Below are 130,049 nucleotides of genomic sequence, written 5' to 3'. Positions count from 1 at the left end.
TTTATGTATTATTGTCATTTTGTTTATTTTCTTTGGTTACATCTTCTGACATCAGACTCGGACTTCTCTTGAACTGAATTTTAATGTGCGTATTGTTATGCGTTTACTTTTCTACATTGGCTAGAGGTATAGGGGGAGGGTTGAGATCTCATAAACATGTTTAACCCCGCCGCATTTTTGCGCCTGTCCCAAGTCAGGAGCCTCTAGCCTTTGTTAGTCTTGTATTATTTTTAATTTTAGTTTCAATTTGGAGTTTAGTATGGCGTTCATTGTCACTGAACTAGTATATATATTTGTTTAGGGGCCAGCTGAAGGACGCCTCCGGGTGCGGGAATTTCTCGCTGCATTGAAGACCTGTTGGTGACCTTCTGCTGTTGTCTGTTCTATGGTCGGGTTGTTGTCTCTTTGACACATTCCCCATTTCCATTCTCAATTTTATCATATCTACAATAAACCAAATTGTAATAACGATATAAAAATCTTAGAAAAAACTGTAGGGATAGTACATGTAGTAATTTAAGCTAAACATAACGTTATCCTAGATCAGTTTCAACTCATGACAAATCAATTTGAATAAAATATAGGAGCACTTTAAAAAGTCCTAAACGTCAGGAAAACCGGACAGACAAATATATTTAATTTATAAAGCAAGAGTACGTATATTTATGTTACATCCAGTGATGTTCATCCAAATCATAATATCCCAGGTCTTGTCCAATAGACTTATACCCCCACTCGCATTGAAAACTCACAATAAAAACCCAAAATCCAACACAACCCTTCCCTTTTTGTGTCAGCAAAACCATGAGGAGGTTGAAAATCTACTGATATTGAACCATTCTTAGTAGAATATCATTGTTCTCATTTATACCATAAAATGTAAAAAATACTTCATTCATTATAATACACAAAATGTAAAAATACTTTAGACATTAAAACTTACCTTCTGTTTTGACCAGGTTAAATGACTTATGTGTTATCTTAAGTATTTTATTTATTAATCTCTTTCATAGGTCACATAGTATTAAAGTTTCTTATCGTATATATATCAAAATTACAAATCAATTGTTTTAAGAAAACGTGAAGGTCTTTGTAGCTCTGGAATTATCACATTTTCTTTATTTTGGTGTGCACTTTCACATTTTCCTTAAAAAGAAGACTATGACATTTGTTAAAAACAACTAAAAGTTGAATATTCGCATTTCCTTTATTTTCTAAATTAAGATTGACATTTGGTTAACATCAACGACAGAGGCTTGTCTTCATGACTCACTTTACGTGTTTTAAAAAACCCTTATTTCTATATACATGTAATGAGTAGTACACGTATATTTAGTACACGCAACTAATAAAATTAATCAAAGTAGACATCTATAGCTACCGGTCACCATACAGTCTAATAGCCTTTTTGTCTCTTATAGAAAAGTACTATGGGGATGGGGAATGGATAGAATGGGTTATATTCTGTTAATAGTCATCTCGAAATTAATTAAAAAAAAGTGTAAAAGAAACCCATATATACAATGAGATGTTCTATATTCGAACGTCATACACCAGCTTTTTTTATGATCTGAGACTGGGAGTATTGCAGCAGTACTAGTAATCTAGAAATTGGTCTTGAAGTTTGACTTGAGATCATAGACAAGTAATTCTGTGTCAAAATTTCCTATAACGTGTATACGATATCGTTTTATCACTAATAGAAATATTACGAGGTACATAACTCATGTAAGAATGAAATAGAGATGCTATGGGATATACGAGGGTATGGATGAGGGTTTACCGAAACGTGAATTATTGGCAAAAAAAAATCATTAGAGTAAAAATTGGGCCATAAAAATAAATAATAGTGAAAATTCTGTGCTAAAATATAAAGAACACAGAATAATGGGGCAAACAAATAAAGAACAGGGATAATGGCCTAAATATTTTTAAAAAAATACATAACGAAATGTAGACCCTCATTTACGTCAATGGTACAGCAATCTTACCAAAATTTAGAAAACATACGTATACATTTGTGCATATGCATGCATGCAGCTTTTTACAAGCAAACATATCAGTAGAAATCATCGTTAAAACAGTTTCTAATATATATAATATATTATGTGACGCCATCTATTCACTTTTATAATCGGTCAACTTAAAATCTGACAACAATAATCGGTCAACTTAAAATCTTGACATCAACAATCGGTCAACTTCAGACATCAACATCAAGTTTTCCTAAATTTTTTTCAGATGAAAAAACGGCATTCCCAGCCGGGTCCAACCATTTCTAAAAGGGGGGTTCCAACCATATGTCTACATACCAAAAATAGTTGTCAAATAAAAAGGGGGATTCCAACCATTCCAACCACCGGACCCCCCCTTTTTGAATCCGCCACTGCATTCCTATGATGTTTCAGAATTTTTTTTAATCGACAACTTAATAAAAAGAAAAGGCTAGTCATGAAGGTATACCGACCATTGTATATCGTAGTAGAATTTGTTCTCTGCTATTTTCATACCAAGGCAAACAATTAATTCCAATTCACTTCAGTTTACAAAAGAATTATTTTTCAAAATCATACATTTCAATCACAGGGACTTGTCTCTGAATTTATTTTCCCTATGTACCTTTATTAAGGTTTATAGGGGAAAAAAATTTCAGAAACAAATGCCTGTGATTTCAATGTTTTAAACAGGATTTTCAAAAATGGACTTATGAAATTGTATGCATGTATTGAGTGCACTTGAAGTAACAGTATAACTTACCGTCCTACTGATGTACGATTTACCATAACACAGTTTGTCAACAAATACAAAATATCCGGAAAGTAAATTATCTCAATACATAAATACTCAATTATATATTGTGTATTTCGTTATCATGTACACTGTCCACTATTATATATACATATGTCAACAGTATTTATAAACAGTCACTTTCGTGTATATATATACATAATATATCAGTAAAATTGCCATCTGTCTTGTTTTTGAATAGTACATGTATTTGTGCGAAGCAGTCAATAAACCAGCGATAGATGTACGTTAATTAGGACGTCCAATCTTGATACTATTCCTATTCGTTTTCTTTAGAAAAGGTCTGAGAAAGGCTTGTATGAATTTGTTTTTGCTTGTCAGCATATATACATGTCTATAATTGCTTGTTGCTTGTTAGCACAGTCACCTTTGGTGTTTCGCTGGATGGTAATAAATTCATCCACTGGATTTTCATTGATACAGACTAATCGTCAAAAGTCTCTAATAAATATACTAGAAATAACATGTATCTACTATTTATTATCAGTTCCTAGTTCACTTTTCACAGCGGTCACTGATCTATATATTATCAGTGACCGCTTTGGATAGTAAACTAGGAACTGATAGTAAATAGTAAATGCATGTTATTTCTAGTATAACTATGTAAATATATTACAGAAAATGCTTAAGCAATTGAAATTAAATGAAAATAAACAAAATAACAGATTTTACAAAAAGGGGAGGGCTAAAAAAATGTCCTGTCCCCAAGTACTTTTTGTTTCAAGTGCAGCTAATTGATTTCCATCGGACTATCCAAAGAAGGTCTTTTTGTGCTGATGCGGCGTAAAGCAAACACCAATCAATCAATCAATAAATCCAATGCAGGTCGATCGCGCTTTAGATCTACACAAACCAACTATTTAACATAGCCTAACAAATTTGATGTAATTTTCGGTTAAATATAAAATAACGAGATGTAGTATGATTGCCAATGAGACAAATATCCACCAGAGTCCAAATGAACCGGATTTAAGCAACTATATGTCACCGTACGGCCTTCAAAAATAACCTCCTTCCTTGAATTTATATCAGTACATCTTTGTATTTTATTGGTTAGGCAATAAAAAGCACATATTCAAATTATATTATAAAAAATCTTTTAAAAATTGACTGAGGTTAATAATAGGACTCACATTCACCCAAATGTTTAATTTTTATTGATTTACAAACAAGATGAAAAAAGTTATGTGCATATGGGCCTGTTTCGAGGAGGAAAGATTTATTTTATGTTATCTCACAGGTTGTATTCGGAAATGTTTATTTTTATTCGGAAGCTTTCGATGCTTATCTGTGTTTGTTCCTTTATCCCTGTTACAAAACGTGTTAGTCAACATTCAATTTTTAATACGATTGCATTAATATTAAGAAAATGTCAACTTGGCATGGAATGAAAATATTGATAAGAAATGATTTTAAAGCAAGATGCAGTATTGTAAGTAACTTAATATATAGTATTTCGTCATGCTTTTGTAACCTTGGGATCCGATATAGTTATATAATTATTCACTGTCAAGGATTATGTGTTTATTTATTTATTCAATGCTAAACATATGTAATTTAATAGCAAATCCACAGTGTTTCCCTCTGCACTCACTAATTTAAAAAAAATGATACGAAAATAGTGCATGGAATGCTAGCAATTTATTTCCGTGAGACAATTTTATAAATATAGATAATATTATAAAAACAAGTACAAATATGGACCTCTTATAGTGTTTTTACTGTAGTGACCTGGCACAATTTAAAAATTTAATTAAAAAGGTATATGACTAAGATGCTATTTATTTGACGTGATTTCTGATTTCTTGATAAAATGGTAAACTCCTGTACAATCTAACACAGGAAAACAAAGCATCAGAATTAATGTGACTGGATGCTTGCATAAAATATAAACCTGGGATCTCCTCTCCATGTACTTGGCGATCACAATACTGTATAAAATTTTACTCCAGAATTGTCGTCCAGTAAAGTACATGTACATGTTGTACAAGACTTGTTGTAAACAGGATATTTTTGCCATTTAAAGATTAAATGACATATTAATTTATCATACATCTACATGTATTACAAAACACTGCATGTTTACATGATATACATTTATATTTTGAAAATGTACATGATGTACATTGTACATACAACTCTTAAAACACTTACTCTCAATTTAATGAATTATGAGCATCCCATGTATAAATAAATGATATTTTTTTTCAGTGGACCAGGAGCTTTATGAATCACTCCAGCACCAGTAAAAGCATATCTGGACATACTGTGCAAAACTCATTTATACCAATTCATCAGGTTCGATCTCTTTCAAACTGTCAAAAATTAATGCTTCAGAGAACAAATTCTTTCAAATCTGTGGTTAAACGGTGGAATTCAGATAAAACAGATGGAAATCCTGAGGAAGACAAAAAACCTCCAAAGCGATCAAAAAGAGAAGTAGGATCGGTAAGATGATAAATTTTTGCATTGAGCTCAATAGTTCATGTTATAGCTTCAATTGTTCAATAATTTAATTTTGGATGTAACACTTCTTCTGATTGGCTAACGTTGTTTTGTGTATCAGCTCATAGACATAATTTTGTCATGTGACCGTGACGTCATCAACGTTTTTTCATGGTTTACTCCGGTTTAAAATGGAATTTAGAATTAAATTATAAGAAATGACTGTAAAATTTTTTCTGTCTATCATGTCTATTCGAAATAACATAAAAAATGTGGTGCACACTTTAAAATAACCCGCTACACGGGTTATTCAGTGTGCACCACATTTTTGATGTTATTTCTTCATAGACAGAAAAAAAATTACAGTAATTCCTTAAATAATTTTAATGTAGCATATATACATGGTCAGATGGTTAAGTATAACATTTTTTATGCCCCCGCCGTAGCGGAGGGGCATTAAGTTTTACCCTTGTCCGTCTGTACGTATGTACGTACGTCCCAAAATTGGTTTCCGTTCTCTAACTTGAGTTTGCCTCAACCAAATGTTATGAAACTTATACACAATGTTTATTACCACAAAACACAGATCAAGTTTGAATTTTGGTGGCGTCACTTATACCGTTCTAGAGTTATGCCCCTTTACAAATAGAAAAATTGCTGAATTTTTCGTTTCCGTTCTCTAACTTTAGTTTGCCACAACCAAATGTTATGAAACTTATACACAATGCTTATTACCACAAAACACACAGATCAAGTTGAATTTTGGTGGCATCACTTTTACCGTTCTAGAGTTATGCCCCTTTACAAATGGAAAAGTTACTGAATTTTTTGTTTCCGTTCTCTAATTTTAGTTTGCCTTAACCAAATGTTATGAAACTTATACACAGTGCTTATTACCACAAAACACAGATCAAGTTTGAATTTTGGTGGTGTCACTTTAACCGTTCTAGAGTTATGCCCTTTATAAATGGAAAAATTGCAACATTTTTATTTTCTTCTAAATATTAAGTAATTTTTAAATTGGAGTTATCTTCCTTTTTTTATTTTTAAGAATTTTGTAAATTGATGCAAATTATCCTTATATAATAACAGTACCATATTTAGAGGTAAATGTTCCTGTGTAGTACATGTATTAGATATTCTTCTTTTCTTAAGATGTAAAGATCATGAAAAAAAGAGATGTGATGATCGATATCTCATAGAGGCAATCTTTATGACAAAAATAACCAGAAGAAATCAAGAGGACAAAATACAGTCAGCCTCAACTATAGATCGTCAAGCTGTAAATCGTCTGTATTCTATCAAAGTTATCAATGGATTAAACAGACACAATGAAAAATCTGCTATTAGTATATCTACACCAAATTCTCCAAAAAACAAAATTAATTTAATGAATGACTGTAATATATTTCTGTCTATGAAGAAATAATGTCAAACATGTGGTGCACACAGAATGACCCACGTAGCGGATTAAAAGTGTGCACCACATTTTTGAGGTTATTTCGAATAGGCAGAAACAAATATTACAGTCATTCCTTATAATTTAATTCTAAATTCCATTTGTAAGGAGTTAATCATGTTAATCATAAAAAAAACGTTGATGAAGTCATTGTCACATGATAAAATTATGTCTATGAGCTGATAGACAAAAACTTTCAGCCAATCAGAAGACATGTGACTCCCAAATTGAATTATTAGGATATGAATAAGATAACTGGTAACAAGGTTCCTGACTTTAGACAGGCATGACAGGGACAAAAATATGTGAATATTTATATTTGAAAAGATAATTTGCAAAATTATATGAAGTCATTCAATATTTTGTATCATCAAACATGACAAAACCATGTACTTCTGAACTTATACAAAAAAAATAATAATGTATGTATGTACATTGATGTATGTCATGTGCATTGTATATCCTGTTTATTATATGACTGCAAAAAAATTTTGTGGTCGTATATTGGTATGACGTTGGTCGTTGTCGTCCGAAGACACATTGGTTTTCGCACTCTAATTTTAGTTTAAGCAAATGGATCTCTATGAAATTTTACCATTACGTTCAATACCACAAAAGGAAGGTTGGGATTGATTTTGGGGGTTATGGTACCAACAGTTAAGGAATTAGGGGCCAAAAAGGGGCCAAAAATAAGCATTTTTGTAACTTCCAGACATAACTTGTGTGTTAGTGTATGGATCTCTCTGACATTGTATCACAAGGTTCCATACATGTATCACAAAGGGAATGCTGGGATTGATTTTGGGGTTAATTGCCTCCAAGTTTTAGGAATTAGGGGCCAAAAAAGGGGGGAAAAACAATAATTTTTCTAGTTTCATGACAATAACTTGTGTGTAAGTGTATGGATCTTTATGAAATTGTACTACAAGGTTCCATATCACAAAGGGAAAGCTGGAATTTAGTTTGGGTGTAATTGCCCAAAACGTTTAGGAATGAGGAGCCAAAAAGGGGCCAAAAATAAGCTTTTTACTAGTTTCCAGACAATAATTTTTTTTCAAGTGTATGGATCTCTCTGAAATTGTACTGCAAGGTACCATACCACAAAGGGAAGGCTGGGATTGATTTTGGGGGTAATTGCCTTAAAATTTTAGGAGAAAGGGGCCAAAAAGGGTAAATAAAAACAAGCATTTTTCTAGTTTCAGGACAATAACTTGTGTGTAAGTTTATGGATCTTTATGAAATTGTACTACAAGGTTCCATATCACAAAGGGAAAGCTGGGTTTGAGTTTGGGGGTAATTGCCCTAAACGTTTAGGAATTTGGGGCCAGAAAGGGGCCAAAAAACAAGCATTTTTACAGTTTCCAGACAATAACTAATGTGTTCAAGTGTATGGATCTCTCTGAAATTGTACTGCAAGGTACCATACCACAAAGGGAAGGCTGGGATTGAGTTTGGGGGTGATGAATCATAAGGGGGTTCAAAAAATTGGGGGGGGGGATTTTTTTTTTCTTTCTTTTCTTTAAAATTTTCCATTTTAAATTGGTTATTTAAATAAGCAAATAATAATGATATGGTTTGAATAGGTAAATTAAAAATGTTTAAATTCTTACAATGAATGTTGTAAAATTTCAAATAGGAAGTGGCTTCATGGCAGATGTAATAAAATGCTCCGCTGGGCGCAGCTTGATACGACCGCAGAGGTCGAACCCTGAACAGTTGGGGCAAGTATGGACACAACATTCAAACTTAGACCACATTCATTCTGTGTCAGAAACCTATGCTGTGTCAAATATTTAATCACAATCCAAATTCAGTGCTGTATGAAGCTTGAATGTTGTGTCCATACTTGCCCAAACTGTTCAGGGTTCGAACTCTGCGGTCGTATCAAGCTGCGCCCAGCGGAGCATTTTATATATGTAGCTATAAACATGATAAACCTAATCAGGCTTTGGATAAATGATATGACTTGATTATAAATTGATTTTCCTGCATGTAATATTTTTGTTCTATGGTTTTAGCCAGTCACATGGAAAACCCTTGGTCTTACTGCTGCAGTTGGTACAGTAATGTTACTGTATTTTAATCATGTTAAAAAAAAGCGTGAACTAGGTAAGTGTAGTGTATATTATATAGCCAGTCATGCAGCATTGTACAGCATAGCATATTGCCATAATAACCAGGTCAGGGGACTTATTGAAATATGTGATTTTTAAATCACTTATTTAAGTAGCAAATTCGAAGTTTTGTCACAAATTGTGCTTTTGTAGTTTTATCAAAATTTTAAACACATAGGTTTAGACAATATCTTTTCATTAGTAAAATTGAAAAAAAATAACTTTTTGCTTCTTTTAAGCAGCAAGGTTTATGCCTTTGATGCAATCATATAGCTGCAAATTCTATTTAAGTTGAAAAAATGCTATAAAAATTGCTTTACATAATGAACTGATACTTTCTTAACAGATTTTTCCCAGCAGTGGGAGTACTTTTCCTGTAAAATTCAGGGTTTCATCTTATAGATTATGTAAAAAAATTTACTGTTCGTGATCAAAATTTCACTGTTCGGGGGTGTTGAAATTAGTGGGGGTTATTAAAATAATGATACTTAAAGAAGTGATTTTTTGGAAGGAAATTGAGGTATGATACTTAAACAAGTGATTTTTGTCATTATCCTAGATTTAGTACAAGGTTATCACCTGACATGACCCGGTCATTCTATCAACACAGATGTTGGTTCTGATAATTTTTGCAACATAATTAGTCCCTGGATCATTAGTATTCTATATTTAAAGCTACAATAAAATTAAATCACTTAGTCTAGTGATTAATTTGTACTACTTAAATAGGTGATTATTAAAGAAAGACAACTCTTACTTCCAACCTTTATGGACATAATGTTACTTGAATCAGTGATTTAGAAAATCACTCATTTAAGTAAGTCACCTGACTGATAACATGTAATAGATAACTAAATAGACAGGGGAATTATTTAGAGCTAATTTCCTAATGCTTGTAGATTAAGACTTTGGTTGACTTGCTTGCTTTCTTTGTATAAATGTTTGCTCAAGCATTGTAATTAAGATTGACATCTGCAAACAATATAAGCATGATAAGTAGGCATAGTTAAACCTGTACATAGTTAAATTGATTATTTGATAATGTCCAATCAAATCTAAATATAATGTACACTGGTTTGACTCCGCCTAATAAGTGATTTTGAAATTACTTTGTGCATGTTGTGTAAGTAAAGTTTTTTCAAGAATTATTGCAAATAGGAGTTATCTACCTTTATTCAAGTCTGAAATTGCTAAAATGAGTAGTGCATTTAAGCCTGTTTTAAAAGGTTTCAGCCTGTTAAGGTTAAAGAATTTATTTTATTATCTGATGCAACATTGCACAACAAATCTATGACGACCACCTCCGGGTGCAGGATTTTCTCACTGCGTTGAAGACCCATTGGTGGCCTTCGGCTGTTGTCTGCTAAGTGTTAAAAAAGATTCAAGTACTTGGTAAATTTATTGAAAATCTAATTGTTCCATTTTTATTTATTGATTATGAGTATGATGAGGCTTAAGAAATTCTGGCTTCTGTACTCAGAGATTCATCATTGGATATTTTACACTTGCAATTATCTTGCATAGGACAAAATGATTGAACAATATTTAATTCATCCTGGCTATACATGTGATATCATGCTTGAATGATTTTGGTAATTTTTTGTGTTGAAAGGTATTTCTCTTTATAATTTATTATTAATATTTCAATATTGCATTTCTGTAAAGCATTGAGTACAATTTTTGTGTAGACTAATCCGTACTCATGACCTACAATATACAAACCAGTGGTGGATCCAGAACTTTTTGTAAGGGGGGCCCGCTGACTGACCTAAGGGGGGGCCATTCCAGTCACGCTTCAGTGATTCCCTATATAATCAACCAAATTTTTCCCACGAAAGGGGGCCTGGGCCCCCCAGGGCCCTCCCTGGATCTGCCTATGCAAACAAGGTATTTAGTTTGAGTTTTGTGCTGGAGTTTCATCACTAAGAAATCTTTGAAGTTTTATTTATTGATATTAAATGCATAAAAGAGTATCTGGAATTACTTATAATGTTTGACCCAAAAACAGACCACTATAACTGACGCCCCAAGAAAAAAGACACACAAAAAACAAAAAAAAAAACCACCACATTTTCCAGATAGCCTATTCTATAAATATATATATATATATACATATATATAACTTGGTGCAGGCACAAAATCTGATGGAGTTATACCAGTTTTAAGCTCTCACAAACCTCCCTTTTGCCTTTTTATGAACTTCTGTTCAACCATTTCAGTCCTCTTTTGATTATAGAATTAGCAAGAGAGAGAAATGCATCAGTAGGCAAAGCTGCAATAGGAGGAGAATGGTCATTAGTTGACTACAATGGTGAGCCAAAGACAGATAAAGACTATCAAGGAAAATGGTTGGCTATTTATTTTGGTTTCACACATTGTCCAGATATCTGCCCTGATGAAATAGAAAAAATGTGTGAAGTTGTAGATATTTTAGGTGAGTAGCCGTACATTGTTAAACAGTGTTCCCCCACAATTTCATATAGCATCCTAGTAAGGACTAAATTGAAAAATGTGTTTTTTTTGTTTCTAGAAATTATAGCATCACATCCACAACACAACCTATTACATGTATGAGTTAATCATTTCAGATACCATTACATTCAACCAATACTGCATCACATTGACATGATGCTCAAAGGCCCTGGGGGGAACACTGAAAAGTATCCGTTATATTTGATTGTTCAAATATTCATAGTAAAAATAATTCAACCACAAACTTAGGTAATATATTATAGCAAAATTCCAAGATTTGCATATTTTGATTCATATTTGTTAATTAAAAATATTGAGCACATGCAAGTTATTTAATACACATACACTAACCACAAAAACATTTACATGAAAGATGTTCATATAGACAGACCTTGTGGTAAATTATTTAGTTTGTACTGGCATGTACTCTTTATTACAGTTCCAAAACTATCTGAAAAAGGACCAAAATCAATGTTCTCTTAAAAAGGCCTTTTGCATGACTTCACAGGCACATGTATTGTGACCTCATGGATAGAAAATTACTCATTTCTAATTTTGCATCACCTCAACTTTAAAACGGATATAATTCATTTTTTAATGGAAACATTAATTATAAATTTCAAATTTCAGTAAACAAATTAAGGTAGAATGAGGCCTTTATTGTAACCTATCCTTCATACCATCTATTTTTTTTCTAAATCATGTACACAAAATTAGCAAAAGGTATGAAATATTTTTGCAAAAAAAAATTTACCATATTTTTTTTCCATGCAAAATTAATTGTTTGCCTCTTTGATAAACTTCCAGTGGATATGATAATTCGCAATTGATCAAATAATGACAAAAATGTTCTTCTTTCTAATAACACTGCTATGTCATGTATGTACATGATATATAATTGGGCACCACTATAATTATTGATAATGGTTTGTGGAACTTCCCTGGATCTCTAAATTTGAGTTGTCTCTCATATTAAAGACAAAAATGGGTAAAATTTCAAATAAACAGATACATTGTATGTTATCAAAAAAAAAACATGAAAATTGATATTGTTTACATCAGCAAATTAAATTACAGCCTTCAATTCTTTAAAGTGTATCATAATGATAAAACCAAAGGATCCCGAAGGTCGCTAAAACAGAAAGTAAAAATGATTGTTGTCAGATCATTGTAGGGAAGCATGGACACAGGATCTATATTTCGATCAGATTGCAATACAAAAGATGTACATTTTACAATCATTTACATCATTTACATGTGTAAAATTTATAAAAAAAATAATTTACAGGCAAAACAGCTGGTGTCCCAGAACTAGTACCGTTGTTTGTAACAGTTGATCCAGACAGAGATAGTAAAGAAGCCGTCAAAAAATATTGTAAAGGTAAATAATTCTTTGAGATGATAAACTTTTAAAATCTTTATTTGAGGAAAAAGCCAGTTTCAAAATATTTCTTTTTTACACAAATGTAAATGATAAGTGGCCATCACATTTATGTCATGCATTTGGGATTCAAATGACCCTTACAGGTAAAGAGCAAATTATAATTTAAAATGGAAATAGAACAGACAACAACAATGCAATATTAAGTGCATACATGTATTACAGTCTATATGTCTGTCATACTTGTTTTTCCTAAATTTTTTGTAATAAATTGAGCTGTTATCTTTTTTTTTTTTTATTTTTATTATTTATAACTTCCAATTTACAACATAATACAGTGTATACACAAATAATAACAATATATAATATATAAATCTATTGATATTATCTTAACAATACATCTTTTTATTAGGAAGCAATTTTTTTTTTAAATATACAAATATAAGATAAAGAGTAAAGCAGTCTGAACACCGGAGAGAGAGAGAAAGAGAGTGAGAGAAAATAGTGTGGTGAGTTTTCAATACAATTCATCTAGACATTGAATTCTATTTTAGCATAGTAAATACAGCATTTTCATTTATAACATGTATAATATTAAATTTAAAGTGTATACATTTTTGTACTTAACTAAGTAATCTATCAAAAATGTTCCATTCTCTGTGAAACTGATGTTCACATTTGTTTTTCATAGCAGTATTTTTGTCAATTGCATACACATATTTCATCTTCTCTTTTACTGAGTTTATTGACAGTTTTTTTTTAAAACATCTGGTATTATAAACATATTGCTTTATGGTAAGAAAAAGAGTATTTTCTGCATTGCCTTTTGATATTTTTGCAATGTTACCAAACAAAAAAACTTCTTTTGTAAAAAATACACTAACTCCATTGGTCAGAAACCAATTTTCAATCTGTTCTAATAATATCTGTGTATGTTCACAATCCCAAAATAAATGTTCTAATGTTTCAATTTCTCTATTACAAAATGTACAATTTGGATTATCATAAATCTTAATTTTATGAAGAAATTTGTTTGTAGCTAAGATTCGATGATTGAATCTATACTGCAGCCACTGTAACTTAGTATTATTTGTGACAACAAATGGCATTTTATAAATTTTTTTCCAATGATTTTGATCAAAGCCAAAAATTTCAGTCCATCTTAACTGACTAGTGGGAACACTTTTATTTTTATTTAAAACAATATACATATCTTTAGATCCTTTTGAACTTTTAACAAGTCTTTTAATAGCAGATGGAATTAAAGGTAGTTCTAATTTGTGATTTTTTCCCACAAATGATTTTGATGCTTGATGTATAGCAGATATAATACTATTATATCTCATGAAATTCACATTTATCTGATACATTTCTTCTAATTCTTGATGAGAGAAAAAAGTCCCATCTTCATTTACAATATCATTTATAAATCTTATACCATTTTCAAACCAATCTTTATAAAAAATAGGTTTATTTGCTACCTTTATATTATTGTTAAGCCAGATTGGACTAGCAAGAAAGCATTCCCAACTGTCATATTCATCTTTTTCTCTGAGAAGTTGCCATGCTTTCAGAACATCTTGCCAAAATTTATTTTTTATATTTTGTTGTAATTTTTGTATATAAACACTTCCACAACCATAAAATTTTTCAAGTTCTACATGAACATTTGACAAAAAAACATTCTGCCATTTGTTGTCTGTTTTAAATAATCTCCTTATCCATGTACACTTCAGTGCTAAAATAAATGCACTAAGATTTATCATTTTGAGTCCACCATCTTCAATATCATTTTGTAAAACATCTCTCTTTATTCTATCAATTGGTGAACTCCATATAAAATTGTACATAAGTTCAATAACATTTTTTAAAATATCATCACTTGGATTTGGTAAGGATATAAACAAATGATTTAAAATAGGCAATATCAATGTCTTTACAACAGTAATTCTACCAATAACAGTAAGATTTCGTTTTGACCATTGTTTAATTACACATTTTATTTGTACAATTTTTTCATCATAATTAATTTTTACAATTCTATCAAGATTAACATCAAAGCTTATACCTAATAACTTAAAACATGTTTCTCCCCATGTAAGGTTTCTATTTTGGCATAATACCTCATTACTATACTTTTTATTTCCTATCCAAATAACTTGTGTTAAATTGAGCTGTTATCTTGTTTGCATTGTGTCACATTTTTCATGTCAGGTCCTTTTATAGCTGACTATACGGTACAGGTTTTTCTTATTGTTGAAGATCATATGGTGGCCTATAATTGCTTACTAGCACTTGTATCATTGACAATCATACCACATGTCCTTATTTTTATAGACAAGAACTTATCTTACAAAGCTGTCAAACTTTCAGTAATTGCCAGTACTCTTAGATAAATACTTAGTGTGTTTTGTCTTGATATTACTGTAAATTCAGATATAATTGCAAGGTTTTTATTAATGCGAATAATGCGACTTGGTGAGTATCGCAATAATAAGAACTTGCTTTTTGATATTCGATACAAATATATGTACGCATATTTTTCTGAAAACACATATTTAATCTTGCAATTTTATCTATTCTTCTAAAATCTTGATAATAAATGCAGGCAATAATTAAAAAACAGTAGTTGTCTTTGGGCTTCATGCTATTCAGATTTCCAACTGATTTTACAGTTTTTAGTCCCTTACCGACAAAGTCGAAGGGGACTTCAGGTTTGCACTCTGTCCGTCTGTCCGTCTGTTTGTCTGTCTGTCTGTCTGTCCTTCTGTCAGTCCGGCAAATCAGCTTTCCACACTTTTTTTCTTCGTTCTTGAAGATATTGATTTGATATTTGGTATATAGTTTTATCATGACAAGTTATAGATCAATTTCAAATTTTGTTCCGGTCTGATGATTTAATCCAGAGTTATGGACCATAACTCTGGACCATATCTAATGTTAGAGTACTATGTTAAACCATATTTCTGTACAAAGGGAGATAACTAATTTTTTAAAAGACATTCTTTGTTCAATTATTTGAAGAATTTTTTGGCAGGTTTGTTAGTTATTTAGCATGTTTAGTATAAACTAATTTTCTGAATGCTATATATATAAAAAAAAATTATGAAGAGAAATCCTTTAATAAGATAATAATCTATTTTTATTATGTAAATATTTCAATACATTACATTGTGTAGATAAAAGTTGTTGACATTTTATAGATAAGTTACAAATCTATATTAGTTTGTGACAAATGAAAGAAAAAATATTTGGAACTATTAATTATATTTGATTATAATTTGAAAATAGATATACACTGTATTACATCATATCTAATTTTAGAGAACTATTAATCATATCTTATGTTTTTTTCATCATGCTTAAACGATATTGATTGATAATTGGTATATAGTTTTATCATGACAAGTTACAGATCAAGTTCAAATTTTTGTTTTGGTCTAATAATTTTGTGCAGAGTTATGGTCCTTGGACTTGAAAAATTCACTCATATAATCAGTTTTCCACACTGTTTTTAGTCATGCTTGAAGATATTGACATGATATTTACTTTTTGTTTACACCATGGCAAGTTATATAACAAGTTAGCATTTTGTTCCAGTATAATGAATTTTTACCCGGTAGGGGACTATGTATTGCCATGCAATACTCTCAGAATGCTTGTTCTATATGTTGTGCTGTCACACCACTGTTCCAAGTTAGGGGAGGGTTAAGCCCTCACAAACATGTTTACCCCACCACATTCTTGATATATCTATCCCAAGTCATGAGTCAGTAATTTAATGGTTGTTTTTGGATGTTGTCTGTCATATTGTTATTGTTTTGTCATAAATCAGGCACTTGGTTTCCCCATTTGAATTGAATTGTATAAAATTTTGTCATGTCAGGGTTTTTTATAGTTGACTATACATTATGGGTGTTGCTCATTGTTGAAGGCCTTACAGTGACCTACTGTTGCTTTCATCCATATTAATTGGACTTAGGTGGTCTGGATATTTGTCTCATTGGCAATCATACCACATCTTATAATTAAGCAATAGAAATAGACCCTCAGATTCTCAGTGTATAAGATGTGATTTTTGTTTTGCTGAGATCCATGGAGTTGCAGTGTGCAGAAATAATAATGACTGACCGATGGAAATACTTCTGTCATTGCTGGGGTACATGTATTAACATTTATTGAATTACTTGTGAAGATACTGTCATAATGTTATGATAAATATTGATACATAGAAATTAGAAAAGCCTTCTTGTATAAGTCATTTTGAAAGTTGTAACTGGTAATCGTAATACCTACGTTTTATGCAGAATCTTTGTTAATATGTTGAATCTGTGTTAAAACCCTGCATTAAAAAACAACACAATGAATAACAAATTTTTTGCCATAATACATTTGTAATTATTTGGAGTTATAGTTTATATCTTATTACTTACTAAATACTTCCTTCTGTGGTGAATACTTGTTCTGATCATAGTTCTTATTTTCAATCCCATCACCAATTGTATGAAAATATCAGTGCATGGGTATCATGTTTTTTAAGCATTGTTATTTAACAAAAAATATCTCTATTGAATTTAAATGAAAAAAAATATTTAAACTTCCTGAATGATGTCATGGGTTAAAAGAGTTTTGAACATAGTACATATAGTAAGTTTTCTATATGTCACTTTTTCAAAGTTTTCTAGTTTTTTTTTTTAATATGTCATTAGAGAAGGTTCACAAAAGTTGAAAATTGTCATTTAGATTTGATGTATTTGTTCAATCTGATTAAAATACTACAAATTTTACGTAGAAATAGATATGATATAACTAATAATACAAAATAAATCCTTATTAGCACATCACAAATTTGTAAATGACAAAGTTATGACCCCTAAGTTATGCATTTCTTATGCTGTAAATTCAATTTTGGTCTACTTTTTGTGGAGCCTGGAACAATTTCTCAATGAAACAAGACATATGATCCTTCTTTCTGTGACGGCCTCAACATTTAGGTTCAGTCTGTTGTTAAATTTATTTTTAAACATCAATAACTTTGTCAAACATTTATGAATTTGTATAAAACTTGGACTTGGCAGTTTATCAAGTATGCACATAAAGCTAATGATAGGAAGACAGTTATGATCCAGTGTAAAATTTTTGAAATTTTTTTTCTTCATTTTTTCATATTTTACTGATAAGTATACATATTTTTTTTTTACAGTTAACATGTACATACAATCCGGGACTAAATTTATTACACATTAATAATGTTGTCTAATTTTTGGTGGAATGTTATGAAACTTGGACACAAGCTTCTTAAAAAATTATAGTTTTTAAAAATAAAAAATTTGATTTTTGTTCATTTTTCAGTTTTTACTTATAAATGGCCTTTAAGTAATATACATACATGGTCCATTCACTTTGAATTTTGGATAGTTTACACCCTTAAGTTGTGATAGGTCAATTTATATACTGATATATCAGACTTAGATGAGAAATGGAGTATAAATTGTTTCCCCTACATTGGGAAAGACCTTATTGTGTTTTTTAATGTTTTTTCTATTTTTTTTCAAACATATTTGTCGTGGCCTCCCACCGTTTCTATTGAGGTTATCAAGACCAAATTTGGACCATCGATATACCTCATCATGCACCCCCCCCCCTAGTTGTTTTTGAAGACATATTTGGATAATAGGTAGATCTCATCATGAAGTATTAACAGATGAGGCTGCATAGAACTTTATCCCCTTTGAGATATATCCCCTTTAGAAGTTATTTTCCTTTTATTGTTTTTTTATATTTCCAGAACCGGAAGTTCCAGAGACATGGGACCTTCACCAATAATCTTAAGTTCATGTGACGTTCATTTGCACCCAAGGTCAAATGTCATAGAGTGCAAAAAAGTTTTTACACTGAAATTTCAAGCTTAAATGTAAAGAAAACAATAAGAGATATCTGCATACACACAGCATGTACAATGTTCCTCTCAAAGAGCTCTACATGTTATACATAGATCCAAAACTGTGTGACCATCCGTTCAAAAGTTACGACGAGATAATTCTTTAAAGTATAGTTTTTGTGTATATCTTTCAAATGGTAACAAATATCAACCTACTATAAACTGCAAAAATGATCAGTGTTTTAAGATCTTCAATTCAAGGTCAATGTCAAGGTCAAGAAATTTCACCTTGACCTTTAAAGGGTACTATAACCTTGTGACCTTTTGAAAGGGCAAGTGGTCCTGAGTTGAACAGTGGTAGTATATTTAATTATTCATTGTGCCCTTAATGACATATGAAATTGCCCCAATTATTTTTTGACAGTGTTCTGCATCTGCAGATCATCTTACACTTAACAGATTTGAGATATCTGTAGACATTTTACAGATATTACAGTTTGAAATTTTGTGAGGGGGGCTTATATTCCTAAAGAGAAGGGTAGGTGCAAAAAAATTAAAACTTTAAGATGGTAAGGTTGTTGCATATCAAATGAAAGTCCATAATGCGTACATTTCAAATATCAAATTTCTGTCCCTCAAAAATGTGTTGGTTGGGGTCATTGAGTGCAAAAATAAATTGTCTTCAAAAGTAAGATTGTTGAATACCAAATGATAGGTCATAATATGTACATTTCAAATATCAAATTCCTGTCCCATAAAAATAAGTTGGATAGAGTTATTAAGTGCAAAAAATCCAACATCCTAATAGATGGTGAAGGCACATATCAAATGAAAGGACATCAAGTCTACATTACAAATATCATACTTCTGATCTCAAAAATTGAGGTGGATAGGGACATTAAGTGCGAAAAGTGAAAGATTTAAGAAGATATGCTTGTCGCATATCAAAAGAATGGTTGTAAAGAGTACATTACATATATCAGACTTTTAAGGGAAAGACCTTTCAATTGTTTTACAAAAAATTGAGATACTAGTTATTATATCATTTTCTTGAGAGGAAAAAAAGTCATACAGTGTTACAATTTAAATTTCATCATTTGCAATAAACTATCGAAATTATGCACACAGTAGAGACATATCTTACAACTCTTTGTATATATGAAAATTTTTGAATGAGGCAATGTTTTTAACCCTTGACTGAACAATAAGGATATGTTTTTAACCCTTGACTGAACAATAAGGATATGTTTTTAACCCTTGACTGAACAATAAGGATATGTTTTTAACCCTTGACTGAACAATAAGGATATGTTTTTAACCCTTGACTGAACAATAAGGATATGTTTTTAACCCTTGACTGAACAATAAGGATATGTTTTTAACCCTTGACTGAACAATAAGGATATGTTTTCTTGCAAGCAATTTGCAGTTTATTAGAGTATTCATGTTGCAATCAGTGTTTTGTTTTATTTTCAGAATTTTCTCCAAAACTATTAGGACTTACTGGTACCCATGAACAAATACAACAAGTGACCAGAACATTTAGAGTATATTACAGCAAGGGACCAGTTGATGAAGATGGAGATTATATTGTAAGTACCAATATTGTGGGTGCCAGTGTGAACTGAAAACATTGGAAACGAGAGTGCATTGTAATGTTTCTTTTCATTTTTAAACCAAATTTTTAACATCTGTGACTCGTACAATAACTGATATATTTATGGCTAACCAGTGATGTTGTTTGCCTCAAATTACATCCGAAATTCGGCTTTTTCCCCTAAAGAAAATTCCCAATTACTAAAAAAAAATGGCATAAAATTCCTCCCAATAAGCTTTACATTTTTCCCAAACAGTAATGGCATCGGTAGTAATGTATGTAAATTTCGTATTCATGTTATTGGTGGCCTTCTGCTGTTGTCTGTTCTGTGGTCGGGTTGTTGTCTCTTTGACACATTCCTCATTTTCATTCTCAATTTTATTATTTTGATATTATGAAAGCACTTTTGAGATCCAGGTTTCTGATTAGAATCATCACGGTGTTTGTAACACAAATGGTTTTCAATGTATTAAGTACCATCATTGTTTCCGTTTCTTTCCCCTCCCCAAAAAGTTCCTTTCAGGTTGAAAATGTCTGACAATCAAAATATACTTGAAAAAACTGTGCAAAAAAAACAGCAAAGGTCAGCAAAAAATCGGAGATGTGTTAAAAAAAAACAAAAAAACTTCCCAATTTCAATAAAAATTATGCATTTTTCCCAAAAACGGTAGAGGTAGTTTTGAAAAAAGACGACAATATCACTGCTAACCTTTACCATCTGAGTTTCTGCATTGGATGTTTACAACATGGTTTAGAAGAGAAGTGTGTGTTTATGTTGGTATGAAACAGAACAATTAAATCTAAGTTGCCTCTTGAGGTCCTGTGAAATTGCATGTAATAGGTCAGTTAATTTACCATTTTTTTGTCAATTTAGCTATTTTCTTAAAAATATAATAAAGTAAACTGTAAACAACAGGAAAAGATCTTCAAATAAGTTCGCATGACTGAAATGGTCATTCTGCTTCTTATAGGAGTTATTGTCCTTGAAAGAGGATTATACCCATTTTTGTGTTTTTTACAGAAACTATAGTACACACAAATGTAGTAGATAGAGAAAAAAATGATAACAGCAAAAATGATCATCAGGACAGATTTTACAATAAGGCTTATTTGGCTGAAATTGTCAGGGGGACTCCTTATAGAAGTTATTGCATTTGAAAGACTATTTTTAACAAGTTTTAGCTATTTTGCCAGAAACTATCAGAAATATTCTTATTGTGAGGTTTCAACTTTATACAAAATACCAGGTGAGCAATACTGGCTCCTAGGATCTTCCTGTTTATATGTGGCCTCTTTTTCATTTTTGAAGGCATTATGATCTTTTATTGATTTTAGACAGTTTGGAAAGATATTCAAGTCTTTTCTAATCTGATCCAAAATGTCTTTTCTTTGAAGTTGTTGGTAGTCTGCAGTATAGTCTGATTTTACCTGATCTTCAATTTTCAATTAATTCAACTCCAATGCAACTCCAATTCAGGTTCCAGAATTTTACTACAACTGACCTATATTTTGTGCAGGTTGATATGCCTTATACAAAACGATCTCATTTGGTTTGAAACATTAAATCTTTCTGACGTGATGCTAAAAATTTTGGAAAAATATTGGAGACGATGTCAATATTTGTGTACGTACATAAATATTTATCTTTTTCTAAATGCATGCAGTTTACTTTTTGTTGAATTTTTTAAAATTTATTTTTCAGGTTGATCATACTATTGTGATGTACTTAATTAGTCCCAAAGGAGAGTTTGTTGATTATTATGGAAAAGATAAAACTGCACTTCAAGCTTCAAAAAGTATTGCACAACATATGAGACTTCATAAAAAATAACTATTTTTCATTGTTTTGTATTTATATTAAAATATTTATGAATATCATTTTTATTAATTGGTTACAATGTCTTCCTTATAAGTTTGGATAAGCTGCAGTGAATGGACATAAGAATTCCTCACTTGTGACTTTTTGCTATATATTTCATATTAAACCTCATTGTATTCATAACATAAAATATGGGGCACTTCTGGTTGGATCTCAATCAACTTGTAACATACTAGTTTGGAATTTTGTATTTTGTTCGAATTTTGTAATGAACCATTGTCGTTTTCTGATGATTTAATCACAAGTATCGTTTAACATCTGACAGGAAATCTACTGTCTATTTCAACTTAAATAAATTGTAAAGAACTAGAGAAAACTGACATGTCAGCCAGGGCCCTGCTTGCACATTTTTATGTGAAGCAAAGGGACGGATGCATACAAAGCAAATGTTTATTGGTTGTCATTTTTAATAAGTTTTGACTCAATCAATTAGTTCCAGATGTGTTCTTGTTTGACATATGTTTTGTTAAAATCCAAGCACTATGACATGTATTTTGGTGGACAATCAATAATTTTGACACATAGAATCAATAATAATAGCAAATCTTACCTTTTTCATTTAAATCCTAGCAAGAAACATGATTCACAGAATTTAACTTTTTTTAAGAAAAAGTAAGTTTTTAACACAGTTTTGACTAGAGGAAACAATTTGGAATGATATTATGCCTATAAAATATATATCAGTTTTTGTTAAGATCCTATTATATGAAGACATTTCTCAAAATTCATGATTTTTTAACAAAAACAAAGTTAAAATTGATTAGCCAAATTTCAGAAAATATAATCTGCACATCTACATATTATGCACAACAACTGTGCAAAATTTAATGACCCCCAACCTATACTTTTTGAGTTTTTGCGTTTACAAAAGACATTTCTCAAAAGTGATTTTTGTCCGGCCTGCGACTTAATTGGACTTTTGTCGCAAAAGCGAGACATAGTGATCCTACATTCCGTCGTCGTCGGCGGCGTCCACAAATATTCACTCTGTGGTTAAAGTTTTTGAAATTTTAATAACTTTCTTAAACTATCCTGGATTTCTACCAAACTTGGACAGAAGCTTGTTTATGATCATTAGATAGTATCCAGAAGTAAATTTTGTGAAAAAAAAAATCCTATTTATCTGTATTTTACTTATAAATAGACATAGTTTTCCTGCCAGTTAACATAACATTCACTCTGTGGTTAAAGTTTTAAAAATTTTGATAACTTTCTTAAACTATCCTGGATTTGTACCAAACTTAGACAGAAGCTTGTTTATGATCAAAAGCTAGTATCTAGAAGGAAATTTTGTAAAAATTTATTTCCTGTTTTTTCGTATATAACTTATAAATGGACTTAGTTTTTCTTCCAGTTAACATTACATACAGTCTGTAGTTAAAGTTTTTAAAACATTTATTAGATTCATAAACCATTCTGGATTTTTACCAAACTTGGACAGAAGCTTCTTACAATCAAAAGATAGTATCTATAGGAAAATTTTTAATACATTTTTTCCCATTTTTGTTGAGCCTGTGACTAGCAGCAAAAGTAGGCGAGACACTGGGTTCAGCGGAACCCTTACAAATTTTTTAACCATTACGCAGTTTTTTCAAAAATTGATGAGCTGAATTACACCAAATATATATATTGCACGTCTACATATTATGCACAACAACTGTGCAAAATTTCTTAGGCCTCTCAACCTATACTTTTGGATTTTTATGTTTAGAAAATTTTTGGAGGAACAGAGGGATTATGAAAACTATAGGGCTTCTGCATCCTTGATGTGGGACCTTAATTATCTGTGTGTTTACATCAAGACAAAAAGAAAAAAATGGAAGACAAAAATATCACCAAATAAACAAATGGAATTCAGAACAATCAGCATCTTTCAACAAGTGGTTTGTATAAATCCAAACACAAACGCCATCAAAATATTTTTTTGTAAAATATAATTTTATAAGAAATATATTGGAAAAAATTGTAAGTGATGAATACTTATGTCTATGCACAGTTAGTAACATTTCATACCTTGAAAGTGAAATGGAATGGATACTAGTACTGAATAGCACTGTAACAGACAGCAGAAGTTTATTCCATGTGAACATGCTAGGTCTTTTGAATTTTTAGGTATTAAAAGTAGTGATTTGTTCTAGTTGAAAAAGATTAAAAATAAGTATGTTTGAAGCTGTCAAACTGATTTATAGACCCCCTTAACAAAAATTTGGCCATATTTTGAGTCAGAACCGAGAACTTTCTATAATTTTGATATAATTTGTCCCAAAAGTAGTACACTACACTGTAAAAATCTTATTGGGATAGAGCAGGTTCTTTTTTTTTTTAATTTGCATTTATTTTTTAAAGAAATGCATTACGAAATAACTGTCCTCTCGGGCCTGCTATTATGAAGCTGTTTACATCACACATGAAACATCGTTGAACAATAGATAAAAAAAAATAATGTAGATTTAAATATTTATCAGTTTTATTCTAGTGGTAAGCTTTCAATCTAGAACAGTTTTTATTTACATGTAGTTTATTTCAGTTTGTGAGGTATATGAAATAATAATAGCCTATACACTTTAGTCTGATTTTGGTTTGCCATGATTTTTTCCCTTTCAAATAAGGCTTTGTTAACGTTGTTGTTTTTAATGCAAGTGATATCGCATCGTTCTATATAGCGGTTTTATGCTTGTAATGTTTAATCTTTTTGATAATTTATTTCTTGCACTATAGTTATAGAATTGATGAGATCTATTACATCAATATTTTTTCTTTAGCTTTCCATGGCCAGCTCATTGAATGTGTTTGTCATTTCTGTTTGATACTTCCCAACATCAATTTCTGACCAATTTATTTTGAATCGATTTTGCTTTTTCTCTGTTTTGAGTATTTTTGATTTAAAATGGCATTGTAGTATGGTACGGACGGAATGATTATCTGTGGTATTTTTTGTTAACATATCTAGGCGTTCTATTCGATGTAGGCCTGGTCAACACCATTGCTCTTGTAGATGTAATCAATGGTGGAGACTTACAACAAATGGAAGTTTTTAACGACCTTGACTTCTTGTCCTTTTGGGATTTATAAAGGTTTCATCAGTTTTATTGATGGTAAGGTATGTTTTCTTGAGAAAGTTCCTTGCCTGCCGTTAATTTGTTGTTTCTAACTCTACTGGATATTTCTTAAAAACCCAGTAACCACACACTACATGTTTAAATTTTGGTGAGATTTATTGACAATTAATTCATCTAACATGTCATTAAAATCTAAATTTACGTACTTGAAGCCTCTGAATGGCATGTACACACATAAGGATGTAAGGTTTTGTAGCTACATCAACTTTGACATCAACTATTCTCTCATTTACCTCCTCTAGTTTCTCTATCAAATGTTTGATAATTTCTTTCTAAAGTATGGCTTCCACACCACGTGGTCGATGAGTTGGTTCAATTGGGTTAAGTTTATTAACCGAAGCCAGTGCTCTTGTAGACAAATAATGTCATCATTTTTCTTAAGGTGGATCATCACTATGTTTCCTAAGTATTTTACCAATTATTTTTCAAAAATATAATAGAAAGTATGAGTCACCGTGCTATTTTTCAAGCTAGAAGTCGTCCAAAATTGTCCAATTTTGCATAGATTATTCATGAAAAAAGATTTTTTTTTTAATAAAAAGTAAACTTTGAGATTAAATTTTGAAATAAAGTATGAGAAGATAGGTTTTATAATATGCTTTAATAAAATAAAAAGAAAAATTGGTGTCACTGAACTTATTTTCTTGCTAGAAGCAAACAATTAAAATCTCAGTAACATTCCTTTATGCAATTTTTTCTAAAAGAATTATCTCCCCTTATATGGCTAAGTTGAAAAACTGAATCGAACAAAATTATATGGTATTTGTTAAAACAGTCTAAACAATGCAGTAACTCACTTATTTTTCAGTCTTACAAATAAGATTCATATCTGTCTCAAAACTTGCACATTAAAGAAAAAAAACTAGATCTGATATCTTGCAATCCAAGATGGCAGCATACAGTGAATCTACCTTCAATAAAATATCTTTTAAATAATTCATATTATTTCGTACATTTTTACAATGTAAATTTTATTTAGTGACTGTTAATTTAACCGTGTTACTTTTAAGGCTTGATAATTCGTAGAAGATAGGCTTTCTCATTGCTCTGATCATTCAGTATTTGTCATCACATTTGAGGACGGACTTGTGTAAGGATCGGCAGTTGACGTAGTGATATTTCTGTCAGTTTGATAGGTTATGGAATTCAGTTTTTGTTTGTTCTCTTTTCTGGAGCTGATAACACAGTTTTTCCACATTGTGTAAACTTTCGACAGTTACACACATTTTCACAGTAACAATATTGGCACATTCAGCATCCACTGTAGCAGAGACATATTTAGTATATATATCTCTGACTGTAGGTTATGGCTCATATGTACAGATGCTAAGTAGGATGGAATTAAGATGTACTGGGTGGCATATCACAAGATTTTTCATTGAACTTGTGTTACATTAATGAATTGAATTAGGTCTGCCTGTGTTCGTGGTATCTGCTCAAGAATTGTTCCCTTTTCAGATTATTTGCCCTATTTTGCTTGCCTGTTCGTATAGCAGGGAGGTGGCAATTGTCATGGATATGTCTTCATTTGGGCTTTATGCATATATGACATTCTCATCTGGGAAGGTTATTGCCCTAGAAGGTGTAAGCCAATTAATGGATCATTTGGCATTTCTTAGATATAAGAAGATGTGGTATGAGTGCCAATGAGACAACTCTCCATCCAAGTCCAAATTTAAAAAAGTAAACCATTATAGGTCAAAGTACGGTCTTCAACACGGAGCCTTGGCTCACACCGAACAGTAAGCTATAAAGGGCCCAAAAAATTACTAGTGTATATCTGTTATTTGATTCTGGTACCCTTTTATATGTGGATCTGGTATATGGTTCTGATACGTGTACCCAGTTACATTTGGATCTTTTATATGATTCTGGTACCCATTTACATGTTGACCTGGTGTATGATTATGGTGCCAATTTACATGTGGACCTGGTATATGATCCTGGTACTTATTTGCATGTGGACCTGGTTTATGATTCTGGTACCCATTTATATGTGGACCTGGTGTTTGATTCTAGGACCCATTTACACATCTGAGGGCAATAAAAAGAAAACTTAAGCAGATTTGTAACATGTCAAAAATTACATTTTTTGGTTTTAACTTATCTCTCTTTGTGTAGAGTTCAGTAAATGAAGTGAAATTGTGAAATTTGAAAGTTGAAAAAAAAGATAATTACAAATTAGAATTTATATATTGTATTGATACAGTTTGATCATTTTGCCCAAATATTAGTTAAAGGTATTTCTAATTATTATTTAGTTCATTCTAGTAGTTAGTGTACAGGTAAAATCTGTAAATATAATTTATTTCACTATTGATATATAATGATCGACAGCTGTAGTTGTGTCTCGTTTTTGTGAACAAGAATATTTGAAGAAATAAGGTTGGTGTATTTTGTAAATATATATAATGATTTTGAATATGATTTTTTAATATAAAAGTGTTTCATAAAATATAAAAAGAACAAAAATATGATATGTGCATGTAAATACTATTCATTATTTTTATCTGAAGTTTTGCAAATCAGGGGAAGTAACGTCGTCATATCGAGGAGAGTTTGGTATAGTAATTTTGTCATAGTTTGGTTTAGTTGGTCATGGTTTGCTTGTGTTACTTTCCAGAACGATTGCCTCAGTTCTGAGCGAATAAAAAGCAAAAACAGATGTTTATATCTATATTGTTAGTCAAACAATCTACATTAAAATTGTTTTTTTTAAAGAAATTAACGCAGGATAAGCAAAATATCAAAATTGACGGTTTGGTTCAGCGATTGACATGGTTCAGTTAAGTGTCTAGAAATTCGTCACGGTTTTGATCACATTTGTCATAGTTTGGGTCCAAATCAATACATATTTGTTTCACCTTAATATTGTTAGTTTATTTAAAGGCGCTTGTAAACGAAATAACATAATTTTTTAAATTGACTAGAAAGAAAAGTAGCCTTTTTAACAAAATTTGGTGGGCGTAATAGCAAACCGTACATTAGGCATTTTTACTTTTCGTGTGTATTAAAACATTTGTTTTTTCTCACTTTACACAACTATTGCACATTCCAAACTAAAAGACAAATTAAAAGAATTGGTCCTGCTTTGTTTCATAAAAAAGAATGGCCTATGTAGATACAAGTATTTTGTCTTGGGGAGGGGTAAATCGTACTTTGTGAAAAATCACTCTGATTCAAACAAAAGTTTCTCTGAAACTGACATTATCAAGAAGCTTGATTTCATGATTGACAACATATTTGTTACGTTTGGAAGACGTGTTTTTCTACAAACAATCGGCATTCACATGGGAACCAACTGTGCCCCTCTACTTGCCGACTTATTCCTTTATTCATATGAGGCTGACTTCATACAGGAAATGCTTAGGAAGAAAGAAAAGAAGTTTAATTTCACTTTCCGCTATATAGATGATGTTCTCTCACTAAATAATTCAAAATTTGGTGACAATGTGCAACGGTATCCCAACGAACTTGAGATAACGGATACAACAGATACAGTTAAGTCTGCCTCATATCTTGACTTACATCTACAAATTGACAATGAGGGTCGGTTGAAAACAAAACTTTACGACAAAAGAGATGATTTCAGCTTCCCAATTGTCAACTTTCCATTTCTATGTAGCATCATTTCAGCAGCGGCTGCATACGGAGTATATATCTCCCAGTTGATACGATATTCGAGAGCTTGTATTTCCTTTAATGATTTCCTTGATAGGGGGTTGCTGCTCACAAGGAAGCTATTAAACCAAGAGTTCCAATTGGTGAAGTTAAAATTATCACTTCGTAAATTTTAAGGACGCCATCACAATTGGTTGACCGTTATGGAATATCCGTTTCACATATGACAACGGATATGTTCCAAGTGTCGTAACTAGTATCCCGTCCTCTTTTCACCGAATGTGACATACCGACTTAGACTTATCACCGGGTTTGTACAATTATGAGCAACACGACGGGTGCCACATGTGGAGCAGAATCTGCTTACCCTTCCGGAGTATCTGAGATCACCCCGAGTTTTTGGTGGGGTTCGTGTTGCTCAGTGTTTAGTTTTCTATGTTGTGTTTTATGTACTGTTTTTGTCTGTTGCCCTTTTTTTCATGGCGTTGTCAGTCTATTTTCGACTTGTGAGTTTGAATGTCCCTTTGGTATCTTTCGCCTCTCTTTCCTAAGATAGAATTGTTATAGCAACAACTCTTTAAAACTGGCACTCGGGAAAAATAAATTACAAAAACAGAAAGCCTTGCTTCTGTTTCGTCTTTCTCTGTATATCAAATATGGACTCTGTGGGGGACTTACATATATCGTGAGTGGCATCACAAGTCAAATGGTTAAAGACGTCTACTAGTATTTGAAGTTGCAAAACGTAGCAGCGAGTGAATTGTTTTCTTGGAATGGTGTTCTAGCAAAATATACATATGTTGCTTTGTTTTGAACAAGATTATGTCTATGATGAATTAAAAAAAGATGTGGGGTTCTACGCGAATGATACAATAACCCAACAACAAAACTAACCAAATGATATCGAGAGAGCACCAGACAGTCTTTAACAAAAGACAGCTGTCTATATAATATGTCAACCTCTTAATCGTCCAAAGTCTAAAAAATAGTGAATAAATTATACACAGACAATCAAAATGATTTAGGACAAACATTAGACTAAAGAGCACAAGTCCCCGTCAAAATCCTGATTTTGTGAATATCTAAATGAAAACAAAAATTAAGTATTTTTGTGACTCGTTTGTGGTGCTCGAATCTAAACATTTTGAAGTCTGATTAAAGTGAAGAGCAATGAAAACCAAATATGCCATAAGGTTGTGCTTGGAAGCAGACATTTTTTTTTATCAACGGTAAATGTACAGAACATGACTGTTTGAATGATGTTTAATGTCAGTGCGGGAGTGTTGACTACTGGGCTCGTACTACCTCATGATGAAACGTCGAACAGCAAAAGTGCATCTGCCAGCGGACGTGAAACAAAGTCGCAGTTTTGACCTGATGTGACGTCAAAAGAAAGTTATGATATTAAAGCTATTTAACCTTTAATAAACTATAAATGAAATTAAGTTGAAAAAGCAACTCAGATTTTCGAAGAACTTAATAAGTTGTCAATTACTTACAAAGTTCCGAATTTAAATATATGACAGATCATAATTTAGAAGTAGAATTAGGTCGATATACTGTCCATTTTTATCAAATATATATACGAATGAATAAAAACGATAATTGTATAAATGTATTGTTAAGTATCGCTTAATCCGTTGGGCTTTTGTCTTTTATGTAATAAAGTTCCAATAAAATGAAAAAGCTCAGTCGATCAAGTATCTGACTGAGAAATTGTACACATTAGATATGATTGAAAAAATGTTTAAATTCCAAGACACACGTTGTATAAAGATAGCGTGTAATGCAGTGTCTGTCATTTGTTACTGTATATAATGTTTGTTTTTAGTTTGTTGTTTTGTACATAAATCAGGTATTTTGTTTTCTGATTTAAATTGTATTACTTTTAATTTTGTCGGGGGCTTTTATAGCCTACTATGCTGTATGAGTTTTTCTCATTGTTGAAGGCCGTACGGCGACCTAAAGTGGCTAACATCTTTGTCATTTGCGTGGATAGTTGTCTCATTGGCAATCATGGCGCTTCTACCTCTTTTTTTTTACTATGTAATTTCTTGAGTCCTTTTTTTTATATTCCAAATGAAACAATTTTTAAAACAAATTACAATTGAAACTCATTAATATATTATCCTCGTGATTTCCTTATACATGTGTATTCTATAATGGTAATATCTTAAATTTACTGTTAACGACTAACTTTCTTGAGCGATTTATTTTTCAAAAATAAATGTAAATTGGTGAAACTTAGATCTATTCGTACATAAACAAGCCAGAAACATTAGAAAATTGTGACAATATATTGCCGCGAAATAGGGTAGAATAGCATAAGCGCTAAAAAGTATAAGCAAACATAAAAAACTAGATCAGAATTATTGATTAAAGCAAAATTTACGCAGCGCATTTTCTGTTTCAGTGTTTGTGTTATGTTGAGCGAGATGGTTCATTCTTGCTTATTAAATCATCAATAGAGCTTAACAGACAATCTAAACTGTAAGCAGCTTCATCTCTGGTCATCACAGCTTGACCTCTTTGGTCATCATGTTACACTCTTCATGTATGTAAAAATTTTGATCCAGGATTTGTAACGTAAGACTAGATACAAATGCTTGCTGTGATTAGAGGAAAATTAATTAGTCTGTTGTTTGATAATATTAGAAATAGTTTTTTTTGTTTGTTTTGAGATTTCATAAATATTTCAGAATATGATCGGATAGATAAAGTGAAGAAAAGTTTGCATCAATTACAAAGATTGCTAGATAAAGGATAAAAGCAAATTTTTGGAGCTAAGAGTAGAGTTGGCAGGACTCAAGTTGGAATGAGAGACAAAAAGAATAGCATTAACCGTAGAAAGGCTGTAAATAGGAAATTGAAAATTCTGGTTTCAAAGTGTAATAACTTGAATAAACAGCTGTATCCTTCCATTGATAAATCAAGACCCTTTGTTTTCTCCTCGTGAATGAATTGTACGACTTTAGCAAAGCGACGTGTACCTTTAGTACTTGCATAACAATTGGTTAAAAGTACAAAAAAAAAAAAAAAAAAAAAAAATGGCAAAAGCTCAATTTGTTTTATTCGAGAAGAAGTTTTATGATCATACAGTAAAATGTTTGATTTTAGAAAACTTGGATAATCCTGTGGCAGAACAATATTTGGAATATGAAAAACAGCATGAAAGTTGGATAGAGACTATCGATATCAGGGAACCAGAGTAGAAGAAATGAGTGGTCGTGGAAGTGAAGAGCAAATTTATAAAGAGTGAAAGTTGTAAAATAGAGAATGATGTAGAACTCTCGGGTGGTGAGGACTGATTTTGATTTGAAATTGACAATGCAAGATTTGCTTTTCAATATTGTATTACATGTACAAATGTTATTGGTTTAAAATTAATGTCATTTGTATAATAGATGTTTTCCTATGTAAAGCAATGGAGGAGGGGGGGGGGGGGGGGGGAGTCAAATTTTAAAGAGGGGATTGATTTCGATAGATTGTACCAACGTTGGGGGATTCATTTTATCATCATGGTCATGGTGAAAAATTTCCCAACCCCCCAGCTGGTAAATAATGACTGTTCCCTTATTTCATACTTTGATTGAGAAAAGTTTAAGAATTGTAATATTTAAAAAGGGAGATAATCATGTTCTTGTAGCTTTAAATATCTAAGTAAATTTTGAAAACTGAATGCTTCTGATGTTTTTATTTATATTTGTATAAGCAATCTTTATTCTAAGCTAAAGATTATTGAACTTATGATCTGCATTTCCATAGACTTATGATTTGTTTTGTGTTTTTCTATTTTTCCACAAATATTGAATAATTCAGCGTTGCCAATTAATGTGAATATTTTTGATTTTTTTATATCTATTTATGAATAATTTGTTTGAATATACAATAAATTAATGAACCTTATATTTGTGATTTCGTAAGCCAGTTTATTGTTTTCGGAGGTTACATTATGAATTAGGCCGTCAGTTGTCTCAAATGAATTGTTTCACATTTTTCATGTCGGGGGGTTTTACAGACGACTATACTGTAAGGATTTTTCTCATTGTTGAAGGCCGTACGGTTGCCTATAATGACATCCATTCCATTTGAACTTTGGTTGATAGTTGTCTCATTGGCAATCATTCCACATCTCTTTGATTTTATACTGGTATATGATTCTGGTACCCATTTTCATGTGGACCTGGTGTGCGATTCTGATCCCCATTTACTTGTGGACCTAGTATATGATTCTGGTACCCTATTACATGTGGACATGGTATATGATTCAAATACCCATGGTATTGACAATGATTACTATTATGAGATGTCCCTTGTTGGTTTGTCAATTCGAGTTGATTAAAGGAGCTGCACTCGAGTTCAGAATCCCTTATATTAGGGTTATTGATTATTTCCATACTTTGTGTTTTAGATTGCAGATGTCGAGTTTCTAGGTTCATCGAGTACCTCCTGTGATGTGCTCCGCTTTTTTAAAAAATAAACCAAGAAGAACCATTTCATTTACTGATTCGACCCACAAATAATATTTGTTATACAGGTAAAACTATGTATTAATTTGTTTTTAAATTTTAATCCATATTGTATAATGAAACAGATCTTGAACAACGACATTACATATTCCTATAATATAATTGCACTTTCTCGTCTATTTATTTATGTTAATGTTTATTTCGGGTCACCCGACCATCGGCATTCTTCGGTGTTCATCTTGATGGTTATTTAGTCTAGTTCTCAAATACGCTCGATATGCTAATTCTTTATTACCGTTATAGAATTGTTTATTGTTTCCAATGGAACTTTCGTGATTGTGGTGAATAGTTTAATAAATTATGAATGAAGTCAAAGAGTTTGAGTCAATTCGGTGATACTGAATTTGGCAGCTAATGTACATTGTTTAAAACATTTGGTGTTGATGACTTTGATATTTACAGTTTTATTTGTACACAACACATGTAGGCTTGAACAACATATTGTCATATTTAGATTTCATATTTTTTTGTGTCGTTTAGTTCCTGTCTCTTTGGAGTATACCGCTCGTCTCATCTAGAAAACACTTTATTGGAAATCTCTTATCGACGGAATAAGCATAGACATACAAAGAGGGGGTTGAAAATGAAATCTTTCATTCCTCTTATTTATACACGATATCAAAATTCTCTTCTGAGGATATTAACTTGGGACAGACACATATCAGAGTACATTTTATAAAACACACGTTTTATTTCAAGTTAGTCTCTCCAAAATATTTTTATAATACGTATGATCGTATCTTCAAACACCCTTTCCTCATACCGTAAGCATCAAATGAACCAAAAGATTAATTGTCATTCGACATAATTTATTTTTTATGTTCCTTTAGACAGATATTACATAAACTTAATTCAATATATGTTTTAACATTAATTGTCATGTGTAACCCTTTCCAACCCTAATATTATAACTGTTGTTTCTATTTCTTTTTCAAATTTAAATTTCTAGAATAATTGCATCGTACATTTATGCCATAACATCACGACAGGCCAACATGTAGTAAAGTAATATTCAATGAAGTTAGTCATGGGTAAACACTTTATGTTCCGTTGACTTGTCCTTGACATAGATATTAGTTAAGTGTTGTAAAACATAATTGTTTATTAACATTGTCATATGTTTATATTTGTGGGATTGAAAATAATGTATCTACTATTGAACGGAAAACCTTGACATTGCTTCAGTTGATCAAAAGTGCTTTCTAAAGAATACTAGATTTTGAATGTGATAAAACACTGCGTCAACAACAGGTTTCCTGTTGAATACCAGACTATTTCTGATAAAAAATACAAGTACAATGGAATATCCGGATTGCATGTTTCGACGTTGGATAACACATTTTGGGTTTTCTTGCACGTATTTAGAAGACGACGACTGATCAAATAATCAAATGAATACTATAACTTATCAGTTTAAATGAAATAGAGAGTTAATATCTATCAGGAGTGCATCATTATCATGATTGTATAAATAAGTTAATCGATGTAGCTTTCTTTCAAACAAGGAGAATAGCAGACATCTGTAGATTAGGATTTATTGTGATTGCAATTTATGTTACACTTTAATCGATTTAAAGATAACTTATTCTTAACGATAACTTTTTTGCAACAAAATCCGGACAAGTGCAACATAGGAAGTTTGTATTAAAATACTAAGGTATGTAAGATTGAAACTATTATGATAAAATTCTTGATCAGCTCTCTATTAGTCAAGTTATTGACGAACTGTTTATTCGGATGATATACAGATATGATAGATAAAAACTTTCCTTTCACAGTAGAGCTGCTCGAAGAAACTGCGGAATTTATTTAGCGCCCCGAATCAAATTTCAACAATAACAATTTAAAATTGATGATTTAGTTAAATTCGTTTTGAGAGGGTCAACAGGAACTACTATACGAAGAGAGCTTAATAATGAATATAACAGCTTTCCTTCAAATTGACGGTACTAGGTTTATATCCAAAATGAGCTGAAACAGCTGTAATAATGTCTCAATTACTTTAGAAAACATAATTTTTTCAGGATTTTTCATCATTAGGATTGGTGAAATCGAAATATTTGAAAGCCAAAGATGTATAAGACCTGAAGACGTAAATGATCAAAACGGAATGTCCCTTATCAAGTGACAAAATCAAAAGCTCAAACACATCAAACGAATTGAAAACAACTGTCATATTACTGACTTGGTACATACATTTCCTTATGTAAACAAGAGGATCATGAGAGCCTGGTATCGCTCACCTGTAATTTCAGTTTCAGGCATTTGACTTATTTGTAGATCTTACTTTGCTGAACAATTTTTTCACTTACACTTTATTTCTTTCTATAATAATATTAAAGATAATATATAGCCCACAACTGTAAAATGTCCTAAAAATTAACTATTTCTGGACAGTAACTCAACAATAAGTTGTCCTATTGGTCTGAAGATTACTAGACAGGTAGATACAAAACTGTTTAACACTTTCACTTATGTCAGTTTTGCTCTTACTGCTTTAGTTTTTGAGATGAAAGCCAAAAACTTCATTTGACCCCTATGTTCTTTTTTTAGAAACTGTCGCCATGTTTTTGAATGGATCAAATCCCCGAATACAATCTATAAATTAGATTCTCTAAGGAACATTCAATTTAAAGGTTAGAAGTATTTGGCCAAGTAGTTTCAGAGAAGAAGATTTTTGAAAAATTAATTAAACTTTCACAAAAAATGTAAAAAAAAAAACACATTAAGGGCAATAACTCCTTAAGGGGTCAATTGACTTTGGGCCAGGTGAGCTGAAAATGGTAGATAAAACCTGGTTTTATAGCTAGCTAAACCTCTCACTTGTATGACAGTCGCATAAAATGCCATTATATTTATTATGTGTGTGAAAAAAACAAACAGACATAAAAGGAAACAATATCAAAAATAGAGGTACAGCAGTCAGCATTGTGAATAAAGGTCAACTTTGCCTGAGAGATTTGAAACCTTGCATTCTAAATAATTTCTCGACATTTTTTGTTTAAATCATGTCAGTATACGTACTTGAGGAATGACATTTGCGTAAATGATACCCTCGGGGACTTACAGCCCACTAGCAGATGTATCGACCTAGTGCTAATAAAAACAATACCTGTTCATTTGATACAATTTTATTTAGCCTATCGACTATTTCTAAATGAACTTTGGTGGATATTTGTCTCACAATCTCAGTGTTGACTGGCTAGTGATACAGTAGTTGGACTACTTAGACCACTCGGCCACCGAAGTCCATGCTTTTCGGAGGCAAATAGCATGCGAAAATAAAAACAAAATTAAATCTTTTGATCGACTTACGAATTTTACCGACTTGTCGCTCACCAAATAGAATCATTGGCAATCGTACCATATCTCCTTATTTTTAAGCTGGTATATGATTCTGATATACATTACATGCGGACCTGGTGTACGATTCTGGTCCCCATTTACTTGTGGACCTAGTATATGATTCTGGTATCCATTTACATGTGGACCTAGTATATGATTCTGGTATCAATTAACATGTGAACCTGGTATCTGATTCTGATACCTATGATATTGACAATGATAACCATGTGGAGATGGCACTTGTTGTTTAGTCAATTCGAGTGTGCCCAATCGTTGAACTCGAGGTATGAATACTTTTATTAGGTTTATAGATGTTTTCCATACTTTGTGTTTTAGATTGCAGATGTTTAGTTTCTAGTCGCATCGAGTACCTCCTGAGATGTGCTCCGTTGTTCTTTTTGAAATGAATCAGGAAGAACCATTTCATTGACAAATGCAACCAACAAATAATATTTGTTATTATCATATACATAAAATACATCATATACATTATATATTATTATTGTTAATATCCTGTCACGTAGTGTTGTCATTTTAGCGATATATATTTTTTAACATTGCCATATTAGCGGGAGGTTTGGCTAGCCAGAAAACTAGGTTCATCTCACCAATTTTTCTAAAAAAATGTCCTGTACCAAGTCAGGAATATGGCAGTTGTTATCAAATAGTCCGTTTCTATGTATGTTGGAGTTTGTATTTGTTGCTGTTTAGTGTTTCTCTTGTTCCGTTGTTTTCCTCTTATAGTTGATGTGTTTCCCTCGGTTTTAGTTTGTAACCCGGATTTGTTTCTCTTGATCGATTTATGACTTTTGAACAGCGATATACTACTGTTGCCTTTTTTTTTACAGGTAAAACGATGATTAACACTTTTTTTTTAGTTTGAATTAATTATGTCGTATAATGAAACAGATCTTGAACATCGGTATTATATATTTCTATAACATAATTGCACTTACTTGTCTATTTATGTATGTTTATGTTGATGTCTGATCATATGACCATCGACATTCTTCTGTGTTCATCTTGATGGATAGCTAGACGGCGTTTTGTTCTAAAATACGTTATGTTAATGCTGATACTTGATAACTATCTAATGGATTGTTTATTGTTTCTTATGGAGCTTTTGTAATTGTGGTAAATATTTTAGTTAATTATAAATCAAGTCAAAGAGTTTGAGTCAATTATGTGATATTGAATTTGGCAGCTTATGTACTTTTGATTAAAACATTTATTATTGTTGATGGCTTTGATATTAATAGATTTATGTTTACATAACACATGTAGGCTTGTACCTACATATCACTTGTCTAATTGTTGAACAGCATATTGTCATATTTAGATTTCATATTTTTGTTGTCGTTTAGTTCCTATCTCTTTGGAGTGTACCGCTCGTCCCCTCTAGAAAACACTTTCTTTGAACCCCTCTTAGCGACGGAATAAGCATAGATATACACAGAGGGGGTTGAAAATGAAGTCTTTCATTCCTCTTATTTATACATAATATCAAAAATCTATTATTAGGATTTTAACTTGGGACAGACACATACCGTTAGCGTCAAATAAACGAAAAGGTTAATTGTCATTCGACATATCGTATTTATAAAGTACTATAAGTCAGATATCGTATTAACTTTATTTCAATATATGTATTAACATTAATCGTCATGTGTACCCCTTTCCCCCCCTAAAATAAAAACTTGTTGTAGAAATTATTAGTTTAATTAGAAGTTATTTATGGGTGAACACTTTATGATCAGTTGATTTGCCCTTGATATAGATATTAGTTTAGTGTTGTAAATTAGTTGTTTATTAACTTGGTCATTTGTTTTTATTTGTGGGATTGTAAATAATTAACTTACTGTTTAACGGAAAACCTTTGTAGTGACACAGTATCAAAAGTTCTTTTGTAAAGAATATCAAATATTAACTGTGATACAATTCATTGTCAACACAAGTGTTCCTGTTTTATACCAGACTGTTTATAATAAAAATTCAAGTAGAATGGGATATCCGGATATGTTTCAACGTTGGATAATAAATTGTGTGTTTTCTTGCACGTATTTTTGAAGACGACAACTGATCAAATAAACAAACTGAATACTATAACTTATCAACATAAACGAAATAGGAAATCAGGAGTACATTATTATTAAGTCAATTGTAGATTTCTTTCAAAAAAGGAAAATAATAGATTTGTTGTTGTTGGGATTTGTTGTGATTACAATTTATGCCACACAATAATTGACATAAAGTTAATATATACTTTATAACAAACATATTTGCAGATTCAAACCAAACCAGGACAGCAGCAATACAGGATACTAAGGTTGGTTTTATTTTAGATATAATTGATAAACTTCCTGAGGCAGCACACTATCAATCAAAGTACTGACGAAGTGTGGTGATCAAGTGTAACAAATTGTATTTCGGACGATTGAAGGACAAAACCTTTCCTTTCTGCGTAGAACTTACTGGTCACAGTAACTGGCATTTGTTTTTTAACGCCCTTTATCAACTACTCAACGATAACAATTTAAAATTGATCAATTCAATAGATTCTGTCAAAGAGGGTCAACAGGGACCACTGAATAAGAGGACCTTAAAGCGCATATACTAGCTTTCTCCAAATTGACAGTGTTAAGCTTGTGTCCCAAATGAGCTTAAACAGTTGTAACAATGTCTCTATCGCCTGAGGAAATTTCAGAACACTGTATGGCAATTAGTAGAACCCACTCGCCTACTTTGATTTTGACTTCATTTCTATATTTTCCGTGCGTTCTCATTTGCTTATTTTTAACTTTGTCATACAAGTTGATGAATAATTTGGTGTATTAATTTTTCTTTCTTTTAGGATCGGTTGATACTATCTTGCTTCCAGGTTTGTTGATTTTTTCTTCCATCACGGTTTATTCCTTCGCACTGGTTGTGCGATTGCCGAATTTCTAACGAGAGGTGTCATTTTTATGGTAACTCACTGCATACGGAAAAACTGTTGGCGAATTAGAATACGGGAAGACAATGCTTCAATAGAAGTACATTTCTGAAGATTTGGATAAAATAATTGATGTTCTTTTAAAAGAAAGTCTATTTTATAGTATAATGTAGCCATTCCAGTGTACACAATATTTTTTAGTTAAACTTGAAGGATCATATGACTTTAAAGTCATCGACAATTGATTGAACCGTTAACAATTTGAAGTATTTCATATGAGTTAATTTATCACGTGGGACACATGTACAGTCAACTACCGATTTTTACTACTTTGAGATTGAAGTGTTATTATCCCCGAAGCACATCTACCGTACAGTACACACTATTTTAATTCACTTTGAAATGTTTTTAATTCGTGGCCATGCTGGTTTGTACAATTGTCTACTTGATCCTTTTTGTTAATTCGCAGAGGTTCTTACAGGGGTTTGATCCCTGAAATAACTTCCCTAATGTCGCATATAAATTTGAGTGAGCAAATTGGCAAGAAGCTCTTTTCCGTAGGCAAATAGCATGCAAAAAAAACCAAAAAAAAAAACAAACTGAAATCTGCTCAACGACTTACGGATTAAAATAATGTACCTAGTTATTTTTTACACATAAATTCAATATACTCTATAACAAAATTGCATATTATACCTTTGTTAGAGTTCTCCCCAAAATATGGATCTTTAATTAGTTTATTCCAACCTAAGCACATTTTTCATATATTCCTTATCATGTTGTAAAATCATCTGTTTCACCATTTAACAAAATCTTTTATAGCATATCAAAAGTAAAAGTAGCAGAAAATTTGATCTTGGAACAACAAAATAGGAAATAACTCAGAGACCTCAAAATGGAACCAGTGGTTTTTGACAGCTATAACATCTTAACAAGGGAAATTGCATCGGGCTTGTCTACAGGTACATATATTTTTGTCCGGTATCAAAAATTAATAAAACTTACAAAACTGATGCATCGTTTACTTCTAATAGTACATGAACTGCACACTTTTACAGAGCTTATGATTTTGACACTCATGTCTTTTTGTCTTATATATTTGTGGCTTTCATTGTTTAGGTTTGAGCTTCGCCAATGAATGCAAATCCAGAAAAGCTCTTCGGACGAACGCAATTAATAAAGTTTAATTTTAAAAATTAATAGCGTTCTTAGTAGTGTTTTATTTGTTTGACGTTTTTACCTATTGTATCTGTTTGTTTTGCTCACACATTGTTGTCAATATAATGGAATTTTATGCGACTGTCATACAAGTGAGAGGTTTAGCTAGCTAAAAACCCAGGTTTAACCCACCATTTTCTACATAAGGAAATGCCTGTACCAAGTCAGGAATATGACAGTTGTTTTTAATTCGTTAGATGTGTTTGAGCTTTTGATTTTGCCATTTTATAAAGGACTTTCCGTTTTAATTTTTCTTGAAGTTCGGTATTTTTGTTATTTTAAATTTTACTAACTATAGCTCTTGATTTAGTCTTTTCTTTTGGTTTGAGATCTTCATTGCCTTCTTGGACTTATCTTCAGATTTTAAATTTAGGTCGTTTCAATTTCAATTATTATTACTACTGACATTAAAAGAGGGACGAAAGATACCAGAGGGACAGTCAAACTCATAGATCAAAAACAAACTGACAACGCCATGGCCAAAAATAAAAAGACAAACAGACAAATAATAGTACAGATGACACAACATAGAAAACTAAAGACTAAGCAACACGAACCCCACCAAAAACTGGGGGTGATCTCAGGTGCTCCGGAAGGGTAAGCAGATCCTGCTCCACATGTGGCACCCGTCGTGTTGCTTATGTTATTACAAATCCGGTAAATAGTCTAATTCGGTAAGTCACATTCGTGAAAAGGGAAGGGTATTGAAGTTACGGCATAAGGAACATATCCGATATGATCTGTGAAACGGTTATTCCATAACGGTCAACGAACTCGTGATGACGTCCGTAAAATTTACGAAGGGATGATTTCAACTTCACCATTTGGAACTCTTGGTTTAATAGCTTCCTTGTGAGCATCTATCCTCTATCAAGGAAATCATGATAGGAAACACAAGCCCGGGAATATCGTATCAATTGGGAGATATATACTCCGTATGCAGGCGCTGCTGGAATGTTGCTACATAGAAATGGAAAGTTCACAATTGGGAAGCTGAAATCATATCTTTTGTCGTAAAGTTTTGTTTTCAACCGACCCTCATTGTCAATTTCTAGATGTAAGTCAAGATATGAGGCAGACTTAACTGTATCTGTAGTATCCTTTATCTCTAGTTCGATATGCCAACATTGATGTTACATGTATAAAGGTCAGGGCAATTAAGGAATGTTACACCAGAAAAAAACTTATATCCCAGATACCAGCTTATGATTTGGTTCGGCAGACACGCGTTTCGTTTTTATTAATTTCATCAGTGGAACTCGAATCAAAACAGTTGCAAAGCCAAATCAAATTCAAATATTACTAAGTTGGATAACAACAAAAACCGAAAAATCAGAAAAATTGTGCAAAGTACGGCTAAGGCACTATATAACTGGAGGAAGAAAACTCTCAACGTTTTGAATATTTTAGTTGCATTGAGAGAAATTAAAGTATAATTATGTTCACACTACTGTATCTCCTATTATTACTATTGAATATTTTCTTGGCAACATGTCTTTCTAGTCTGTTTTGAGGCAATATGACAAATAGGTTTAGTCTTAAACGACCATTTTATCTAAAAACGTTCGGGACTTCGGTGGCTGATTGGTCTAAGTAGTCGAACTACAGTATCACTAGCCAGTCAACAATGAAGTTGTGAGTTCGAATCCCGCAAGAGGCAAGTGGTGTTAAACACCAATCAATCAATCAATCTAAAGACGATCTACAATCTGAACAAACAAAAATGCGTCATAAATCAAGATTAAAACAGAAGGTGCATGTGTCCTTTCCTTGTCAGTGTTTCTCTTTTGTTTAATCTGATTGTTATAGTTATTTTGAGAATGTTGTGGTAATTGAAGGTCTTTTATATTTTCTATTTAGTTTATTCAAAGATTGTGGTGATATCAATTGATGTTCTGTTATGTAGCTCTTATTAGTCCAATAATCTAGTTTTACAAAAGGGATGGTTGAGCTCTAGAATAATCCATAGTATAAAATGTGCCTATCAAATGCCATTAACTTTGCTAGTGGCAATGTGCCAATGGGAATTTTATGTTATTTTCAAAACTTGGTGTTAATGATACCTTCCGCGGTAATTAATTTGAATAGTGTGCAGAATTTCTTCTAAATTCGATCTGATTGACAGGCACTTTTCGGGTATGTAGTTGTTACTGATTACCTAGAGTATGAAACCTCAGAAAATAGTGAGAAAAAATAACGTCCTGTATTTTATATACATGTTGTAAATTAACAATATATATGAAAAGTACTGAATTTTCTACAGTGAAATATAAATGTCTAGAAGATGATGAATGACGTACATTTCAGTGAGAACGGCGCTTATTTTTCTGGAAAAAGGTTATCATGTAAATTCTGGACCACTAATCTAAATACAATAGATTTGAAATGATTCACTACGTTTCGAATTGAAATTAAAAGCTGATCAAATTTCCCGCAATTCGCATTTAATATGTTGACCAAAAAATCAAAAAACCAAAAAACCAAAAAAAAAAAAAATAAAATAAAACAAAACCAATAATTGAATTGCTTTAAATAACAGGAATGTTTATCATCACACTGCATCAAGTTTCCCACTAGCTAGAAATAAGATGTGACTTTGTAAATGGTGTGACGGGTATTACACGTACAACACGATATGCTTATTTTGTTGACGTACTTGGCCCATTTCCGTTTGGAGTTCATACGATACCAATTGTTATAATTCCACCTTTCTTTATTTATACCTTATGATATTTTGACTGACATCGTGATAATTAACCTATCTTTATATTTATTTAATGCAAAATCACTACAACATTAAAACGCTATTTTGATGTTTTTCAGAAAATATAAAGACAATGAAATTTATTGTGAGGCAGTTTGGAAAAGGAATACTTGAAAAGATTGTTTCGGGGACAGACTTTTTACAGCTCCTGGAAGAAAGAGACTGGCTCTCTGCGGAACGAGTTGATCAGCTGTCAGAACTTCTGCAAACAATTGGTAGGCATGACTTGGACAATAAAGTACAGATGTATGCAGATTCTGCGATCTCAAGGAATCTCTCTAATCATAGTAAGTTTGCGCTGTGTGATCGAAAATGTTTCTTTTGATTTCGAAAAATTCAAGTATTAAAAACATGAAAACAATTAATATTGGAGGAATGGCTATTATGCAAGAGTGATAACTCCCAATTTTAATATTAAAGGGATGGCAAGGATTCAACTTGAACGATATTCAGATTATTCTTTTTCATGCACTTTTCCTTTCCACATTACCGTTAAAAATGGAGGAAGGCAATCTTTTCCAATACTGTACTGACATTATTCAGTTAAATTGAACGTTCTTATAGGGAGCACAATAGTATTGATTCAAAGCGACAACACTAACATTTTCTGAATGTGCTAATTTTATACTCAAAACCAGGGAAAAAAAAGAAAAAGAAAGTTACATGTGATAGAGGTAAAAAATGATGCTTTTTGGGGAGTATTTAAAATTTTCTGTTGCTGTACAAAATGTGACCGCAGTCATCATTACATTTAAGAATAACTATTTTTTTCTTCAGATTATTACGGAATATATTGTATGCAAATGAATGAAAACTATGTGGAGACATCAATGTACAAGAAAATCGTAGACCATCTGCAGTGTCAAAATACTGTGATTATAAAAGGTAAAGACATGGTTAACTTCGCCACATTCTTTGTGTGACTGTTCCAAGTCAAGATCTGGTAATTCAGTGGTTGTTGTTGGTTGCGTTCTGTCATATTTGTTTTCCGTTTATTGTTTTGTCAGATATACGGTATGTTGGTTTTTTTTTAATATAAATGGTTTCACTTTATACCATGTTGGTGACTTTTATAGCTGACTTTACGTTTGCACCGGCCGACAAAGCTGCCAACAATTAGGTGGTTGTATTACGTAAATACTACACGAAAGTTCTTAAGAATGAAATAATAAAACTTTAGTTCTTCTACATTCAGGTCCGTGCGCTCCACAGAGAGCCATATAGTAAACAATCAAATCATATCGTTATCTTGATGATACTTTTCGTTAAATAATCAAGAATTTTCTAAATATACTGCCGAAATTCATCCAGAAGGAACTAACTTAAAATAAAACTTACATGAACTCGTAAATTTAGTTACGATCCGGGTTAACCTATCGGTCTATTAAATAAACTAATTTTAACAGGTTACCAATTCAATACTCAGATAAGATCTTTGAATATTATTTAATATCGGTATAGATATTGACATGTTAATGACGTCTTTACACTAAACCAATTTGATAGTGGATGTGTATTGATTGATATTTTAGTCTTAGACACATGATTTTTTGTTAGTTGTTTTTGACTTTGAACTAGCATTTTAGTAACGGCGAGTATTCTCAGATCTGTACTCTGTGTACTTTGTTATTTTAAAGTTTTTTATGTGCCCGTGTGTGTAGTGATGTCATAGATTTTAACGAACGTAATCAATGTATCACTGGTAAATTAGTCAGGGATTTCGTTACCATAAATTACGTAAAATTCTTTCATAGATACAAAGATTTGATTAGTAAATTTGGCTGTACCTTTAGAAAACTGATTAAAATTGGTATTTCACATCCTAAATTTTACGGTAATATTTTACTTAAAGCGCGTAAATCACTATGTGATCCGTGTAAACTCATTGAACCTTTAAACAAACTTATTAGTAAAGGTTATCTTACCAATGTTGTAATTAGATCTTTGAATATAGTTTACATTGGCACTAATATCGATTTTGTCATCAGCAAATTAAAACATAACTAAATTTGTATTCTTTTCAAACGGGATGTATAAAGACACACCCACGTTCATTTTGATCTACAAAGAGGTTAAACTCCTAACTATCTAACTGTCTGTCGATACATTTATTTTTGGCATTGCACAAGTCATGTCTTCTTTGACTGTCCATGACGTTAAAATACTAAATCCCTGGGATGTGTTTTAGTTGATTTTAGTCTCTGATGCATGATTTTTTATTATTAATTGTTTTGGCTTTTAACTAGCTGTCAGTAACTGCGAGTACTCTCAAATCGTACTTTCTTGTTTATTTGATCTGTTGATACTAATTGTAATGCTTTTTTGTTTTTTAATGTTATTCAGGGTTATATCTGGTCTATATACCAGCTTTGATAAGTGTTTGGTATTACTATAAATTTTCACTTCGTACTATGAACATCAAAATTATTTATTTTGTAAAAATATTTCCTTTCTCTATTGGAACTGTACACGTTTACCTAACAACAAAATTATTTTCATTAACATGTGTTTAAAGTAATTGCAAATGGCTGAATTTTTTGTTCGAGCATATTGTTTTTCTTAAATTGTTAAACATTTCATACCGATATAACATGTTACTTTTATTATTCTTTCCTTAGTTTATTTATTTTGTATTTGCATTGTATCAGAGGTCAAATTTATTTGTTCATTGTATGTTCACTGGTGTTAATATGTCCTTTGATTGAGTTAAGCTATTTCAGTTGATATTTTATAGTGTGTCTTTCTATGTTGTGATGTTACACTATTGTTTCAGAAAAAGGGTGAAGGTTTGGTACCATTAAAACGATTAAACCCGCTGCATTTGTTTGCACCTGTCCTAAGGCAGGAATCTGATGTTCAGTAGTTGTCGTTTGTTGATGTGGTTCATAAGTGTTTCTCGTTTCTTGTTTTTTATATAGATTAGACCGTTGGTTTTCCCGTTTGAATGGTTTTACACTAGTAATTTTTGGGGCCTTTTATAGCTTACTGTTCGGTGTGAGCCAAGGCTCCGTGTTGAAGACCGTTCTTTGACCTATAATGGTTTACTTTTTTAAATTTTGACTTGGATGGAGAGTTGTCTCATTGGCACTCATACCACATCTTCTTATATCTATTTGTATTGATCTAATGAATTAAGCCCTTTTCAACTGATTTTTTTATAATGTGTTCATATGCCGTACGTTTACACCACTGTCTCAGGTTAAGGGTTCGGCGCCTGCAAACATGTTTAAAAGGTCGTTTGATGAAGAGTATATAAAATTGCCTATTCCCTTGTCGTACTGACCTTAACATTTATTTTTTTGGGGGTAAATTTCCATGTTATTGTGTTTAATCTTAAAGCTTGAACAGTTTAGAATTTAAGAGATTTATTGTTGTTTTGTATACTGTTATTGGTCTTTTGCGTTTGAATATCCCTCTTTTTTATATTGTAACATTGATAGACACCTGATATATCTGTCACTTTTAAAAGCTACATAGGAGTTGCCCAACAGAAACAATAAAACGTTATATCAACAAAAGATAACGTGTTGCCGAAAAAAAAATGTTCTAATGTTTTTTTTCGCATAAAGATAAGTCAGAATATAGCTATCAATTCATTATATCGTATAACATATATAAGGCATTGTTTCTTCCTTAATCATTTTTTTCCATATTCGTAATACCATATTAGGTTTTCTTTTTCTTTAAAATATACAAGCAGCCATGTTTACTCCTTATACTGTTTTTATCAGCATTAAGCACTGCAATATCTTATTTTCTAGGTCCACCTGGAACATGGAAGTCACAACATGCTTTTAGATATGCCCATTACTTCTCTAAAGAGAAAGGCACAGACAAGTCTTTAATTTGGAGAGTAGATTGCAATACAGATTTAAACATTTTTAATTCTTTTTCCCACTTGATGAATTTTTTAAAGATTCAATGTGTTAACTCTAAAAACAGAATTAAAGAATCAATAGAAGTAATGCTGTCTAGAGCATTAGACGTACTTGCAAATGATAAATATAAAGAATCGAAACATTTGTTTATTCTTCTAGGATTCACTTGTTCATCGCTGCCAAAGGAAACAATACAATCTTTATTACAAGGTATAAAGGCACATACTAACATCTTTGTACTAGCAACCGTAAGTGAATCTCTTACGAGTGACTTTGACAACGACGTCATTGAAATGCATGGTATGTTGGAGGAAGAAGCTATTGACTTTCTAAATGTTCCTAACATCACTTCAATAGAACAAGCGAAAGTTCTAGCGAAAAAACTTAGCTATTTACCAACAGGCCTACTTTTTGCAAGAACATATATGCAAACAACACAAATTAGTATAGAATCATATTTAAGTAATTTAGAGACCATAACGAATATTACCACAGATGATTCGTCAACGAAAGCATGTCAGTTACTTATTCAACTGGCAGAAACAAAAATGTCGAGAGAGGAAAAAAAACTGCTTCATTACTTGCCATATATAAATACGGACAATATACCTGTTCTTCTTCTAAAATACCTTTTACCTCGTTTCCTGGTAGATGATTCTAAGACTGTGTTAATCAACAACTTTTTGAAGACCCTCAGCAATCATTCATTGATATCAATAAAAGGCGTAGATGATTCTAGAGTTGTTGCAGCTCATTCTTTCACGTTAATGATACTGAAATCGTTCGAAACAAAAGAAAAGAGAACAGAGTATTTAAACACACTACTTGACTTTTTCGTTAGTTATCTAGACCTTGATGCTCGCTGGCTTGAAGTCATTCATAGAAATGTTTTGTTTCTTGATCACGCAGAAGCATTTCTTAGTAATGTTGATATTCAGTTTGAAACACAATCCAAAGATATAAAAGCCAAGTTATGCTATTTATACACAGCAATTGGAATAACATACCGACTCTATGGCAACACAGAACTTTCCGCCGCTGTTTATCTATCTAAGGCGAAAAATACTGTTTATAAAAGGATTTTAGGGAGTAATTCATTTCAATGCAACAAAACAGAACACTCTTTCGATACAGTTGAAGAATATCTAAATGGTAGTGAAGCTCTACAAGAACATTGCAAAGATATATTTCCAAAGTTACAAAGAAATGGTAGAGAACTTTCGATAAATTTTATAAACAACTTTGTGGAAAATAAGTGCAGAAGTTCAAGGAGTATTAGCCTACTGTGTAAATATAGCGATATAGGTATCGACAACGTAAATAATAACCAGCTCTCAGGTCTCGTAGTAGATCATCTTAGAAGTAAAAACTTGATCATGGATGCTGAGCATATTTCCGAAACGTTTCTTATTGAACTACTTATTAGGATTCTCTATAACGAAAGTAAAAACACGTGGTTGGTTGAAATGTCAAAAGATGAATTCTCTGCTGGAAAAAGAACTTTAATGAAAAGGTTGTCTAGTGCTTATTTTCCGGTTACTCCTGAAAGCTTAACGCAATTTCAACTAGCCCATATCCTAACACAACTACTGGAGAGACACATGGAATCTATACATATGACCAGTACTGACTCTATAGGTCATGAGGTAAAACAAGTTCTTGTGTTTTGCCCAGTGTTTAGTCCTGTTACCCATCGGAGTGGCATTATGTACTTGGCACGTTCAATTTTTGATGATGACAAGTTTGCTAGTTTACTAGATGAAGCTATTAATTTATTAGACGAAATAGACAAAGGCATCGAAGGCAAGGGATTCACTGAATTCGGAGTTGTTAAACGCATTGGAGATTCAAGTCTTTTTCATTCGGTAATGATTGATACACTGAAAATGGAATGCTATGAAAAATTAGCCAAAGCTGTCCAGCCTAAAAAAGAGGAATTTTTACAGAAAGCTATTTCGATTGCTAAACGACTGGAATGTCAAATAAATGACATGGCATCATGGAAAGCTCTGTCTGGAATCCATTTAAAAATTGCCAAACTGTTCATAAGAACCCAAACAGAAGAAAATATAAGGAAAGCAAAATACCATTATAGAAAGGCATACGATCGCGAATTTGAAAGTAATAATACAAGATTCACTCGATTTCATCAAAGAGCTGTTATTCATTATGCTGAATGTTGCATACAATTTCCTACATCTGATGACCTTAAAGTTGCTAGGGAAATATTGGTCGACATAAAACGTCGAATAGGAGCCGAGTCACTGTTTGAAGAGGAAATTAAAAAGATAGACAATAGTTTAGTTAGTTTGTAAAAACTTAATATTAAGCTGTGAAATCGTATTAAAGTGTAGTAAAGAAAACACAACAATACACAAACAACTAAAAAACACAAAAACAAAAATAGTAAACAAAGCAACTTCCAAATTAAGAGGTCGTTTCTGTTGTTATAAAATAGTGTCCGTTACCCTGATTTCATCTGGTTTCCAGGTACAATTTTCAATGAAATAATGGACTATTTTTCCACTTCCGATCAAAAATAAAACACGTCAATATCGTATGATAACTTTTATTATACTCATTTAAAAATGAAATTGAAGGTATTTCTTTATACAAAGGGATCTACAAATCTACTTCCGGTTAACTGAAAGTCACTTCGAGTGTCACATGATGAATTTCCTTACGCAGTCATATACGATGTGAATTGACTGAATAAAATTATACGGTTTTATATACGTTAGTTTTATCCCTTCATAAAAATAAGGGTGATAATACATAACGCAGATTTTTTGAAACTACCTTGGTATTTAATATGATAGCTTATTTAACAATAATTCCTAAATGGTTTCTGTGTACCTTTAAATGAAACTATAATAACCGTGATAATGAACTTCCATCGGTTTGTTAAACGTTTTGTTAGTATCGTTGGGTATCTAGTTTAAAACTTATCTACAAAAATATGGTTTTTAAGTACTTTTCCTTGAAATGAGAAATATTAGATCCGGTTTCCATAGAAAATAAAATATTCTATGTCGGATTAAGAAAATATATAAACATGTAGTTGCTGGACACTTTGAAATAAAATCAACTACTGTCGGTGTGATATATATGTAACTTTCTGTTGGCAATGTTAAATTCACAAACCTACTATTATTATGCGAAAAGACCCAACGAATGTACAAATATACATACCTTATCAATAAATTCCTTATGTAAACATTTTAAGGGCATGAACTCATTTGTTACAATACTCTATAATCATGTAATAAAGATTTTATTTTCTATAATTATAGCAACAACTGTCAATGAACAAGAAACCTGGTTCAACTATTCAAATTGAAGATGGCACAATTAAAAAAGAAGATAAAGAAGTGCAGACTGTATTTTCACAGTAAGTCATTCAGTATCCCATTGCAAAGGAGCACATTGAATTTGTAAAGAGACGGTCGTTTAAAGTATGTATACGCGATACGAAGATAACATGTCAATGGTAGTTTAATTTCAGTGCGATACAACCCGAATCTTTTATGAATTTGAATATATATCAGAGGTCATCGTACGACCGTCTACATATTTTGATATGACGTCACAAGTTTTGTAGAAGCTATTCAAATCAATAAGTGAATGAGTTTATTATATATATAAAGGAAAATGATGTTCATGGCAGGCAGATATTTGATAGTTTCTGTTAATTCTATTCACTTTTATAGACTGAAGGATGGTTGTGGTGAAGTTAAGAATTTGACATACTGTTTGGATATTTAGCTTTTATTGAAGACAGTTTGGGGATTCTACACGTCTAATTGGTTGTTTGTGTCGTAAGGCTTTCTGAGTTTTTGTATATCAAATAGTAACTTTAATGATTGTTAAACATTGTCATTTTTATTCGGATAACCTGAGAGTTAACATGATGCAAACAATATACATAACGATTTTAAAATTAAAAACTTATTCCAAAAGTTTAACACACGGAAATCATATATTTTTAAAAGAACATAGGACCGACACATTTTTAGCGTTGCGAAATCTTGTTTCAATATTTCTTTTAAGGGAAAGATGTGATATTGTGATTATATTTGTAAAACAAAAATTTGTAAACGAACTTGTCAAAATCAAATGCTAGCAAAGGAACTGGGCTTTCATTGTTCTTCTTCTAAAAGTAAAATTGTAGACTGCAGCATGAGATATAATACCAAACTTCACTGCAGGTTCATGAAGCCCCAGCCTAGTATTTTGCGGAATTCTTAGCTAAATAATGATCGCCCTACACGTACGTTGTGAAGACCACAGACGCCAGGTTACATGTGATATGAACAATTTTTTCAGAGTCTAAGTTATAACGAAATCTTGCAAACACTCCTATAAAAACTCGACCATTCATTGTAAAATTCAAGAACAATACAAACATTTAGACGAAGACAAATCTATTCAAAGCACTTCTGGAAATTACTAGTGTGTTCACGAACAAGTAATCGTGTATGTGGCAAACAGTGTTGATGGACTGCATAACAATTACGTAAAAAACAAACCAACTGAAAAAGAAAAAGGGAAGTATTTCAAATCAGTGAAAGTGTCTTACTCCGGTACGGGTATGAACATACGGATATTGTGTTATTCAAATTTGATGTTTTTACAATTTTTTGAAATTAATTTTAATTAAGGAATATATCTCACTCATGCAAAGCTCTGATTCCTTGCTCGGCTTCGACTATACATCATGTCCATTTTTGTTTTGTCAGCTCTTTTTATATACGTTTTCAAATATCATGGCATCGAGAATCACCGAAGAGACATTTATTGTCGAAATGTCGATATCTGGTGCAGTAAAATTGGTACCATTAATGTTATTAAGATTAAACATGCTTTGTAATTAAGTCATTATTATTATTATTTTCATTAACGTTTAATTATTATTTTAATTGAGTTTGATTATTATTTTTTCAGATTATTATAAAAATTATTATTATTATAATTATTGAAGGTATGACTATCAAATGCGATTGTTGACAGAACTACAACATAAAAGAGAGCGACTTTTATCTGATAAGAAAAGAGCTCAATCTGATTTACAAAGAATTCATTTGGAAATTGAAGAAGTCGAAAAGGAATTACAAAAGATGAATTATATTTCGGAGAAATAAGGAATGACAAAAAAGAAATGAAAGGGAAAAAGAAAAGAAAGATTCCAACATTAGGTACATTTGTGTACCTGTATGCAATGTGTGACTCATTCATTTTTAGATCTTTAAAGAAAAACTAATAAAATGTCAACAAAAGATAAGGAAATGCGGCAATGTAATTGTAATAATCGTGAATCGTCAAAGTATTGTTTGATATAGAAACTGGATAATTTCCTGTTTACTGTAATAATAGATGTTACATTTGATGCCATTATAATAACTGCAATGTCATTATAAATGTAATATTTGATGACATTATAATAATTGCAATATCAAGATAGATGTTAATTTGATGACTTTATAATAATTGCCATATCATGATTCGAGTATCGCTCGTGTATCTATGATGAGTTTATAATATTTGATAACATTATCATTAATTTCATGTCATGAAAAATGTTACATTTGATGACATTATAATCAATGAAATATTATAGAAAATAATGACAAATGGTATTCACTGATGCTGCTATGGAAGTATCATAATGACGTTGATTCAGAATTGTTTTGTTTGCCTGTAAAAATTCATGCCTCGTTTATCTAATGTTTCGGTAAAATTTGTAAGTTGAATTCATTTTTTTTCAAATCGAATTTTTTTATGTACATGTAGTAGGAAGTTTTATATCTTATGATATCCTGGTGTACGACCTTTACACATTTTGGTTCAATTTTTTGTTCAATTATTAAAAACACATAGCAAATAATGTTCCGTACTTACTTTTTATTTCAAGGTATATTTTTCTAGACAAACTTTCCATTCAAATTGTTTTAGAAATTAATTGTGAGAGTTAGTGTATTATTACACAAACACTCCGAAATGGTCCAAGATATTAACATATTTATAAAGAGTTATTGCAGTCATACAGACTAACAGAATTCTGACTTGTAAACTTCAATATCCACATTCAAATGTTTTCATACTTGAATTCAATGCGTAATATTTGAAATTTGAATGGAGCCATGTTGATCTCATACAGATAAAGAGTTATATGTTTCAAGTCTAATGCTCAAGATAACCAATTTTATTTGCTAATTGAAAAGCGGAATAAAATAATTTAAGACAGCAGGGAGAATAATTATGTAGTTTTAGACTGAGAGTGGGAAATTTATACTGTAAATGTTTACGATGTATCTGTAGTGGCCAGTGGGTCAGATTTGTCTAAATTATATAACACTTTTTCACGTAAAAAGAACTAGTGTGTTAGTGGATTCCATCCTTCTGATTGGTCAATGATCTTGCGGGGTCAGCACGAGTTCCCGTTTATGTGCCATGTGTGCGCCTCCTTTTATCATAAGCTTTCGTCTTGATAACTTGTAATTCTAATAAATTGCGTGAAATTTAAATTCCCACCCGCAAACCTTCCTTTATTTTATCTTTATAAGTAGACTGTAGTTGTGTAAATATGTTTTTTTAGTGGGGAAGATTTTTCTCCCCACCTTTGCGTTTCTTTGTCATTTATTCAATTGATATGATTTTAGTTGATGTAATTTCGTATCAATTATGTATTATAATTGCATATTAATTATGAACTTTTATGTCAAATGTTTTATTTGCAAATTGTATTTTTTTGCATTTTATTATTTTGAATAAATGACCTTTTTTCGTCAATCTTGTTTTTATACATATAGCGAAACAAGCTCAGACTCTGGCCTGTTGTATGTATTAGTATGTTTATGGTATCTGTCTGTCAGTCTTAAATAACGTCCAGCGCTACCGATGTTAACTTCAGGTTGAGATGAAAGGTCTAACGCTGCTATTTAAAGTCAAGTCATAATTTTTGTTCTGTTAAAAATATAAAGTTTCTCCTCAAAACCAATAATGACGAAAAAATCCATAAATTTAAGTATTAAATGGATGAATATAATCCAAATTATTTAGAACAATACATAAATAATGTTTTTTGCTGGGTTTATCAATCTGGTCGCCAATACTATATTATAAAATTAAGAATGGAAACGGGGAATGTGTCAAAGAGACAACAACCCGACCATAGAGCAGAAAACAGCCCAAGGCCACCAATGGGTCTTCAACACAGCGAGAAAATCCCGCATCCGAAGGCAGGCTTTACTTTTGAAATTTAATCAGAAACTATGGGCATAAATTATAAACAATAATAAAAAACAAGAACCGATAAAGAGCCTCATAATATGACAACGTTAAAATTAGATCTTTATTTAAGTAATTTTGAAAGCTTTTGTATTTCGACCATTTTAAGGTCTAACATGTTCGTTGAATTTTCCAAACCAATCTATTTATCAGTAAAATAAGGATGGCACACGAAAATAAATATAAACAATACTACTGTCGGCTGTCTCAATTTTTTCGTAAAAATATAATAAGCAAAATAGTCATCATCCTGCAACTTTAAGCCTTACGAAATTACGTATCTACCTTTTAGATTGAGGGTTGCAACCATTATTCAATATCTGTAATAAATTGTGGAAACTTTAGTGCTTGCTAAAATTGAGAAAGTAATATATATTAATGAATTATGACAATTAAGACCTTGACTTGATTCCCATAAACAAGCATGTACTACTCGACTAGAAACTAAAAACGTTTGTGTTAACTGTAATTATTTTGTAATGCTTTTTGCTTGAAAGGGCATTTTTGGAAGGCTTCTCTGCATTTTAAAGTATCTGACGAAAAACATCTCAAATGCATAAATATTTTTAAAAATTCCCTTTTACATTTTTATCTTTAAATTTTACTGCAGTGTTTTGTAGACTGTTGTTTCGTTTTTCACAAACGTTAATTTTAATGTCATATAAATGTGATTCTGTTTTGGTGAGAAATAAAACGAATTTAGCAGAACATACCAGCTGGAATGTATGCCACCCTTTTCTAATTCTGTCTGCAGTTTATCGAGTGAATATGGAAGGCACCTTCAAGATTATTCGTACGAAGAAGGATATTTTGCTGTTTAGAGAGAAAACAAATCTTTTTGTTTTTGTTGCTATTATTAAAACATTTATTTTATATTAATTTCAAATTCAAAACTATTAACCCATACACACAATCAATAAACGGACCTTCTCGCCTTTTTGTAATTAATGATTATAATAGAAAACAACCTAAGTTAGACTTCATGTTAATATAAAAAAGAAGATGTGGTATGATTGCCAATGAGACAACTCTCCGCAAGAGACCAAATGACACAAAAATTAACAACTATAGGTCACCGTACGGCCTTCAATAATGAGCAAAGCCCATACCGCACAGTCAGCTATTAAAGGCCCCAAAATGACAATGTAAAACAATTCAAACTAGAAAACTAACGGCCTAATTTATGTACAAAAAATGAACGAAAAACAAATATGTAACACATAAACAAACGACAACCACTGAATTACAGGCTCCTGACTTGGGACAGGCACATACATACAGAATGTGGCGGGGTTAAACATGTTAGCGGGATCCCAACCCTCCCCCTAATCTGGGACAGTGGTGTAACAGTACAACATAAGAACGAACTATAAAAATCAGTTTAAAGAGGCTTAACTCATCAGATGGATAAATACAAATACTACAAATACAAGTTGACGTGGCCGGGTACTTGTACATCCAAACAACAAAAAGACACTAAGTACAGATCCGAGAGTACTCGCAGTTACTGACAGCAAGTTCAAAGCCACTAACAACTAATAAAAAAGATCATGCATCTAAGACTAAATTATCAATCCGTACACATCCAGCATCCAATGGATTTACTGTAAAGACGTCATAAATAGTCAGAGAAAAACATGACCTTGTGCAATGCCAAGATACAAGTATCGACAGATTGTAGATCAATGAATGTGTATATGTATATAACAATAATATTTAGTTTGCTTTTAATTAACTGATAACAAAATCAATATTAGTACCAATAAAAACAATATTTAATGATCTAATTACAGTGTTGAATTGGTAACCTTTTAGAATAAGTTTATTTAAAGGATCGATAAGTTTACCAGGATCGTTTCTAAATTTCCGGGCACGGTAAACAATATTGCCGTAAAAATGAGGATGTGCAATCCCGTTTGAAGTTAGTTTTCTACAGGTAAAACCAAACTTCAAAACCAAATCTTTATATCTGTGGAAGAATTTAATAAAGGTTTTAAGTAATTTGTGGTAACGAAATCCCTGGCTTAATAATTTACCAGTAATACATAGATTACGTTCGTTAAAATGAAAAACGTCACAACAGACACGGGCATAGCGAACGAGTTGTGAAATATAAACACCGTAAGATGGTGCCAAAGGAACATCACCATCCAAAAAGGGAAAATTAACAATAGGGAACGAAAAATCGTCCCTTTTGTCGTAGATTTTAGTGTGGAGTTTCCCGTGTAAAACCGAAATATCTAAATCTAGGAAAGGACAGTTGTTACCGTTTAAATTTGATTTATTTACAATAAGTTCCTTTGGGTAAATTTCGGCAGTATATTGAGAAAATTCTTGATTATTTAACGAAAATACATCATCAAGATAACGGTAAGTGTTGTTGAATTTATCAATTAAATGCAATTTAGACGGGTCTTAACTGAGTTTGGTCATAAACTATGATTCATAACAGTACAAAAACAAGTATGCTATTAAAGGGGCGCAATTAGTGCCCATAGGAATACCTACAACCTGTCGATAAACATTGTTGCCAAAACGTACATAAATATTATCAAGAAGAAAATTAACAGCTTCAATCATCTCATCACACCTCCAGTAAATATATCTAGCATATTTACCTTTCTCATTAGAGAAGAAGGCTTCAAATGAGTTGCATCAAATATATTTGCATTAAGATTTACCAAACGACCATTTGATTAAATAGTCAAATTTTTGTTTGATAAGATTGTGTGTAAGTGTAGTGTAAAGAGTAGAAAAGTCAAAACTGTCAACAGAATCAAAAGGACCATCAAAAGCACGTAATATATCTAAAACATCCAAAGAATTTTTTACACTCCAAAAATAGTTAATTCCACTATTTTCATATATTTTATTACAATAGTTTATGATAAGCTCTTTGATAGTAGTTAAGGATCTTGTTTAAAGCACTGAAAGATTAGTTGTAAAACACTTACTAGAGGCCGAGATGAAACGATATTTAACTGTTTTTTTTGTGTAGTTTAGGTAACCAATACATAGTAGGGACCTTCAAATGTTCAGAAAAGCCTTAAGCTTTGATGTGGTTATGATATGTTTGTTAACTATATGACTCTCTGTGGGGTGCATGGACTTGAATGTAGATGAATTTAAAATTTCATTCTTTAGAACTTCCGTGTAGTATTTACGGCATACCACTACCACATTGTTGGCTGCTTTGTCGGCCGGTAAAAAACAAACCGCTTTGAAAGTTCTTGAAGTTTATTTCTTATTCTGGAAATAGGCGCATTATGTACTCTATTATTTACTTCTAAATTATTTTCAAATTGTGATATTCTATTATCTACCACATTCATACATTTATTTAAATAAGAATCAAGAGATTTTTTATCAGTTTTTTCCCGTTTACACCAATTTATACAAAACGAGGAAAGAGCATCTTTGGTGACCTGACGACACTGTTTCCAATCTATTTTAGATGGAGGACGATATTTTGGTCGTTTTTTCAAAAAGTTTTTAACCTCTCTGTCCTGGACGATATTGAGGTCCCCCGTAATAACATGGCCATAGGGAACATATCTAAACTTTGACGATTCACAGTTTGAAGTTAAAGGAGTATTATTTTCTACATTGACGTCTGATGTTACCGGCGTATAATTAAAAATTAAACTTCTGCTGGGTTTTTGTAAGTGTATGAAATAATAGGTGGTTCTGTGTTATCAAAATAGAGAGGTATGAAGTTTTGAACGGTAGAGTCAATAAATATACTAGATACGTTGATAAAATCAATACCTCTGCTAATATATTTAATTTTTAGAAAATGACGTTTATGATCTTCAGGTTTGTCGATACGCGGGAACAGCCTATGGTGGCAAAAAGCTGTAATTATACGCGAATATTCATACAGCGGGCTGAAGAAAGAGATGGTGTCACACTCCTTGAAAATATCATGTAATTTACTAATTGGTATTTGACCCAGTTTACATAATACTTGATGCCTACCATTATTTTTAAATATAGATAGGAGATTACCAAGTGTATAATCTATACGATGTTTAATTCGTTGATTTCGATTGATACGTTTGCCATAAGACCTATTATTTCGTTGTCTTTTATCCATAATATTCATGATATCAATAGAAGAAGTTGTAGATATGTTCCCTTGTCCAAGTATATTGTCATTTAGACCCAGGGGATAAGTTTTTTGAAGTCGTTTAATCCAAGACAGTTCGAAAATTTTACGGGAAACTTCAAATTGTTTATGCAATTGCCCTTGTTGTTTCTGGATCGTTTCGAGCGGTTGAAATCTAATAAATTTAATATTGTGGTTGTGTTTACCTAAATATTGATAAATTATACTTTTGAATTTCTTAGGTTTTCGGAAGCGGTATAGATGTTCCTGTGTTCGTTTAAAAAAACTACCGTCCTGTTTGTCCTACATATTGTATACCACACTTTGGCTTTGTTCATGTAACCAGATAAATGAGACTTTGGGTTTTCATGTGATGTCACAGGAAAAGGAAAGCGAAAAAGCTCTCCCGTTCACTGTTGACCTTACAGTATTATTAGAAGATAATCTAGATCAGGTTTGTCATTTTCTGGCATTGCACGGAAATATTTGTGGATATCCACGTGCATTTTTATTGAATAATCTGGCTGCAGCAGCATTACCACCTTTGACACAATTATAAAAAGTGTTAAATTTAGATGGGGAATTTTGATTGACGGCAGTTGAATTAATATTTGGAATGAGGCTTTTTTAGGGCACGTGAATATCCTTGAGAATTATAAGGTCTTTCCACTTTTCTGTGGACTCCAGACATATATATTCGAGCGTCACGTGACTTCAAAACATCATCACGCGCGCGGACCTAAAATTAGAATAAAACATTCGAGATCCATATCCAAATATGGAAAGTGAAACTTCCAAGACAAAATGTTACTCATTTTTTTTCTTCCTACAAGTTGAAACAAAATGTACACACAACACATAAAAGAAAGCATGAAGTATCAGTTCTCGTAGCAAATAGAGAAAATTAGAAAAAAAAAGAAGATGTTAGGATTTTTATTTATTAGGAAATCCTGAGGCTGTCCGTTTGGGAGTGCGGGATATACAAGTACGCAGCCTCGTCAGAATATGAACGTCAAGTCCGATGCCTCGCATAGAGAGAGTGTCATGCAAACTTTCAATCAATCAATCAATCAATCGACCAACCAACCAACCAACCAACCAAGCAAAAAACCAATTAATCATGTTTCGGAGGGGAAAGACCGTTTAACAATTGATTTTAAAACAATTGATTTATATTTTTTTTTTTCTTCCGCCAAATTTTGTTCTTGCGATAAATTTTTGTTTCGCAAGATGTCGCTTAGATGTTTCGTATATGATATCGAACAGTTTATGCGCCTTTGAAATTGACCCTGCTTAACCGAATACTTTTCTTTGTAGGAGTTATCTCCCTTAACACTGTTTTCCTTGTGCATGCATCTCCTCCGTAACCGTAAAAGAAAGCGACAAATTTATTTTACCAAATTGCTCGTTATATCCTCAGGATGTTTTGTCCAATTTTGACCGAAGCGATACATAAACTCCATATGAGAGTTAATTCCCCTTCTGTATTTGACATAAGGGATATATAAATGTATAGCATGAATGGTAAGTGATAGAGACCTAAGGTATATTGATTTGAGTTCCTTGGTTCATTTAAATGAAATTGAGGCCAAGGTCAAAGGTCAAGGTCATATTCTAAATTTTGTCTTTTCCTTGTTATTTGATCTCCTCTGTCACTTTTAATATTTCAAATTAAAGAACAAGTGCAAAATGTTTGCTTAATTGTGATTAAGATATGATACATTTGGTCTGAAACAATCCAATGATATCTAATAGGAGTTATTTTTCCTGAAATGATTCAATTTAAGGTTAATTGATTATTACTCCAATTTGGTACATGATAAAGCCATAGGGTCTTTTGCAAACTGTTGGTTGACATATGACCTTGAAAAAAGTAAACCGGAAGTGAACTGGAGTGAACCGGAAGTAGTATTTTTTGCACTTATTTCATGGAAAAGTACCTAGAAACCATATATTTTTTGAATAATCATAGGTTAACCTATCATTTGAGACCGGAATGGACATTTTATAAACCTGAAGTAGCATATTATCTTCCTTATTACAGGCATAAGTATATACAAACTATATATTTTTGGAATCAGTGTGAATAAAGCTATCATATGAGACCGGAAGTGACATTTTCTAAACCGGAAGTTGGCAATTATTTCCCTTATTTCAGGCAAAAGTATATAGAAACCATTTATTCATTGAATCAGTATGAAGAAATCTATACTTTGACGCTATTAATAACTTTGAATAAACCAGAAGTAGCTTCCTATCAATTATTTAGAAAATTGATGTGGAAAGACCTTCAATTGTTCTTTGAACAATTGGTTTTTAATTTTTTTTTTTCTTCCGCCAAATTTTGTTCTTGCGATAAATGTTTGTTTCGCAATATGTTGCTTAGATATTTCTCATATTGTATCGTATAGTTTATGCGCTTTTAAATTTCACCCTGCTAAGCCGAACCATTTTCCTTGTAAGAGTTATCTCCCTATTTACTGTTTATCATCTGTGTGCATCTCCTTCGTAACAAAAAAAGATATCGACAAAATTCTTTTTCTAAATTGTTTGTTACATCCTCAGAAATTTTTGCCTAATTTGGATCGAAGCGATCCAGTGAGATCTTAAAGGAGTTATCTGCCTTTACCAAATTAATTTGTCGTTATGTTTTTGTAACACGTAAACCGTAAGCCGTATAAAAAAAATTTGACCAAAATGTTAGTCGCGACATGATATAACAGGAAAGTTTTTGTCAAAATGGTACGCGTCATTGTTTTAGGGGTTCCATGCCACTGAAATAGTAAAATGAACAAAATGAACTAATTATAGCCTCAAACTTTGCAGCTATCATGATGTATACATGCATCTTATCTTAATTTATCAACCAAGTTCAACCATTCTCCACCCCCCCCCCCCCCCCCCCCAAACCCCCAACCCCCCTTTTTTTTTCTTCTACTTTGAGGAATCCCATTTCGCCTTGAAGTTCAGTCCTGTACATTTTACTGTAAAAATGCAATCCTTCTGGTGTACAAACTTCTTAAATAGAAATTCATTCCTGCAAACATCGGCTCCAATTCATGTTCCCGTTAGACGCGGTCCGCTTGATTGAGAAATAAAATTCCATGACGTAGAAAAATCGTAAATATTGCTGAAATCCTACAATCAATTTTTTTAATCATGCATTAAAATACAAATCTGTGCTCCCGTAAACATGTGTACGTAAGATGCATGCATGATCCGTCATCAATGACCTGTAAATAATAAAGCCAATAGTGATCGTGTTTCTCCGATCAATACACATGTGCTCTGTTCAACGGTCTCCCCTGAAACTCCAGATATATATATTTGACCGTCACGTGACTTCAAAACACCCTCGCGAGCGCGGACCTAAAATTAGAATAAAACATGCCATATCCAAATATAGAATGTGAAACTTCCAAGACAAAATGTTACTCAGTTTTTATCTACAAGTTCAAACAAAATGCAAACACAGCACGTAAATGAAACCACGAAGTACGAGTTCTTATTAGAAAATAAGAGTAAATTTTAAATAAAAGAAGATGTCAGGACTTTTATTCTTTAGGGTATCCTTAGGCTGTCTGTTTGGGAGTGCAAGATGTATAAGTACGCAGCCACGTCGTCGGTCAGAATATCGACCTCTAAGTCCTAGGCCTCGCTAAGAGAAGGAGAGTGCCATGCAGACTTTCAGTCAATCAATCAATCAATCAATCAATCAATCAATCAATCAACCAACCAATCAACTAATCATTAAATATGTTTAATACGGGGTCCAAGATCGCATTTGTTTCTTTTTCGCTTGTTTAAAGAGACCCTATCCCATGGGTTTAATTAGTATATGAGCCAACCAATCAATCAATGGGTTTAATTAGTATATTAGCCAACCAACCAACCAACCAACCAACCAATCAATCAATCAAAAAATCAATTATTCATGTTTTGGAGGGGAAAGACCGTCTAACAATTGTTTTTAAAACAATTGATTTATATTGTAAATCTGCACTTTTAACCATTCTAATTCATCATATTTATCATAATATGTCTCACTGGCACACACCCAACTCTTTTCTTTCCTGTTCTGAACAATTATTAGGTCTTTCCACTTTTCTGTGGAAAGACCTATTGTATTTGTTCTGATTATTAGGTCTTTCCACTTTTCTGTGGAAAGACCTATTGGTTTTCTTCTGATTATTAGGTCTTTCCACTTTTCTGTGGAAAGACCTATTGGTTTTCTTCTGATTATTAGGTCTTTCCACTTTTCTGTGGAAAGACCTATTGTATTTGTTCTGATTATTATTATTGTTATTTTCTTCCGCCAAATTTTGTTCTCGCGTAAAATTTTTGTTTCGTAAGATGTCGCTTAGATATTTCTTATATAGTATCATACAGTTTATGCGCTTTTTATTTTCACCCATTCTAAGCCGAACAATTTTCTTTGTAGGAGTTATCTCCCTGAACACTGTTTTCCTTGTGACTGCATCTCCTCCGTAACCGTAAAAGAAAGCGACAAACTTATTTTATAAAATTGCTCGTTATATCCTTTACATGATTTGTCCTATTTTGACCGAAGCGATATGAATATTCCATATGAGAGTTATTTCCCCTTATGCATTTGATATAAGTGATATGCATTTCTATCTTGTAAACCATAAGTGATATAGACCTAGGATTTTTTTATTTGAGGTCCTTGATCCAAAAATAAGAAAAATAGGTCAAGGTCAGAGGTCAAGGTCATATTTTAAATTTTGATTTTGGCTTATTTTCAATTCTTTTCAAAAACCGTTAAGATATCGACAACATATTTTTTTCTAAATTGTAAGTTGCGACTTGTCGTAACACATAAATTTTGGTTAAAAGGGTACGCTAACATTAAATTGGAGTTTTCTCCCCTCTTTTATTAAAAGTTAAGCATATAGTGATATAACTCATGAACCATATACAATTAATACCTATAGTCTTTTGATTTGAAGCCCTTGGTTTATGACCTTGAAATTGAGCTCAAGGTAATAGGTAAAATTGACGTTCTAGATTTTGACCTTTGCTTTTACCTCATATGTGTACATGATAAAGCCATGGGACTTTTTGCATTACGTGGCAAGCCACTTGACTATGGAAAAGCCAACCGGAAGTGACCTGGTGTAAACCGGAAGTAGCTATTTTTTGTACTTATTTAATGTAAAAGTATATTGAACCATATATTTTTGGAATCAGTATCAAGTAAACTATCAAATAAAACCGGAAGTGACATTTTTCAAACCGGAAGTAACAATTTATCTCCCTTATTTATAAAGAAAGGTATAGAAACCATATATTTTTGGAATCAGTGTCAATAAGCTATCATTTGACGTTTAATATGATATATCTAACTGAGTTTTAATATTTCAATATCAAAATTGACCTTTATGGGTGGAAAGACCTTCAATTGTTCTCTGAACAATTGGTTTTTAATTATTATTATTTTCTTCCGCCAAATTTTGTTCTCCCGTAAAATTTTTGTTTCGCAAGATGTCGCTTAAATATTTCTTATATAGTATCATACAGTTTATGTGCTTTTTATTTTCACCCATTCAAAGCCGAACAATTTTCTTTGTAGGAGTTATCTCCCCGAACACTATTTTCCTTGTGACTGCATCTCCTCCGTAATCGTAAAAGAAAGCGACAAATTTATTTTATAAAATTGCTCGTTATATCCTTTGCATGATTTGTCATATTTTGACCGAAGCGATATGAATATTCCATATGAGAGTTATTTCCCCTTATGCTTTTGATATAAGTGATATGCATTTCTATCTTGTAAACCATAAGTGATAGAGACCTAGGACCTTTTGATTTGAGGTCCTTGGTCCAAAAAAATGAAAATAAGGTCAAGGTCAAAGGTCAAGGTCATATTCTAAATTTTGAATTTGGCTTTTTTTCACGTATTTCCAAAAACCGTATAAGATATCAACAAATTATTTTTACTAAATTGTTATTTGCGAGATATCGTAACACGTAAAGTTTGATTGCAAGTATACGTTGAGCGTAAAAGGGAGTTTTCTCCCCTCTTGTATGTAAAAATACGCGTATGGTGATACAACTCATTAACTAAATATAATTAAAACCTATGGTGTTTTGATTTGAGGTCCTTGGTTTATGACCTTGAAATTGATCTCAAGGTCATAGCTTAATTTGACGTTCTAGATTTTGACCTTTGCTTTTACCCCATATGTATACATGATAAAGCCATGAGACTTTTGGCAATAGGTATCAAACCGTTTCACCTTGAAAAAACAACCGGAAATGACCTTGTGTAAACAGGAAGTAGCTATTTTTTGTACTTTCTTAATATAAAAGTATATAGAACCAGATATTTTTGGAATCAGTGTCAAGTAAATATTCAGATCGTATCGGAAGTATCATTTTTCAAACCGGAAGTAACAAATTATATCCCTTATTGAAAACAATATTGTATAGAAACCATATATTTTTGGAATCAGCGTACAATAAGCTATCATTTGACCATTGAAATGACATTTTTAACCTAATTTTACTACTTTCATATAAAAATTCATGGTTTTTGGTGGAAAGATCTTCAATTGTTCTCTGAACAATTGTTTTTTTTTTTTTTTTTTTCTTCCGCCTAATTTTGTTCTTGCGATAAATATTTGTTTCGCAATATGTTGCTTAGATATTTGGTATATGATATCGAACAGTTTATGCGCCTTTGAAATTGACCCTGCGAAACCAAATAATTTTCTTTGTAGGAGTTATCTCCCCGAACACTGTTTTCCTTGTGCACGCATCTCCTCCGTAACCGTAAAAGAAAATGACAAATTTATTTTACCAAATTGCTCGCTATATCCTCAGGATGTTTTGTCCAATTTTGACCGAAGCGATACGTAAACTCCATATGAGAGTTATTTCCCCTTCTGTATTTGACATAAGGGATATATAAATGTATAGCATGGATGGTAAGTGATAGAGACCTAAGGTATATTGATTTGAGTTCCTTGGTTCATTTAAATGAAATTGAGGCCAAGGTCAAAGGTCAAGGTCATATTCTAAATTTTGACTTTTCCTTGTTATTTGATCTCCTCTGTCACTTTTAAAATTACAAATTAAAGAACTAGTGCAAAATGTTTGCTTAATTGTGATTAAGATATGATACATTTGGTCTGAAATAATCCAATGATATCTTATATGAGTTATTGTCCCTAAAATGATTCAATTTAAGGTTAATTGATTATTACTCCAACTTGGTACATGATAAAGCCATAAGATCTTTTGCAAAATGTTGGGTGACATATGACCTTGAAAAATGTCAACCGGAAGTGACCTTGAGTGAACCAGAAGTAGTCATTTTTGCACTTATTTCATGTAGAAGTACATAGAAACCATATATTTTTTGAATGGTCATACATTAATCTATCATTTGAGACAGGAAGTGATATTTTATAAACCGGAAGTAGCATATTATCTCCCTTATTACAGGCAAAAGTATATATAAACCATATATTTTTGGAATCAGTGTGAATAAAGCTATCATATGAGACCGGAAGTGACATTGTCTAAACCGGAAGTTGGCAGTTATCTCCCTTACTTCAGGCAAAAGTATATAAAAACCATTTACTTATTGTATCAGTATGAAGAAATCTATACTTTGACGCTATTTATAACTTTGAGTAAACCAGAAGTAGCTTCCTATCAATTATTTAGAAAATTGATTTGGAAAGACCTTCAATTGTTCTTTGAACAATGGGTTTTTAATTTTTTTTTCTTCCGCCAAATTTTGTTCTTGCGATTAGTTTTTGTTTCGCAAGATGTCGCTTAAATGTTTCGTATATGATATCGAACAGTTGATGCGCCTTTGAAATTGACCCTGCTTAACCGAATACTTTTCTTTGTAGGAGTTATCTCCCCGAACACTGTTTTCCTTGTGCATGCATCTCCTCCGTAACCGTAAAAGAAAGCAACAAATTTATTTCACCAAATTGCTCGTTATATCCTCAGGATGTTTTGTCCAATTTTGACCGAAGCGATACGTAAACTCCATATGAGAGTTATTTTCCCTTCTGTATTTGACATAAGGGATATATAAATGTATAGCATGAATGGTAAGTGATAGAGACCTAAGGTATATTGATTCGAGTTCCTTGGTTCATTTAAATGAAATTGAGGCCAAGGTCAAAGGTCAAGGTCATATTCTAAATTTTGACTTTTCCTTGTTATTTGATCTCCTCTGTCACTTTTAAAATTACAAATTAAAGAACTAGTGCAAAATGTTTGCTTAATTGTGATTAAGATATGATACATTTGGTCTGAAACAATCCAATGATATCTTATAGGAGTTATTGTCCCTGAAATGATTCAATTTAAGGTTAATTGATTATTACTCCAACTTGGTACATGATAAAGCCATAAGATCTTTTGCAAAATGTTGGGTGACATATGACCTTGAAAAATGTCAACCGGAAGTGACCTTGAGTGAACCGGAAGTAGTCATTTTTGCACTTATTTCATGTAGGAGTACATAGAAACCATATATTTTTTGAATGGTCATACATTTTAAAATCTATCATTTGAGACTGGAAGTGATATTTTATTAACCGGAAGTAGCATATTATCTCCCTTATTACAGGCAAAAGTATATATAAACCATATATTTTTGGAATCAGTGTAAATAAAGCTATCATATGAGATCGAAAGTGACATTTTCTAAACCGGAAGTAGCCAATTATCTCCCTTTTTACAGGCAAAAGTATATATAAACCATATATTTTTGGAATCAGTGTAAATAAATCTATCATATGAGACCGGAAGTGACATTTTCTAAACCGGAAGTAGCCAATTATCTTCCTTTTTACAGGCAAAAGTATATATAAATGGTGCCTGAAATTTTTTCATTCATGATATTTTTTATACACAGGATTTTGAAAACTGAAAAAGGGAATATTGTACTCCCATCGTGAGGTTCACATGTATGATTCACTCAATGTCCTTTTCCTCACTGATTGATAACTTACTTTTTATTAACTTTTTTCCAGATTCCTGTAAAGCGGGAACAGAGCTTCATATCAATTATTTAGAAAATTGATGTGGAAAGACCGTCAATTGTTCTTTGAACAATTGGTTTTTAATTGTATAATGTTTTCTTTCCATTTCGTAAAATCATGATTAATTAAAGTGCAATGAGAAGAATACATGAGGCCGAAAGTCATAACATTAAATAAGAGTAACAATAACAGAATATATAAACAATTTATAAAACAGTCGAAGAATTCTTATAAAAACTATATTGGAAAGCCCGACAAAATGACGTCAGTAAAACAAGACATGTATATATCAAACATTGGTCCGAGAAAACAGTTATGAAGTAGTGAATTTATCTAAAACAGATAACAACAAAAATATTTTAACAAAAATTAGCATCTGCTCTATCCAAAAAATATTTTTACAGTGTAGTGTATTAATTTTGGGACAATTATATATCAAAATTATAGAAAAGTAAAAAAAACTGTCACTCAATTTAAGGACAATTTTAGGTTATATAGTCTGACAGATTCAGATCTAGACATACTAATTTTTGACCATTAAGTATAGTTTACACATTAAGTATAGTTTGACTATTAAGTATAGTTTACACACAATCTATCAAAATTTATACTAAGCTAACAATATTAATAAATTGCGAACATAATATATTGGTTATAATAATGGTTATGCTTTATGACTCTCATTCTTCCCAGTGCTATTTTATGCCACTTTTAATGGGTTTTCAATTTTACGGTTTTGTTTGTGGTCAACACTATACATTGGGCAAGTAATTTACAGATTTACCGATTTGGTAGATCTATGTGACTCTTCAATTGTTTAGGGTCTAGAATTCAATCGTATATTGAAGCGGTTGTAATGATACCATCTCCATTAACAAAAAAAATAAATTCATTTCCTATTGCAAATACAGGTTATGTTAGGTTTATACACAGATATATAGGGGAGGTGAGTAACTCTCTGATAGGATTTCTTGTATTTCATAATTTTGTTAATTGATTAAACAAACTGTTTGAGAATCTTTTCATGCAAATTCAACGGAGCAGGGAACATAATGTGGCAGCAGGATCTGATTTAAATATTATTTTCTTCATTTGGTAAAATAATCTGACTCGGCTCCGTCCTCATACATTTCAAAATTATCCTTTCCATCACTTAGGTCCATAATGGCGTCTATGTGGTGAATAACTGATAAATATACGCATGACTATTTTGATGATTGAAGAAAAAACTCACCAGTCAGATAAAGACCACAGTTGAATACCGTCACATTGAACTTGATCAATAGTTGCTTCACCTGACACTTAAGAACCGTTCTAACAATGTTCTAAGTTTGTAGGAAAATAATCTGGTAAATAGATTTAAGGAAGCTTGCATTTTTAACGTACTATATTTTTATGCGGACAAGTGAAACTCTAAATTGCACAAAAATGTGGAAATGTGTTACTCCTCGTGTTACACTAACATCAGTCTATACGGCACTTGTGTTTTAATTTTCTTATGTTGATGAAAGGCTTGAGGGCATACAAAACAAGATGAACCCCGCTACATGATTATTAAAACCCTGTCTTAAGTCAGGAATATCGTCAGTGTCTCTTCAACATTTAGTGTTTGTGTGTCGTAAGTTTATAGTTAAAAACTATTTGGTGACATTTTGATGCCTACTTGTGATAACTTGTGATGTTAATTTTCAGCTGTCTCATTGACGCTATTTAACATGTACATCGACTTTCAATCATATGAAAACCTAGTATTCAATCTACGTTTCAGACCTGCATTTGTTAAGTTGAAATAATAACACAATCAAACATACTTGTTACCAGCTATTGCTATGAGACTACGATATAAACCGAAACACTTTCTCTGAATTTAACGTTTTCCCTTTCCTGTATTATATTTAGGCTATTCACAAGTGACGAACAAGTCTATTTTCTATTGCCTTGCAACCAGAATAGAATTAACCTTGGCGAGTCTCACTTAGTTTTATGACCAAAAAGAAAATGATTTATTTGAAACGATTATTACGTTTACTCATCTCACATAATATATAAATCATTCAGCGAATAAAATAAAAAGCATGAACGAAAATTCGTTGATAACTGTTATCATAAAACAAAACAAAAAAACTTATAAAAGAAAATGTGTAGCTTTTGTAACAATAAATGATATGGAACATGTCTCTTCTATTTATAATATTTGCGTATTGTGTATAATTTAGGTTGTTTTTGTTCTGTTAAGGCTTACAGGTTAGTTAGTGAATGCTAATTGAGTCACCGTCTTTAAACAAAATTATTGTTTATTTCATTATTATTATTATTATTATCATTATCATTATCATTATCATTATTATTTTTATTATTATTATTATTATTATCAATAAAGACTTCTTAATTTGTATTAACAATTATTAAGCAATGACTTAAAATACATTATGAAATGTCCAGTTGATACAATTCCATGTGTCTGAGAACTGGTCGTTATTACATGTCCTATACCGAAAAACCGGTTAATACAGAATTTTTACTGGTCTTAATAGGATTAAAACTTCGGTTTTTTGGTTCAAAAAGATGTCAGAAAATTCGTGTATTACGCGAAATTTAGATTTTAACAAGTTTGATGTTAGAGTTGTTGTTATTTTTCATATGTTATGCAATTTTTTTCCTCGAATATATACAATTATGTACCATAGAAAGGGTGTATACAAAGAATTGTCAATCGTAAAGATTATTTCTCTAAGGGCGCAGTCTGAAGTAAACAAAATGTGTAGGTTGACAATCGTGGATATGAACCGCTTCGTTTAATTATACCAAAGTTCGAATAATTGAAAATACATGTTAAAGAAACTCTTGTACATGTCTTACTGCAGTAACAAATTGTCAAAGCACTTACGTCAGAGTATAATTTTGTGGCTGAAAATGCCTATTATGTACAACAAATGACTCTTTCTGTAAAAATTTTGGTGGCCTGAAAAAGGCCGTTTGTGGAAGCTATCCTCGGCACCAGAAGGATATCAAATACTAGTACTTGTTTCTTCGTCACTCCAGTACAAGGACTTCAACCTGGCCGTTGGCATTTGTTTACATACGACAGTGATGCCATTTTGATAGGAGATAACTCGTGTAAAATTCGAAGGACTCAAAGGGTTAATTTACCGATGAATATAACGGTTATTCATCGCACAATATTCATATTTAAGGAAATTCAACATTCCTTGCATTAAAATGATAATTAACCCAAATAGTTTGTATTGATCCTGTATGAGTCATTCTTCAGTCATGTTTATCCTAAGTCAGCTTTTGAAAGTTATTCTAATTCATTGGTTAATAAAGATGTCATCAAATAGTTGCTTTCATATCAATCCTGTATGTTCTCGTAAAATCGTTTTAGGGCTAGATCAGATGTATTGGCCCTCGATCCAATAACACTAACCTCGACCCAATACGACTGTACTTGAACACAATACAGGATTAATATGATATAGTATTAAACATATGTATACATATGCGTACTTCCTTAATTCATTTCGTATATACATGTATATCTTTATGATTTTTGAAACGTGTCAGCTGAGTTTGCGTGTTTACAGAACTTAAACGATTTTATCTTTATCCATCTTAGCATATTATGGTAGATCATTAGACGTCTTATTTAGGAAATGTAAGGGATATCATATTTAAATAGCTTTAACATTGTCAATTAAAAAAAATATAGGACAAATGAAGTACAATAATGAAGGAAATGGGGACAGGAAGCATTTAAAAATGTCGGTAAAACCACACTGACCTGAATGTTTTTAAATGTTCATATTTGGAAGAGAAATGAAGACTATTGCACCATTCTAATTCTACAATAAGCGTTGTTGTCAGCTTAAGATATGCTAAATATATGTATGTTTCCTCAACAAGATCATATACAATAAACAATACTAAAATATTTTTTTTATATATCATATAATGTCCAGTCATGAAATGAAATAATTTTGAACATTTGCTTTTTAAACGGTCAAGGGAACGTCTACGTAATAGTGACATGATATTAGAAATCGGAGACATGGTTTTCGAGCTTGTGTCCTGTGTTGATTTATGAAAGCTAAACTTACTTAGTTGCTGTACAACTTGAAATGCTAATATAAATAATAACAAAGTTACGAAAAACATTCAAATCTTCACATATGGCTCCATTTTTCTAATATGAATGACATTGTGACTAAGATAAAGTTAATTAATTCTTCTTTACTTAAGTATCCCCAACTGTCTTTATCCCAAGCAGAGGACACATATACAGCATTTTTAATATTAAAAGTTGCATCATTTAAAAATGACAGTTGTTCTTCCTTAAAACTTTGCAAAATTTTAACAATTTAATCTTTATTCAACTTTAAATTTTAAAAAAATTTGCTACAGTGTTTGTGTGATTAGATGTTGTTTAAAGATTTACCTTCATCAGGAAAGCTCAAACGTAAATATTTGAAAGCCATGGAGGTGTACACTGTCAATCAACTCATGTAGTTGCCTCTAAATCACAATTTTAACCATTTGTTTTCCATTTTTGTCATTTATCGTTAAAACTATAATAAATAGACCAAACTCTGACCAGTAAAAACGACCAGCAAGACAAAGTTTTGGTCCACACAGTTTACATTCAAACCAATTATTATTGTTACATTATATAAATTGTATCCAAAGGACAGGTACTAAGTAATCAATACAGTCTCATTGGAACCTGTAGTTGATATATTTAACAATCTACAATAAATAAGGACAGAAAACGACATCCAGGAACAACAACTGTGGTGCACTGTAAAGATCTCTTCCTAACAATAACGACTCAACTTCGTTTAAGAATTGGGAGCTAAACGGTTTCCAAGAATTTTAACAATCACTGAACATGTTCCCCAGGACAACATCTAGTTGCACTGAGAAGGTCCTTGACATAGTTCTTAAGAATATATACAGTTTAGGGATGGGATTTGAATCATTTATTAGATGTTGACAATTAATGATATATTGGGTTAGTCATTACACCAGTCGAAACCCTTAGTTGCACTGATAGGAATTACAAAGGTAAGCAAGCATATATAAGTATTTGGGTAGATATTAAAACTTTCCGAAATAAGAAAATATAAAAGTATCTTAATTTCAATGGTCAAGTTCAGAAGCCCAAAATGATATGTGACACATCATTCTGAATGATGGAAATATATCAAACATATCACACGTCTGATGAAAAGGATAGACAAGTTAGTACCCGGACAAGAATATATCCCAACAAACCAATTATTTCAACCTTACGGTCAAAGTTTAAAGTCATAGTGATATGCGACTAACATTTGTACAGTCTTATGGTAATACACATTCCTGTCAAATATCACAAGTCAATGTAATATAAAATATAAAAATTAAAGAAATGGACAAAGAAGCTTGTATGAGAACAAAAAAGAAGAAGAAATAGAACAACAAGTACTACAACCACCAAAAGGTTAATGATCGTAACAGTATCTGCTTATGTGTAACAGTAGAAATATTTTGTTTTCATTTCTTAACTTTGTAACAATGATAGAATGGTCAATTGTCTATACACTATGAACCGGATAAAACTTTAACATTATGGCGGCGATAAAATTTCTACGGGATTTAGCTTTTTTCGGAATTTTGTGTGAACGTCATCAAGGTGCGCTTGGTTCCCTCAAATTTGTATCTTAGGAGCATAGATTTTTCTAAGAATTTGAATAATATCTTGATACCAATAAATGACGATAAGTCAAAAAACCATGCAAATTCCACTTGTACAAAAACCAACAATCTTCGTGGTCTCATCAGGTAGCACCTGTCTGATATTACCATATGTTTCAAAGGCTTCCCTTGTCTATTTAAATTCGACGTCCATGCTGTTGAGTTATTATTTTGATTGTTATATCAGTTGACTATATGTAGTTTTGAAATAACTGAGTGATGGTGTGTACTTACGACGTCTAGTGGGACAAAAGTCGAATGTCTCGTTAACATATACAAAAAAATCTGCTTGCATTCTTGTGGAAAGCATCAAATGCACAAAGTCTGGTAAATAAGACAGTTCCATACTCTTTACAATTGGAAAATAAATTTAGATATTAAAGATGGCAGACATAATTATCACTGACGAATTCGAAGATTCCTATATATTTTTTTTCTTGTCTTAAATCAAAAAGTTTTGTTCTGAAACTATATATATCTTGGTATATATCGTTTGGATTTAAATAAATCATTCTGATTATTGTTTAATTAACTTGGTATGTTTCAATTTTGACTATGAACATTGTTACTTTTATAAATCTGATAATACCATGTGTTTTAGCGAATTGTTTTGTAAAATATTCAACATGACATTTTTTTAATTTTGGAAATTACAATCTGAAAGTTAATCACCAGATTAGGTAAGCATTGTTTGTTTTGTTAGCAGTACAAAGTCATTGAATGCAAATTCTTCCTTCTTCCGTCAAGAAAGTTTTGGGTTTTGATTTAAATTGATGGAAGAGCTCCAAGATATTACATTATTTTGGCTGGCGTACAGTAGAATTTCCAGGTATATATATTTTTGTTTTATCTTAGTACGTAAAGAGGGCAAACAAAACTGCATGGGAACAGTTTGTATTTAGTGAATAAAACAATTACTTATATTAAATTAAGTGCGTACTAGTGGCCTATAAACTCGTTTCGTTTTCTAGTAGGTTTGATGAACCTTCAATGTTTTGCTATAAAAACTATATTTAAAGAAACTGGTTTTATACTTGTTTCTTGATTCCTAAAAAAAGTTACCAAACCTCCTAGCGTTGTTTGGGCAATTTAACAAACCAAAATTAAAACTATTGATTTGTTTCATTACTGGTAAACCTAAACCGGTTTTATATCGGTTCTTTTTTAATTGTTTGTTAATTTGTGCCTCGTGCCGATGTATTGAGATAAGTCATTTTCAAATGAATTTTACAGTTTGTTCTTATGTTGTACTATAACACCACTGTCCCAGGTTAGGTCGAACGCTCGCAAAAATGTTTAACCCCGCCACATTCTGTATGTGCCTGTCCCAAGTCAGGAGCTTTAATCCAGTGGCTGTCGATTGTTCATGTCTGTCATATTTGTTTTTCGTATATTGTATTGTATAACTTGGCCGTTATTTTTCTCGTATGAATTGTTTCACACTTTTTTATGTCGATGCCTTAATAAGCTGACTATACGGTATGAGTTGTTTTCATTGTGGGAGGTCGTACGATAAAATTTTCAGCTTAAAACTTCTAAACGTAAGTGAAAAAAATGAATATTGGACACTATCTTTTAAATCCTGAAGTTCAGGAAAACAATGGTACCAATAAGATTTAGAAAGCATTTTGGAATATGACGCGAAAATAGTCTTGCGTTACAACTCTTTACAAACGTATATGTATAAAAGTATTAACAAAAATACCGAACTCCAAGGTAAATTCAAAAAGGAGAAAGTCCATGAAACTTGACAAAATCAAAAGTTAGACTATATCAACCAATACAACGAATGGAAACCCAACAAGCATCTTCCCCGACATTTTAGTATTGATTTGCAATATCTTTTGTTACTAAGATTTTATATACAAGTATACATCATTTACATATGTTTTAAGTTCATTTAACGATATGTACAAACCTTTAAATATAATAATGAATACACCTTTGTCAACTTCCTTATCAACATACAATTCAATTGACGAAATAAAAAATAGTATTTCAAAAGAGTGATTTCAATGACACTTATAGAGGTAAGTAAGCATTGTTTGATTTATTTCAGTGTACATTAAAAATTTTAAATATGTCCTTCTTCCTGTAAAAAACGAAATAAGTAAGTATCGTTTATAAGCATTTTCTGTTGGATTAATGCAATCATTTGAAAGGGTTCTTCACGCAAAATGCCTCATCCTACGGAGTGTTTATTATAAAAGGTAGGTATGTACTGCGTTTTATATGAAAATATTATTTTATGAAAAACTTTCTTTAAATTGTATAATTGAAAATTATTGTCACGAGAATAATGATATCAAATTTGTTATATAACTCCCGTTTTCTATTTGAATTCGTTCATGTATCTTATCGGAGCACCTGAGATCACCCCCAGTTTTTGGTGGGGTTCGTGTTGCTTAGACTTTAGTTTTCTATGTTGTGTCATCTGTACTATTATTTGTATGTTTGTCTTTTTATTTTGGCCATGGTGTTGTCAGTTTGTTTTCGATCTATGAGTTTGAATGTCCCTTTCGTCCCTCTTTTATATAGGTAGCTATGTGCTCCTAGCAGAGTTTACTTTCACATTCGGTCCTTTTCTCTTATTTTAGCACTTGGACGTTAATTTAAAAAAAATCTGACTAACCACATGATTAACCATACCCTCAAATCGACATTCTAAAAACTATGAAAGTCAGTGAATAATTAATTGGTAAAGTGATTGGCTTGTGGCTGTATAAAATCACATATTGTCTTAGCTTGCGGTATAGATAACGATGTACAAAGAAATGAACAAACATATTAAATGAGATGTGTGATGTTTACTGCAACTGCATGAATGCTTCATTGTAATGACATTAGAATATCCAGACCGACGGCTGAAGTGAATATCAGTTTTTCAAAAGTCAATTAAACCACATATTTACCGAAACAAAAGACAGTAATTATTTTATTCAATATTCCGAGAGAAAGCAATGTATTTAATGACAAATAATAACCAAAACAAATTGTTCATCAATCATTTTACCATAACATTACATGTAAAAGTGCGTGACGTTTAGCGCGGTGAATATCACTTTTCTCCAGGTGAATATGCTGTTTAATCACATATCTGTTTCAAATACATTGTGTTTTGCATATCTGATAAAAGCTGATTTTCACAAGTCATATTGCTGCCCGGGGTAAATAACCGCGGCCAATATGGGATTCCCATGCAATCTCAAAGGGAGAGTCATATTGGCCCTTGCGTGCAAAATCCATATTGGACCTCTTCCAGTTTGAAAAGTCATGTACAATATTTGAGACTTACTTGCTTAAAAGTAACCTTGACGTTTATAAAAATGTTGAACAGCGCATCGTTCAAATAAATAAACTCATCTTTATTATTGAAATGACATCCCAAATCATGACGTCGTTGCTAGAAACAATACATCTTTGTTGATTGTCGGAGAATACCAGTTGTGGTTACGGGAATTATTGAGGAGTTATCGAAATGTTATAAAATGCAAAAAAAAAAAGGAATAAAAAGAAAAGAAAAAAACAATCAAAAAGAACAAACAAACACAAATTAAAAGCAATCAAATGAAATAAATGCATAGTTTTTTTTCCAATTGTTTATTCTATGTTCTCGTTTAAATTTCATTAGCTATAAAATAAGTGATACATAGATCATTACATGGTATTTTCCATATGGGCACTAGTATCATCACTCGACCCATATCGGGCCCTCGGTCCGATATGGGAGTCTCGGGCTGATACTAGGTCCGATATGGAAATGCCATTTAATAATCTATAATTAATTGAAAACCTACTTAAATTATACCAATATAGAATAGTTGTTATTACATACAAAATACAACAAATGTTATAAAACCAATTATACGACTAGTATTCTCATGAAAATATTAAAAAAGGAACAACAATTTTTTCGAAAGATAAACCCGGATTTTACATCACAGGTTCATCTGCATCTCGAGTAGATCTAATCGACCAATGCCTTCACATGTAAACATCATCTCCGGATTATATACGTCATGGAATCAATTGTATTTGACAGTTACCGGATTTTGACAACGGAAGTAGCACTAGGATTATCTCCAGGTATATACATTGCATCAGAACACGTATGTAATAATTGTATTGGCTTTACTCCTTTCCATCAATGAGTTGTTCTACTGCTTATTCCGAAATTTCGAGATTTAAAACATACTTATTCAAAATTTGTAACGGTCGACTTATGGCTTTACTATATTTTGAAAAAAAAGTGTTAAAAGAAAAATGTTTACTATTATAAAGAAATCTTACCCAATTTCATGAAGTCTGGGTACAGGAAAAGACTATGATTGGCCTCGCATTTCATCTCACCTCATAGAGGATCCCACCCTACCACCCCTTTTCATATCGATCCTTGAAAGTGCAACAACTCATCATAATTAAATTCAAATCAGAAAAAGTACAATCTTATCGATATTTGAATACCGTTGATTTTAAAAATAATGACTTCTTGCACTCATAAATCGGCCACTGCACTTCCAAGTGAATGGACATTAATGGAAATTATTTGGATTGAACGGGCTTACCTAAATGTTTCTAGACAAGATATATAAAATTTTCAGTTTATTCTCAAATTGTTTTGTACAGGTATTTCTATTATATAATGCATATTTAGTCAATGCATTCATTTTTTCCCGACATTTATTTACATATTGTTCGTCAATGAGTTTTTAGATTATCTAAATTCATTATTTTCTGTTGATGTTTTGTTTTGCTTTGTTTTGATGTTGTTGTAATTGTTTTTTGGGGGGTTTTATTTTGGAGGATGGGGTGGAAAGGGTGGATGATGTATTTGGTGGAAACATAAACTGAAAAAATATATGCTATTACTATACTTTTCTGCATAGTCTGCCACCGAAAAAGTTCGTTAGTTCAAAGTTGAGGCCCAAAAATAAGGCCAGATACTAACTTGCAACACACGGAAATCGAATTTAGGAGAAACAACGTCAGAGGATCATTTCAAAAAGTTCCGGTCATTCTTGGAAACTTCTTTTTTTGAACATTCACAAAACTCAGGAGGAAAGTCTACTGCATGATGTTCGTAATTGGTATAGCACATTAAACGTATTCAGAATTGCGTACAACATTTGATATAAGAAAAGAATTAGCAGAAAAGGCCTGGTAGACCAATTAGGATATTTGTATTATTTGATTCTTGGGCCGGATTTAAGATTAAAGATTTTTGTTAATAGTAAGATTACTTAAAAAGAGAGGCGAAAGATACCAAACGAACATTCAAACTCATAAAGCGAAAACAAACTGACAAGTTCATGGCAAAAATCGAAAAACGACGAAAAGACAAAACAACAGTATACAAAACACAACATAGAAAACTAAAAAATCTGAGCAACACGAGCACCACCAAAAACCGAGGGGATTTCAGGTCCTCCGGAAGGATAAGCAAATCTTGCTACTGGTGTCTTATAGATTGTCATTTCGAATATAAAGGTAGTTTTTCACAAAAACATGATTTTCTACATTACTGGAATATCATAAAAAGATCAATTAAGACATTATTGCAACATCCCTTCCGTTACAAATTAACCGTCTAACTAATTGAACTTATATTGATAGATAATATCAAGACCATTAAATTTCTAATAAGAGATCGTATTGGAAAAGGTGTTCTGGGAAAAATTAATACAGGAACAGATCTTGTACAACTATTAGAAGAAAGATGTATGCTTTCAGCCGAAAACGTTGAAAAACTGGCAAACTATTTGAAAACTGCAGGACGTAACGATCTCGGTAAAAAGGTTCAGCAATATGTCGAGACAGCCATTTCCAGGAATTTGTCAAACCATGGTGAGTTAAATATATTATAGGATTGTTTGTATGTTCGAGTATTAATACTTTCATTTGTGTTAGTCATGGAAAAACAAAATAAAGTTCTAAAAACAAAAATAAATTGAACATACAGAATCTTGACATTTAAACGGTTCATGTTATTTTTTATTTTTAATTTAATAATTTTGATTTAAAAAACAAATCAACACGTCACTGCACAAACATGATGAACATCATTATAATTGGTCGTCATGCACATCAGTAATGCGTTTACAGAAATCTTCTTCGAACCTTTAAGGCATTTGAATAGTGATTAGATTCTTTACGATGTATTTGCTGTATTTCTTCAGACCAAAATCGTAAAACGACTGCTTTTGCATAACCTGGTTAACGTCAAATAAGAGGTACTATACATAGTTGCATTGCTTAATCATTGCTCAATCATTGTTCTTTATTTTTTTACATGTTCCCATAACATGCGTAACCTGAATATGTATACATATTATAATAGTTTCATTGTTTAAGGTTGCACTTCGTAAATACAGTTGTTTCTCAAACCACGCCTCTTTTGGGGAGATATATAATATTCATAGATATGTTAATTTGATAAGGTACTGGTTCCCATTTATGATCTCTGTGTTTCATCTCATAGAGACATCACTTGGGAATGTAACCAGTACAGAAAAACATGGTAGCGCCTAAATTTTAATTCTTAGGAGGTCCAAATATGATGGTAAGGGTTGTATAGCATTTTAGTGTAAGTTTAAACATATAGAAGTTCAGGGCATATTAATGTTGAAAATATGCCGCACAGCCCTATATTTTGACCTTTGAATAAAATAGTAGTGCAAATAAACTTTCCGCTCTGCGATATTATTTTTCACGAAACTTCATAGTAAAAGTGTCGCAGTTTTAGCCGCAAGGGGAGTTCCTATGGGAAATTGCATTGTCTATATTTGCAGAATTGCAACCTATATAAGGTTAAAAAATAGAACATACAGAATTTCACAAAATCTGGTTTATCGCAGAGATTTTAAAGAATTTAACTCAAATATGAAGTTTTATAAATTTTTCATGAAGATTGAGAAAATCCCGAGCCTTAGCTATGATGACTCAGCATAAATTCACAGTTTACAGTATGCATGGTTTACTTGAGGCCCTGAATTTAAAATAAATTCATAATATATGCCTATTTGTGATTTAAATTGTTTAGAAGTGCTTATATTTACTCTTCGCAGTCATTGCAACTCATTGATCCTTCCTAAATAATTTTGTTGGGTTATTTTTGTCCTGTCGATAACCCAAAAGTAAGCCGTAACACCTAAATGTGTTTTTTTTTTTGTGACCGCGGCATTAAAAAGTACAAGCTAGAATTACAAAAAGATCTCAATAAATTGCATTGTCTATATTTACAGAATTGCAACCTTAAGGTAGCAATACAGTCAGACCTTTCTGACTCCAACCAACAGTGTTTAAAGATTAATTTCTTCTTAACTACTCAAAGGATTTTTATAATCATTAACCCATTTTAAAGCTGAAATAGTACTCGTTCTTAATCTAAGAGTAATTTAGTTTTTTGGTATGATCAATTAAAATATATAGCTCATTAACTGCATAAAAAGTGCTCTCCCAACTTGAATAAAAATAGCACTTTCAGGTCAAATGATAGTAAAATATGATGCATCCCTTCAATTGACCATACACGAGCTACAAAACTGTGTCCCAGAATTTTGATATATGCCTCTAACTAGAAGGTATATTGATTTAACTGCTGGGTACCAAACCTCATTTCACCTTTCATCTTTGGGCAGCTATAAATTCATTCAGAAACAAATTATACAAAACTTGGGACACAGTTTTGTAGAAAATATTCCCTTTAATCACATATATCAAAGCCAAACCAAAAGGGGTACCCATAAATTTTCTGTTTTCATTCTTTGATAACAATTCCTATGATAAATTGTTTTGAAAAATCACCTAAAAACTGAATTCCCCTTTTTACCCCTATAAATGCAACATAAATATAAAAATTCCTCTGGGAACACCCCAGGAGTGTTCTGGTACCATTATTTTATTATTAGAACCACACAGTTTGTGTCTGTTATACACTTAAACTGTAAATTTGCATAATTTGTGCACTGTCCATACCTCAACAACACTAATTTAGCATATGGCGGGAGTTTGACGTCACAGATTTGACAAATATCTGTAATGTAGTAATTAAATATGGCCAAAGCTCCTCCCCTGTCAAGACAGTATCAGATAAAAGAATATTGATAGTAACCAGCTGCATATAATCAATACTTAACATCATTCTCACTATGAAATAACAATTATCATTCATGTTTAAAAAGAAATATATAGTATTGTGAAATTAACTAAGACACTGAAACTGAAAAAGGTACAACAAAAATTAGTTTCATACTACATGTAGATCTGTCCTCTATAAAATAGATAAATAACAGTAGTATACCGCTGTTCGAAATTCATAAATCTATTGAAAAAAAAAAACAAATCCGGGTTACAAACTAAAACTGAGGGGAACACATCAAATATAAGAGGAGGACTACAACACAACAGAAACACAACATTAAAATGTAACAAACACAGAAACGAACTATAATATAACAATGGCCATTTTCCTGACTTGGTACAGGACATTTTAAGAAAAAAATGGTGGGTTGAACCTGGTTTTGTGGCTAGCCAAACCTCCCGCTTTTATGGCAATGTTAAATATAACATTAAAATGACAACATTACATGACAGGACTACAATACAAATAAATTGGAGAACATATAGGACAGAAAAACATACGAATAATACCTAACAAAAGGTACCAGGTTTAAAATTTAAGACGCGCGTTTCGTCCACACAAGACTAACCAGTGACGCTCAGATAAAAAAAGTTCAAAAGCCAAAACAAGTACAAAGCTGAAGAGCATTGAGGACCAAAAGTTCCAAAAAGTTGTGCCAAATACGGCTTAGGTTATATGTCTAGGATAAGAAAATCCTTAGTATTTAGAATAATTCATACTTTTGCAAACAGTAGATTTATACAAATGACTATATAATAGATAACACCGAAGTGGTGACTAACTACAGAATAAAAACGGAAACATAAAACAACATAAACCAGCACATAAAAATTCACAGCCGAGTTAGCCAAAGAGATCAACGCACAAAAAAAGTGACGTCACATTTGAATTTCTGAAATTTCTCCAAAATAGGATAGAATTAGGATAGAATTCAAGATTTGGTTTAAAATACTCATATAACAATTATTAATAACAATGAAAATTACAATACTAATTAATATAAAATGTGGTAGTAATTAGACAATTAATAGTATTATCTAGCTATGTCGGTGTTTCTTCTAAATCAAACAGTAAACCAAATATATCGTATAAATTAAGTTGACCCAGCTAAAATCTAATTAATGAGCTGGGTGATTAATTATTTTTACCATAACACACGAAAACAATAAATAATAGTAAATAATAAAAGTACTAGTTCATAAACAAAATCACTATTATCCAGGTGATTTGTCTAAAATAAGGATTGTTATGAATGTCACTGTTGCTGGTACAACTTATTCTTGTCTCTGAAGGAATATTTGTCAGAGGCTTTCAAAGCTACTCATACACATTTCATAAATTTGTCTTTCATAGTTTCTTTGCTTACCATAGTTAAATTAAGACAACATTATTTATCTTGTGGTTAGAGATTAACAGCTGGACACTTGGTATCAACAGATGAATGAATGATTAGCTCCTCCTATATGCTCTTATATATAGTTTTTACCATGTGCTTTTATTTACATAATTTAATTATTAATTTACTCCTTGTTGTGACATGATAATGACTTGGATGTTTACAAAATGTTCAGATGAATAAATACTTAGAAAAAATGTTCAGATGAATAAATACTTAGAAAAAATGTGATAGAACAAATTTTACTAAAAAATAATTACAAGGCTGTAGTGCTACCTTAATAATTGATTTTTTTTTACATGTACCCATAACATTCGTAACCTGAATATATATATACATTAATATCATATGAAATCATTTTATAAAGTATTATATTATATTAATATTATATTATTATTATATTATATTATATTATATTATATTATATTATATTATATTATATTATATTATATTATATTATTTTTTATTAACCAACTTACTATAATATGTATAGAAATCCCATGCTTTATGAACAGAAAATTTCCACACCTGTTCATTATAATCCGGGACATTCCTACAGTAGTCTAGCCAATTTAGTAAACAACCTGCAACTAATTGCAACACAAAGTTTTTCTCTGAAAAACAAGTCTGTTACTATCTATGAACAACATACTAAAACTATACAAAAATATATTTTGCGGAAAGTGGTGTAATTCATAAAAATGTTTTGTTATTATAGTAAGGTTATATGAGTTGCTTCCCCTTATTTGCCAAAGTTGAAAAGAATAAAATTATACAAAAAATGTTCTGTATTTTTTAAACAGTTGAAATAATACAATACAATACATAATTATTTCAATTTAAAAGAATAATATTACAAATGAATCACTTTCCTGTCTCAAAATTTGTATATTTGAATAAAGATATAGACCGAGATTGTGTTCTGCTATTTTACAATTCATGAATGTTGGTAAGTAGCCTATAAATGGAATACTGTACTGAATTAGAAAAACCAACTAAGTCACATTCTTACTTGGTATTTGAAAGAATTCTGCCCATGTGTTAAAGGCACAGACAGTTGATTTTTTGTTGGGGGAGGGGTTCCAGAAACACATGTTTTGTTCTTTATAAAAAAAATGTTATTGCAAGATTCAAAGTCTTTAATGTATTTTTTCTCCACAACTTTATAAAGAAAACAATATATTTTTTTTCATTTACCTTCTGGAACAAACATGTTAAGATTTAGAATCCAACAATGTTTCATAAAAAAATAAGAATGATGAGTAAAATGATTTTATGTTAAATATTTTTTCACAAATGAAAATTTCAGGCTCCTCGAAGCAAATAGCTACTCGTGTAATTTGCGACGATCTCAGTACTCACACACCATATAAATAAAGCTTTTGACTGTAACACTGAATCCACTTTTCACTTTGGTTACTAATCGGATGTGTACTTATTTATATTTTAGTCGGTGCCAACAGTATTTATTCAATAACTGTAATTACTAAGCTTTGAACTAGCTGTGAGAACTCAGTGTCTTTTTGTTAATTGGTTGTTTACTCCGTGCTGAGAATGGAAATGGGGAATATGTCAAAGAGACAACAATCCGACCAGATCAAGATCAAGAGCAGATAACAGCCGAAGGCCACCAACGGGTCTTCAACGCAACGAGAAAATCCCGCACTAGGAGGTGGTCATCAGCCGGCCCCTAAATAAAAACTGTTCCTGATTATTGGAGGGTTGAGTGCTCGCAAACAGGGTTAATCCTGTACACTATGAATAGGATTATCACAAGTCAGTGGACCTTTATTACTTGGTTGTTATTGTTTGCTGTTTGTCATATTTGTTTTTCTGTTTATTGTTTAAACATTAATCAGGACTTTGATTTTCTCGTTTGACTTGTTTTATATTTTGACGATGAACTATAGTTGTTCACATCCACACCCACATCATTGATATCTCTTGTGGAAAGTTTACTTATTGGCAATCATACAACATCTTCTTATGTTTTTAAAGTGGGGAGATTTTATAATAAGTGATGGTTTCATTGGCAAGCGATCAAACTTACTATCAAGAGATCACTGATAGAGTTTAGTGGACCTTAAAAGCTAAACATTTATATTCTTTTGGCATGAGGTGTATTTTTAAAAATATGTTTATAGTTTCGTTCAAATGAGTTGAATAGAGGTCAGCATTCCGGAAACAGAAAACGGCGTCTTTAACATTGATATATCTGTAATAGAGTATATTTATGAATAAAGAGAGATTTGAGGGTTTTAAAGTCAACGAGAAAGAAACCCAAACGACTCACAAAAACCAACAGACATACATTCAGATTAGACATGACTATCTAAACGCTATCTCTGGCCATCAAAGTCGCTCACAGACGCTACGAATTTTAATTCATACACAGATGATGCATGATCATTTTTTTACAGTTCTTAGGCTAAAGCTGATTACTCTTTATTAAATTTATTCAATGAGATATATTAAATAAAGAACTTGATAATGCTTTTCTTTATATACTATAAAGTATATATATATATATATATCATTGACCATAATATTTTCATGTAGCAGACAACCCATGTTAGTTCTTTGTCATTACCATTTGGTTGATGTTTCAGACCACCACATACATGCAGGTTTATAGGGTACACACATAAGGCGCTGTTGCTATTAACACTTCCTCCAGGAAGTGATCCCAATAATTCATTCAACAGTGCTTATCTCATTTTCAACATCCAAAATTGGACCACTTTAGTACAATTACTATTTAGATTCAAGCTCTTGAGGTAAAAATATAATCGTATTGACAAAGCTGCTCTCGAAATTGCCTTAAACAATATCAGATCTACATTTAATTTTCGATCTATGAGGTTGACTGTCCCTCTGGTATCTGTTGCCCCTCTTTTAATGCTAATTCAGTGAACTAGTATCTGTTCCTAAATTTAAAAAGCTTATATATCTGAAATTAAACGTGGATATTGATAGAGCTTGCTAAATAAAATTAGAAACACATTAAGAGAAATCTGCAATCACATCGTCTGTGTTTAACTGTGACTTTATGCAATTCAAATATTATAACTAATAAAAAAATACACAAAAAGGACTAAAGGCAATGACGATGCAAGGACACTAGAAAAATTACTTTTCCAGCAATTAACATGACAAAATCAAAGTCAGTAACCAAACTGATTTACAGTTATTTTTTAACACAATCATTTTTTGTTTATTATACCTACACGTATAATTACTATGAATACATAACCGAAACATAAGATAAAATTTCAAACTTCCACAAAATGCACATATTTCAAACTGAGTTTTACTGTGTGTTTGTTTATTCTATATTGTCTAGAGAAACTAGGGGACGGTTGAGTTCTCACAAAACATGTTTTACCCCTGCCATATTATTGCACCTATCCCAAGTCAGGAACCTCTAGCCTTTGTTTGTCTTGTGTGTGTTTTTTTTTTTTGTAATAATTTTGGTTCATTTGTATGTACTGGAGTTTAGGGTGGTGTCAATTTTGCTGAACTAGTGTACAAAATAATTAAGGGGTCAGCTGTAGCCCACCTCCGTGTGCCGGATGTACTTGCGATGTAAAAGACCCATATAGTGGCCTTGTTTTCTCTTTGACACATTCCCTGTTTCCATTCTCCATTTTTTCGTTTTTAAAAATCGAACTAGAAATAACCAAGATTTTAAAAGTTTCATTTTATATGCCCCTCACTTAGGGGCATTGTGTTTTTCTGTCTGTGCATCTGTTTGTTCGTCCGTCTGTCCTGCTTTAGATTAAAGTTTTTTGTTAAAGTTTATGGTCAAGGTATTTTTTGATGAAGATGAAGTCCAATCATATTGAAACTTAGTACAAATGTTTCCTATGATAAGATCTTTCGAATTTTAATGCCAAATTAGAGTTTTGACCAAATTTCACAGTTCACTGAACATAGAAAATGATAGTGCGGGTGGGGCATCCGTGTACTATGAATATATTGTTGTTTTGTAGTTAGTGTGTAAAACAAAATATTTCACACAACAAATTGATTATTATTGATATCGATAACAAGAGGAATACATATAGGATAAACATAAGATAATATAGTCTGTCTATAAAGATCCTATGTTAAAAGTTTTAACCATGAATAATCGAGTTTTTATTTAAATTTTTAACAATTTTTCTCTACAAATCACATTTTACACAAGAATTACAAGGTCTAAAAATGTAACCATAAATAACAAGTTTTCTTCTTTTCCAGTTTTCAGCATTTTTTCTCTAAAAACCACATATTTCACCCCAAAATAACCTTTACCGCAAATTATATCAATGTATAGTTTTAGTATGTTGTTAGTACAAGTCTATATTATAATTTGCACTAAAAAAACCTTGTGTTGCAATTAGTTGCAGGTTGAGCGATTTTAGAGCTAAATTGACTAGGCTACAGCTGGTAATTACGAAGTCACAGCCATGCATTACGAAATCCTAGCCATGTATTATTAATGAAAAACGGGGCATTTATACAGGGCTATTATGGATTCAATCAAAATGGTCTATATTTCTTAAAATAAGTGATATACGTTTATTAAGTTTCTGAGAGTTGAAAATCAATATGCACTTATTCTATATGTGTAATAACAATCGTATTAAAATGCATTATGATTTTTAAAAATGATAAATCGGAAATATTCCACAACCTTTCCGAGTTCTGTTTCAGTTGATCATCCCTACGTCATTTCCTTTCATAAAAAAACGCATGATGAAAACAAAGTCGACAAATGCAGACGTTACAAATGAGAATGTCAGAATGTTTGATATATTCTCCCCAAGTACTCTATTTCTGCTAAATACATTGAATAGAAATAGCATTTATGTTGTACTTTGATTGAAAATAAAATATCTCGTCAGTTTTGACATTCAAAGAAGCGTGGAAGGATAAGCTCAAGTAAAATTTTAAGTATCCTGATATTTTTTAACGGTAAGTTCAATATTTAATAAAAGTGTTATGAACTGCTTGTTTCTGTATTGTACATGTCCTAACTATATTTTTTTAATGAAGTTGATTAATAAAAGTATCAATATATAGCCTTTTCTATATTGGCCCTGTAACATGCCTTTGGTATTTTAATAATGGCCTCGGAAGGCTGCAATGGCCCTCGGCGGTGCATCAAGCCATTACAACAATCCTTGGCCATTATTATTACCTCGGGGCAATATGGAAATGGCCATACATTAATACTATAATGTTGTAATATATTATATTATATTATATTATATTATATGTCCTGTCCTTGCGTGTCTTTTTTTTTTTTTTTGTTAATTTGATTTGATATTATATTTTTATCTGCAATCTAGTATCCATCTATAACTAAACAATTAAAACAAATCACAATAGATTTGAGATTCGAAACTGGATATTCAAACTTTAAATTGTATATAATTTTGAGTAAAGTGTGTTAATAAGATCTTATAAAGATATCTGAACATGTAATGGCTTTCTTTATTTACATTTGAAGGTGCGGTCATTTGTAATTAATTACTAGCTGTAGGGAATGATTAAAAAGAATCAATACCACATTTTACCATTACACCATCTTTCTTAGATCAGCAGTACATAGTTCACTTATTTTGATTGGACCACAAGAATACATTATACTGTTCTATAAACTTATGTGTATCTCAGGCAGTACACAAGGCTGCCAATCTTAATTTAGATGGATTACTGGTGATTTTCCAAACTTAGGCATATTGATAAAGACGTACTCAAGTTTACATTAGTACACCTGTATCTCTGTAGCAAGCATCATATTAGGTTTTGATAGTCCCTTTTACTTCAGTCATGCTTAGACTTTTTTTGTATATTATAATCTTTAAGTATGTATTCTTCTGACGTTACAGTCCCGTTGAAATCTTGTTCTGGAATTATTTCCAAAACATGTGATACAAGTGGAAAATATCAATGAATTTAAAAAACGTTATAATCAAACTTAACTCTGTGAAAAAATTGCGTATTTACAATGAGTAGTTTTTGAGTAATCAATTTTTCAAATTTTATTACCAATCAAGTCAGTCTTCTTAGCCAACATTTTGAGAAAATGGGTGAGGGGTACAAGAAATTATTTTACCAGAAACATGTACATCCCATATCACTTTTTTCTTTTCCAATTTCTTAGATATGTATTTTTTCAATCATTTATAACAAAGAAGTTGAAATAATATGCATTTTGTTCTTAAAACAGAGAAAAATCACATATTTACAAAATTGACAGCATGGTTAATTTGACACAAAAAAGCATCAAAATATGATAAAACTTTCTTATATTACCACCTACCTATAGTTTTTTTTAAGCTAAATTATCACGGAAGTTGAAATGTATACCTCAAATATACATATAATGTTAGTTGCACATTTGACGATTATTCGATAAAAGATTGTGTTACCTGAGTATGTTTAAGAAATAATTCATGGCAGCCGTAGATTTGTTTTCATTTAACCATGGGTTGGGCATTTATATTCGATTATTTTACCCTGAGCGTTAGCGAGGGGTAAAATACGAATACAAATGCCAAACCCATGGTTAAATGAAAACAAATCTACGGCTGCCATGAATTATTTCGATTCTAATTGGACAAATTCGGTAATTTTGTTAACCGTGAAAGCCCTATAAATATGATACTGTTTTGGCTGTTCCGTTTTACCCAATTTTGATAATATTAGTAATATTATATAATTAAATGATTATTTTTTTTAATCGCATTTTTCACTTTTATATTTTCTTCCAATGTAATTTTATTCGTTCTGAGGCGTACAAGAAGCTTTAAAACGTCTGGTATTTACATTTGATTTTTTGTTTACGGAAACATATTTGTGACGTCACCTTGTTTCGTTGCCATGTCAAGACAATAACATCATTTCGCGGAATTTTCGTTTTATGAAATTTTACCACGAAAAATAAATTAAAATGGACTGATTTGTTTTTTTTTGCTGTAGAATAGAGATAAATATATTTCATCTGAAGCTTGGCCTTCGTAAACTGGGGATTTTGATGTCGAAAATTGAGAATATCTGGCAGTATAAATAAGTTGGTCGTAACGCGGAACAGCCGTTTATGTGTATTACTGCGTTTGCGCTAAAGGTAGATATATTGTAATTATACTGGTTGACGATAATAGGTCCTCATATTAAAATATCTGATTAACGGATTCTTTGTCTTCCAATGACAGTGGGGAATTTGATAACTGATATTTTTTTCAATTTTATTTTTAAATAAAACCAATTTAATTAATTATGAAACATTATACGAATGCATTACTTATGTCGCTTTTATTTATCTATTGAACATTATCCTGTCTAATCGTTATATAAGTAATGGAAAGTCAGTGTTTAGTTCTATTAAATATATCTATGCTTTAAATATCTACCGGTATTTAAGTTTTTGTTAAAGTAAATTTATGTCGTTTAAATGAAATGCAAAAACTTTATTTCAAATGTGATTATATTACAAAGTCGACCTTCTGTTCTGTTAAATCCTTTAAGTTGCACTTCTGTAAATATAGACAATGCAATGCAATTTCCCATATGAACTCCTTTTACGGCTTGAAATGTATCTATTTTACTGTGAAGTTTCGTAAAAAATATCCTTGAATGGAAACTTCAAAGGTCAAAACAAAGGATTGCGCAGCATATTTTCAACGTTTATATTATGCCTTTAACTTTTAAGAGTTTTAACTTATACTAAAATTCTGTCCTACCACTCCCTTCTATTTGAGACTTCCTGTGAATTCAATTTGTCCGCTATCCAACGGTATTTATACTGGTAAAATTCTCAAGTTGTGTCTCTATGAGATGAAACATGGAGATCATATCTGGGAACAAGAAGGTAAACAAAACAAAATATCTGTGAATATTAAATATCTCTCAAAAAGAGGCGTGGTTTGTGAATCAGCTGTATTTACAAAGTGCAACCTTTAGTTCTAATCATAGTATAACATAAACATGTACTTCATGTAGTAACAACAACACCAACGGTACCAATTTTACTGTACCAGATGCGGATTGATGATCGAGGCCAAAATAGTTAAAAAATCCAAAACTTATTAAAGAAAAATGAAAACTTATAAACCAAAAATGATTAAAAGTATATCCAAAGCCGAGCAAGGAATTAAAGTTTTGCATGAGCGTTGGAAATAATTGTCTTTTATACACTGATCGGTCATATCCCAAAGTCTGAATGTTCAGTTTATATTCGGTCAATTGTACTTTTAGAAGATGACTGTTTGGTCTGTTAATCGCCATATGGAACGCAATTCCATACAGTGTTTGTTAAATATTGCCCCTTAATCGGATTAATATGAAAATATGAGACAACTATCTACAGAAGACCAAATAACGTAGATGTAAGCAATTATAGGTATTCAACAGTGAACCCATACCGTATAGTAAGCTAAAAGAATGTTAGATTACAACAACAAATTACTAGTAAGTTAAACTCCATAAAATGTTTTCGAAGTAATTTAGCATTCTCCTTGATTTCATCAATTTGTTGTAGTAACTTTTTTTTAATTTGTTATTTTCTTTTATTTATCCTTCTCTATATATTGAGGCTTTGCATCCATACCTTAAACACTTCTTTCGAGTTATATAAAATCATTTTGAAGAGTGTTTGGTTCTTTGTGTGAGGTTTCATACTTCACATCAGCTTTTACCTCATTTATCAGACTTGTCAAGTCTTCAATTTCTCAATTTGTTCTTGTGGTGTCATGTTTAGAAAACCGCTTCGGTCGGATGAAATTTTTAAAGTGTTGTTTTCAATTTTTAAATTAGAAACAATCCAAAGATACTTTCAATTTAATTTATAAAAGGTACACCATTGAATGCACTGGGTACTGCACTACATGTGTACGTAATTTTCTATTTTGCTGGTTAACGTCTACCAGTATTTTGAATTTTAAGCTACACTGAGTACCACGTTTGATACCACAGATACTTTGATTCTTTTAATATAAAAGACAAATGAATAGTTACTTAATCATTCGTTTTGTAATATTCCGTGGTGTCGGTACATGCATATGGCCTTTTTTGGAATAAAATCAAAGAATCAACTCTACAACTTTGAAGACTCTATTCCCCCACAAACTCTAAAATATATCCAAATTTATTGTTAAAAAGTTTTGTTCATGGACGCAATAATTACACACCTCCTTTCGTGTATTGACAGAATATGGTGAAATTTTGTGTTAATAAAATCAATTGTTTAATAATAATTATAGCTGCTCATTTCCAGATTACTATGGGTTGCGTGGAATGCACGTAATTGAACAATATACAGAAACGTCAGAATACCGACAATTATGTCAACATATGAAAACAAACAATGCAGTTATTTTGAAAGGTATGTAATCCAAACTTTACGCATTTTGAGGAATTCAATTGATATCTGAAATGAAACTTATCAAGCAGGAATTACATATTTATCAAGAATGGAATCGACCATCTGATGAAACCGTGAATTATTTCAAATACTTATTAAATGCTGGTTTTTTAGTTTTATTTTTTATTTTCCTTTATTCTCATATCATTGATGACAAAAAGTGATATAAGTCTTCGTGTCACCTGTTTAAGATGTTTTGTGCTGATCGAATTATTCAACGAAATCGGTCTTCTTCCTTACACCGCTTGTTTCACTTTTCAGCTGACATTCTGTTCAGTACCTAACATGAATAGAATATGTGTATTCAATCTCAAAATGATTATTTGACCAATCGAACTGCTAGCTGCGAAATATGATTCAATATCCAGTATATGTTTGAACCAGTTCCAAAATGAAATTAAATATTATTTTTTTCATGTTCAGTTTTTCAGATTATTGAAGTACTTAGTAAATTAAGTAAAGTCTAGACACCTCACTCGCTGTTATCTAATATATGTCAAAAGATGGCGAAGGATACCAAAGGCACATTCAAACTCATAAGTCGAAAATAAACTGACAACGCCATGGCTTAAAGAGAAAAAGACACACAGACAAAGAACAGTACACAAAACAACATAGAAAACCAAAGACTAAGTCTTATTTAGATTGTTGATGTTACTTATCACCGGACTATTTTTGCTTGAGTAACACGATTATATATATACCAGGCTAACAATTATGTACGCCAGACGCGCGTTTCTTTTACAAAAGACTCACCAGTGACGCGCAAATCAAAACAGTTAAAAGGCCAGATAAAGTACGAAATTGAAGAATATTCATGACCCAAAATTCCGAAAGGTTTTTGCAAATACTAATGTTGTGTTACTGTTGTTTGTCTTTTCGGCGATTTTTATTTTTGGCCTTGGTGTTATTTGTTTGAATTGAAATTTTGATTCGATTGTCCCTTGGTATTTTTTCTGTTTTTTATTAACCAATGCAAAATACGAGGAGTCTTAAACTGACTGAATAGGGACTGGGTTGACTGCAACCGAAATGCCTTAAGCGTTTTGTATACGCCATGTCAATGTCTGGAAAAAAACTTAACAAGACCACACATTTACGTTCAGAAATTTCAGATATTTTACATATCAAAAGACTATTTAAGAAAGAAGATTCGTTTTCTAGTGTTTGCGACAACCAAAATTATATCGACACAAACATAACAGACAAATATGTCTAATAACATAACTACGTGAAGGAGTTTCAAAAAGATTGAGTAAAAATACGACAATTTTATAAACTGAAAATTTACAAATGAATCAATCAAAAGGTGCAAATGCCGACAAAATTGCTACTAGTTATTGCATAACCAGAAGTATCATAAGATTTGTATTTAAAAATTATCAAATTTATTAGGATAAAAATGTTATTTATCAAATACATACTTTTGGAGATCTCAGAATAATAACAAAGTTTACAGAAATCTAAATATTTTTTTTTATACGCCCGTCAAATTTTTGACGGGACGTATTATGGTATACAAATGTCTGGCGTCCGTCCGTTTGTCCGTCTGTCCGTCTGTCTGTCCGGCGTAAACATGTCGCACCGTAACTTGAGAATAACTTATTCAAATTTCATGAAACTTAATATAGTTGTTTCTTATGATGGTCAAACGATCTGTATACTTTTTGGTGAAAATAAGATTAAAACTTTTTGAGTTACGGGACTTAGTAACTAAAACAGGTGTGTGTTTTTTTTCACATGTCGCGCCGTATTTCAAAAACAATTTATGATTATTGCTTAAAACTTTACACACTTCTTAGTTATATTAATCTTAAGATCTGTATACTTTTTGGTGATGATTCAAATTTTATTTTAGAGATATTGAGTATTTTGTTAAAAAAGGGGGAGGGGTTTTTCACATGTCGCGCCGTATCTCAAAAAACAGTTTATGATTATTGCTTAAAACTTTACACACTTCTTAGTTATATTAACCTTAAGATCTGTATACTTTTTGGTGATGATTCAAAATTTTATTTTTGAGTTATTGAGTATTTTGTAAAAAAAGGGGGAGGGGTTTTTCACATGTCGCGCCGTATCTCAAAAACGATTTATGATTATTGCCTAAAATTTTACACACTTCTTAGTTATATTAATCTAAAGATCTGTATACTTTTTGGTTTTGATTCAAAATTTTATTTTTGAGATATTGATTTTTTTTTTAAGGGGGGGTTTTCACATGTCGCGCCGTATCTCAAAAACGATTTATGATTATTGCTTAAAATTTTACACACTTCTTAGTTATATTAATCTTAAGATCTGTATACTTTTTGGTTTTGATTCAAAATTTAATTTTAGAGATATTGAGTTTTTTGTAAAAAAAAAAAAGGGGGGTTTTCGCATGTCACGCCGTATGTGAGAAACTATTTATGCTTATTGCATAAAAATTCACACACAAGACGATGGGCGTATCATGCGCTCATGGCACAGCTGTTTATCAATAAAATCCTGGGCATTTAGGCAAAGATGTGGTCTGTTGCGGAAAATCATACTTACAATATTGTTTAATTTTCAGATCTTTCCACACATATTTTTTTTATAATTTACAGGTCTACCTGGAACTTGGAAGTCGCGGCATGCATTTAGATATGCACACGAATTTTCCAAAATGAGGGAAAAGGACAATAATTCATTAATTTGGAGGGTAGATTGTAATACTGAGTTAAATATCTATAATTCTCTTTCCCATTTAATGAACTACCTAAAGATACAATACATCAACTCAGAACTGCAGATAAAAGATACGATTAACATTATGTTATTGCGCGCAGTTGCGGTATTGGAAAGCGATAATTACAAGGACACAAAACATCTTTTCATTCTGCTTGGTTTTATATCCCCACAGAAAATCTTAATAAAAACGTTCCTGGAGAAGCTGAATCAGTATGAAAACATATCCATTATTGTAGCTACGAGTGAGTCTATATCCAATGACTTCGACAACATTGTTCTTGAACTTCATGGAATGACAGAAAATGAGGCTGTAAAATATTTAGACGTTGATGATTCGTTAGATGAGAAAGCAAAAGAATTGGCAAAAAGATTGAGCTATTTGCCAGATGGTCTTGCATTTGCCAAAACGTATATAGACACAACGAGAATAAGCATAGACAGTTATCTTGAAAGTCTTGAAAACAAAACCAACATTGACGATTCTGAATCCAAAAAGGCTTGTAACATGCTGATTTTACAAGCGGAAAAGAACATGTCGGCGGACGAAAAAACGATTCTTCACCTGATGTCATATTTGAACACAGATAATATACCTCTCCTCATTCTTAAATCTCTTTTGCCCAAAACATTAAATAAAGATGAAAAGGCAATAATAACAGACAATTTCCTTCGAACCTTAGAAAAATATTCTCTGGTTGTTATTAAGGGCAACGATGAGCAGCGAGTAATAACTGCTCATGGATTTACTTTCATGGTAGTGAAAGCATCAAAAACCTGTGCCGAAAGAAATTGTCATCTAAAGAAACTTCTGAATTTCTTCATGTGTTTTATAGATCTAGATGCAAGATTGTTAGAAGTTATTCACAGAAACGTTCTTTTATTAGAACATGCAGAGGTCTTTTTATCACATTTTGAAGGTGATTTCCCGTCTTTGTTATATGAAACGAAAGCAAAACTTTGCTATATATATTGTGCAGTAGGAATCACATACAGATTGTATGGAAATACTGAATTGTCCGCTAATACTTACCTCGAAAAGGCAAAACATACTATGTATGAAACATTCTTAAGTGGTCAGCATCACCAGTTCTCAGATATCAAGACTGAAGATCCTTATAACACAATGAATGATTATCTCAATGGAAACGGGGGTACTTCAAGAGCACTGTAAAATCATCTTCAGCATACTGGTTGAAAAGGGAAAAAAGCTCCCTCATGAATTCGTTGACGCATTCATCGAAAACAAATATAGAAACTCAAGGATCATTGATCTTTTTGGAAAGTATGGCCACCTTTGTACCAACGATTTGCGAACTAATCAACTAACGACTGAGAAAGTCAGCACCCTAAGAAGTAAAAACTTGATCATGGAGAGTGAATATATTACAGAAACATTTTTAGTCGAACTTATGATTAGGATTCTCTATAATTCTAGTAAGAACAAATGGCTGATGGAAATTTCCAAAGACAGCTTCTCAAAACCGGAAACGGGAAAACTACGTCATAGACTTTCCAGCACATTTTTTCCTGTTACTACAGAAAGCTTAATGGAACATCAGCTAGCACACTGTCTTACACAGTTATTACAGCAACATCTAAGTACTTTACATACGCGGAACACTGGAATTACGTCCACAAAAGATACCGTCAGATCATTTTGTCCTGTTTTCAGTCCAGTTACACATCGTAGTGGTGTATTGTATATGTTGAGATCCTTTTCCGATCCCAATCTTTTAGCATCATTACTTAAAGAAGCCATAGATATATTGGATGGCCTTGATTCTGATATAGAAGGCATAGGTTTTACTGAGTTTGGGGTTGTAAAACGTTTTGGAGATTCAAGTCTCTTTCATTCCGTAATGATTGATAGGATCAAAATGGAATGTTATGAAAAACTATTTAAAGTAGAATGTCCGGGCACACCTTTGAAGGACGGTACAAAGAAGAGAATAATCGTCGAAGAGACTGGCATTTCAAAAGATGAAAGTATTGAAGAGGGTAAAGGCTTATGTAAAATGGATTTACCTAACACCAACGGGGCCATGAAAAGGGAGAACTTGAAGAGGCAAAATACACCAGCCAATGGAATTGCTCTTCAAAATCAAAACTTAATGAAAGCGTTGTCAATTGCAAATGAGTTAGAAAAGAACATTGACGACCTAACATCGTGGAAAGCCCTATCAGGAATCCATTTGAAGATTGCTAAAGTGTTTAAACTAACAGAAACAGAGGAGAACATTAGGAAAGCGAAACACCATTATAGAAAGGCGTACGACCGGGAATATGAAAGCAATAACACAAGACTAACCCGTTTTCATTTAAAGGCAATCGTCCATTACGCTGAGTGTTGTATTCAGTATCCAAATGAGGAAGACTTACGTATTGCAAAGCAGTTGTCGAAGGCAATGCAACATCGATTTAGATTGGTTAAAACTGGTACTCTTTTTGACGAGGTGATAGGAGATATTGATAGCTGTTTGGTAAGTTTAAGATACCATTTTCAACTCAATACTTTGATCCAGTACGAAGCACATGACACGATCAAAACGCGCATACGCTAAATATTTCAAGCATAGTAAAGTTGAATGAAATTCTTCCAGTAAATTTGTGATGAAAATCAAATCAGCTGACACCTTATCAATATCAAATAATGTTTTTAAAAACATTTCAGTTGATATTAAAAAAAACGTACCGTTCATGTATATTGGTTTTTTTTTTTTTTTTTGTCGATTTATATTATTTCGCTCATTGATAAGAACACATAAACAAATACTGTAACATAATCCGATATAAAAAGAACTTTAACTTCATTATCAGAAACAAATAAATATACATTGTGTACATAAATCGGAATACAGTCGATTGGTAGAAAATATTTGTATATAATGTGGATTGCATAATTGTAAATTAATGACATTTTTTGTGATGGTAAAAGAGAACATTAATAAAACTACATTATGTAATAACAGTGAAAAATATCCTTTCAAAGATAATTTTTTTTAATTAATTTTTATCTTAAAAAGCTCCAATTGTTGACGTTTTGTCAACAGTCAAAAGTTTATCATCATTACCATTTACATGTATGAACATTAACTGATTTTGGTTTTGTTCACAGATTTGCTAAGACGTTTCAGTTGTAACGAAAAGTATAGATCTTTTAAATAAGAAGATGACCTATGGTCTGACGATCAACAAACAAGACTGACTTAATTACATTTCATTTAATCGTTCGTTAGAAAAGTGTTCACATATTTATGTATACCCGATACTGCCAGTAGTTTAAAATAAATATTTCTCTGGAATTTGCAGGGAAATATACACATTTGCTAACCGCTGCATACAGAGCGAACAAAATCCGATATTTGTGTGCACAAGTTGGTTCGAGATCATAAGTTTGGAAAAGCTGGAATATAAAACGTTGGAGAGCATAACAGCATAGTCCCTAAACAGAAAAGCACAAAACCGATTATTGTTTACTTTAACTTTTTTCCAATAGTGAAAAAGGTTATAGATAGACTCTTTGTTAATGTAGTTTATAATATTAAGCTAATATATACATTGAAATCGTATCAGCATTGTGGAGGAAAGTACATAACACAAATTATAAAAATTAAAACGTGTCAGCTATACAAAAAAACGTATACAATAGTTACTCCAAATGTTAATATTTCTGTGATGTTTCAATAATTATGAAAAATCGGATGAATTTGTGAATTTATATTTAAAAAATTTCACCATATCATCTGAATGAAAAATTTCCTGTAATTGCATCTAGGAAGTCAAAGAACGCGTTATGGTGCGGGATTTCATATAAGTAGGGAAATTTGTATGCGTTTGAAACTAAGGCTTGTCAAATTTCATATAAGTATCGAACAACATTTATAAATGTAAGATTTTTATTTTCAGAGATACAATTACTTTCGAATTTTGAAATAGATCTATTAACGTTAAAAGCGACCTGAAATATGTTTTTCACATGAATTGGCTTTGTTTTGGTGTGCAAATCATTTAAGATTGAGCCATATATCCAACAAACATACGCGACAAACATACATTCCTAGATGAAAGCCGTACGATGACCTTTAGTTGATTAATTCTACGTCATTTGGTTTCTCATTGGCAATTATACAAAATTTTTTAAAAACTTTTTAATGAAAATCTACGGCCTTGCGACGTCCCGACGTTACACTTATTTGGTTCTTTTGACGCTTTTGCCGTCTATACATTTCTAAGCTCACTAATTTCTACTGAACATTGAATTTCATATTATCAAACGGAAATGTTCATAAAAATAACAAGTTATGCTTAACATAGTGATTAGAACGGGTGTTTTTTTTTCAGGAATAACTGTTACAGTTGAATATGAAAAAGCATTTCACTGGCGATTCCTATGTGAACTCAATTAAATCATAGATGTATTCAACACATTTTAACTGATTGTATCTTTGAGGTAGAAATGATATTCACATGGCGTTTATCAAGTTCTAATTGCATACGAAATGTCATGGATATCCGGAATTGCCATTTGTATCTTGAATTCAGCTGTAATAAAAAAATGCACGCAATAATTCTGAATTTATTGTATCTTTATTAAATTATTACTACTGATTGAATTATTTCCATTTGATAGAAGAAACTTTCTGAGAAAAGGCAATCAGTTGGTTCCTCTACATCAAAAGAATTTGATACCAAATCAATCCAGACCGACACTTTTGTGTATGTATACGATTTTGTTTGAAATGTCATGTTAAGAGCAATTCAGATCACAAGAAAACAATATAACAAGGCGTACATGTAACATGTGTAATGCATGAAGTTTATATATATGTCTAAATGACTCCGATGAAACGTTGATTTTTTTTTTATTTCACTTTTGTTTAGCTTTCATTTTTGTTGATAACTTTTGGTAAAACATTTAATGATAATAACTACTTCAAAAGAAAATGTTTAATAGAGGAAAGTACACAATCACTTAATTAACTTTTACATAATGTTTACTGAAAATGTTATCACACGGTGCATTTGTAATAGGACGATGACACGTGGTTAAAAAAAGTCTCCCTTTTATCAAAAATATGTATGCGAGATTCGTCAGAAAAAAAGGTATGTCGCTTAAGGTTTTTTCCTATAATATAGCATTTGATACTGTCATTTCGTTGAATTTAATGTTGATAGCAGGAACAACTTATATTTGGTTTACGGTTCAAAGTATTAAGGTGGTACCTAACACTACAGGGAGATAACTCTGTAAAAATCAGCTAAACGTTTTAATTACGTTGTATTGTTAAGGAAATATTAAGCTTCTCAATGATCAAAATTATTGTTTGTCGAACTGTTATATAACCAATGAAATTTTTCTGATAAAGTGGTTGGTTCAAATTTTTTGAAATTTTTATATTTTTGTCAAAGGGTCAAAGTAAACATTTTGTCCAAATTTTATGAAAATTAAACGAGCCAAATTGATATTAGTCAAGGTGTTGGGTACCACCTTAAATGTTTTTTTTTTATTGTTGGGTTATTCTGTTCCAGTAAGTTGTCATGCAATATGATGTTAACTTATAGTGTATTTGTGTTACAGTGGTGATGAAAAATGGTTGTTGAAAGAATTAAAACGAAAAAAAGATCGGCTCAAGAAGCGTCGAAGAACACTTCGTGAGGATTACAACGAATTGAAAGGCGACATAGACAGTCTTGATTTGGAAATAGACTCAGTAGAAAAAAAGATAGCTGACATCGAAATCCAATAACGAAAGTCACAGATTAAGAACTCGAGCGGCAAATTATGACATATTTCTGCTTTTGTATGTGTTCTGTCGTATTGAATTGTACATGTACAATACATTAAAGCAAAATGACAGAGTAAAGGAACATCCATGCAATAAATCGCATGTTGAGTGAATTGTTCATTTATTACCGTCCATATTTGCTAAGGACGTTCCTGAAATATCAAATAAATAGATTAATCGTATGTAGAAAATTTAGTTGCATGAGTATTTTTAAATACGCCGTAGGGAAAATGTGTTCCGAACCATTGGAAGTTTGAACACATTTTAATAGGTAATCATTTTGTGGTAAAAATGCGTACATAGGAAAAATTGCACCATATGTTTTCATATGTTTAACATATGTTTTTCATATGTTTGAAAACATATGTAAACATATGTTTAGGCCCGACATGAAAACATATGTTTTCGAACATATGAAAAACATATGTTTTTAAAATCATATGAAAAACATATGTTTTTCATACATGTAAACATATGAAAAACATATGTTTTTCATATGTTTTTTACAAACATATGTTTTTCATATGTTTTCATACCTGGCCTAAACATATGTTTTCATATGTTTGTCCTAAACATATGTTTTCATATGTTTGGCCCAAACATATGTTTTCATATGATTTTATCTTGGTCCTAAATATATATTTTTTATATGTTTTTAATTGCTCAAATGGATTTATTTTCTAATAGATTCTAAACATGGTTTTATATATATATGTATTTTTTTTGCGATAGGTTTTTAAGGGTAACGTTTTGATGTTTTTTAATATGTTTTTCTTTAATTTGTTATCTTTTTTTTCTGTCAAGAACTCATTTTGAGTGTAAATACTTCATTGTGATGAGTTGTTGCTTTAAAAAGTAAAAAACCCAAAATACCAAACTCCACAGAAAATACATGGCGAAATCAAAAGCTCAAACAAATAAAAAACAATAAGTGCTCCATAATTTTTATATAAAGTAGTTTTTTTTTTTATTAAGTTGTTGTCTCTTCTATTTTCATATTTTTGTCTCTTTGACATACATTGTTCCACATTTCTATTATTATATTCTATTTTCAGTTGTTTGTCTCTTCAACATACACCATTTATAGTATTGTCTGTATTCTATTTTCATATGTTAGTCTCTTTGACATACCCCATTTTCTATTGTCTATATTCTATTTTCATGTTTGTCTCTTTGACATACTCCATTTCTATTGTCTAAATTATATTTTCATATATTTGTCTCTTTGACATACTCCATTTCTATTGTCTATAGTATATTTTCATATGTGTGGCTCTTTGACATACCCCATTTCTATTGTCTATTATATTTTCATATGTGTGTCTCTTTGACATACCCCATTTCTGTTGTCTATATTATATTTTCATATGTTTGTCTCTTTGACATACCCCATTTCTATTGTCTATATTCTATTTTCATATGTGTGTCTCTTTGACATACATCATTTCTATTGTCTATATTCTATTTTCATGTGTGTCTCTTTGACATACATGTGTACTGGCATTTCTATTGTCTATATTCTATTTTCATGTGTGTCTCTTTGACATGCATGTGTACTGGCATTTCTATTGTCTATATTATATTTTCCTATGATGTATGTGATATTTCTATTGCTATATCACCATACACAGATGTGTAATTGTCTACACTGCTTGCTATTACTGGTGCATGTGTATGCAGCTGCTTTTTGGAAATATCCTGTATGATTAAGAAAGACAACTAGATTGACTTTGAGCTCAATATTGTATTAATTAAAAATTAATGTTCCTTTGGTTCTGTTTCTTCACTTTTCATTTCCTGCAAGTAGAAATAAAAGAACAGAGTTTCAATGTCCACCTAGTCGCACATTTTTAGCTCATCACTTGGCGTCCGTCATCGTCGTCGTTAACTTTTTACATTTTTAACTTCTTCTAGAGAACCACTGAATGGATTGGAAACAAAATATAGCATGAATGTTCCTTATGAGGTGCTGACCAAGTGTTGTTACTTTGTTGCCGATCCATCATCCAAGATGGCCACCAGCGGGGGGCTTAGTTTAACAAAGGACCCTACGGGAAATACATACAAATGTCTTCTTTTAGAGAACCACTGAATGGAATGAAAGCAAATATAGCAATATTAAACCAAATTTGGCCTCAAACATTATTATAAGTATCTGTTATGATTTTTATCTTTTTTTATATGATTTCAAAAACCCAAGTAGAGTCATGTGAGCGACACAGGCTCTTGAGAACCTCTAGTTCATCTATCAAGGGGCAATATTTACAAAAAACAACATGTTTTTTTGTTCTCAAAAATATTTATAAATAAAAAATATGCTTGGGGGAAAAAAAGTTCTTTTTCTTGTATACTAAATATTTCAAACTGACCTTCAAGGGCATTACTATAATAGTATACTATAAGTTTAATAAAAAAAATTGAGAGCATTTACAAGGCCATTTTCCATAAATTTAATATTTCCAAGAGGCATAACTCTTTTGAAAAAATTCAATCGGCCATCATTACAACTGCCAGTTGGACATCTACACCTTACAATAATTCCATACACCAAATATAGTAAGTATAACTTATTGCTTCTAATACCTGGGATATTGACCACGAAAACTTTCTGACAGAGTAGACAGACACTAGCTATAGGACCTTGCAAGGCACCCACATACTAAGTAAATAGAAATATTCTATTACCATGATTACTATAAATAATATTAATAAGAGAGAAATTAACATTACAAAAAAACTTTAACCACAGACTGAACCTAAACTTTAGGACAGCGACGCCGCCCCTGGCAGAGTCTTGGATCACTGTCTCGCTTTCGTGAAATAAATTTGCAAGCTTGACAAAAAGCAGAACATGTATTTCAGAAATAGAAATTCTATGCAATTATTAATACTTATATGCTGTTATGGTCCTACATATTCTTGTGTGTTCAATATTTTGGCATTACACAAAGTCATGCTTTCTTAGACTGTTTGAAATAACAAATGTTTTGTTGTTACATTAATTGATTAAATCTGTTGAATGTGAATTGATAGATATTTTAGTTTGGGAAAACATAATTTTTGCATCTTTTATTATTTTGTTATTTCTTTTTTAAGTGCTTGTTGATGAGTCCAGCCCTTTCTGGCTGATTTTGACATTTGTTTCTTATGTTGGGTGCTGTCTGCCATACTGTGTGTAGTTTTATTTTTTTCATTGGTTCACATTTTTTCATCCTTATACAAGTTATAGCAATAATAGGTTACTTTATGGTATGGATTTTGATCATTGTTTATGGCTGTACAGTGACCAGCAAATGTTAACATCTTCGTCCTTTGGTTTTTTAATTGATAGTTGTCCTATTGAGAATCATACATGTACCTCATCTCCTCATACATGTTAAACATGTTATATCTATATGCTGGTTCATAAAAAATCTTAAAAGGAAATTATTCAATTGTTATATGTTTGAAAACTCTTTCATATAATGCAAAAACAATAATTGATTGATTTTCTAGCTTATTTTTATGTTCAGTGGCAAATATTTTATGTATATTCAAGAAGAGAACAACTTTTAAATATACAATTCATATTACATTGTAATATAAACAAATGCTATAATTTTTTTAACTTCTGACATCTCATGGGGGCATTGGGGGGTTCTGATCCCGGATCCCGCTTACTGTTTTGTCAGATTCCCGTATCCCGCTTACACTATGTAAGTAAGCAATTCTCATTTTTTTTGTAATTTCCCGTTTCCCGCTAGACTTCATTTCCCGTTTTCACGGCACAATAATTTGACTTTCACGTGTCACGCATACAAAAAATCGGCAATCCCGGGTCACGCTTAGACCCCAATGAGACCCACCTCATGCGTGTGTGTGTGTGTGTGGAGCAGAAGAAGGATTCCTTGATAAAATTGAGAATGGAAATGGGGAATGTGTCAAAGAGACAACAACCCGACCATAGAGCAGACAACAGCCGAAGGCCACCAAATTGATGCATACTTGACATCAGAAAGACATAAATAAACAACAGTATACATGATATACATGCTGTAACATGTACCGGTACAATTACACTTGAAAAAGTTTTAAATAGATAACATTAAATTATTTAAATTAACTGCAATTCTACAGATGAACTTACTTTGCAATTGATACCAGTTCTTTTTGCCTGACATCCGCACCTACATGTACACCAGTGATTCTAATACTGTACTTTCCTTTCATTTGGTAACCATGGTAACAAGCTAAAATTGTAAATCTTAATTTAATCCAGAAGTCCAGACAAAAACAAGATCATTTTTGTAGACGTAGTATGAACTGATGCTCACTAATTTTATTTTTACTTTTGAGTGAATGGAAACAATATGTAACAAACAAAAAGATCAACAGTGTAACTAATATTAATAATATATGTATAGCCTAAGCCCGTCTCAGTATAGTAATAACTTTTTCTAATATAAAATGATCTACTCTGCTGTCTACAGTTTAAAATAAAATGCTCCCCAGGGTGCAGCTTGATATGACCACAGAGGACGAACCCCAAACAGATGGGGCAAGTATTGACACAAAATACAAGCTTGATACAGCTCTGAATTTGGTTTGTGATTAAATATTTGACACAGCATACATGGCATAGGTTTCTGACACAGAATGAATGTGGTTTAAGAACTTAAAAATTTCAAATTAGACATTTACCTATTATGGTCCAATATCCTAAATCTAAATACATGGTTAACATTAGATTCAGCATATAAAAGAACCCCAAGAATTCAATTTTTTGATGAAATCAAACAAAGTTTAATTATGGACCCTTTTAACCTCAATGTGGACCAATTTGATAACGAAGCCCAAAAATCAAAAATCTAAATACATGGTTAGATTCAGCATATCAAAGAACCCCATATATTCAATTTTTTTTTAAACTCAAACAAAGTTAAATTTTGCACCCGATTTGGACCAACTTGAAAACTGGGCCCATAATCAAAAGTCTAAATATATGTTTAGTTTCAGCATATCAAAGAACCCTAAGAATTCAATTTTGTTAAAATCAAACTAAGTTTTATATTGGACCCTTTGGACCTTAATGTACACCAATTTGAAAACGGGACAAAAATTAAAAATCTAAATACACGGTTAGATTTGGCATATCAAAGAACCCCAAGAATTCAATTTTTTGATGAAATCAAACAAAGTTTAATTATGGACCCTTTTAACCTCAATGTGGACCAATTTGATAACGAAGCCCAAAAATCAAAAATCTAAATACATGGTTAGATTCAGCATATCAAAGAACCCCATATATTCAATTTTTTTTTAAACTCAAACAAAGTTAAATTTTGCACCCGATTTGGACCAACTTGAAAACTGGACCCAAAATCAAAAATCTAAATACATGTTTAGATTCAGCATATCAAAGAACCCCAAGAATTCAATTTTTGTTAAAATCAAACTAAGTTTAATATTGGACCCTTTGGACCTTAATGTAGACCAATTTGAAAACGGGACCAAAAATTAAAAATCTAAATACATGGTTAGATTCGGCATATCAAAGAACCCCACTAATTCAATTTTTGATGAAATCAAACAAAGTTAAATTTTGGACCCTATGGACCTCAATGTTGACCAATTTAAAAATGGGGCCCAAAATCCAAAAATTTAATACATGGTTAGATTCAGAATATTAAAGAACCCCAAGAATTCAGGAATAAAACCCCATTGAAATTGGTCAAGAAATAAGCAATTTATACAAAGTATTAGAAAAGTATTGTTATTGGCCCCTAATTCCTAAACAGTTAGTGTCATAACCCCCAAATTCAATTCCAACCTTCCTTTTTTGGTATGGAACCTTGTGGTACAATTTCAGAAAGATCCATACACTTACACACAAGTTATATTGTTTGGAAACTAGTAAAATGCTTATTTTGACCCCTTTTTAGGCCCTTAATTCCTAAACTGTTGGGACCATAACCCCCAAAATCAATTCCAACCTTCCTTTTGTGGTTTCAAACCTTGTATTTAAATTTCATAGAGATCCATTCACTGAAACTAAAGTTATTGTCCAGAAACTAAGTGTTTTTGGACGACGCGGACAACAACGACGATGTGAAACCAATATATATATGACTGCAAATTTTTAACATTAAGGCCTTAACTCTTGATGTTTAGTAAATCTTGATTTCCTGTTAAATAGGCAAAATTGTTTAAATACACCATTTATAGGCATGTTGTGGAATCTCAATAAATACTTATGATTGCAATGTTCGTTTAATCGTCGTTGTAGCTATGAAATCTATACAATAACGTCATTCACTACAACGTTAGGGTTACAACGTTACCATAGTTCAATGTTAGTACTTCACGTCATGTGACGTGTACTATTTTCCGACAAGGAAATATTAACTCATGAACATAATATGTTGTCATTTGTGTTACCATCCATACTTCATGCATTTAATAAAAGAACAGCTTTTCAATGTACCTCGCCAATTGATGGATATACATGTTTAAAATTTGCTATCAAAAAGCAAAAAATATGTATGTTCTTTTAACCTTTTTCATAAATTATAAATAATCTAAAAGAAATGACGACGTGTGTGGGATTGCTTGCAATACAATTTTTCTTACAATATCTATTTCCAAGAGGCATAACTCCTGTAAACATATTTGATCAGCACTTATTTTCTAACTCATAAAAGCCTATGCTGATATACATGTAGACATACATGTAAATGTAATTTATGAATTATAAAAATATCTGACAATAAATGTGGATAGTGTCCAAATGTGGACACAGATGATGCCCCCGCTTGCATATCATATAGTTATAAAGGGACATAACTGAAGAACGGTAAAAGTGACGCTACCCAAAAATTTTGTGGTAATAAGCATTGTGTGTAAGTCTCATAACATTCGGTTGAGGCTAACTCAAGTAGAGAACAGAAACTAAAAATTCAGCAATTTTTCTATTTGTAAACATGCATAACTTTAGAACGGTTGTGTTTAAGTTTTATAACATTTGGTTGAGACAAACTAAAGTTTTGTGGTAATGAATATTGTGTATAGGTTTCATAATGTTTGGTTGAGGCAAACTTAAGTTACCGAATGGAAACTAAAAATTTTGCAATCTTTCGATTTATAAAGGGGCATAACTCAATAATGGTTAAAGTGACACAAGTTACCCAAATTCAACTTGATCTGTGTTTTATCAGTGGAAGTCAAAATTAAACATTGCATTGTATTTATTGTAGTTGATTCAACTTTAATCATGGACAAAGGAAGATAACTCCAATTTTAAAAATAACTTGATATTTAGAAGAAAATAAAAATTTAGCAATTTTTCCATTTATAAAGGGACATAACTCTAGAACGGTTAAAGTGATGCCACCAAAATTCAAACTTGATCTGTGTTTTGTGGTAATAAGCATTGTGTATAAGTTTCATAACATTTTGTTGAGGCAAACTTAAGTTAGAGAACGGAAACTAAAAATTTTGCAATTTTTCCATTTATAAAGGGGCAAAACTCTAGAACGGTTAAAGTGACGCCACAAAAATTCATACTTGATCTGTGTTATGTCGAAATTAGCATTGTGTATAAGTTTCATCACATTTAGTTGAGGCAAACTTAAGTTAGAGAACGGAAACTAAAAATTTTGCAATTTTTCCATTTATAAAGAGGCATAACTCTAGAACGATTAAAGTGATGCCACCAAAATTCAAACTTGATCTGTGTTTTGTGGTAATAAGCATTCGGTATAAGTTTCATAATATTTGGTTGAGGCAAACTCAAGTTAGAGAACGCAAACCAATTTTGGGACGTACGTACGTACAGACGGACAAGGGTAAAACTTAATGCCCCCGTGGGGGCATAAAAAAATGTAACCATAACAGTGCTTTACTGGTTATCTTCCATAGAATTTATATTTCAAAGTGAAGTAATTCCTGTATGAATAATTTATCCAAGACATTACTGGTATATATAATAAACCTTTGGTATACATAAATATTACATGAATAAACAAAATATTTAAACAAAGTTATCCTTTTCATTACATACCTCTCATCACAAAATAATTATTGCCTGCTGCTCCTTATATGCACATAAATCAATATGACAATCTATGAATCCATTATACAATCTAGAAAGCAATGCCTCAAATGAATTCTGTTCTGTTGCTTAGATTCTTCTACTTCTTGAAGTACAAAATGTATTTTCATTGAAAATGCTAAAAGAAATAATGTATGACACAGAGCTCCAGATAAGAATTCACAAATTGGGGTTTTTACCCACCATTTTTTTATGTAATTGGGTGATAAAGTTTTTAAATTGCATTATCAATTCCAATTCACCCCTCAAGCAAATATCAAATTGGGTTTTTCACCACCAAGCCCCTTAATGTATTGGGTTTTTTCATCAACACAATATTGAATGTTTAGGCATGTTATAATCACATTATATCAACCCCATGCAGATGTTTTTCCATCTTAAATGTGTTTCTTTCTTTGTATATATGCTAGCTGTTTTATTTGGTTTATTCACTGACGAACAATTGACGTTTAATTTGTGTCCGATTTTAAACGTTCTGCCAGTTTTGTATTTTATCACAACTTATATAAACTGCAGCTGGTGTCACTAGTTGGACAGTTACTAATTACCTTTCTAGATCCCATATGATCACCCCACAGTTTAGTTGGGGTAGGCGTGGCTAAGTGTTTAGATTTTTATGTAATATATGTGAAATTTAGGTGCTGTAAGAAAGTTTTGCCAGTCCTTTCACCTATTTGCCAGATCTACTTTTTAATAAAAATAATAAGTAGTTCCCAGATTTAAGATATACCCCAAAACATTGACCAGCTTTATAGGTTTAATGACGGAGACCACATTCAACTTAAATTTACAGAGTTAAATTTACAAATAATTCTGCAACATCAAATAAATAAATGACAATGTGAAACTGCACTTGCCAATAAGACAACTATCATAAGCATACAGAACAATAAGACCAAAACAAAGAAAGTGTCAAGATGCATTGACGTAAAAACGGATATGTCATTATGTGTATTCACTCATCAACTAAAATGAAAAAAATAATATATAAACTAAAATTATACTTGAATGTTTTTGTTTAATTTAATTTACATAAACCAGGGTTAACTTGTCCCAGCTGATTAGAACTTTTGGTTTCTGATGCTTTCCAACTACATATATCGTGTCATAATTGATTTGGCCTTTCACTGTTTCCAACTGATTTCGTTCTTGACAAAACCCTGTGTTTATCGTTCTAGCAATGTTCTCGTTAAAGTACGCAAACGGGTCTTGTTATCATCATAATAACTTTCCCTAAAGTATCAAAAAGAAGCTGAAAACATGCTTCTATTCAATATTTTTATCGGATATTTACTTTCGTTTTAATTCATTGTATGTTATGATAAATCCCGAGCAATTCGAAAAAAATATGACAACAAGATAAACGCTAATTGGATAAACGCCGAGAAGATCGAAATGTTTTCATAAACACGTGTATATACCTTTTGAGCAACGGAAAATTCCAATAGGGACCCATTTCGGCTACTTGATGCAGGGCTCTATTTTTAGAACGAAAGGACATTTCCAATTATAAATATTATAAAAATAGATTTACCCGACGACTGTAATCAGATAAGGGTAAATAACGCAAACGATAGCGAATAAAAGCGTTAAGAACTCATGGTTTTGGCATATAATTGGGTTTTCCTTTGAATGAATTGGGTTTTTGAACCCTGCAATGGGCAATTGCATTGGGTTTTTAATTATTTGTATTGCGTGATCACGCAAATACGCAGCTTATCTGGAGCTCTGATGACATGTACAAATGTATAGTAAAATGAAGTTACAATATTAATATATCTGCCAAATTTATTGCCTAAAAATTTTTTATATGACAAAATTGGCTTATTTTGATCTTTTAAAACAAGAACAACAGATCTAGACTTGCCCTGAAAAAAAAACTATATAAAAAGTATTAAACTATTTGAATGTTCTAATCCATCTTATGTTTATTAAATCCATATGACCGTTGTATGAAGTGAAGGGGGGGGGGGGGGGGGGGGGGGGGGGGGAGGGGGGGGAAGTATGAAAAAGTTTGTCCTGCATTTCCATTTTTCCACTCTATTCAGTCCTGTCTTTTTTTATTTATAGTTTATCCTGACTTTTGTTTTACATCAATTGTCATCCTGCATTTTTTTGGGGGGCAAAGTGTCTCATCCTGCCTTTTTTTCAAATTTCATCCTAGACCACCCCCCCCCCACACACACACACATAAAAAACAAATGATAGCTCCCTTAAAGGGAAGGTTTGGCACCAATACTAGTCCGACTCCACCACATCCTGTACATTTTTATGCCTGTCCAAAGTCAGGAGCCTGTAATTCAGCGGTTCAAGTTGTCGTTTTTTGACTTTGTTGCTGTATATCATATTTGTTTATTTGTTCCTTGTTTTGTTTATAAATCATTACATGTATCAGTCTGTTAGTTTCCTCATTTGCATTGTTTTACATTTGTCATTTTCATTAAATGTCTTTTATAGCTGACTTTGTGGTATGGGCTTTGCTCATTGTTGTAGTCATCTTGTACCATAACTTATTATAGTTGTTAACTTCTATGTCATTTGATCTCTGGTGGAGAATTGGACTCTTCTCATTGGCAATCATACATGTACCACATCTTCTTATTTTTATATTCACATTAAAGTATATGTTAAGTAGACCATTCTTGCACTCTAGAGGTCCACTTCTTATAATGTACAACATGTACAAGGTGATAAGGCCTGCCGATGTAATAGCCTGGGTCATATTTTTCAGCTTAAAAATATGTGAATAGGTGTGGAAAACTATCAGAAGTATAATACATGTATGATAAGGCTAAGAATTATTAGATGTTTATTGTTATAGTACTCAGTTATAGTAGTCTCAGACTCAGAATAATTAAGGCTTATTGTACTTGTCATATGCAAAGCCTTGTAATTTTCTTAGTTGCAAGTCTTGTTTTGCCTTAAGCATTGTTAAGTTAACATAACATAAGGAATTTGAGCCTCAGATTTGAGCTTTAATCAAATGTGATGATTTTCTCGGTAATGCTAGAATGTGATTCTTTTTCGCTCCAGTATGTCCTGGAATCACTCATAATTAAAATTTGGAAAAGGTTACATGTACATTATTACCTATGCAATGTATGAAAAGGTATATATACATTTTTTAAATCTAAATTAAATGAAAAGGGGGGGAGTAATTGATCCTCAGGGGCACCCTTATCTATTAATTGTAAAATAGCTACTAAATTTAAAAATTTTGCTAGAGATTATAAAGTCGTCTGCACAGTGTCAACAGTCATGGTTTTAAAACAACTGATAAACAAATACAAATATCACACACCATAAGACACAATTATACAGGTCTGTATCAGTTAAAGAATTTAAGTTCTGTAGTGACATTAGATAAACAATTTCAATATATTACATCAAGTATATGATGTCCCCCCCACTTATCAAGTTTGTCTTATTGTCTAAAGCGTTTACATATTATACGGTTATTTGGGATGTATTTGTGTCTTAATCTTATAACATTCTCATTATGACATATAATAAAATAGATAATGAAACGGATTACCCAATGCAATTATATTTATATTACATTATCGTTCTCAGACTCAGGTTTATCGTCTCGTATTGTGTTTTCGACCGTCTTACGTTTTCGACCTAATTCTACATTCACTTCCCGTATGCTGCGCATGTCCGCGTGACGTCATATTCGGCTGCTATAATTAGTAACAATATCAAATAATACCACGTGGTGGTTAAGATGTTCCAAGTAAAGTTAATGTAATTAAGTATTTACGTTTTATTATTTGATATCACATTTTTGTACCCTTTTACTAATACTATTTTTACCTTCAAAAAGAATCTATAAAAAATAAACAAATATTCTAAAAATATGGCCGGGGTACTTTTTGCACGTGAAGTTTACATCCAGGTCATTAAGTCATATGACTGTCAGGTGGTTAGTTGTAATACTTAAAGTTATTTTTATTACGGAAATCTGCATGATCCTTACAGCTTTTTACTAAAAAAAATAAAATATCGATTAATTTTAATTTACAGAAACAACAGTCTGTCAGTGGAAATTACAGACAATACTCACTCCACAATGCCTTCACTTAAGTATTGAACAAAAAAATTACTGTATACAAGATCAAACTTGCTTCCAAAGTGCCTCATGTGAAATGTGTACAACTAGTCAAATAAAGATATCAAAATAATATTTTTTATTTTAAAGTTGTATATGTAACCATTTAATTCATTAAGTCATAAGTTTGATCGCCTCCTAGCAATTTAAATAATTTGATATAGACATTGGCATCAAATTTTAACCAATTCCGGATTTGTACGACATGTCATTTCCGACTTTGGACCAGTTTCTTAGATAGGTCGAAAACACAAGACGCTAGTTTTTGTCAACAAACGTGCCATCGATCTAATGAACTCAAATAAAAAAATAATTTAAGATCGAATATATTTCAGATACAATTATTTTGTGCACAAGTATACTAGTGACTCTCAAAATATTAGGCATGTCTATGTTCAAACATATAAAAGGGAAATTCGGAGAAATATGTTAGTAGGTCGAAAATACAATACACGAGGATACAAATATCTAGTCAAATAGTTTTTCGTGAAAAATAAAGCACACACATCTTCCTGCTTTTATCCAATAATTAAACAAAATGTGAATAATAATATTTACCTTTCGTTGTGCTTTTAGGGTACGTAAAACTATCCATCAAAACAAAAACACTTTCGCTGTTTCGTTGCGTTGACTTTCTATAAATTTTCTATGTTTCGTTCCCCAGTTTCTTCCAGTTAATCGACAAGTCACCCATTTCAATTTATCTTTTTATAATAAATTTTGATTCACCAGTTTGAAAAACCAAAGTTCTTTGTATCATCTATCTCTGTCCATTCAAACTTTTTAAATGACAACAGCAGATCGCATGAGCGTCCATGGATTTTGCGTCATAGTATAAAAAACGGTAACGGTGAAAAGATTTCCGGGTTTCCGTATTCGACGTACCATGCAAGCTTTCGTACTTTACGTATGGTCTGGAATCACGATTGGGGTTTAAGAATATAGAAAATAATGACAAAAAGTGCAAAATAAAGAACAAAAAACAATAAAGAACAGATACTAAAAAAAGCAGAAATATGGAATAAAGAATCATAGAGAATAATGGGATTATTGATAAAAAAAAAAGAATTGAGAATAAAGAACAAACTAAATAAAGAATATTTATTCATATTATTATTTAATATTTATAACTCATTCATTTATTTTACATTATGTTCCATTCAGAATTAGATAGCTCTGCTGTGGGGGTGACATACATGTAGCCCGCTGAGGGCAGACATGTTTTTATCATACGATGATGTGGGATTTAGTGGGAAGAGTAGAAAGTGCACTTTCCTGTTTGAGAAATACACTATATAGATAATGAATGACAAAATGTATGTGATAATTAAATGACAAATTTTGACATTTTCTCAAAACATTTTTTTTAAATGTCATTTAAAACATGTGAAAACATATGAAAATCATATGTTTTTCATATGTTTACAAACATATGTAAACATATTATCTAAAACATATGAAAACATATGTTTGCTTCCATATGTTTTCATATGTTTCAAAACATATGTAAACATATGTTTGTAAACATATGTTTTTCATATGTTTGGGACAAACATATGAAAAACATATGAAAATCATACGTTTTTCATATGTTTTGAAAACATATGAAAAACATATGTTGCAATTTTTCCTGTGTAGCCAAAGGAGTTAGCATTATTTTTGCCCAAAAAAGTGCAGAGGGGTTCCTGATCAAAATAATATTTATTGTTACTAATCATTAACTAAGTTTTTAATTCAGTTTTCGAAAAATTAATGACATTAAGAAAATGGTGTTAATTTATTATAAATTCCCATTATGTAGTCTTTAATTCTTGTAATAAATGACTTTTATGTCACGTTCTTGAGAGAGAAACAGAAAATGCCTTGTTAACATTTGTTCACACCATTCGAGGCTGGAATATTTACAAAGAACCAGCAAGTTGGTTTAAAAAAAGCTTCTGTGGAAATTTGATGCAATTCAAACTGATTGTATACGGAAAGAGTATAATCAACAAAAGTGTCCTTCTTCTTTCGAAACGTTGATTTTATTTTTCTTATACAATACTCCAATGTTTGTAAGTTTATATGCATTTTAGAAGTATCTGAAATGAACAGAAACGGATTTAGGGGACCAGGGGGGCGCCCCTTTATTGAGCTACATGTATTATGGTTAATGCATAGACTTTTACAATTACCACTACTAACGTTATCTTGCCACGGCCCCTTTGAAAAATACCGGGCCATGTCAATGAAAGTATTCTAGGATATCATTATTTAAAATGGTCTTACGACGTGTCTGAGAAATGTCTTAGTATTTTTCATGCCTTTTTAAGAAAAATAGGTCCAATTTTTTCTGAAACCGAAATTCAGATGTTGTCCACATTTCAATTATTGTTGTACCATTTGGTCAGGTGCAAACCATGTTGCTAATTTTGATAGATTTTTAAGCTTTAAAAAGGGGCAGCACAAATGAGCGTCATAACATGACATCGTCACACATACTTTTTGGAGAGCTGCGATTGATGTCCATTTCAAATTATTTATTTATCTATTACAAGTTTGATCGTTTATATAGATATACATTGTTAATTTCCATTGTGTAATGCAATGTAGGCGTACATATAATAATAATTTTGCAGCTGATATAATAGTTTTAGGTAAATAAATTGAAGAAAAACTACGGTTTCTTATCGATGCATTCTGAATAAAATTCGGATCTATCATAACTTTCATTTGTATACACATTTATGTCTTGCATTGTTCTGGACATAATATTCAATTTCATGTATGATAGTATAGGTAGATTCTATTAAACAAATGTTGTGCTGCTCTTTTAGATGTCTTTTAACTTGTTTTGAACAAAACGATTTGTTACATATACAGCACAAAATGGGTTCTCAACTTCAATTTTAAATTCTCATATGCTGCTATAGAAATTATTGATATCTTTAGAATTTTATAATCATTTTGTGTTACTTTCTACGAAATTTCTCCATGTTCTGGGAAAAAGTTAAGCTTTCATTTTATTTTCTATTAAATTGCTTTTTTATAGTATCAACATATGCTAACCTTACTTCAAGCATACGGATTTATTTCATCTCTATGGGTAGCAGATTTTGCTGAACAAATTTCATTGGTTCTAAAAAATATGGGATGCCTATATTATTATTTCATTACCTTTTGTAGTTGAGAGGTTGTTTTATACAATTAACAACTATTATTTTTGTATACAGGATATTTTAAAAATGTGTTGGCGGATTATACAAAAAAATATGGAAATAGCATCTTCATCTTTGCAGGATGCTGATATGGCTTTATAAAGTTTCATATTGAACACACCAGCATTTGGACGCTGGCATCTAATATATATATAGACTTTGATATACCTTTTGTTTGGATGCTGGTACATGTATCCCAATTATATGCATGCAGACTCAACTTTCTATTTTGATGCTGCCATCCCATTAAAAAAATGGATGTTCATCCTTTAAAGTTAATCTCCTTGATGCTTAAATCCCAGTTGTAAGTAAAAGTTGTCTCAACACATTATAAATTGAATGCTGACAGTCATTTCCTTTGGATGCTGGCATCGATCTTCTTTGGATGCTAGCATCTGTCTTCTTTGGATGCTGGCATTCGTCTTCTTTGAATGCGAGCATCTGTTTCTTATGATGCTAGCATCTGTTTCTGTGAAAGCGGGTGGGCGTTTTGTTTAAAGTCATTTCCTTTTGATGCTGGCTTCCGTCTTCTTTGGATGCTGGCATCTGTTTCTGTGAAAGACGGTGGCCGTTTTGTTTAAAGGCTGACATCTTTGCATTATATGTTTCTTTATATATATATTTGACCAGGTGACTTAAGTGTAATCGCACAATTGAAAAGTCTTTTATCTTTTAAAAAAAAATTCACATATTTGGTGTTTGTTTATTATTAATATAAAAAATATATAGGAAAAGCGCATAAATCTAAAACTGGTGACTATTAATGTGATGAATTACAAAAATACAAATAAAACGAAACTGTAATATACAATATTATATTGTATTAAAGAGTGTTTGGAGTTACTGAAAGTGAGCTTAATCTCTGTACACGTATACCTAACAACAAAATTATTTTTATTTACCTGTGTTTAAAGTTATTGCAAATGGCTGATATTTTTGTTCGAGCATATTGTTTTTCTTTAATTGTTTAACATTTCATACCGATATAACATGTTTCTTTTATTATTCTTCCCTTAGTTTATTTATTTTGTATTTACATTGTATCATAGGTCAAATTTATTTGTTCAGTGTATGTTCAATGGTGTTAATATGTCCTTTGATTGTGTTAAGCTATTTCAGTTGATATTTTATAGTGTGTCTGTCTATGTTGTGATGTTACACTATTGTTTCAGGAAAAAGGGTGAAGGTTTGGTACCATTAAAACGTTTAAACCCGCTGCATTTGTTTGCACCTGTCCTAAGTCAGGAATCTGATGTTCAGTAGTTGTCGTTTGTTGATGTGGTTCATAAGTGTTTCTCGTTTCTCGTTTTTTATATAGATTAGACCGTTGGTTTTCCCGTTTGAATGGTTTTACACTAGTAATTTTTGGGGCCCTTTATAGCTTACTGTTCGGTGTGAGCCAAGGCTCCCTGTTGAAGACCGTACTGTGACCTATAATGGTTTACTTTTATAAATTTTGATTTGGATGGAGAGTTGTCTCATTGGCACTCATACCACATCTTCTTATATCTATAAGGTGTATAGGAAAACATGACCTAACAACTCGTTCATGTAAGATGCAAATACATGGAAGCTGAATGGTTGAATGTGTTCAATATGAAAATAATAGTTAAAATGTCAAAATCACAAAACAGCCGTTGGACTATAAGTATGACTTTTGAGCAAATTTGGAGGGAAATGGGGCGTAGAGGGGGTCAAATAGTGTTCAAGGGAAGCAAATGCTCTTTAAATTATGCGTGTTTCAAAAATTGAGGAAAAATTACAGGGAAAGTTGGGTCATCTTTTCAGACTTAAGTTAGATAATGACTAATGTACTTACCTTCTAATTCTATATAAAATAAAATGCTCCGCTGGGCGCAGCTTGATACGACTGCAGAGGTCGAACCCTGAACAGTTGGGGCAAGTATGGACACAACATTCAAGCTTGATACAGCACTGAATTTGGATTGTGATTAAATATTTGACACAGCATAGGTTTCTGACACAGGATGAATGTGGTCTAAGAACTTAAAATTTTTTAATTTACCTATTCAAACCATATCATTATTGTTTGCTTTTATATATAAACCAGAAATAACCAATTTAAAATAGATAATTTTAAAGAAAAAAAAAAAGGAAAAAAAGGGAAACCCCCCCCCCCCCCCCCAATTTTTGAACCCCCTTATGATTCATCACCCCCAAACTCAATCCCAGCCTTCCCTTTGTGGTATGGTACCTTGCAGTACAATTTCAGAGAGATCCATACACTTGAACACAAGTTATTGTCTGGTAAACTAGAAAAATGCTTGTTTTTTGGCCCCTTTTTGGCCCCAAATTCCTAAACGTTTAGGGCAATTACCCCCAAACTCAAACCCAGCTTTAACTTTGTGATATGGAACCTTGTAGTACAATTACATAAAGATCCATACACTTACACACAGGTTATTGTCCTGAAACTAGAAAAATGCTTGTTTTTTGCCCCTTTTTTGCCCCTAATTCCTAAAATTTTGAGGCAATTACCCCCAAAATCAATCACAGCTTTCCCTTTGTGGTATGGTACCTTGCAGTACAATTTCAGAGAGATCCATACACTTGAACACAAGTTATTGTCTGGAAACTAGAAAAATGCTTATTTTTGGCCCCTTTTTGGCCCCTTATTCCTAAACGTTTTAAGCAATTACCCCCAAACTCAATTCCAGCTTTCCCTTTGTGATATAAAACCTAGTAGTACAATTTCATAAAGATCCATACACTAACACCCCCCCCCCCCCCCAATTTTTGAACCCCCTTATGATTCATCACCCCCAAACTCAATCCCAGCCTTCCTTTTGTGGTATGGTACCTTGCAGTACAATTTCAGAGAGATCCATACACTTGAACACAAGTTATTGTCATGAAACTAGAAACATGCTTGTTTTTGTCCCTTTTTTGGCCCCTAATTCCTAAAATTTTGAAGCAATCACCCCCAAAATCAATCCCAGCATTCCCTTTGTGATATGGAACCTTGTGGTACAATGTTAGAGAGATCCATACACTTACACACAAGTTATGTCTGGAAGTTACAAAAATGCTTATTTTGGCCCCTTTTTGGCCCGTAATTCCTTAACTGTTGGTACCATAACCCCCAAAATCAATCCCAACCTTCCTTTGGTGGTATTGAACCTGATGGTGAATTTCAGAGAGATCCATTCACTTAATCTAAAGTTAGAGTGCGAAAACCAATGTGTCTTCGGACGACGACGACGACGACGACGCCAACGTCATACCAATATACGCCCGCAAAATTTTTTTGCGGTCGTATAAAAATCACAACTCAGAACAGGAACAATAACACTGTGTCTATTTTACTTTGACTACTATCTGCAAACCTACAAACAGACACAAAAATATCATAAAATAGTGAAATATAAGATTGATTGCACTTTGTATGGATAATTCCGGCACGTGTTACATGGGGAGCCCGTTTGTTTACAAATAATAATGTCACGTGATCGCGCACTGACGTCACAAATTTGCATCGCCCTTACAATACACTACACAATTCACACATGCATAACCCATTTATCATGCAAACATGCAAAGTGAATGTGATTGGTTATCAAATAATACAAAAATATTGCATGTACAGTTTATGAAGAAATTAGTTCATCAAATAGATAAGATTTTCACTCATGACACAAGTCGACTGGGTTGACATTTCTGTCATCGGGGATAATTGATAAATGGGATTAAACTGACCGTCAAGAAGGTCTAGAGAACGACCTCTGGAGAACCTTAACATTAATAAGTAATACTTACCAAAATTACTCTATATTATTAAACGCTATTTAAATGAAATGTCAGAAAGATTACGATATAATACTGATGCAGGCGGGGATGAAGGTTATTTCGGCGCGAAAAAATATTCTTATTCCTATTGCTTGACGTAATAAAATTTGTATAGAATTAAATTTAACTAAAGTTCAGCGTAAACAAAAGTGAATATGCAGAAGCATGACAATATATTAATGATGAAATGTGTATATATTTCTGTAAAAGAAGTTGCCAGTATACTTCACTAAGAATTACATTTGAGCGCAAGGAGATCTCTATTTGTGAATTGGTTTATAAACACCGGTTGGACCCGGGGTCGAAGTTCAACATGTTAACATATTAACGGAAATTTTTTGCGTTGCTTTACATATCATCGAGGCCATCTATATTTACTGCAGGTTTTGCCATATTTAAATCGGAATTATAGAAAAAATGGAATGTTGTTAGCAGATACAAAACAGATGCTATGATGAACACTTGATCATTTTCAACAAAAGATAAATTGGATCGGGGGTCTGTGTATTCACATTATTTGTAAAACTCTCCTTATTCCTGGGAAGCGTGTGCTTTACATCGACGCCACAGTAGTTCAACCAATCGGGGAATGTTTATTTGGGGCATGTGACCTATTTTAACTGCAGGTTTGGCACATTTTAATCGAAATTATAGAAAAATGGAATGTTGTTAGTACATACAAAATAGTAAATGATGAATACTTTTAGCAAAAGATGAATAGGATCGGGGTTTGTGTATTCACATTATTTGTACAACTCTCCTTACTGATGTCATATTTTGGAATTTCCGTGACCTAAATGGTTCGGGAAAATTAATATTTTTATATATAGTAACAAGTTTAGCGTCTTTGACCTACTTTATCTTTTTATTCGGATCCTTTCGGATATCTTCCCAAAGTTCAACGGGAACATTAGAAAAGAACCCAGATGGAACCAAGAAGTTGGGTTGCTTTAACCAAACAACCCGGATGTTGAACCAGTTACCATGGTTTCGAACCAAAGAACCCGGATAGAACCAAGGTTCAGAAACAAACAAAAAAATAGATGGAACCAAGGTTTTGAACCAGAGTGCACGTATTGAATCTAATTGCATTCGGAATTCTCATGACTTTTTATACCTTCAACGTGTTTTGCATTTGGAGATCTCATGAATTTTTATACCTTCAACGTATTTTCCAAATCATTGATTTATTTAGTATATTTATATATAATTAAACTAAAACTGAATACTATAAACTCTCCTGGTTGATATCTGGAAGTATTGTATGGAACTATATGTCTACAAATTTAAAACAATATGTAACAAAATTGAATCTTAGATAAGTACAAATTATATTGAAGAACATTTTGTTTAATTCTAATAACAGTAAATAATTGTATTAGTATTTTATTAATGCATGGATTTTATACTTTATGTTGTAATATATAGAGAATATCATATGGCTTTTTCAATATCACATCCGTATCAACCCGAGACACCAATATAATCCCAAGAGCTCTGCTCGAGGGATTATATTGGTTGAGGGTTGATACGGTATGTGATATTGAAAAAGCCATATCATATACACTTTATTATATACATATACCTCACGTAGATGTTTTTTTGTGACATGACGTCATACAGATAAGAAGGTTTCAAATGACGTCATACAGATTATAGGTTTGAAATGACGTCATACAGATTAGGGGTTTGATAAAGCCTTTGCAACCGTGCTGATATCGATATCGATATTCAACAGCGACTGCAATCGATGACGTGACGTCATACAGATTAAAGGTGTGATAAAGCCTGTGCAACCGTGCTGATATCGATATCATCACGGGTGGCTGATACAGCACGCTTGCCAATGATTGTATTACACATACAATTTATCTGTATTTACTACTAAGTATATAATAAATGTATATAATGCAGGACCTTATTGTAAACTAGTCTTTGGACTAAATATGTTATCCTGTTGAAATAAAGGAAAATATTATTATCATTAAATTCTACTTGCCGAAGTAAATAAGCATAGGGGAATTTTATTCAGCAATCTATCAAATGTGGCGACGAATAATATTATGGGGTAGACATGCATGGGATAGTATCTACACAAAGATAAATTTTGCAAATACTGACTGAAAGCCATATTTTTTGTTTTTATTTCGACTTAGGACATCGTAGGACTACCCTAATCCATATCCTAACCAAATTAATGACAAATCTTATCTAAGGAAACTTTCTTTAATCTGATTTAGGACTAAGACATGTCATAAGACAATCCTAAGACACGCCCTAGTCCTTAAACAGATTCGTTGACACGGTCCCTTATGACAAGAAAGTTTTCAGGCGTTATCTTTGACAATAAACTTTATATGACAGGGGACAGGCTGGTGGGATTATTTTTGGTTAGACAAGAACTGCTAACGAAACTTATCGAAACAAGAAGACAGCGTTATCTATCAAAATAATTTCAATAATAATTATTTTAACGGCTAAAATCTGACCGCTATCTGACTGCTAAGCTATAAATTCTTGACGAGACACAAAAACAAAAACAAACACCTAAAATTCTATCATAAAATTAAATATAATGACATATATTATGATGCTGATGATATTATAAATTTAAGACAAAATGATAATGTATTATCAAATATTAAACTGTACACAATTGGTAGAACATTGGTACATATATACACTCTGTATTTCACTATTTTATAAACGATGATGTGCTTTTGTAGCTCATCTGGCCATTGAGCTTTTCCCATCAGTAGGCGTTCGTCATCTGTCGTGGTCTTCTTCTGTCGTCCGTTAATTAACAAAAATCTTCTCCCCTGACACTTCATTGCCAAATAAAATGAAATGCAACCACAATCATCCTTAGAGTATCAAGAATCTGAATTATTTGCAACATATCATTGTTTTTTTAAATCTTAATTTTTCAGGAATATTTGTTTTGGTCATAAACCTGTTAAATTTTACGACATAGCCTTATACAAATAAAATGTACTTATTTTCTGGCGGTAATGCAAAAATGAAATCTAAAGATCTAAACGGCATTCATAATATTATTGGAAATCTAGTGAGACCGTGAGCGAACCTCCCAACATGATACCCCTGCCTACCAGATAAGACAAAGGCAAAGTATACAATATACTTAGTGATCGCAAAGTCCATGATTTGAGAAAACACCAAAAACAAGTTCGGATAAAAAAACAATGTAGGAAATGCACATTTCTTGGAAAGTTTCATAAAATTCTGATCGAAGAATTTAGATGGAGATTCGAATACACAGCTATAATACAATTCGAGTATTGACAACATCCATGTACGTCATGTTAAAGAAAACCCCCAAAATTTTTCGGTTCAAAGATCATTCGGATGTGGAAATGAAATAGAAGGCACAAAAGAACATCATATAAGTATGAATCTGGAAAAGTTTCACAAACAAATATGTTAAGCGATTTAGGAGTAATAGCGGAAAAAAATAAAGAGTAAAACGGAAGAACGCCCATTACTATATACTAACAAAAACAAAGCGGAAAAAAGGGGGAGGTATATTCATCGTAATAAACTGCATCTAGATTATACATATGCAATGTTTTATCTTTGTCGAATGATGAAAAAAGGACTTTAAAATTTTTTTAATTCTATTTTTGAAATGTACGAAAGGAAGTTACTTCTGTTTGTGGCTTGTCTAGTTTATAATATTTTGATTGATTGATTGTTGGTTTTCTAACGCCACATTCATCACCACTGGCCTTTATCGTGGCGGTCAGTTTTTATTTATGGAGAAAGCCGGAGTGTACGGAGAGAACAACCAACCTTCGGCAGGAAAACTAACAATCCTTTGATTGGAGGCGAACGCACCTATCACGTGCGAGCTTTAATGATGACAGGTTGATCAGATAAGTACGTCTTTTATGCTTAATATGTCAAAATATGCAGTGTGATTTCATGTGAATGTTTCATGATTATACAAATGTTCAATTAGCATGTGTTTTTTTAAGGTGGTAAATGTACTAGCGTTCACCAAATTGTAAAAATTGGTACATCTGCATGGTTACCTAGAACAATTCGGAAACTATATAATATTTGAGACCTAAACATTTGCTTTTGGGCAAATTTTGTGTCAGTGATTTAATAGAAATCAGAGATTTTAAAACAGTGTTCGTCATTGAATACAGAAAGTAGATGCGAGGAAAATCATTGAAAAAACAATAGTAACCAAAAGATATTTAAAAAAATAAATACGAAATAAAAACATAATAACTTGATCGTTCTTGTATTCATATTTGGTGTTAATCGGAAACATAAGCTTCAACTTCAACATAAGTCGAGAAAAACTGACAACACCATGACAAAAAGAAAAAAAGACTGACGAAGAAAATAATACAAACAAGATCATAAAAGATCACAGAAAATCAGAATGGGCAGCTTGCATCCCACCATAAACTGTGGACAATCTCAGGTTCTCATGACGTTTAAACAGATCTTACTCCACTGTCGACACCCGTTGTGCTACGCTGATAACTAATATTAAGGGATAACGCAATGACAGATTGGTATTTGGGTCTTATTTAACCCAAAGACATCACCATATTCGTAAACCAACTGTCATGTAAAGTTTCTTACGTATAATGTATGAAAAGGTTAAACGAAAGAAATGTCTACATAGGAAAAGTTCCGCGATGCTCAATTTACGCGTTTTTTATTTATCGAAACAAAGCTAAAATAAAACAAACGATTTACTACCGTGTTGGATACGATTCGATTCGAAAAAAATAATCGACATCATCTCTGAATATGTTTATAAAAGAGTTTGGGCAATAGGACCCTTATTTGGCCCAAATATATAAAATTTTAGTGCAAATTGAAAATTTACCATACATATTCACAACTTTGTCCAAACTACACAAAGGTTCGAGATTTTCTGAAAATGAAAACAACTTTAACTTTTAAACAAGTTACCATGGCAACAAAAACTATGACAAAATTTTATGATTTTCCTTGTTTTACATCATCCTTTAGGTACACATTAGATTGGAAAAGTATGTGCGCACCCAAGAAACAGCTATATATTTGGTTAGAATATGTCAATAGTTATAATAAAGCATCTCTTAAAGTATTTTGTTGTTTCTTGCCTGCGCACGATGTTTCCACACAGGAAATAATGATGGAAAACGGCATAAACAGCACTTTTCTTTGTTTTCATGAAATAAGTGCATTTTATGACGTAATTGTGACGTCATAACAGCAAAAATCTTATGAAATACATTTATATTTCTTGAATTTAAGCATTTTCAAATATTATGTGCAATTTTGAAATAGTTCTCAAAAACTTTATTTTCTTGGGCCTACTCCTTTTGCATTTGTAAAAAAATATATATAAAAAAATTCAGTATGGACACGGGATTTGTATTTCAATAACATAGATTAAAATACAACTTAAACAAATTTTTTTTTCAAGTACTTGTCTATTTTACATACAGGAACTTTTTTTGGAAATTTAAAAAAACCAGATATTTTTTACTTCCTTTGTGAAAAACATCAATATATTTGAATAAAATGTCGTGAACCCCTCCCCTACCTCTCCCTGGAACCAATAAAATGATGAATGGTCGGTGCAACATTTGATACATATTTTTGAGGGATAGGGGCAACTTCCCTATCAGATGATCCCTCGGCATAGTACACGGATAGGTACATCACTTTGTCTATTATTTGATTAAATGGAACGCAAACTAAGTTTGAACAGCGTTTATAAAACACTCAGTCTGTCAATTGAGACTCACTTTGCGTAACTTTGAGAAGTGAGTTGTTTGTGACAACTTATTACAATGTTGTAAAGAATCTAAACATAAGTGTATCCATAGGTAAGGTTTCACGTTATACTTTAACAGTTTAGCACATACTTACAACTTCTCGTCCAATCAAATTGCTTGAATATGCCTTCTAATTTTCATAGTACATACTTTTCCGTGTACTAAGTAACTTCGCATGAATTACCACAAGGTTAACATTTCATTGTATCGTAATCAAGATATGAAAGTAAAAATTGCCACTGGCTATTTTGAAATGAAATGCTGTGTTCCAAATCAAATGAAATAGTTTGTTATCTAAGTTTTACAATTATAAATATCCTGCTATTAAAATCTTTGGATCTATCATCAATGCAATTACTTTGTAGCAAAAAAGTATTTGCTATGGAACTTTGTGAAGTTAAGTTAAGGCAACTTGGTGATGATTTTTCTAAATTTCTGCAGGGAGTTGATCTATTTCGTCATGAATTGATTGAATGATTGATTATTGGTTGCTTAATGTCCAGTGGCAAATATTTGATGCATGTTCAGGACGATGTCTTGGATTGAAAAATCGTGATAATGTCTGAAGAGAATGTGCCTTCTATATATTACAACATATACATATTCTGATAAATCTTTAAGTGTTTACTTTGAAAAAAAAAAAAAAAAAAACGAAACCTCTAATCTTTGAACTTAGTTGGTAGTTGCTTTTTGATACCTATCCGCTAGACTATCTATGGGGACAAACTATCTATATGTTTCAAATTTATTATATTAGCTTAAAGTTTTACTTTAAATTAAAAAAAAATGCTTTTAAAACATGTAAAGCTTTCACTGCAAATTTGTTATTGCATGCTTTTGGTCATTTTATTTTATTATCTTACAATGTAAAGAAGTACATGTAAAGTAAAACACTGCTTTATATCAATATATATACTTACACCAGCAACTAACATCTTTCATTCTGGAGAAAAGAGCCTTTTGAAATCGCATATTTAACAATGATACTAGTGAGTAGATTTACAAAATAAAACTTTGTTAATGAGCTCAGGTTTACAAACACCTGTGATTCAAGAAGTCAGTCATCAATAGACCAATTAAAAGATTACTCGAATTGTAAATATGTGCTAAATTGGATAGTCTATAGAAAGGTATATACTATGAAATTAAGTGCTCGGGGCAAGCCCCTCGCTCTAAATTTCATAGTATATACCTTTCTATAGACTAACCTAGACTTAACCTGTTTATTATAGTGATAACTACAAACTGGTACAAAAAAAAAATGCAGTTAAACATTTTGTACTAGAAAGTATATTTTATTCTTACGAATACTTCATCTGTTTCAAAACGACAAAAAATGTGTATTGAAAACATCTGGTTACATCGATTCACGAGACTTTGCTGCCATCTGGGTAATGTAGCCTTCTCGCCTTTTTTAATCATTGTTTGTATTTTAGTTAATGTTTTGGTATTAACTGTTTTGTAAATCGTTAGTATGGGTGGAATTTACTTCTACCTTCTACTCCCTTCTACTTTGTAGTGACCGCCTTCAACACGTTGAAGTTTATGTCAATTGTACTGCGCATTGCTTTGTGGAGACGTATAAATGTAAGAGATAAATTTGTCCTGGTAAAATATGTCCGGGCGGACACTTATTACAAGTATAAAAAGTCCATGGTTACAGAATTTACTAGTATTTTTAGTCCGATGTTAGTAATTTATGTCCCCAGACTAATTTTCCTAGGAATTCAAGTCCATGTCATTAATATTCCTAGGTAAAAACGTCCTTGTCCTTTTTTATAGGAAAAATATTAATGAATCAAATCATTTACATTTAAACAATATTGGAAATTTAAATATTAAGTTTTAATATTGTTTAAGAGTTCTGTATTTATATTTTTAATAAAATTCATGTCCCCAGACTAATTTTCCTAGGAAATCATGTCCATGTCATTAATATTCCTAGGTAAAAACGTCCATGCTATTTATTTTAAAAGGAAAATTTTAATGAAACAAATTATTTACATGTAAACAATGGAAATTCAATTTTTATGTTTTAATATTGTTTAAGAGTTGTGTATTAATATTTTAATAAAATTTATGTCCCGAGACTAATTTTCCTAGGAAATCATGTCCATGTCATTAATATTCCTAGGTGAAAACGTCCATTCCCTTTATTTTGAATGTTAAAGTTAAATTTAAATGTTATGTTTTAATATTGTTATAGAGTTGGGTATTAATATTTTAATAAAATGTATGTCCCCAGACTAATTTTCCTAGGACATCATGTCCATGTCATTAACATGCTTACATGTATAACGTTATAACGTCCGGCCATGTCCTTTATTTTAATAGGAAAAATTATTGAAACTTTCCAATCTTAACTAAGAAAATATGTTGTTTTTTTTATTTTCAATAATTTTTAAAATATAATAAGAATTACTAGAAAAACAAGTCTTAGGACAATTTTTCCTAGGAAGATAAGTGCCAGACATATTTTACTAGCTATGGACTTATTTTCCTAGGAAAATTTGTCCTGGGACTTAAATTCCTAGTAAAATAATGGTCATGGACTTGATTAACTAGGAAAAAAAGTCTGGCGGACAAATTTTACTACCGGACCAAATTTACTGTTACAAATACTGTTTACTAAAATATATTCCTCCAATCATCGGCGATATTTACACAAATTGTTCATATGCAAATTCCACTTACCATGAATCACAAGTGTCACAAAAATCTTTGATTGTTATACTTATTATTCATTGTTTTACTATGGGAGCTGATAGACTTGGTCCTGATCGACTTTTGGCCAGAAAAACTTAGGCTAGATCAAAATTGGGACAGATCGATTTGGGGCCGGAATTACCTAATATTTAATTGACAGATAAAAACGTAAAGCGTACAAATAAAATGTTCAGAGTACAGATCACTATTACTTAAAATAGGAATATTCCAAACTTTAGGATCGTTTAAAAAACAGAAACAACACAAACCACTACAGCAGCCTTGTATGTCAAACTTGGGAAAGTCTTAAAAATGTCAAGTATATAAATATGCACGTTATTTTAAGTCAGTATGTTACCTATCTACAATTCATATCTTCCTTTATAATCGTTGAAGTGCCAGACGATGTTCCTCTTACATCAACACAGGTTTAGTATGCCGATCTCTTTATAGTTAAATTATACTTTCTGTCTTACTTTCTTGCAATCCAGGCTTAATTCGGAGCGCCTTAACCTTGTTTTTTCAAAGAATGCAAATATTTCTGAAAACAAAGTTGCTCTGTACCTGGTAAAGTTTAATCTAAAAGGCAACCTTAGGCAATTGCCTATCATTTGTATCTAGTGTGGACAAAAGCTTTGCTGTAGGGACTTTTTTATGAATTAAAGTAGGGAAGCGGTAGGGTCACCATACCCCAACTTTGGACCATTCCCCGATTATCGTTTTAATGTTAAACTGAAATAGTTCGTATTGTTGTGATTCCACCCTGTTCTTGTAAATTCGAATCAGTGCAAGCTTAAGGGACTTGCTGTTTCGAAAAGCTGTAATAATCTTGGATTTGAACATTTTGTCGGTTAAATTAGCCAAAATCTTAATATCAGTTCATATATCGTCCTTTTTGTATGTCACTGTCACATAAAACACTTCCTTTTGAAATGTAATAAAAAAATTGCAAGTTTTCAATCGTACCAAAAACGAAAACTGTGGATATTTATTAGCTTTGACTTCAACTTATAGTTCTGAATGCAAAATTCTGTACTTGACGGTCCAAAAACGGTATGTATCAGCATTTGGATTTAATTTCCTTTTTACACTAGATAAGTATGGTCTACTTTTGTTTTGTTTTGTTCATTACTATAAAGACAAGCCGTTTGTAATCAAAAGTAATCAAGGGAGTGGAGTAGCTAAAATCAATTTTGAAAATCCTATAAGAGATGCTCGGCTGTCTTGAAAAATTATGTTGTTTTAAATATATATATGAATAAAAAAACAATTTTGCCTTCGTGA

The 130,049-nt window shown here is 31.7% G+C and overlaps 3 protein-coding genes and 1 long non-coding RNA gene across 6 annotated transcripts; 3 read left to right on the top strand and 1 right to left on the bottom strand.

The window, feature by feature from the left end:
• The first annotated feature begins 4,087 nt into the window (after positions 1-4,087).
• On the top strand, positions 4,088-22,035 carry LOC127719779 (protein SCO1 homolog, mitochondrial-like). Its single transcript, XM_052226038.1, has 7 exons — positions 4,088-4,240; positions 5,020-5,256; positions 8,731-8,821; positions 11,063-11,260; positions 12,587-12,679; positions 20,037-20,152; positions 21,860-22,035. The coding sequence occupies exons 1-7, from the start codon at positions 4,178-4,180 to the stop codon at positions 21,986-21,988; spliced, it is 927 nt and encodes a 308-aa protein (XP_052081998.1). The 5' UTR covers positions 4,088-4,177; the 3' UTR covers positions 21,989-22,035.
• Positions 22,036-34,410: 12,375 nt separating this feature from the next.
• Positions 34,411-54,231, top strand: LOC127719777 (uncharacterized). 2 transcript variants are annotated; one of them, XR_007990486.1, is made up of 8 exons: positions 34,411-34,962; positions 38,936-38,976; positions 40,405-40,544; positions 43,624-43,851; positions 44,342-44,449; positions 47,326-49,740; positions 50,736-50,833; positions 52,424-52,562. XR_007990486.1 is itself a non-coding variant. In XM_052226037.1 (8 exons), exons 3-8 carry the CDS (start codon positions 40,478-40,480, stop codon positions 52,581-52,583), a joined length of 3,081 nt encoding a protein of 1,026 aa, XP_052081997.1. In that variant the 5' UTR covers positions 34,411-34,962; positions 38,936-38,976; positions 40,405-40,477; the 3' UTR covers positions 52,584-54,231. The 2 variants fall into 2 exon arrangements, 1 of the variants encoding a protein (XP_052081997.1); XM_052226037.1 differs by having other exon boundaries at positions 47,326-49,745; positions 52,424-54,231.
• A 21,475-nt stretch (positions 54,232-75,706) lies between these two features.
• Positions 75,707-101,337, top strand: LOC127719771 (uncharacterized). Of its 2 annotated transcripts, XM_052226035.1 has the most exons (7): positions 75,720-75,809; positions 77,544-77,685; positions 79,213-79,443; positions 92,401-92,508; positions 95,136-97,739; positions 99,890-99,975; positions 100,838-101,337. In XM_052226035.1, exons 5-7 carry the CDS (start codon positions 96,387-96,389, stop codon positions 101,004-101,006), a joined length of 1,608 nt encoding a protein of 535 aa, XP_052081995.1. In that variant the 5' UTR covers positions 75,720-75,809; positions 77,544-77,685; positions 79,213-79,443; positions 92,401-92,508; positions 95,136-96,386; the 3' UTR covers positions 101,007-101,337. The 2 variants fall into 2 exon arrangements, with proteins under 2 accessions (XP_052081994.1, XP_052081995.1); XM_052226034.1 differs by lacking the exons at positions 99,890-99,975; positions 100,838-101,337 and having other exon boundaries at positions 75,707-75,809.
• A 1,437-nt stretch (positions 101,338-102,774) lies between these two features.
• On the bottom strand, positions 102,775-114,321 carry LOC127719775 (uncharacterized). Its single transcript, XR_007990483.1, has 4 exons — positions 113,804-114,321; positions 109,084-109,252; positions 105,172-105,274; positions 102,775-102,842 (listed from the first exon to the last, which is right to left on the bottom strand). It is a non-coding gene; the product is annotated as an uncharacterized LOC127719775 (long non-coding RNA).
• Positions 114,322-130,049: the final 15,728 nt, after the last annotated feature.

The sequence above is a fragment of the Mytilus californianus genome, unplaced genomic scaffold (assembly GCF_021869535.1).
Source record: "Mytilus californianus isolate M0D057914Y unplaced genomic scaffold, xbMytCali1.0.p SCAF_11, whole genome shotgun sequence".
NCBI classification, from domain to species: Eukaryota; Metazoa; Mollusca; class Bivalvia; order Mytilida; family Mytilidae; genus Mytilus; species Mytilus californianus.
This window is presented reverse-complemented; position numbering and strand designations above follow the sequence as displayed.

Coding starts and splice junctions, on each gene's coding strand:
- LOC127719779 (XM_052226038.1), top strand. CDS start 4,178: ATGTCAACTTGGCATGGAATGAAAATATTGATAAGAAATGATTTTAAA. Junction 4,241..5,019: donor TTAAAGCAAGATGCAGTATT/GTAAGTAACTTA, acceptor ATTTTTTTTCAG/TGGACCAGGAGCTTTATGAA. Junction 12,680..20,036: donor CGTCAAAAAATATTGTAAAG/GTAAATAATTCT, acceptor TTTTATTTTCAG/AATTTTCTCCAAAACTATTA.
- LOC127719771 (XM_052226034.1), top strand. CDS start 77,619: ATGGAATCAATTGTATTTGACAGTTACCGGATTTTGACAACGGAAGTA. Junction 77,686..79,212: donor AGCACTAGGATTATCTCCAG/GTATATACATTG, acceptor TTATATTGATAG/ATAATATCAAGACCATTAAA. Junction 92,509..95,135: donor CAATGCAGTTATTTTGAAAG/GTATGTAATCCA, acceptor TATAATTTACAG/GTCTACCTGGAACTTGGAAG.
- LOC127719777 (XM_052226037.1), top strand. CDS start 40,478: ATGGAACCAGTGGTTTTTGACAGCTATAACATCTTAACAAGGGAAATT. Junction 44,450..47,325: donor AAATACTGTGATTATAAAAG/GTAAAGACATGG, acceptor CTTATTTTCTAG/GTCCACCTGGAACATGGAAG. Junction 49,746..50,735: donor AAAAGATAGACAATAGTTTA/GTTAGTTTGTAA, acceptor CTATAATTATAG/CAACAACTGTCAATGAACAA.